At 47.7% G+C, this 144179-nt stretch overlaps 2 protein-coding genes across 2 annotated transcripts; both read right to left on the reverse strand.

Annotated features, from left to right (window-relative positions):
- Positions 1 to 32424: 32424 nt before the first annotated feature.
- On the reverse strand, positions 32425 to 104837 carry LOC143962443 (uncharacterized). The gene is given in 3 exon segments (XM_077471716.1): positions 32425 to 32575; positions 32577 to 34216; positions 103240 to 104837. Coding segments are annotated over 3 exon segments (3354 nt in total). The 5' UTR covers positions 104803 to 104837.
- Positions 104838 to 132584: 27747 nt separating this feature from the next.
- LOC143961653 (E3 ubiquitin-protein ligase TRIM39-like) lies at positions 132585 to 134236 on the reverse strand. The gene has a single exon (XM_077470974.1). It carries the CDS (start codon positions 134234 to 134236, stop codon positions 132662 to 132664), a length of 1575 nt encoding a protein of 524 aa, XP_077327100.1. The 3' UTR covers positions 132585 to 132661.
- Positions 134237 to 144179: the final 9943 nt, after the last annotated feature.

Raw genomic sequence — 144179 nt, forward strand, 5'->3', positions numbered from 1 at the left:
GTTTGTTTTGCAAAAAATAAAACTCCGAGCTGTAACTAAATACCACCAAAAGAAAGCTCTATTTGTGGGAAAAAAATGATAAAAATTTCATTTGGGTACAGTGTTGTATGCCCGCGCAATTGTCACTCAAAGTGCATCAGCGCTGAAAGCTGAAAATTGGTCTGGGACTGAGGGGGGTTTAAGTGCCCAGTAAGCAAGTGGTTAACCACTTTCAGACCGGACCATTTTGCTGGTAAATGACCAGAGGTCTTTTTACACTTTGGCACTGCGCTGCTTTAACTGGTAATTGCGCGGTCATGCAATGTTGTACCCAAACAAAATTTGCGTCCTTTTCTTCCCACAAATAGAGCTTTCTTTTGATGGTATTTGATTGCCTCTGCGATTTTTATTTTTTGCGATATAAACGTAAAAAGACCGCAAATTTTGAAAAAAAATGATATTTTCTACTTTTTGTTATTAGAAAAATCCAATAAACTCAATTTTAGTCATACATTTAGGCCAAAATGTATTCAGCCACATGTCTTTGGTAAAAAAAAAGTCAATAATTGTTTATTTATTGGTTTGCGCAAAAGTTGTCACATCTACAAACTAAGGTACGTTTTCTGGAATTTACGCAGCTTTTAGTTTACGACTGCCTATCTCATTTCTTGAGGTGCTAAAATGGCAGGGCAGTACAAAACCCCCCCAAATGACCCCATTTTGGAAAGTAGACCCCCTAAAGGAAATTGATAAGAGGCATGTTGAGCCCATTGAATATTTTATTTTTTTGCCTCAAGCGATTGAATAATGACAAAAAAAAAATTTTTTTTTTTTTTTTACACAAAGTTGTCACTAAATGATATATTGCTCACACATGCTATGGGCGTATGTGAAATGACACCCCAAAATAAATTCTGCTGCTTCTCCTGAGTACGGGGATACCACATATGTGGGACTTTTTGGGAGCCTAGCCGCGTACGGGGCCCCGAAAACCAAGCACCGCCTTCAGGCTTTCTAAGGGCGTTACAGTTTTGAAGGCCATAAAATGCCAAGATGGCACAAACCCCCCCCAAATGACCCCATTTTGGAAAGTAGACACCCCTAAATTTAGGGGTACACTAGTGAGACTAGGTAATAAATGGCGGGTGCCCTGAAACTATAAAAAAATAACTAACCAACCAGCGTCACCTGTAACAGTTATATGGTGATCACTGGTGAAAGGGTTAACTAGGGGGCAATCAGGGGGCTTTATGCGGTAGTATATGGGGGTCCCTGGCGCTATAAAAAGCTGCGGCGAACCTAAATACCTACCTGCCTAACTAGCGTCACTTGTGACACTAATACAGCGATCAGAAAAACGATCGCTTATTAGGCTGGGTTCACACTGGAGCGATGCGGGAACGCCACGAATGCGCGGCGGGTTCCCGCATCGCATTGCCTCCCGGCGGCAGTTCACACTGCCCTATGCGAACTGCTGGGAGTGTCAGTGAAATGTTAATGACACCCCCAGATCAGTTCGCATATCGCAGTGCGATCTGCAAACTCGGATCGCATGGTGTGAACACCCATGCGATCCGATTCTGCTGCGGGCCAAAAAAAGGGTCCCGTGCGAATTTGCGGCGGGTGCGGCGGGTGCGGCGAATGGCTGAACTCGAATCGCACAGAGATCGGATGTGATTTGCACTGCAGTGCGGTGCGAATCACATCCGTTCTCAAACCGCTGCAATGTGAACCCAGCCTTAGTGACACTGGCGACGGGGGGTGATCACGGGGTTAAACCTTTATTGGGGGGGTTAGGGGGGTACCTTAGAACTAAAGGGGGCTAACCCTAACTGCCCTAACAGTTATTAGTCACAAATGACACCCGCCGGGTGATCAGGGGGTTAAACCTTTATTAGGTAATAAATGGCGGGTGCCCTGAAACTATAAAAAAATAACTAACCAACCAGCGTCACCTGTAACAGTTATATGGTGATCACAGGTGAAAGGGTTAACTAGGGGGCAATCAGGGGGCTTTATGCGGTAGTATATGGGGGTCCCTGGCGCTATAAAAAGCTGCGGCGAACCTAAATACCTACCTGCCTAACTAGCGTCACCTGTGACACTAATACGGCGATCAGAAAAATGATCGCTTATTAGGCTGGGTTCACACTGGAGCGATGCGGAAACGCCGCGAATCCGCGGCGGGTTCCCGCATCGCATGCCTCCCGGTGGCAGTTCACACTGCCCTATGCGAACTGCTGGGAGTGTCAGTGAAATGTTACTGACACCCCCAGATCAGTTCGCATATCGCAGTGCGATCTGCAAACTCGGATCGCATGGTGTGAACACCCATGCGATCCGATTCTGCTGCGGGCCAAAAAAAGGGTCCCGTGCGAATTTGCGGCGGGTGCGGCGGGTGTGGCGGGTGCGGCGGGTGCGGCGAATGGCTGAACTCGAATCGCACAGAGATCGGATGTGATTTGCACTGCAGTGCGGTGCGAATCACATTCGTTCTCATAAACCGCTGCAATGTGAACCCAGCCTTAGTGACACTGGCGACGGGGGGTGATCACGGGGTTAAACCTTTATTGGGGGGGTTAGGGGGGTACATTAGAACTAAAGGGGGCTAACTCTAACTGCCCTAACAGTTATTACAGTCACAAATGACACCAATGCAAAAAAAAAAAAAAAAAAAAAAAAAATGACATTGGTGTCACTGTGACTGGGGGGCAGGGGTAATTGGGGGGGTGATCGGGGGGTAAAGGGGGGGTGTGAGTGTGCCTGGCATGTTCTACTGTGTGTGTAGAGTGTTGGTGCAACTCACCGATCCGCTCTCCTCCGTGTCGGAACGAAAAATACCGACACGGAGGAGAGAATACATCACTTCCTCTCCTGTGTTTACATTACAGGAGAGGAAGTGATGTCACGGGGGATTTCCATTCGTCGAGAGCGATCGCGAGGGGGTGGCCATGAATGAATGGCCGCCCCCTCATCCCGGATCGCTCTCGAAGGAATGCCGACCGCCGCAGGCACCGGGGGGGGGCCCGATCGGGCCCCCCACCCGCGGGCAGGCAGGGACTTATATATACGCCCATATGCCTGCCCGTGCCATTCTGCCGACGTATATCGTCGTGCGGCGGTCGGCAAGTGGTTAATGTCATTTTTAGGCAGTTGCATTTATAGGCTTTTCTTTGAAGGCAAAAAAAATAGTTCAGACGTCGAAGTTTCTGCCATTTCAGACACCAAGCGGGCTAAACGTGGCTAAACACGGTAACTCACGTTTAGCCACATTTCGTTTACCGGCATTTTTCATTTTTGGCTATTTTGAAAAAAAAAAAATTTTTTAAATGTGGCAAAGCTGACGTTTTAAATGTGGATTACTATCTGTCAAGCAGGCCCGGACTGGGACAAAAAATAGGCCCGGGCATTTTGGATTGAGCAGCCCATGTCATGGTAAACGGCCCCTTCCCCACAAATCTCCTGAGAGAGGGGAGGGGGGAACCCAGCAAAGGTGTGGGGGGGGGGAAGTGAGGGCACAGGGAGGGTGGTGGAGAGCAAGGGGGGGATGTGGCGAGCACAGGGAGGGCGGCAGAGAGCATTGGGTAGGTGGAGAGCACAGGGAGGGTGGTGGGGAACACAGGGAGGGGGCGGTGGAGAGCATGGGGAGGTGGAGCGCACTGGGGGGGTGGCAGAGGGCATGGTTGAGGTGGATTGCATGGGGGGTGGCAGAGAGCATAGGGGAGGTGGAGAAAACTGGGGGGGGGTGGCAGAGGGCATGGGGAGGTGGATTGCACTGGGGGGGTGGCAGAGGGCATGGGGAGGTGGAGCACACTGGGGGGTGGCAGAGGGCATGGGTGAGGTGGATTGCACTGGGGGGGTGGCAGAGGGCATGGGGAGGTGGAGCACACTGGGGGGGTGGCAGAGGGCATGGGTGAGGTGGATTGCATGGGGGGGTGGCAGAGGGCATGGGTGAGGTGGATTGCACTGGGGGTGGCAGAGAGCATGGGGGAGGTGGAGCGCAATGGGGGGGTGGCAGAGGGCATGGGAAGGTGGATCGCACTGGGGGGGTGGCAGAGGGCATGGGTGAAGTGGATTGCACTGGGGGGGTGGCAGAGGGCATGGGGGAGGTGGATTGCACTGGGGGGTGGCAGAGGGCATGGTTGAGGTGGATTGCACTGGGGGGGTGGCAGAGAGCACGAGAAGGCAAAGAGTATGGGTGGTGTAGAGAGCCCGGGGGGGCAGCAGTAATAAGCAGGAAAAGAGGAGGGGTGGGGGCGGCTGCATATAGAACAATCATTCTCTCCATCATCCTCCTGTAGTCTCCTGCTTCTCCTCTACCTCTCACAGGCATTCTGATACTGCAGGAGGAAGATGGAGAGAATGATTGTTCTATATGCAGCCGCCCCCATCGCTCCTCCTATCCAGGTTATAAGGGGGTGAGCGCAGAGCACAGCGCGGAACTCACGTTTTCTGTTATCCGGTGTTCTGCCAGGACTCAGCAGCAGGTGTCTGCTTTGGCTCCTCCTCCTTCACAGTCATCATATACAAGAGATGACCAGAGACTGCAGATCTAATACAGGAGATGACCAGAGACTGCGGATCTAATACAGGAGATGACCAGAGACTGCGGATCTAATACGGCGATATGCCGCGCGTGGCGGCTCCCGTGCGCATGCGCGGGAGTGACGTCATTGCGGTTTCGGCGAGACCCACCGAGAAGATGGATGCGCCGGACTACAGGGGACAGCGGTGACATCACTGGCTACTGTGTCAGGAAAGTGACACATAATGGGCTACTATGCGATGTATAGTAGTCCATTATGCTTTGCCTTTGCAGGGAATGAAAGAGGAAGTAAACCCATCAGGGTTTACTTCCTCTTAAGGCCCCTTGTACACTAGACGTTTAGTCCAAGTGTTTCCAATTCTGGGATATTAGTGTCCCCAAGAGCCACAGGTGCAGCATCTAGGCCTGCTCCCAGCAGCCTGGCTAAAGGCTGACATACACGGCAGCTGGATGGGGCTGAACACTCTACTGCCTTTGGAAGAAAAAAGGCCCAGGGACTAAAGACCACCATTTCTTTGTGAAGAACAAGGAAGGGTTCCTAATGCCACGTACACACGATCAAACAAGCGAGTGGAAAAGTCCGGCAAACTGAAGTCCGCCAGACAACCCCCCCGTGTGTAGCCTCCGGCATACTTTTTTGACCCGAAAGTATGGCGGACTTAGAAAGTAGTTTTGTACTCCAATCTTCCCGCCAGACTCGCATTTCAGCGGACAATCCGGCCGTGTGTGTGCCAGTCCGCCATACTTTTGAAATGAACGGACTTTTCCCGCCCGGAGACAAGTCCGCTCATTTCGAGCGGGTCTGCAGGTAGGCGGGGCCCGCGAAGGAGACGCCGCAGGCCCCGCCACCTGGTATGGACTTAAAGGGGAACCCCAACGCCGAAAAAAATCGGCATGGGGGTTCCCCCCAAGTCCACAACAGACCCTTGTCCAAGCACGCTACCCGGCCGGCCAGGAAAGGAGGGGCGAGCGAGCGCCCCCCCTCCTGAGCCGTACCAGGCCGCGTGCCCTCAACATGGGGGGTGCCCTGGGGAAGGGGGGGCCGCGTGGCCCACCCACCCCAAAGCACCTTGTCCCCATGTTGATGAGGACAAGGGCCTCTTCCTGACAACCCTGGCCGTTGCCAGGGACGCGCTGCGACTTATATAGGGACAAGGGGCAGTGTCACATGGGTTGATGTCACATGGGTTGATGTCAAATGGTGAACCCGCCCCCTTACGATGTCACAGTCCCGGAGGATGCTGGAACTGTCGCCATGTGACATCAACCCATGTGACATCAACCAATGTGACACCGCCCCTTGTCCCTATATAAGTCGCAGCGCGTCCCTGGCATTGCGGCTGGAGAGAACGTCAAGTCAACATCTCCAGGAGAAGAAGGAGAAGAAGAAGAAGAACGGAAGGCGGCGGCGGCGACAGAAGACCGGGCCACCGCCTGTAAAAGAGCTATAAGAAGGCGCGGTGGCCCGGCAGAAGAACCGAAGAGGGGGACAAGACCCCCGAAGTCGGAAGAAGAGGCCGCGGCGACGAAGAAGAATGCCGGGCTCCTCCGCTAGTAAAAGAGCTACAAGAAGATAGCGGAGGAGTCCGGCGAGAAGACCCAGGAAGACCCCCGGAGCTGTGCAATAAACTATTTTATCTTGTGTGTTGTGTTTTTTTTTGTACTTTATGTTACAGGTGAATGGGTAGGGGTACATTGTACCCCATACTCATTCACATAGGGTGGGGGGCTGGTATCCGGGGGCCCCCTTAGTAAAGGGGGCTCCCGGATTCCGATAAGCCCCCGGCCCGCAGACCCCGACAACCAACGGCCAGGGTTGTCGGGAAGAGGCCCTTGTCCTCATCAACATGGGGACAAGGTGCTTTGGGGTGGGGGGGCACGTGGCCTGGTACGGCTCAGGAGGCGGGACGCTCGCTCGTCCCCCCTTTCCTGGCCGGCCGTGTAGCGTGCTCGGACAAGGGTCTGTTGTGTACCTGGGGGGACCCCACGCCGATTTTTTTCGGCGTTGGGGTTCCCCTTTAAGTTCATACCAGGCGACGGGGCCAGCGACGTATCCTTCGCGGGCCCCGCCTACCTGGAGACCCGCTCGAAATGAGCGGACTTTCCTCCGCGTGTGTGGGCGAGTCCTTTCATTTCAAAAGTAGGGCGGATAGTACGGCGGACTTAGTACGCCGTATTAGTCCGCTGAAAAAGTGCCGTGTGTGGGCAAGTAGCCCGTTCGGAAAGTCGGACGGACAGTCTGGCGGGAAGTCTGCCAGACTAAGCACGTCGGACAGACGGCTACGTGTGTACGTGGCTTTACTGGATATTAAGATTGATAATTCTGAAATCTGTCTCATTGACATAATACACTGATAAAACCCACCTTACAAGTAAGGTCAGCCAAGGGAATATCCTGAATGAGCTCAAGGAGAGGCTTCTGTAGAGCCAACATGACCAAATTGAGATCCCGTTGTGACACAGGTGAATGAAAGTGGAAGGAATGTGAGCCACCCCTTAAACAAAGGCCTTTAAAAGGTAATAAGTTACCAGCAGTCAAGAGAATGGCCAATGCTAAGACTTGATGCAACATATATGGACAAATGGGAATCCTGCCTTACGGGGGGTGTAATCAAAAAATACTAACTAAAGGCAGGAAAAATAATAAACAAAAATGATGTAAACAAAAACACTAAAGAGTTAAACTACATATATTTTATTCGCTATAAAAGAACAAAATGCAAAAGGCACCAATAACAATATCCCTTAATCCCCTATAAAAGACCAAAAAGAGGGTCCCTAGTATAGGGAATGATTCTCTGATGGTCAAACGACTCCCCAAAAGATATATGACAGGTGATCCAAATAATTCTCCTCTCAAAATAATGAAGGGGGAGATAGATCATGCAGTGGGGTAAATCCCTCCCTCCCCCAATATAACACACCCCCTATGAGAACCTGTTAATTCCACAAGCGAGATCTGAACTGGATAACTCCTGAATAGGGATGAGCTTCGTGTTGGAGTCGAACATACATTCGACTCGAACATCGGCTGTTCGCCCGTTCGGCGAATTCCGAACGTTATGGGCCGTGCGCGCCAAATTCGTGTGGCGCTCACGGCCCACAATGCACTGCGATGGCGCAGTGCATTGCTGGCTCATGATTGGCCAAGCATGCACTGTGACCCCACATGCTTGGCCAATCACAGCGCCGGCAGCACGGAGAGCCATGATTGGCCACAGGCAGGATGCCTGTGGCCAATCATAGCTCAGGCTGTGTAGTACACGCCCCACACTATATAAGGCCGCCAGCGCGGCGGTCTTGTGTAGTGTGTTGGTGTCTGAAGCAGTTAGTGGGTGTTCTGTGTACCTTCAACACAGTATACACCAATCATTATCGGCCGATTTTTTGATCTTGCTCTTCTGTAGTGGTTGTTGTCTGCGTGGCAGGCAGGCCAGCAAAGACAGGCAGACAGACGCGAGCCGATAAAAGAGGGCAAGCAGGCTCTGTGTCTAGAGACAACAGTGCTGGTCGTGGACACGGTGCATTGTCATCAGCACGTGGCCATGGAACACGCTTGTCCTTCTTTTTGGCAGCTGGACATGTTGAGCCGCAACATGCCAAAGACTTGGTAGAGTGGATGACCAAGCCCTCTTCATCCTCCTCATCCTCTCTCACCCAGTCTCAGGGTACTAGCAAAGCAGCTGCCAATGCATCGTCTTCCCTCGTCTCAATGTCATCATCAGTGTCTCCTTCCCTAGACCCACCACGTCCTCCTGAGGAGTCTCCTGAACTCTTTGAGCACAGTGTTGGGTACATGCTCCAGGAGGATGCCCAGTGTTTTGTAGGCTCTGATGATGACACTCAGCTAGAGGAAGGCAGTAGCGTGAATGCAGAGAGAGGGGATGCTCAAGAAGGACAGCAATCTGGCAGTCATGTTCCACAAGCTGCAGCATACTGCCAGGTTTGCTACAGTGATGAAGAGGGAGGGGATGATGAGGGCACTGACTCCACGTGGGTGCCTGGTAGGAGAGAGGAGGAGGAGGAGGCACATGTCCAATGAGGCAGGATGCCCTCCGGGGGCCAGCTTAGGGGCAGCACACCGACTGAATCACACCGCACCGCTGCTATTTGCAACATATGTCTCAAGCGTATCTCGCGTGGCCAAAACATCAGCCGCTTGGGCACCACATGCTTGACCAGACATATGTTGACCTGCCATGCAGCTCGTTGGCAAGCGTACCTCAAAGATCCACACCGAAGAACAAAGCGGACCTCTCCTTGCTCCTCATCAGCTGGCATCTCCAACCCCACTAGACCTTCAGTCCTCTCTGAAACCTGCTCTGAGAGGAATGAAGGTGTAGAATTAGGTGTGTCACAGCCAAGTGCTTCCGGGCACTCTGCTAGCAGTACACCCACGTCCGATTATAGCAGGCAAATGTCCCTGCCCCAGCTGCTGGACCGGCGAAAGAAGTTCACTCCCAGCCATCCACATGCCCAGCGGTTGAATGCTAGCTTGGCTAAATTGCTAGCACTTCAACTGCTGTCTTTTCAGTTGGTAGACTCGGCCCCCTTCCGTGAGTTTGTACAATGTGCGGTTCCTCAGTGTCAGGTCCCCAAACGCCACTTTTTCTCATGGAAGGCGATTCCGGCTCTCTACCGGCATGTGGAGGGCAATGTCCTTGCCTCGCTGGACAGGGCGGTCAGCGGTAAGGTGCATATTACCGCTGACTCATGGTCCAACAGGCATGGACAGGGACGTTACCTGTCTTTCACGGCCCATTGGGTCACTCTTCTGGCAGCTGGGAAGGATGCAGGACAAGGTGCAGTAGTGTTGGAGGTTGTTCCGCCACCACGCCTCCAAAATGCTACTATTGGTTGTGACACACCTCTCTCCTCCACCCCCTCCTCTTCTTCTTCCTCCATGGCCTCTTCCAGTGCTCTGTCCCCAGAACCAGCGGTGATCCGTAGGCGTTCCAGGGGCTACACAAGTACGCAGGCAAAACGATGCCATGCCGTGCTTGCGTTGGTTTGTTTGGGGGACAGGAGACACACTGGGGCGGATGTTTTGTCAGCTCTGCAGGGGCAGGCCGAGAGGTGGTTGACGCCATGCCAGCTTAAGCCAGGAATGGTGGTTTGCGACAATGGCACCAACCTCCTCTCCGCCCTCCGACAGGGACAACTGACCCATGTGCCCTGTGTAGCTCACGTCCTTAACCTGGTGGTGCAGCGGTTTTTGGGCAGGTACCCGGGCTTACAGGATGTCCTGAAGCAGGCCAGGAAAGTCTGTGTGTATTTCTGCCGATCATTTAATACCTGTGCTCGGCTGGCTGAGCTCCAAAAGGAGTTGAACCTGCCCAAGAACCGACTTATATGTGACATGCCCACCAGGTGGAACTCAACGTTGGCCATGCTGCAGCAGCTGCACACACAGCAGAGGGCCATCAATGAGTACCTGTGCGACTACGGCACCAGAACAGGGTCAGGGGAGCTTGGTTTTTTCTCACCACGCCAGTGGGGCATGATCAGGGATGCATGCACTGTCCTGTCACCGTTTGAGGAGGCCACAAGGATGGTGAGCAGTGACAGTGCATGCATCAGTGACACTGTACCTCTTGTCCACCTCTTGGAGCATACGCTGCATGGAATAATGGACAGGGCACTTGAGGCAGAACAGAGGCAGGAAGAGGAGGACTTCCTTGCCTCTCAAGGCCCCCTTTATCCAGACAGTGTTCCTGCTGTGCCACCCATCACACAGGAAGAGGATGAGGAGGAGGAAGAGGAGGAGGAGGATGATTGTGTCAGCATGGAGGTGGAGGCTGGCACTCAGCATCAGCATCAGCAGCAGTCTTGTAGGGATGATTTACAGTCCTAAGAAACACGTGGACTTGTACGCGGCTGGGAGGAGGTAGCTGCGGATCATGTTGTCCTTAGTGACCCAGAGGACTCCGGACCGAATGCCTCAGCTAACCTACGCTGCATGGCCTCCCTGATCCTGCAAAGCCTGCGGAAAGATTCTCGTATTCTTCGGATCAAGGAGAGGGACCATTACTGGCTGGCCACTCTCCTTGGTCCACGGTACGGGTAAGGTTGCCGACCTTATCTTGCCATCGCAGAGGGAGCAGAGGATGAGACATCTCTGGGAGGCCTTGCAGAAAGGTCTGTGCAACGTGTTCCCAGAGATTGGGAGGTTACAAACTCCTGGTCCTGGACAACGTGTTGCTGAGGCAACGGTCAGAAGGAGCGGTGGAGAAGGTGGCTGTCTGACTGATGCTTTCAGACAATTTTTTAGTCCGCAGCCCCAAGGTATGATCGGTTCCAGCAACCATCGCCAGCGTCTGATTTACATGGTGCAGGAATACCTAGGGGCAAGGTCAGACTTGGACACCTTTCCCACCGAAAATCCTCTGGCTTACTGGGTCTTGAGGATGGATCACTGGCCAGAGCTTGCACAGTATGCAATTGAGCTACTGGCCTGTCCTGCATCCAGCGTTCTTTCGGAACGCACCTTCAGTGCTGCTGGTGGCTTTGTTACCGATCACAGGGTGCGCCTGTACACCGAATCAGTTGATCGACTGACCTTCATCAAGATGAATCAGTCTTGGATCACCCACAGCTACCAAGCACCTGAAGCTGATGTAACCGAATAATTTTTTTTGAAACATCACATCCCTTCAAGACTGCCTATGCTGATGCTGAGTGACTGTCCTGTTATGTTGATTGTCTATCCTCTTCCTCCTTCCGCTGATATGTTGGAAGAACATTTCTGGTTCTGGGTGATGCCATCAGCCCAATTTTTCTGACCCTGTTTAACAGGGGCGTTTAATTACAATTTTTGATGCAATGCTTTGCAGCAGGGCTAATTCCTGCAATAAAACTAGAGTATATGGGAGAGGTTGCAGTGTCGTGGCACCAGCAACAGTGCCTAAGGCCCAATTTTTCTGCCCCTGTTTAACAGGGGCATTTAATTACAATTTTTGATGCAATGCTTTGCAGCAGGGCTAATACCTGCAATAAAACTAGAGTATATGGGAGAGGTTGCAGTGTCGTGGCACCAGCACCAGTGCCTAAGGCCCAATTTTTCTGCCTCTGTTTAACAGGGACATGTAATTACAATTCTTGATATAATATTTCACAGGAGGGTCCCTTCCTGTGCCCACCCAGAGTAATGGTGAGGACTTATAGTGTTGTGGCACCAGCACCACAACCACCAAAGATCAATTTTTCTACCACTGTTCAACAATGGCATGTAATTACAATTCTTGATATAATCGTTCACAGCAGGGTGCTCCAGCGCCCACCAAGAGTCACTTTGAGGGCTTACAATGTTGTGGCAAAACCAACACCTTGTTCCGCCATTTCTGCAGAGCATATAGGGCAGGCCCCTACTTTCAAACATCCAACTTACAAACATCTCCTACTTGCAAATGGAAGGAGACAACAGCAAGTGAGATGAAAAAAGATGTACGACAAAACAAATTATACAGGGGTGATAACCCTTCCCTATGTTTTCCAAAAAGCTTAAAAATAGTTTTTTTGACTGGAGCTACACTTTAAAAATGTACCAGTTGAAAATTACAAACAGATTCAACTTAACACAACAAACCTACACAGTCCCTGTCTTGTTTGCACCGCCTGTATACTGCTGTTCTGAGTATATAGGGCCTGGGGGCCACACGCATTTCCTTTTTTTAATATGGGTACGGGGTTCTCCTTAATATGCGTACAAGACCCAAAGGGGCTGGTAATGGGCAGGGAGGGCTACCCATGCCATTTTTCTCAATGATTTTCAATCATATTGCAGGAACCAGATATAACATTAAAACCGCAAGCAGTTTTAAATGATGTTATTTCCGTTTAATGTCATTTTGTGCAGGGACTGTTCTAAACACGGGAAACACGTGGCACTTCACAGGCATACTACAGATACCCCCCAGGCACGATATTTAAAGGAATATTTCACTTCTTTTTCACTTTAATTGTCATTAAAATCAGTGCTCCCGCCAAAACGGCCATTTTTAAAAACATTTTAGGCATTGACCCATGTCCCCTGGGGCAGGAGCCAGGTCCCCAAACCCTTTTTAGGACAGCATCTTGCATATTAGCCGTTAAAATTAGCACTTTTAATTTCGAACGTTCGAGTCCTATAGACTTCAATGGGGTTCTAAAGTTCGTACGAATTTGGGGTCCGTTCGAAAGTTCTGGTGTGAACCTAACCGGGGGGTGTTCGGCTCATCCCTACTCCTGAAGGGGACAGTGTGATTCTGTAACCACAGAAATAGTCCACACTATTCCACTTCTGAAATAATACACGATGACCAATCATTGAGATACACGGCATTCCCACAGTAGGTCAATCAGTCAGTCAGGGAAAGAGGCCACATTAAAAAAAGATTTTTATAAACCAAAAAAGGAAAAAAAAAGAGGGCGAGAAAAAAGGTTCTCCTCATGATGATATGATATGTCCTCAGATATACAAAAAATCCTGCTGTATTATCTTGATAGCGGCATGTGAATAATTAAACAGTAGCAGACACTGAATTGAGCTGGATGGATGACTAGACACTCCAATCCCAAACCAGTCAGGTATATTACACTAATACGGCTCCCCATATTGCTTTTATGACTATAACGTTTTTGTGATCACTTTTTTATCTCTTTCATGGCTTTTTGTATGACATTTTATACTTCTTAAATCTTTTTGGTTGACCTGCGCCATGTGGAGCTCCCTTCTTTCTTTTTTTCCCTCCATATTCATGTATTGATGGTCCTCCTTCCACTTTTATCCATTGTATGGATCGATCTTCTTGCCGCCTACCTGGAACCACCCATTTTGGACGGTCATCCAACTGTGAGTGGATTGGAATTACAGCCGTGACACCGGTATCACTCCTGGCAACCTTCCATCACTGGGGATCCAGTACGCTAAGCGCATTAGACGCACTGCCGTACGGTATGTGCGTTCCTCTGGTGCGGTAAGAGTAACCATCTTCACATTTTGAATATTTTCAAGATATATACAGTTCATCCATCTATATCTTTGATTTATCCACCATTTATGTCCCTCACTTCAGTTTGAGATCCAAGAGAAAGTTCTCCATTTTAGGACATTTCACTTGTGGGCATTTTCTGTTTATTTGGACTATTGTGGGTCACTAGTATTTATTCAATGTACCGTTTTGTTATGTTTTTCACATACCTTTTCACTCAACCAGTTGAAGTGATTTGATCGATATTGTAATTTATTATCACAATTTAGCGCTACATTTATATTCTCTATTACACTAATAAGAACAGTCTGAGGCCGCGTACACACGGGCGGACTGTTCGCCCAACTTTTTCCGCTGAACAGTGTTTCAGCGGACAGTCCGCTCGTGTGTGGGGCTTCAGCGGACAGTTTCAGCGGACAGTTGGACGAACAAGGTTTTTCGGAAATTCCGAAAAACTGTCCGCTGAAACTTGGTTTGAGCGGACAGTCCACCCGTGTGTAGGCTTGTTCACTCAACTTTTGAAATGAGCAGACTTTTCCCGCACGGAAAAGTCCGCCCATTTCGAGCGCGTGTACAGGTAGGCGGGGCCCGCGAAGGAGACTTCGCGGGCACCGCCGCCTGGTATGGACTTAAAGGGACACCCAACGCCGAAAAAAATCGGCGCGGGGGTTCCCCCAAAGTCCACAACAGACCCTTGTCCGAGCACGCTACCCGGCCGGCCAGGAAAGGGGGGCGAGCGAGCGCGCCCCCCTCCCTGAGCCGTACCAGGCCGCGTGCCCTCAACATGGGGGGTGCCTTGGGGAAGGGGGGGCCGCGCGGCCCCCCCACCCCAAAGCACCTTGTCCCCATGTTGATGAGGACAAGGGCCTCTTCCCGACAACCCTGGCCGTTGGTTGTCGGGGTCTGCGGGCGAGGGGCTTATCGGAATCCGGGAGCCCCCTTTAAGAAGGGGGCCCCCGGATACCGGCCCCCCACCCTATGTGAGTGAGTATGGGGTACAATGTACCCCTACCCATTCACCTGTGAAAAAAAGTACAAAAAAAAACACAACACAGGGTTAAAATATTTTATTGCACAGCTCCGGGGGTCTTCCGTCTTCGGGGGTCTTCTCCGGACTCCTCCGCTATCTTCTTGTAGCTCTTTTGCTAGCGGAGGAGTCCGGCTTTCTTCCTCCCCGCCGCCGGCCTCTTCTTCCGACTTCGGGGGTCTTGTCCCCCTCTTCGGTTCTTCTGCCGGGCAACCGCGCCTTCTTATAGCTCTTTTAGAGGCGGTGGCCCGGTCTTCTGTCGCCGCTGCCGCTGTCGCCGCCTTCCGTTCTTCTTCTTCTTCTTCTTCTTCTTCTTCTCCAGGAGATGTTGACACGTCGCTCTCTCCGGCCGGAATGCCAGAGCCGCGCTGTGCTGCCACTTATATAGTGCCAATGGGGCGGTGTCACATGGTATATGTCACATGGGTTGGTCACATGGGTTGATGTCACATGGGGACTATGACATCGTAAGGGGGCGGGGTCACCATGTGACCAACCCATGTGACATATACCATGTGACACTGCCCCATTGGCACTATATAAGTGGCAGCACAGCGCGGCTCTGGCATTCCGGCCGGAGAGAGCGACGTGTCAACATCTCCTGGAGAAGAAGAAGAAGAAGAAGAAGAAGAAGAAGAAGAACGGAAGGCGGCGGCGACAGCGGCGACAGAAGACCGGGCCACCGCCTCTAAAAGAGCTATAAGAAGGCGCGGTGGCCCGGCAGAAGAACCGAAGAGGGGGACAAGACCCCCGAAGTCGGAAGAAGAGGCCGGCGGCGGGGAGGAAGAAAGCCGGACTCCTCCGCTAGCAAAAGAGCTACAAGAAGATAGCGGAGGAGTCCGGAGAAGATCCCCGAAGACGGAAGACCCCCTGAGCTGTGCAATAAAATATTTTAACCCTGTGTTGTGTTTTTTTTTGTACTTTTTTTCACAGGTGAATGGGTAGGGGTACATTGTACCCCATAGTCATTCACATAGGGTGGGGGGCCGGTATCCGGGGGCCCCCTTCTTAAAGGGGGCTCCCGGATTCCGATAAGCCCCCCGCCCGCAGACCCCAACAACCAACGGCCAGGGTTGTCGGGAAGAGGCCCTTGTCCTCATCAACATGGGGACAAGGTGCTTTGGGGTGGGGGGGCCGCGCGGCCCCCCCTTCCCCAAGGCACCCCCCATGTTGAGGGCACGCGGCCTGGTACGGCTCAGGGGGGGGCGCGCTCGCTCGCCCCCCCTTTCCTGGCCGGCCGGGTAGCGTGCTCGGACAAGGGTCTGTTGTGGACTTTGGGGGAACCCCCACGCCGATTTTTTTCGGCGTTGGGATTCCCCTTTAAGTTCATTCCAGGCGGCGGGGCCCGCGACATCTCCTTCGCGGGCCCCGCCTACCTGTACACGCGCTCGAAATGGGCGGACTTGCCTCCGCCTTATGTGGGCGAGTCCTTTCATTTCAAAAGTTGAGCGAACTGTTTGGCAAACAGTTCGCTGAAACAGTCCGCTCGTGTGTGGGCAAGTCCGCCCATGCAAATTTTGAGCGGACTGTTGCGGCAACTGTTTGACGAACAAAGTTGGGCGAACAGTCCCCTCGTGTGTACGCGGCCTCACAGATCCTGTCAGTATAGCCATATGCCAGGGTTCCCACAACATGCAGGTATATCCTGTAGGCAATTTGTAGTGATAGATTTATATAGGGCGCTGTTGCGGTTACTTACTGATAGCTGGTCACATAGAGATCTCTCCAATGCGGGATGAGATTCAATTTGTCCGTCTGTATGCAATAGCCACAGATCTCCAGCTGATGATTTCCAATCTGTGATTCCACATCCAAAGTGGGGTGTCAATGTATATCAAGGTGTTGGTGATCCATGAAATAGTATAGTCCATAGCCGCAGTGTCTGTACTCAGTAGTTAGTTATCCATATAAGTCCATATTGAGGTCCCCTGTGCTGTTACTCTCAAGATTCACATATCGTCAAATTCATCAGGTTCCAGTTTGGTTTCTCAAGCCCACCGAAAAAAAGTGTTGGCTAAGGTAGGTGAACAAAAATGGGGGTGCCTATCCCAGCATAAAAAGCTAATAGCTTACATGTTTCATTCCTTGAATAAGCGGAACTTCGTCAGAGCTGACAAAGTCCCGCTATTCAAGGAATAAAACATGTATATACCTGCATGTTGTGGGAACCCTGGCATACGGCTATACTGACGGTATCTGTGAGAATGTTCTTATTACGCCCTGTACACACGATCGGACATTCCAACAACAAGATCCCATGGTTTTTTTTCTGATGGATGTTGGCTCAAACTTGTCTTGCATACACACAGTCACACAAAGTTGGTTGGAAATTCTGAGCATCAAGAACGCGGTGATGTACAACACGTACGACAAGCCGAGAAAAATGAAGTTTAATAGCCAGTGCTTCTCTTCTGCTTGATTCCGAGCATGCGTGGAACTTTGTGCGTTGGAATTGTGTCCACACGATCGGAATTTCAAGAAGCAGCTCTCAAATTTTGTGTGACAGAAATGCCTATGGAATATTTGATGGAGCCTACACAAAAGTATATATATATATTTATTTATTTTAAGGTGTCACCTGATCACATGGAGCTACCCGACCTTTGATAGCATTGATTGCACCTGATTCATTATCAGCGCACATCACACTTGTGTTTTCACAAACACTCCTAACACTTCCACTAACCTTCTGCGCATTTCAAGACAATTCATATTGTGCAGGTCCCCCTTTTTCCCTAGGTTCATACCTGGGGTACATTTGTATCTCTAGTGCTGCACTTTTCCCATTACACATACACAATACATAGAGTTGCCACCTTTCCTTCGAGTCAAACCTGAACACTTTAGCGGCGCACAGCAATTTTTTTTTATTGTATAGACTTTATTAGTTCAGTCCCAGCATAACATAGATTTGTGGCATACGCTGAATAGTGACATACATGTTATTGTTTCATTGGTAATAAAAGGTAAGGACAACAAATAGAAATAGGGGTAGACATAGCTACAACATGAAACGTGTCATTCCTGTATAGGGGACATATATCTTGTGCTTTTATCGGCCTGATAACTGTAGTAGGCTTAAGCCCTGTACACACTATCAGATTGTCTGCTGAGTTTTTCCTTCAGATTTACCAAAATCATGTAGTAGAAGGGCCTGCCTGATTGCATACACATTGAAACTCCTAAGGTTTGACCTCATATTATATGGTTTTGGTAAATCTGAAGGAAAAACTCAGCAGACAATCTGATAGTGTGTATGGGGCTTTAGGGTTCCAGTCCCCCAACTGCATAGTGGCCAACTGGTTATGATGTCTCCCAGCCGGCCTGTTTCTTGCCTTGTGTCTGCCTCAGCTGGTAAGGGGTGTCCAGCCTTACCCCAACACTACCCGACCTGGGCTCCATGGATGGAAGAAGGGGGGAGGTGGTAGGGGGATGTAGAAGGGAGATGGGGCAAACAGTAAAGGTAGGGGAAGGGGGGTAAAGGGAGGAAAGACGTGATCTCACCTTAAGCAAATTAATGTCTTCAGTCTTCACACTGGACCCCCTAGCCGACAGGCAGTCATATCCATCATCAAAACCTAGGCATACAATGTTCGTTTTGAACGTCCCTGTCTAGGGGGGAGTGTACATAGCTACTGTCGAGGACGATCACGGAGACCCAGGGCTGTTTCTGCTGGGCTTCAACAGATCCACGTCTAAACTAGAAGGGACCTGGTTGAGGTCAGAAAAGTCCATTGGGTCCACCTGGCGTCACGTTTATGCCTGTTGCCTTTACACGTAGCAACCCATTCTTCTGCCTTCTCTGATCTCATTCACTTTACGTATCCATTCCTCCTTGCCCGGTACCTGTGACTTTTTCCAGTAGATAGGAAGTAATCTTTTGGCTGCATTCAGCAGGTGAGGTAGTACATTTTTTTTTTTATAGTGGCTTATTGGCATAGGAGGAATGTGCAGGAGGAAATGAACTGGGTAGAGAGGAACTTCTATTCCCAGAACTGTCTTAATCTGTTCCCTAACCTCCTTCCAGAAGGGTGCGATCGGTGAGCAGTCCCACCACAAGTGTAGTAGGGATCGTCGACCTCCACAGCCCCACCAGCAGTATTCAGAGTAAGCAGGGTATATCCGTACCAGGTCAGCAGGAACCCTATACCAGCATGACAGTATTTTATAATTTCTCTCTTGCATTTTAGAATCTGCAGAGCTGGAGTGGGTAAGCTTATATAGGTGTGCCAGCTAAGGTTCGGTAAATGTCCGATGACCCTAGCAGTTGGTAAAGGACTGAGACCATGTGTGTGGTAGGCTCGTCTGCTATGAATAGGTCCCCAAAGTGTGTAAGTAATGTTATGTCTCTTATGGAGCTGCCGTGTACCTCAAAAAAGTGGTGTAATTGTCTGTACCTCCAGAGATTCATCTGTGGCCCTCCCAGTCAAGCCGTCAGGGATTGAAAAGGTATCATTTTGCCATTCTTCAACAGTTTCCCACAGCTGGCATTCCCATCATCTATCCAAGTTCCAAAGAAATTCTTATGTTCTCCAGGGGGAAGCAATTTTTTTATAGTATAAACTATACATTTATTTTGCAATTAACCAGTTCCGGACCAGCCTCCGCAGTTATACTGCGGCAGGTTGGCCCGGCTGCGTGAAATCCCGCAGCTATACGTTCCGCACATGGATGGTTGGGGGGCGTTCACGCGCCCCCCGGCCGCGACGATCAGATTCAATCAGGAACCGCTCAATCCCTAGGCCCAGGCCAGTGATTTCTGGCCTGGACCTGGTGATCACTCCTGACGAATTATATCTTTCCCCTGTCTGTGTAACTGTAAACACTGACAGGGGAAGTGATGTCATCTCTCCTCATGTCGGTCTTTTCATTCCAGACCGAGAGGAGATAGCATCTAAAAGTGAGTTACACAACACTACACTGACACCAGGTCACGTAGGCACATAATTTCACCCCCGATCACCCCCCAGTTAACCCCTTCACCACCTGTCACTGTGTCACCCAGTACAGCTGATCGCTGTAGTGGTGTCATTAGTGACACTTATCAGTGTTAGAGTAATTAGTCTTAGGCCCAGATAGGTCTAGGGACCCCCTTAACCCCTCCCACTAAAGGTTTATCCCCTTGATTACCCTGTCACTTGTGATCACAGTATAAGTGTCATGGGTGATGCAGTTTAGCTAGTTATGTTTTTATAGCGTCTGGGAACCCGCCATACTTTACCCAATAAAGGTTTATTCCCCTGATCACCCGGCGGTTGATCAAAGTCAGGTTTTAGCATCAGATAGGGTCTGCGTCATGCCAGGCAGCGTCAGATTAGTGCCAGTACCACTAACACTCACGCATGTACTATACAGGCCTCCCTTAGTAGTATAGTGTCAGAACGGATCGATATGTGATCTGATCAGATCTATACTAGCATTCCCAGCAGTTTAGGGTTCCCAAAAATGCAGTGTTAGCGGGATCAGCCCAGATACCTGCTAGCACCTGCGTTTAGTCCCTCCGCCCAGCCTAGCCCTGACCACCCAAGTGCAGTATCAGTCGATCACTGTCACTTACAAAACACATAACTGCAGCGTTTGCATAGTCAGGCCTGATCCCTGCGAATGCTAACAGTTTTTTTGGTAGCATTTGAATCAGTCGCTAACAGTCAGGAGCTTTTTTACCTGTGAGTCTCACTACTGTACCAGTAAATTTAGAGACCAAACTGTCAAATCGAAGGTACACTATTGAAGAGGCCTACACGTTTCTGAGCATGACAGATAGTGAGGAAGTCACTCATCTGTCAGATTCAGGCTAAGAATACGAACCTGTAGACAGCAGCGGCACCCTGACAGATAGCTCTGACGATGGAGTTGTGGTCTCTGCCAAGGTCAGGCATACCAGTCCCCGATCTTCTTCTGCTGTCTTTGAGCTGCAAGAACTGCAGGGCTCTCGTATGGAGTAGAGAGCCAGTACTAGCGCTCCTTCTGGTGAACTGGAAAGCGCCAATGGCCTAGTACATCCTGGTCGTACATCCAGCACTGCAGTATCACGTGGTGAGTCCCATAAGTGCAGTTCAAGCTGGTGAGGTGGCAAGCATGAGTAGTGTCCAGCTGCCACCAAGAAGACAAACACAGGCCCATAGTGCCCTTCCTGCTGCAATTGCCAATCCTAATTGGCCACTTCTGCAGCACCCGTACTTCCTCCATTTACTGGCCAACCCGGAATTCAGGTAGAAACAGTTGATTTTATGTCACTTGATTTTTATTTGCTGTTTTTCACCGAAGATCTCTGTAGATCTATCGTGGACCAAAGCGATTTGTATGCTGGTCAATTCATCACCGCTAATCCCCAGCTGACCCTTGGCAGACAATGGAAACCAATTAAAGTTTCCAAATTTAAGACCTTTCTGGGCCTATCCCTCGACATGACCAGGACACGGTACATGCAGATCTTGTGGTTCATGCACTTCAATGATAATAAACTCTGTCTTCCTCGGGGTGACCCTGGATTTGATCGGCTCTACAAAATTCTCTGTCTGCATTGATGAGTATCTTCCCAGCAAGCATGCCAGATACGGGGTCAAGATTTATAAGCTCTGTGACAGGGCCACAGGCTATACATGTAGTTTTATGGTTTACGAGAGAAGAGATAGTCACGTAGAGCCGTGACTACATAGGAAGTGCTGGCAAGATTGTGTGGGACTTGGTGTCACCCTTATTCAGAAAGGAGTACCACTTGTACATGGACAATTATTACACGAGCGTGACACTTTTTAGTCACTTGTTTGATCATGGCATTAGTGCATGTGGCATCGTGCGATCTAATTGCCGGGGCTTACCCCAGCGGCTTGTAGATTCCAGTCTTAGGCTGGGGGAGAGAGCCTGCTAGAAGTGTAATAATTTGCTGGCTGTGAAGTGGAGGGATAATAAGAATGTTTTTGTTCTTTTCTCCCTTCATGCAGACACGACGGTCCAAATTCCTACGGCGACTGGTGTTGTGGAGAAACCCCATTGTATCCATGAATATAACCTTAACATGGGAGGGGTGGACCTCAACAACCAGTTGTTGTCGCCATACCTAATTGCCCGTAAGGCCAGAGGCTGGTACAAAAAAGTGTCTGTATACTTATTTCAATTGGCTCTGCTAAAGGCTTATGTGCTATATAAAGCTTCAGGATGAACTGGATCCTTCCTTAAATTCCAGGAAGAGATCATCACAGGCCTTCTGTTTCCAGACGGTGCTGTGGCCCAATTCGCCTATCCAAATGCAGTGAGCCGGTTGCATGAGAGGCATTCTCCGCATTTCTTCTCTGGTGCACCTACCTAAAGAAACCCCCAATGAAGGTGTCATGTCTGTAGAAAGTGCAGATTTAGGCATGCCATCCGCTTTTATTGTCCCTCCTGTCCTGACCAACCTGGTCTTTGCATTGGTGACTGTTTCGAATGCAACTACACACTAGTGGAGTATTAGCGTAGGGTACAGCATTGCACAGTCCTAGGCATATTAACACAGGGTCACAAAAGATGAGATGGCCATCACATTTTGAGAGACCCTAATCTGGAACGTTTACAGTTTATATAAAAGTGCAAAAAATAAACAAAAAACACTAAAATAATTAAATAAAAAAGCCAAAAATAGTTGTGGTTTTATTGTTCTTCTCTCTATTGTTCTCTCTCTTGCATTCACTCTCTATTGTCTGCTTTATTGTTCTCTCTCTGTTGTTACTGTATTTTAGAACTGTAATGTTTTAGTTTTACTATGTTTTATTGTATTTTCTTTGCAGGTATGGTAAGTCTTACTATTATACTTTTATTGTTAACCATCATTTGCTTAGGATGTACGCCATTCAGCTGCAGCACGGGTTTATTGATTGTGACAGCAACAGCGTTTGCCCCCACGATACATAAAGCCGTGACTCCAGCGCTGTAGGAGGTGATTTCACCACCACAGTTAAAAAAAAAAGAGCATATATGCTGAAGCATGGGGGCAGGGGTGGAGGAGCAATTTGCTCCTAACATTAGGGGTGGATTGCCCCATGATTCGGCGTATTTTTTTTTAGGCACAGATTGCATTAAAAAAAGGTTTATTAAGAGGAGTGAAACAAAAATTTACACCCTTAGAAAGCCTGAAGGCGGTGATTGGTTTTCGGGGTCCCATACGCGGGTAGGCTCCCAAAAAGTCTACAAACATGTGGTGTCCCCGTACTCAGGAGAAGCAGCAGAATGTATTTTGTGGTGTAATTCCACATATAACCATGCCATGTGTGAACTATATGTTATTTAGTGACAACTTTGTGTAATTTATTTTTTGTCATTTTTCAATCACTTGTGACAAAAAAATAAAATAATCAACAGGCTCAACATGCCTCTCAGCAATTTCCTTGGGGTGTCTACTTTCAAAAATGGGGTAATTTGGGGGGGTTTTGTACTGTCCTGCCATTTTAGCACCTCAAGAAATGAGATAGGCAGTCATACACTAAAAGCTGCGTAAATTCCAGAAAATGTACCCTAGTTTGTAGACGCTATAACTTTTGCGCAAACCAATAAGTATACACTTACTGAGATTCTTTTTACCAAAGGCATGTGGCTGAATACATTTTGGCCTAAATGTATGACTAAAATTTAGTTTTGTGGATTTTTTTAATAACAAAAATTAGAAAATATTTTTTTTTCCGAAATTTTCAGTCTTTTTCCATTTATATTGCAAAAATTAAAAATCGCAGAGGCAATTAAATACCATCAAAAGAAGGCTCTATTTGTGGGAAAAAAAGGACTCAAATTAAATTTGGGTACAACATTGCATGACCGCGTAGTTACCAGTTAAAGCAACGCAGTGCCAAATTGTAAAAAGTGCTCTGGTCATGGAGTAGCCAAATCCTCCGGGGCTGAAGTGGTTAAGGTAACTGCTGAGGAACAGGAAGTATAGATGTGCAACCAAAGAAAGTGTCCCAGCAGAACAGTGATTGCGAGAAAACAGTACCCTTGGATCTTGTAAACAAAAGGACCCTGTAATTCCCTTAAAAGGCCACTAGAGCCCGCCAGCAGCCATATTAAGAGACGTAACGGAGCTCGTCAAGCTGCAACTATATGTTTTGAAGGTAGAGAAAATTCCTCATCCCTTTTCCATTGTAAAAGAAGACATCAGCATATTTTCCCATAGGAGGTTGCCAATGGCAACAGGTGGCAACACAGCATATGGAACACAGCAGGATCTTCCACAATTCAGTGACATATAAAAGGTTAACTAGAAAAAACACCTGGGTTTACCAGGGCCACAGTTCTTCAGTGGGTTACTTGAGAGGAACACAGTTGGCACAAAAGGGGCAAAATAACAACTTGGTGGTGCACATAGGCAACGGTTTTAGCCGGTAACGACCCTGCACAGGAAATCAACAGTCCAGAGCAGTCATCTGACCCTCAAAGCCTACAGACTCCTGCAGGGCATTGGGAAAAGGATGTAGAGCTCACCTCTCCATGCTGCGGTGGCAGAGATTCCAGCCAGGAGGATGGATCTCTGGGTGATGTAAAGAACCTGGTAGTTTCACCACCTTGGACCCGCAGCCGGGCCAGAAAGCGGACACTGTAGCGAATAACCCCGGGTACACATGGCAGCTTTAACCTGGTCAAAGGATCGCCTCAGCTTCTGTGTTTCTACCAAATAATCTGGGAAGATTCAAGGTTTAGTGTTCTGGTAGTCGAGATCATTCTGTAACCTGGCAGCTCTGAGCACCTCATCCCTGTCTCTAAAGTTGAGGAGTTTCAAGATTAGGGTGCGTGGCCGTGTCCCCAGGGGCCCAGGTTTGGGGGGAATACGGTGGGCTCTCCACAGCATAGAACGGTGAGAACTGGGCCGCAGGCAGGAGGGTATGCAGCAGCTTCTCCACAAACTCCGTCGGGTGGGGACAATCCACCCCTTCTGAAAGACCCACTACACAGAGATTGTTCCTCCGGTTGCGATTCCAGGGCATGGATCTTGGTTTGCAGGGAGCAGAAATCATTGGAATGGTCTACAACAGTGTCCTCCACATGCCCCAGCCTTTGCTCAGCAGAGGACAGCCTGGATCTCACTTTGTCCATGTCTTGCCTGAGTAGTCCCACATCCAGCTGCACAACATCCACTTTGGATGTTAGAGTAGTGGTAGAAGCCTGACAGGTGGCTATCGCCTCCAGAACTTCAGCCAGGCCTGGCTGTGTAGAAGAGGTTTGTCCCCCCTGCACAGTCTGGGACGCCAGGGTGGAAAAGGAGCGTGCAGATCTCTCCACATGGTCACCACAGGCCGAGAATGATTCCTCCAGTATAGGGGGAAATGGAGCCTCTTACCCTGTCCTTTAGTTGCCCCAGAGGATCGGTGTCGCATGTGGGTGTCAGCAGGCGATATTGGAGCTGGATGGCAGGAGATTGGCCCTGCTTAACAGCAGAGCTCCAGCACAGACATCCACTCAGTGTGCCATCTTGGCCATGCCCCCATGGTTGTTGTTTTTGTAATTATTATATTTTTTTGTATTCGAATGGCTGAGATTGTTATGTGTTGTATTGTAACCAGAGATATGTGGGCCCCGTGCACTGTGTTTTTTTAACTCTTGGCCAATGAGGTGCTGACTGGCCCAACTGGTTCTCCTTTCCTGTTGATGTGGGGATGGTGCCTGGACTGGTTTTTACTCCAGTAAGTGTGTGGTCCCTTATGCAGGACACTGTGGACACCTTGCAGTCTATCTGCCGTCCACTAGCTGCCACTGGGTTGACATCATGTGACAACAATATCCTGTATTGCCCAGGGTGGCCAATGGATTGGATGTTGTCAGCTCTCCATGGCAACCCTCATGAAACACTACGCATGTGCTGTTTTCGGCACATGTGCAGTACGGGATTGGGCCCTGGTTATGTCACCGGTGGGTGTGCAAGAGACAGGGCTATATATAAGGGGATGGGCTCCCCTAAAATTGTCACAGACCCTCTGGCAGTGATATGCCATCTTTTGGACCCGTTGGTAAGATAGAAACTTTGTAATTTTGCTTTAAGGGACTTACCTGAATCGGTTGATCATCTAAATTCACTTATATGTATCTTACCATGGTTGTCCTGTTTTTCAATTATAGCTTTCCCTGAACTTACCCTTATCTCTCAGTCTGTGAAACTATCAGCACATAAATTATAGCCTTAAATGTTTTAATGGAATTACACTTATTTGGTGCATGGATGGCTGGAACATTATATGCTTAGGATTATGACATCATTACAAGTGGTATATACATCTAACCTCGGGGCTGCTGTCATGATGTGCCAATTCAGGCTAATTTTTCAGGTGAGCTATGAAGTCCATCTATAGAGCCCGAGATGCCCACAATTTTCGATAAGGGTTAATGATTACCAGTGTTGGGTGAACCTTTCAGGCCGAACATGAGTGCGGGCCAAACATTGGCTTTTCGCCCCATTCAGGGAATACCTGAATTTGCAGGGTGTTCGGTGGGTATTTGCACAATCAGGGTGCAGTAAAAGCTGGTTGTTATGGAACAGGGCTGGGTAGCCGACCGTGGCGTCCTTAACAACTGATGAGTCATGAGCTGTCAATGAGCTTCCCCGCTGACAGCTGAATTAAAAAAAAAAAAATTGCCGGTAAAAAAAAAAAAAAAAAAGGGCCTGATATGGAGTGTGTGGGTGGGGGGGGACACTCCACGCCATTTTTTTTATTTTTTTCCCCCATAACCAGGGTCCCGCCAATTGCAACCGTGAGTCAATTTAAATGAGATTTGACTCTTTTTGTTTTCTTTAGAAATGTCATTTTTGCTGCAGCAGGTTCTATACATGCTGCAGTTGCACCACTTTAGAGGCAGACTAAGGGGACCCTCCCCAGGAATATATATTTAAAGGAATTTTTCATTTTTATTGTTGCACTTTAAAAAATGTTTTTGAATTGATACATATCCCCCAGGGCAGGACCCGGCCCCCATATCCCTTTTATGGCCAATTACTAGAATATAAGCCTTCAAAATGGGGACTTTTGATTTTTTCCTGTTTGGCTCCCATAGACTTCAATGGGGTTTCACCGTTTGGGTTTAATACTTTTCCCCCGTTCAGGAGTTCTGCTGCGAACTGAACCCAGGAGTGTTTGGCCCATCTCTAATGATTTCTCTCTACTTATCTATATAGGTTTAGTTTTGACCAGCTAGTACTTTTGAAGGATTCCTATTTCTTTGATCAGGCACCGCCAGTGTACAATATTTTAGGATCCTTACATATCCTTGGTGTGTACTTTGTACACTATGTACAACGTCTGGTTGGCTACCCTTACAATGCTATAATATTAAGAAATACGTACAGCAAACAGAGCTTATCAGCCCTCACCTTACCTGGTTTCCACACTCCCCGTGGAGACCACCATATGTGATGTTCCCTTCCTGGATGGGTCTGTGTGAATTTTCGACTGAGTGTTGCCCCCCTTTTCTTGTTTTCATTGGCCATATGAGTTTCTTGTACAGTACATGTGGTGATGCATTGCATATAGTGAATGTATTATGTGTGTGTATCTTGTGTGGACATGTGTATGTGTGTTTTATCATAAGTGTATACATACTGTATGTCTATACATGTTTTCTTGGTGTGCTATGATTTATGTCTTGTGCTCTGCAGATTATTACTCTCTTCTAAAACTCCTGAGGAAGCGGTTACCCTGCGAAACATGTTGGCAGGAAGGCTGGACTAACATCTATTCTAGGTTCCTTACATTTGTGGGGGACTATATGAAGACATCCAGTCTTTGAATGGGTTTAGTTCCCTTTACTTTTTGTTTTATATTATTACATTTTGTTGCTGGTGTGTGAAGTATTTATTAATGATTTTGTATAACTTTTGTAATAAACATAATGATTTTACACTATATTTAGTGTAGTGAGTTCAATGGTACAATGAAAGTCCTCAGTGCCTCAAAACATTTCTATTTCTAACCTTCAACTTATACCAGAAGTGACCCCCAGACTCTGGTGAGTAGAAAAATGGCCGATTACAGCTATTCCCCCAACCCCCGCAGCTAGCACCATTCCTATTTTCTATTGGCTACAGTTAGTGTCCTCTCCCCTCTGCAGATCTCTGACATCTCTTCTGATCCTCCATGGGCTTTCATCACCCCGTTTCCTCTGATCCCCCTCCCCCCATGTGCTTCAAGGGACATGTATATGTACAGCTGCAGGGTGAGGAATGTCTCCTCAGCTTATGATTGGCTGTCTGTGGTGCACCAACACACATGAGAATCCTTCACACTAGCAGTCGGGGGGTGGTATAACCCCCTGGTTGAGCCCAAAACTGCTCCCCCTTTAGCTGCAGAGTCAGCAGCCAGGGGTGAACACATGTTGTGGCCTCAAAGCAAAGCAGGTACCCCTTTATTGCATTCGGCAGATACCACCACCCACCAAACATGACCCATTCATAGATTTCATAGGATCTGGTTCCCATCACATGATTCTGATTGCAGCTTCCAGGTCGGTCGTGCTCAGAGGAACCCTTCCCCCGGACTCTACAGTAGATAGGGACACTCTGCCACCACCCCATATCCATGTGCAATGCACACTGTTGCAGGGTGGTGGCGTTGCTTTAAGGGGTTAAAACAGGTGGTGAGGAGATGAGATATTGTCAAACACCTCTGAAAAGTGATCTGAGTATGGACCACTTTTCGAAGGAGTGTCAGTCCCTGCCCCTAGTGTGAATGAGCCCTAAAGCTGCCCATACATGGATGGAAATTCAGCCGGTTCAGCGGGGATCGGCTCGATGTCGATCGGTGTGCGGCCGTCCCTGCTCAGCAGAAGTCAATCATTAGAATGATTTCTATAGAAGGGGCGTGTTGTAATGTTCTGAATCCCAACTGGCTGCCGCCATTGGTCAGTGTAAGTCGCCTATTTACAGTTCTGTGTTCCTTCAATTCTCACTGGTTTACAAAAAAACACAAACATTTACAAATGTATTATTTATTAGCTCAATACAGGTCCATGTTCTAGAATTAGAAGGAATTTTGTAAGTTATGTTGTATTTGTATCCGCTAATAATGATTTTCCTGTATTTCCAGCAAAAATATTATTTTGATAAACATTTGCGCAATTATCATGTGACTTATATCTAAAACTCTAATAAATCAAAAACCTAAAAATCAGTATAAGTGATATAATATAAAATCAGTAGTTATAAAATTGATCCCATAGAATTCTATAGGTGATCCATTCTATGGGGACACATTATATTAGGATCCATTATAAAAGTGATATAATATATGATATAATAATGTAGATACACTTATCAATCACACATGATGACAGCGATATATGATGGAAAAGAATGACACAATCTTCAAACTTATTATATTCTTATTTCTACTACATATTGTAATCTTATATTATAGATAGATAGATAGATAGATAGATATATAGATAGATAGATAGATAGATCTGGTCTTAAAGGGCCAGTACACCTCCATCTGTGCCTCCCATAAGTCATGTTACACTCTGCGCTCTGTCTCAGGTCCAGCACTCTATACAATGTCCCATCTCACTATACATAATGATCATGTACTGGGAGGAGCCATAGGAAATAATGCCCCGCCCCTTCTGTAAGTAATGCAGCAGCCGTACACCCCCTATAGCAGGGGTCTCAAACTGGCGGCCCTCCAGCTGTTGCGAAACTACAAGTCCCATGAGGCATTGCAAGGCTGATAGTTACAAGCATGACTCTGTCAAGCAGAGGCATGATGGGACTTGTAGTTCTGCAACAGCTGGAGGGCCGTCAGTTTATGACCCCTGCCCTATAGAGTCTCCATGTACAGCCACACTCAGAGCCGAAGAAGTGTACACTGTTATATTGCAGTCTATAGAGAACAGTAAGTACATCTCTCCAGGTAAGTACTGCACCCCCAGATCAGTGCACCCCATCACCTCTTACCACTGAACATAGTCATACTGACTGAGGAACCTTTGGTCAGCCCAGAGGCATGATAAGGAGACTCCGCCCACTTTGTCCTTTCAGGGTAAAGTGGGAGGTTCTCTTGAAAACCCTCCAAACCCCCCCTATATATTCTCTTTTGCTGTTACCCAATATGTTGTTGCTCCATCAAAGCTCTTAATAGGTTCCCAATTTCCCGGATATGAAGGATCATGTGATCTTTTCCCAGCATACAATGTTCAAGGCTAAGAAGCGAATCACCAGACTTGAATACTGTCACATGAGGGAGGGGGAGGGGTGATATCATCAATCCTGTGTAAGCTCTGATATATTCCAACATGGAACCTACATGGGGGGAGATGGAGCAGCAGAGGAGAGCAATAATGGTGAATGTAAAGGGGTCGGGATGGGCCCTGAGTGGACAAGTGTCAGAGTCCATTTGGGGTCCCAAAACAATGTGATATATTTGGGTCTCCAAAAAAATAAATAAAGCCTTATATAGGATCCCTAGGTATTGAGACACACTTGGGGCCCCAGACAGACTCCTTTCACACCCAAGGCAAAAAAAATCAAGGTTTCCTCCCCCCATGAGCTGTGAACTATAGCGGTATAGGTAGCAGGTTCTGCCATTTTTGTGCCCCCATCCCACTGAAGTACCCAAGTTGGCCGCCTCTTCTGCAACTCTTTGGCTCGGCCCTGCCACCAGACCGTTGGAAATGTTTGGGGGCCCCAGGCAATGTTATATTTTTTAGGCTTCCAGAGAATGGGACATAGTTGGGTCCCCAGGGACTGGGGCATATTTGGGGAACCCTAGAGAATGTCACATACTTGTGTTCCCAAGCCATAGGATATATTTGGGGCCCCTAAGCAATGTGATATTTTTGTGGCCTCCAGACAATGTCATATACAGTATTTGGGCCCCCGGCTTCCCTCGTAGGCTTTCAGAAAGATAAAGTAACAGATGAACCCCGTGTTCTCCTTTTTCCCATAATACATCTCTTCTTATTCAGCACAGTAGTGCAGAGTGTGAGACCCGGAGCAACCAATCAGATGGTGTGACTGTTAGCAGCACTGTGATGTATATTGGTGTTGAGTGTGTTCAGGGCCACAGAGGGGGTAGAACCGGCCATCCTGTATGGGGTCTGGGCAGCTTTATGGTGCAGGCAGTTCAAAAAGCTGCTGATCACAGCTCAGAGCCCCACCATCTCCCCCACAGTGCAGATCACTTCTCCTTCTCTCCTTCCCACCAGCTGCTGCAGGGGGAGCCACAGGGGGATCGGTTTCAGAGATTGGCCTCCCACTGCTCTGATCAACCCCCTCCTGTCCCCAATCTCCATTCCACACAGCTCTAATCCCATGGTGGCCCTCTTCTCCCCACAGCTCTGCCAGCTTCTCCTCCTCAACCTAGCACTAGCTGTCAGCTGCTGTGGGCACACAGGGGGACCAGTAAATATGTCATATTTATCGGCCCCTTCTTTTTCTCAGTGAACACAGTGAGTGATTGATAATGATCACTTCTGTGTTTATTCAAAACTGAAGCATGATAAACTGTGCTTACTATGCTTCGGTTGGTGAATGAACAGTAAGCCTCTGTACAGAACACTTCCTGTTCATTCATTCCCGGCAAGCTTCAGCTCCAGAGAAAGAAGTGGGGATTTCTGTCCTCAATCTCTTCTTCTGCCTAAAGAGTGTATCATCAGAAGTCTGTATGGACCCCTGATATTCCACAAAAGCCCTCCACACACAGGGCTGTTAAAAAATGTAAATAATAAAACAAAAATAAATTGTAAAAAAAAACATAATTAAGGGTTCATTCCCACAGATAGTCTGGTCGCATGAATTTGTTAATGCGGCTGAAGCCGTGTTCAGAGCCATACACCTGACCCCACACACCCATCCAGGCTGGGGGTCCCTGTCAGGTAATGTACGGGGCCCCATGATCTCTAACAGCAGCCCTGAGCGTGTTCTCCGGTCTCACCCTCTCTGTCTTCCCGTATATTCTACATATTACCAGCCTGATGTGTGCCGTGTCTCTGTAAGGTATTGTCCTCTCTGGTGGGGAAGATGAGGGTGAGACCGGAGAACATGCTGCACAGCAATATACATCTCAGTGCTGATAACAGTGACACCCACACTATTATATTACTGATATATTCTATTAAAGTCTATGCCAAGCTAAGAACTTTTCTTTATAGTATTGGATAGAGTGAGGGAGGATTAGAACCCCTGTTGTGTTTTTACTGCTATCTGGGGATTCCCCTCACTTCCTGTCCTGCTGACAACATTGTACCGGGCAGGAAGTGAGAGGAAACCAGCAAAGGGGACCCAGACATACATTTTTAGTAGAATAGGGGAAGGCCTAGAGCCCCAGTCAGATTTTATTATAATTGTGGAGAGCGCCCCTCACTTCCTGCTTGGTAAAATGGAGACCTGGATAGCAGTAAAAACCGGACAGGGGTTCTAATTCTCCCCCTCCATCCAAAACCAAGAAAAGAAAACATTATGGGTGGACATACACTTTAATGATACATCACATTTTATTGTCTTAGCAGTAAATCTCTAGATCCCTTCTTCATATATTTCCTCTGAGATTGTTACATTTCTTTTCATCTCTATTTAGTATAGATTGTATGGAATAGGAGGAGGAAAGAGAGTAGAGGTGACCCCATCCTATCCAATCACAGCGACCGCACTGCACCCCGCACAGAGCGACTGCATGTGGGGGAGGGGCAGAGAGTAGTGGGAGGGGCCAGATGAGGAGATTGGTGATGTCACACACTGGGATAACTTTCTGTTTAATGATTACAAAGAAAGTAATTGTCATGAGATAGATAGATAGATAGATAGATAGATAGATAGATAGATAGATAGATAGATAGATAGATAATTATATAGATAGGCCACACCTCTCTTTACTGACAAATAAGAACATGTCATTCACTGTTACTCCAGTAACTGGAGAGATCTCCTACCCAATCACAGGGAGTGACAGAGGGAGAAATCACAAATAGAAGAAAAACCTGCAGGGCACTGACTGAAGTCCCACCCACTGCTTTAGCCTATTGGCTGAAAATTCTACCAATTCCACTACCCATCCTTGTGACATCATTAGTCTCTGGGCAGAGTTGTGACTATTACTATTATTCCCTATTCCTCCCATAGATCTTTATAGAACCTCTCCCTACATATATCCCAGCATGGAGGGGCTCAGTGAAGGTGGTGGTGAAGGTGTGGAGATGTCGGATCGGGTCACACAGATCATAAAAGGAGATCCGTCCGACATCATAATCCAGATATATCCTGACTCTGTTACTGGAGATATTGGAGGGTAACGAGATCCGTTTACTGTCATGTCTCACCAAATACTGATCACCATCCCTGTACAAACCCCAGGACTTCTTATTATATCCAATCTCTGACTGGCCTCCTCTCCTGTCTATACTGGGGTAACACATCCCGACTTTCCAGCAATCTGATCCCCCGACATCCACTTCCCAATAATGTCTCCCTGAGGAGAAACTCCGACTGCTCAACACCTGAGTATAATCCTGAAATCTCTCTGGTGTTTCTGGACGATTCTGTTTTCTATCTGACCAGGATACAGTTTTCCTGTCATCTGATATATGGAGATTATTATGAGCTGTATTTACATCCAGTAATATGTCTGCAGCTCCCTGTATATAGGAGGATACATTTACCTCTGTTATTATATCAGATAATGTGTGTAATGTGTGTGATATCCCATCCACATCCAGACTCCCTCCATCATGGAGGAGCTCCTCATGTCTCTCTCTGTCCTCATTATCTCCATCCTCAGTATCACACAAGTCACTTGTGTCTGATTCCTGTAAGACAGTCAGTGGATCCGTCACGTTACACAGCTCATCAATGTGACGCAACTTCCTGGACAGCTCCTCCTTTTTTATTTCCAGATCCCGGATGGAGATGGAGATCCGCTCTGCCCTCCCGGAGATTTCCCTCAGGACTCTCTTCTCCAGGTCTTCCAGACGTCTCCTGAGATCTCTAAACAGGGCAGTGACTCTCTCGGTGTCACCAGCGGCTTCTTCTTCTACTTTCCTCCTGTGTTCCTGCAGACTCTGGACTCTTTCCTCCGTCTCCTCTCTCTTTGTCAGAAGTTTCTGCAGAACATTCATCAGTGTCTCCTTCTTCTTCTCAGAAGCCTCATCCAGTGACTCCATCTCATGTCCTTTATGTCCTCCAATCATAGAACAAGACACACAGATACAGGTCTCATCCTCAGTACAGTAATACTCCAGGATCTTCTTATGGACGGAGCATTTCCTGCTCTCCATGGACAAGGTGGGGTCACATAAGACGTGTTCTGGGGACTTTTTGTGGACTCTCAGGTGTTTATCACACAGAGAAACCTCACAGTGCAGACAGGATCTAACAGCAGGTACAGGAGAGTCCACACAGTGAGTACAGAAGACCCCGGACTCCTCCTGATGTGGCTGAGCAGACAGGAAATTCCCCACTATGTTACGCAGTGTTATGTTCCTGTGCAGTGCAGGCCGAGCCGGAAACTTCTCTCGGCATTCAGGACAGGAATATCCTCCAGACCCCCCCTGTGTATCCAGCACACGATCAATACAGACCCGGCAGAAGTTGTGTCCACATCTCAGGTTTACAGGATCTGTATAAATGTTCAGACAGACGGAACATTCCAACTCAGCTCTCAGGTTAGCAGACGCCATCGCTGACAGCAGACGAGAGAAATGACAGTGAAAATCTCGGACACCGGAGAAGAATGCAGTTGGGAGGGTCACTTCCTCCTACACAGGGCGAGGCTGATCCAGATCAGTATTATTAAAGTACAGAAAAGGAAGTTTTTTCCCACAGTAGTAAAGATAATCAAACCTCCCAACTTTGAGAGATTTTAAACTGCCCCTGAACTCATCCAATGTTATCTTATGTGTCCATGTACACAGGTTTGTTTAATGTCATTTTTAGGCAGTTACATTTATAGGCTTTTCTGTGAAGGCGAAAAAATGAGTTCAGACGCCGAAGTTTCTGATGTTTCAGACACAAAGCATGGCTAAACGCTGTAACTCACGTTTAGCCGCATTTCGTTTACCGGCATTTTTCATTTTTGGCTATTTTGAAAAAAAAATTTTTTTTTTAAACGTGGCAAAACTGACATTTTAAATGTGGATTACTATCTGTCAAGTTAAATCGTTCAGGAGAGGTTGTAAATATGTCCCGTGTACATTAAGCCTCAGGCCTCATTTACACGGCTGCTGGTAGACAGACCTTTAGCAGTTGGCAGTTTTTTTCAACTGCCCCTGAACTCTCCTCTATGTTATCTTATCTGTCCATGTACACGGGGTCGTTTATAGTCCTTTCTAGGAAGTGGAGATTAGAGGCATTTTTTGGATACATTCAGAAGCTGAGTTTACAGGCATTTCAGGTGCTTCTAAACACGGTAACTTGCATTTAGCCACGTTTAGTTTAGAGGCGTTTTTCATTTTTGGCTATTTTTTTTAAGCGATTCTAAACACAAACACAGGAAAACGCCACTATACGTGGCATATAAACGTGGCAAAACAGATGTTTTAAAAGTAGGTTACTATCTGTCAAGTGAAATCGTTCAGGAGAGGTTAAAAACATCCCTTGTACATAAAGCCTAAGGCCCCTTGTACACTAGACGTTTAGTCCAAGTGTGTCCAATTCTGGGATATTAGTGTCCCCAGGAGCCACAGGTGCAGCATCTAGGCCTGCTTCCTGCAGCCTGGCTAAAGGCTGACATACACAGCAGCTGGATGGGGCTGAACACTTTACTGCCTTTGGAAGAAAGAAGGCCCAGGGACTAAAGACCACCATTTCTTTGTGAAGAACAAGGAAAGGTTCCTTACTGGATAAGATTGATAATTCTGAAATCTGTCTCATTGACATAATACACTGATAAATCCCACCTTATAAGTAAGGTCAGCCAAGGGAATATCCTGAATGAGCTCAAGGAGAGGCTTCTGTAGAGCCAACATGACCAAATTGAGATCCCGTTGTGACACAGGTGAATGAAAGTAGAAGCAATGTGAGCCACCCCTTAAACAGGCATGTCCAAAGTCTGGCCCGCGGCCCGGTTTTGAATGGCCCGCCTGGTTATTTGGACATACATATCTTTTGTGGTCCCCGACGATCTCCCAGCGCTGGGGCCACAAAAGATGTGTATGCTTCGGAAGGGACAGGGAAGAGGCGGGACAATCGCCGACAATGGTGCTGTGTTCCTGACAATGGTGCTGCATTCCTGACAATGGTGCTGCGTTCCTGGCAATGGTGAGGCATTACTGGCTATGGTTGTGCATTCCTGGCTATGATGGTGCATTCCTGGCTATGGTAGGGGCATTCCTAGCTATGGTAGGGGCATTCCTAGCTATGGTGGGGGCATTCCTGGCTATGGTGGTGCATTCCTTGCTATGGTGGGGGCATTCCTGGCTATGGTAGTGCATTCCTGGCTATGGTGAGTGCATTCCTGGCAATGGTGGGGGCATTCCTGGCAATGGTGGGGGCATTCCTGGCTGTGGTGAGTGCGTTCCTGGCTATCGTGCTGCGTTCATGGCAATGGTGGGTCTGCAGATGGGCACTGATTAGGCTTCATTGATGGGCACTGACCATTATTTTGCTTCACAGATCTTTAATTAAAATTAAAAAAAAATTCCTGAAACTTCCCTCTTAACCACTTTCAGACCGGACCATTTTGCTGGTAAATGACCAGAGGTCTTTTTACAATTTGGCACTGCGCTGCTTTAACTGGTAATTGCGCGGTCATGCAATGTTGTACCCAAACAAAATCTGCGTCCTTTTCTTCCCACAAATAGAGCTTTCTTTTGATGGTATTTGATTGCCTCTGCGATTTTTATTTTTTGCGATATAAACGTAAAAAGACCGCAAATTTTGAAAAAAAATGATATTTTCTACTTTTTGTTATTAGAAAAATCCAATAAACTCAATTTTAGTCATACATTTAGGCCAAAATGTATTCAGCCACATGTCTTTGGTAAAAAAAAAGTCAATAATTGTATATTTATTGGTTTGCGCAAAAGTTGTCACATCTACAAACTAAGGTACGTTTTCTGGAATTTACGCAGCTTTTAGTTTACGACTGCCTATCTCATTTCTTGAGGTGCTAAAATGGCAGGGCAGTACAAACCCCCCCCCAAATGACCCCATTTTGGAAAGTAGACACCCTAAGGAAATTGATAAGTGGCATGTTGAGCCCATTGAATATTTTATTTTTTTGCCTCAAGCGATTGAATAATGACAAAAAAAATTTTTTTATTTTTTTTTACACAAAGTTGTCACTAAATGATATATTGCTCACACATGCTATGGGCATATGTGAAATGACACCCCAAAATAAATTCTGCTGCTTCTCCTGAGTACGGGGATACCACATATGTGGGACTTTTTGGGAGCCTAGCCGCGTACGGGGCCCCGAAAACCAAGCACCGCCTTCAGGATTTCTAAGGGCGTAAATTTTTGATTTCACTTCTCACTACCTATTACAGTTTTGAAGGCCATAAAATGCCAAGATGGCACAAAACCCCCACAAATGACCCCATTTTAGAAAGTAGACACCCCAAGCTATTTGCTGAGAGGCATGTTGAGTCCATGGAATATTTTATATTTTGCCACAAGTTTCGGGAAAATTACAAACTTTTTTTTTTTCACAAAGTTGTCACTAAATGATATATTGCTCACGCATGCCATGGGCATATGTGAAATGACACCCCAAAATAAATTCTGCTGCTTCTCCTGAGTACGGGGATACCACATATGTGGGACTTTTTGGGAGCCTAGCCGCGTACAGGGCCCCGAAAACCAAGCACCGCCTTCAGGCTTTCTAAGGGCGTTACAGTTTTGAAGGCCATAAAATGCCAAGATGGCACAAACCCCCCCCAAATGACCCCATTTTGGAAAGTAGACACCCCTAAATTTAGGGGTACACTAGTGAGACTAGGTAATAAATTGCGGGTGCCCTGAAACTATAAAAAAATAACTAACCAACCAGCGTCACCTGTAACAGTTATATGGTGATCACTGGTGAAAGGGTTAACTAGGGGGCAATCAGGGGGCTTTATGTGGTAGTATATGGGGGTTCCTGGCGCTATAAAAAGCTGCGGCGAACCTAAATACCTACCTGCCTAACTAGCGTCACCTGTGACACTAATACAGCGATCAGAAAAACGATCGCTTATTAGGCTGGGTTCACACTGGAGCGATGCAGGAACGCCACGAATCCCTGCATCACATGCCTCCCGGCGGCAGTTCACACTGCCCTATGCGAACTGCTGGGAGTGTCAGTGAAATGTTAATGACACCCCCAGATCAGTTCGCATATCGCAGTGCGATCTGCAAACTCAGATCGCATGGTGTGAACACCCATGCGATCCGATTCTGCTGCGGACCAAAAAAGGGTCCCGTGCGAGTTTGCGGCGGGTGCGGCGGGTGCGACACGAATTCAGCCATACTATCTGTATGGCTGAACTCGAATCGCACAGAGATCGGATTTGATTTGCACTGCAGTGCGGTGCGAATCACATTCGTTCTCATAAACCGCTGCAATGTGAACCCAGCCTTAGTGACACTGGCAACGGGGGGTGATCACGGGGTTAAACCTTTATTGGGGGGTTAGGGGGGTACATTAGAACTAAAGGGGGCTAACCCTAACTGCCCTAACAGTTATTACAGTCACAAATGACACCAATGCAAAAAAAAAAAAATGACATTGGTGTCACTGTGACTGGGGGGCAGGGGTAATTGGGGGGGTGATCGGGGGGGTGTGAGTGTGCCTGGCATGTTCTACTGTGAAGTGTCGTGTTGGTGCAACTCACCGATCCTCTCTCCTCGGTGTCGGAACGAAAAATACCGACACGGAGGAGAGATTACATCACTTCCTCTCCTGTGTTTACATTACAGGAGAGGAAGTGATGTCACGAAGGATTTCTATTCATCGGCAGCGATCGCGAGGGGGTGGCCATGAATGAATGGCCGCCCCCTCATCCCGGATCGCTCGCGAACGAATACCGACCGCCGCAGGCACCGGGCGGGGGCAGTAAAAATAATAAATAAAAATGATGTAAACACACACCCTAAAAAGTTAAACTACATATATTTTATTCGCTATAAAAGAGCAAGATACAAAAGGCACCAATAACAATGTAGCCGCCATAACCCGTTGCAGGGCGGCCTTGACGTTATGGGCTTACCAGTTACCTTCTCTTGGCCTGCTGTCACGTACCTTCTAGTAGCGAGCCCAGATTGCGGAGAGAGGCCTCCCTTACGACTCCCACTACCGGTTTCCTGGCAATGTAACAGGGAACACAGGAGTAAGGAGGGGTACAGGTGCCTGGCAGGATCAACAGATGGGTAGGATGGGTAGGTGAAGTTCAGTGGAGCAGGTAATCACAGTGAATGGATCAGCAGGTAGTTTATAGCAGATAACACAGTTCAATGGAGCAGGTAACTTGATGATAAGCAGTGCTGGGAAGTAGGCAACTTGTAGCAGATGAACAGTACAATATACACAAGTACTTGCAGCAGATAAACAGTTCAATATGAGCAGGCACTTGCAGCAGGTGAACAGTTCAATAAGACAGGTGACTTGAAGCAGATGAACAGCGCAATATGACAAGTGGCTTGAAGCAGATAAGCAGGTACTTGCAGCAGATAAGCAGTTCAATATGAGCAGGCACTTACAGCAGGTGAACAGTTCAATACAAGCAGGTTACTTGCAGCAGATGACACAGTTCAGTATAAGCAGGTTCACCTTTAGCAGACGGATGGTCAAAGCAAGCCGGATCGGATATCAGACAGGAACGAAGTACAAGGGAACAGGCAGGAGAATCATCACAACAAGCCGGGGTCGGGTGCAGGCGGATACAGATGGGTCACAGGCAGGCCGGGTCGAACAGGAACAAACAATACGGATCAGGTCTCACAGGTATAACGCTGTAGAGCAGACAGCAGAGACCATTAGCCAGAGGCTAGTTTAAATAGGCCGTTTGGCGCCAACACAGACGCACGCACGCGACCGCGCACGCGACCGCGCACGCGCACCTGCGTACGAACGCGTACGCGTTCGTACGATCGTGCGTACCTGTGACGATCATAAATCAGAAGACCTGGAGGTCAGTCTCTTCCTGCGATTTTCATGACATTGCCCCCTCCCAAGGGACAGCCTCCGGATGCCCTTTCGGGTAAATTTTTCCGGATGGGCCCTTTTAAAAGATTGAATTAAGTTTTTTGCATGAATGTTGTCCTCAGGCTCCCAGGAGTTCTCTTCGGGACCATAACCTTTCCATTTGATTAAAAACTGGTTCTGGTTTCCTCTTCTTCTGAAATTTAGGATGGCTTCTATTTCAAATTCTTCTTCACCATCAACCAGGATCGGATCAGGAGGGGCGGTCTTTCGGTTAGGAAATGGATTGGGAGTGAAAGGTTTCAATAAGGACACATGGAATACCGGATGGACCCTTAGTGAGTCTGGAAGTTCTAGTTCGAAAGCAACTTCGTTAATTTTCCTTTTGACTGCGAAAGGTCCTAAAAACTTGGGACCTAGTTTCCTTGAAGGGCACGCCATTTTTAAGTTTACCGTGGATAGCCACACCAAATCACCAGGTACCAGTACTAACTCCCCTCGTCTCTTCTTGTCAAAGGTTGCTTTGTTGTGCTCTTGAGTTCTAGTCATTGTTTCTTGCAGAAGTTTGTTGTTGGTTGAGAAAAAGTTCATCTTATGCTGGACTGCTGGTACTGAGCATTCAGGAAGGGAGTTGGGTAGAAACGAAGGGTGGAAGCCATAATTGGCAAAAAAGGGTGTCTGGTGGCGGAATGGAGAGAATTATTATACGCAAACTCAGCTACTGGAAGCAGGGAGATCCAATCATCTTGTGCAAAAGAGGAAAAACAGCGTAAATATTGTTCGAGAGTTTGGTTCGTCCTCTCAGTCTACCCATTGGACTGAGGATGATAGGCGAATGAGAAAGACAGTTGAATATTCAAGGCCTTGCAGAGGGACTTCCAGAATCGAGAGGTGAACTGTACCCCTCGATCCAACACTATATTGGCTGGTACCCCATGGAGCCTAATGATTTCCTTGATGAACACTTGTGCAGTTTCAGAGGCTGAGGGGGTACCCTTCATGGGAATAAAATGTGCCATCTTTGACAGACGATCAACCACCACAAAGATAGTGGTATGATCGCCTGCCGGAGGCAATTTAACAATGAAGTCTAGAGACAGCATTTTCCATGGCCTGTCCGGAACAGACAATGGTTTAAGGAGGCCCCAGGCCTTAGTTTTACAGTTCTTACTTCTAATGCACGTAGTGCAGGTGTTCATGTATTTCTTGCAATCCTCCCATAACTGAGGCCACCAAAAAGTACGCTGTACCAAATCAATAGTTCTAGTGATACCAAAATGTCCGGCGAGTGCGTGGTCGTGACACAGCTCAAGGATAGATACCCGCAGAGTTTCGGGGATGTAGATCTTGTCTTTATACCACAGTAACCCACCTCTGGTTTGTAGTTCTGGTTCTGAAAAAGGTCTTTGTCCCATGGAGGCTTGTCTAAGCCGGGAGAGAAGATCTTCCTGAAGCAGAAGGAAATTCCCAGGAGCGAGAATGGTATCTGGAGGAGAATTTTCCTGGGACTTGTGGAACATCCGTGACAAGGCATCTGGTTTTATATTCTTAGACTCTGGGCGATACGTCACATGAAAAGAGAACCGGGAGAAAAAGAGTGCCCACCTGGCTTGTCTTGGTTTTAGTCTTTTTGCAGATCTTAAGTACTCCAGGTTTTTGTGATCGGTAAATATTAAAATTGGATGAGAAGCTCCTTCCAACAAGTAGCGCCATTCCTCTAATGCAGATTTAATTGCCAATAGCTCCCGGTCTCCAACATCGTAATTTTTCTCGGCTGCTGATAGTTTACGCGAAAAGAAAGCCACAGGATGGAGCAGGGCCTTGGTTCCTTGTCTTTGGGATAATATAACTCCTACGGCGATTTCGGATGCATCCACTTCTAAAACAAATGGCAGGGAGGAATCTGGATGTCTTAAAATAGGAGCGGAGGTGAAAAGTCCCTTGAGAGTCTCGAATGCTTCTTGAGCTTCAGAAGTCAAATGAAAACGGGTTCCTTGTCTGGTTAGTTGTGTGATGGGTGCGACAATAGCCGAGAACCCCTTAATAAATTTGCGATAGAAGTTGGCGAATCCAATAAAACGTTGGATTCCTTTCCTGTCTACAGGAGTTGGCCAGTCCAAAATCGCAGCGATCTTCTGGGGGTCCATTTTTATACCCTTACTAGAAATGATCAGCCCCAAGAATGGTATACTTTCCTGTTCAAACAAACACTTGTCTGCTTTTGCATATAGTCCGTGTTGGCGGAGCTGACCCAACACGCTTTTGACGTGCTTGCGATGGGCTTCAAGGGAGGAAGAAAAAATTAAAATATCATCTAAGTAAACGACAGCGAATAAGTCCAGAAAGTCCCGGAGCACATCATTGATAAAGTATTGGAAGGTAGCGGGGGCATTACACAAACCGAAGGGCATCCCCAAATACTCAAAGTGTCCGAATCGGGTACGGAAAGCGGTCTTCCACTCATCTCCGGCCTTGATACGGATCAAGTTGTAAGCCCCGCGGAGATCGAGTTTAGTGAAAACCGTAGCAGTGCCCAGTCTTTGGAATAACTCTGGAAATAGAGGAAGAGGGTACCGGTTCTTTATAGTGATGTTGTTTAATTCACGGTAGTCTACGCAGGGTCGGAGAGTGTGGTCCTTCTTCTCAACAAAAAAAATACCCGCACCTGCTGGGGACGTAGATGGGCGAATGAACTCCTTCTTTAAATTTTCTTCGAGGTATTCTTTGAGTTTCTCCTGCTCTACCTCTGTTAAGGGGAAAACCCTTCCAAACAGAATTTTGGCTCCAGGAAGTAACTCAATGGGGCAGTCATAAGCTCGGTCGGGCGGGAGCACCTCTGCCTTTTGTTTACTGAATACGTCCAGGAATTCATGGTAGACTTTGGGAATGGCCTGATGTAAATCGATCTCTGAGTCAATAGATAATAAGGTTGCTGGTCTCAGGAAACCGGAGGAACCACAGAACTTCTGGCAATAGGGTGAAGAAAAAGTAATTTCTCCTGTAGCCCAATTTATGGTTGGATTGTGGGCCTGTAGCCAGGGCATCCCAAGTATTACAGAAAAAAGTGGGGAGGAGATAATGTCCATCCGGAGAAGTTCTCGATGCAAACCAGAGATAACAGTAGATAGAGGTGCAGTTTCTTGAGTTACAGGACCAGATTTAATAGCGGAGCCATCGGCCAAATGGATAGAGAGTCCACGGGTCTTAGGTAGGAGAGAAATTTGATGTTGGGCAGCAAAGGATGAATCCATAAAACAGCTGCATGCCCCGGAATCAATAATGGCGGGCGTCTGTAAAGTCTTTCCTGGGAACTGGAAGGAGACAGAAATGATAAGGTGAGACGAAAACTTTATTAAAGAGTCTGGGAGATCAGGAGGCATAGATGGACACTTACGGAGCTTAATAGGACAGTTCCTGACGTAATGTCCAGATTCCCCGCAATAGAGACATAGATTGTTATTCCGCCGACATTGACGTTCTTCGGGGGTAAGAGATGGTCGCAAGACCCCAAGTTGCATAGGCTCAGGTGTGTCAGACGTGGCCCGGGGTCGGGCGGCAGGTACTGGATGTAAATGGCTTGGGGCCTTTGGAAGCATCCAGGTTGGGCGAAAGAAACCTGTGGCCCTCTCGGATCTCCTCTCTCTCAGACAACGATCGATCTGTAAGTCAATTAATGCGTTTAAGGTCTGTGGAACACCGATTCTAGCAAGCTCATCTTTCAAAGAATCAGAGAGTCCCATGCGGAACTGATGACGAAGGGCAGCATCATTCCAGTTCGTATCCGCGCCCCATCGCCTGAACTCAGCCACATAATCTTCCACCGCCCTTCGTCCCTGCTAGAGGGTCCGCAAGGCGGTTTCTGCAGTCGCTGAAAGTTGGGGATCTTCGTATATTTGAGCCATTGCATCAAAAAAAAAGTGGTAAGATTAGCCAACGCTGCATCCTTCTGTTCTAATTGGCGGTGGGTCCAGGTCTGGGGGTCTCCCCCGAGAGTAAAGATACCACAAAACCCACCTTGGTAGCCTCTAGAGAAAAGGTCCGTGGTTGGAGGGCAAAATATAATTCGCAGGAGTTGCGGAAGGCCCTGAAGCCACTGCGATTCCCAGAAAATCGCTCGGGTGTGGGAACTTTAGGTTCTGGTGGTAACATCACAACTGTAGGTGCTGGTCCTGCTTCAGCTGAAGAAACTGATGGTTGAGGGGCCCCCAAGGATCCGGAGGGGTTGGAAAGAGCAATCACCCGTTCTTCCAGCCGGGTGTAGCCTTGCTGGAGGCCCTTAACTGCCTCAGAAAGTCCTGCCAGGTGCTGAAAAATTTCTTCCATGGTGGAGGCTCCCCGCTCGGGCTCAGACATTGGCTGTCTGCTACTGTCACGTACCTTCTAGTAGCAAGCCCGGATTGCGGAGAGAGGCCTCCCTTACGACTCCCACTACCGGTTTCCTGGCAATGTAACAGGGAACACAGGAGTAAGGAGGGGTACAGGTGCCTGGCAGGATCAACAGATGGGTAGGATGGGTAGGTGAAGTTCAGTGGAGCAGGTAATCACAGTGAATGGATCAGCAGGTAGTTTATAGCAGATAACACAGTTCAATGGAGCAGGTAACTTGATGATAAGCAGTGCAGGGAAGTAGGCAACTTGTAGCAGATGAACAGTGCAATATACACAAATACTTGCAGCAGATAAACAGTTCAATATGAGCAGGCACTTGCAGCAGGTGAACAGTTCAATAAGACAGGTGACTTGAAGCAGATGAACAGCGCAATATGACAAGTGGCTTGAAGCAGATAAGCAGGTACTTGCAGCAGATAAGCAGTTCAATATGAGCAGGCACTTACAGCAGGTGAACAGTTCAATACAAGCAGGTTACTTGCAGCAGATGACACAGTTCAGTATAAGCAGGTTCACCTTTAGCAGACGGATGGTCAAAGCAAGCCGGATCGGATATCAGACAGGAACGAAGTACAAGGGAACAGGCAGGAGAATCGTCACAACAAGCCGGGGTCGGGTGCAGGCGGATAGCAGATGGGTCACAGGCAGGCCGGGTCAAACAGGAACAAACAATACGGATCAGGTCTCACAGGTATAACGCTGTAGAGCAGACAGCAGAGACCATTAGCCAGAGGCTAGTTTAAATAGGCCGTTTGGCGCCAACACGGACGCACGCACGCGACTGCGCGTTCGTACAATCGTGCATACCTGCGACGATCGTAAATCAGAAGACCTGGAGGTCAGTCTCTTCATGCGATTTTCATGTCACCTGCTCTTCCACTTCTAGGGATTCCCAGGATTGATACCCAACGACTTGAACACTGACACAGATGAAGTCCTCTTTAAAAGGTTTTATTTTGCAGTAAAAACTCTCAATTAACAGAGTCTCTTAGGGAACAGAGGGCACGGGTGAAGAACTCAGGCACCTTGAACTGCAGGTATAGCAAAGTCTCTATTTCCACCCAGAGAGTAGCCACTCGCAGCTGGTCACTTCAAGGCTGAACAGATCTCTAGCCAGAGATCATGACAGTCGGCACATTGACTCAAACTTGAACAATCAACTATGGGTGAATAGAAACCTTTTTCCTCCGTACCTGGAACGTTTACCATCTCCTCAATGGTACTGGAAAAGTGTGAATTTGTCAATGTCCTTCTCATCTCAGTAACCAGGCACTTCTCAGGATGCCACTTGCTGGCCCTCTTCCGAAGAGTCCTCCCCCGGTCACTTCCACGAGCTGCAGTGTCCCTACAAACCGAGAGCACACCCGGACACTTTGAATCCTCCCTTAGTTACTGCGCCTCGGACCAGCCGGTTCCGAGACTCGGGAACGGACGGATCCCTACCCCAGACCAGGCAGGTCTATCAGGGGCCACTAACAGGAACATGTTGCAGAGTGTCTAACACCCTGTGACCGGGACCCCTCATGGGGCTACCCCAGTCCTGGAACCAGACCAGACCACACGGGTCTAACGAACAACTCCGGAACCCTGAACACGTGACCCACACCCCCTTAAGTACCCCTTCCCAGACTCCTCAGCGGGCCCCGACACTCCCACTGATTGGCTCAGAGAAGGCCGATAGCTAAACATCCAACCAGACCTGGTTATAACCTGTCATGTGCACCTCACCGTTCACATGACCAGGCAGAACTTCCAAACACAGCCTTGCCAGACTGGTGTTAAGGCCTACCTACACAATTAACCCTCAGAACCCCTACTGTTCTGAGGCAAAAACGAAATTTACATGCATATGACATTTGGTCCCAAATGTGATCCGCTACAACAATATCCCTTAATCCCCTATAAAAGACCAAAAGGAGGGTCCCTAGTACAGGGAATGATTCTCCGATGGTCAAACAACTCCCCAAAAGCTATATGACAAGCCACCTAGGGCGAGATCTGAACTGGATGACTCCTGAAGGGGACAGTGTGATTCTGTCACCACAGAAATAGTCCACACTATTCCACTTCTGAAATAATACACGATGGCCAATCATTGAGATACACGTCATTCCCACAGTAGGTCAATCAGTCAGTCAGGGAAAGAGGCCACATTAAAAAAAAGATTTTTATAAACCAAAAAAGGAAAAAAAGAGGGCGAGAAAAAAGGTTCTCCTCATGATGATATGATATGTCCTCAGATATACACACAATCCTGCTGTATTATCTTGATAGCGGCATGTGAATAATTAAACAGTAGCAGACACTGAATTGAGCTGGATGGATGACTAGACACTCCAATCCCAAACCAGTCAGGTATATTACACTAATACGGCTCCCCATATTGCTTTTATGACTATAACGTTTTTGTGATCTTTATTTTATCTCTTTCATTACTTTTTGTATGACATTTTATACTTATTAAACCATTTTGGTTGACCTGCGCCATGTGGAGCTCCCTTCTTTCTTTTTTTCCCTTCATATTCATGTATTGATGGTCCTCCTTCCACTGCTATCCATTGTGTGGATCGATCTTCTTGCCGCCTACCTGGAACCACCCGTTGTGGACGGTCATCCAACCGTGAGTGGATTGGAATTACAGCCGTGACACCGGTATCATTCCTGGCAACGTTCCATCACTGGGGATCCAGTACGTTAAACGCATTAGACGCACTGCTGTACGGTATGTGCGTTCCTCTGGTGCGGTAAGAGTAACCATCTTCATATTTTGAATATTTTCAAGATATATACTGTTGATCCATCTATATCTTTGATTTATCCACCATTTCTGTATGTCCCTCACTTCAGTTTGAGATCCAAGAGAAAGTTCTCCATTTTAGGACATTTCACTTGTGGGCATTTTCTGTTTATTTGGACTATTGTGGTTCACTAGTATTTATTCAATGTACTGTTTTGTTATGTTTTTCACATACCTTTTCACTCAACCAGTTGAAGTGATTTGATCGATATTGTAATTTATTATCACAGTTTAGCGCTACATTTATATTCTCTATTACACTAATAAGAACAGTCTCACAGATCCTGTCAGTATAGCCATATGCCAGGGTTCCCACAACATGCAGGTATATCCTGTAGGCAATTTGTAGTGATAGATTTATATAGGGCGCTGTTGGGGTTACTTACTGATAGCTGCTCACACAGAGATCTCTCCAATGTGGGATGAGATTCAATTTGTCCGTCTGTATGCAATAGCCACAGATCTCCAGATGATGATTTCCAATCTGTGATTCCACATCCAAAGTGGGGTGTCAATGTATATCAAGGTGTTGGTGATCCATGAAATAGTATAGTCCATAGCCGCAGTGTCTGTACTCAGTAGTTAGTTATTCATATAAGTCCATATTGAGGTCCCCTGTGCTGTTAATCTCAAGATTTACATATCATCAAGTTCATCAGGTTCCAGTTTGGTTTCTCAAGCCCACCGAAAAAAAGTGTTGGCTAAGGTAGGTGAAAAAAAACGAGGGTGCCTATCCCAGCATAAAAAGCTAATAGTTTACATGTTTCATTCCTTGAATAAGCGGAATTTCGTCAGAGCTATTCAAGGAATAAAACAAGTATATACCTGTATGTTGTGGGAACCCTGGCATACGGCTATACTGACGGTATCTGTGAGAATGTTCTTATTACGCCCTGTACACACGATCGGACATTCCAACAACAAGATCCCATGGTTTTTTTCTGACGGATGTTGGCTCAAACTTGTCTTGCATACACAGTCACACAAAGTTAGTCAGAAATTCCAAACATCAAGAATGCGGTGATGTACAACACGTACGACGAGCTGAGAAAAATTAAGTTTAATAGCCAATGCTGCTCTTCTGCTTGATTCCGAGCATGCGTGGAACTTTGTGCGTTGGAATTGTGTCCACACGATCGGAATTTCCGACAACGGATTTTGTGTGACAGAAATTCCTATGGAAAATGTGTGATGGAGCCTACACAAAAGTATATATATATTTATGGCCCAGAGCCCTCTGACCGATACGGATAAGGATGACAAACAAGGTTAACATAAACTCGCTTACTTGAACCGGACCTGAAAGTGTGCCCTGGCCTAACGTAGGGTATACCAAAATAAGGGGGCATACCCTAGATAGAGAAATGAGTAATAAATGAAATGAAAATGAAATGGAGTGAAATGAGTACTCACCCGAGGAGTATAATGCTTGAGAAATGCCCTGACAGGGGATGGGTGGGTGGGTATCGCGCACCGGAACCGACGAGGGAGCTAGGCGAACGGGCTGGTTATATACTCCACCGGGCTCCACCCATAATTCCAGGCCACCATACTGGCCTTTCCATTTATGGCCCAGAGCCCTCTGACCGATACGGATAAGGATGACAAACAAGGTTAACATAAACTCGCTTACTTGAACCGGACCTGAAAGTGTGCCCTGGCCTAACGTAGGGTATACCAAAATAAGGGGGCAAAAACATACAGGTAGGGAATGCCTTTATTGATTCGAGTTTGTTACTGGGTGAGCTTGACAAAGGCCTGTGCCATCTCTACTTGCGGATTGGGTATGTAACGGGCAAAACAGGTGGACTTCCATCTACCCAACCTTTTGATAACGTGGACCGGGACCCCTTGGCGGGAGGCAGTTGAAGCCGCTCCGATACGAAATGAATGTCCGGAGTAGTGAGCCGGATTGAGGTGAAGGATGCCCAGGAGTATCCTGACATGCTCCATGAACTGGGCTGCGTTCAGTGGCTTACCGTGGAATGGCAGAAGCGGGCCAGTTCCTGGTTGATCGGCCAGAAGGGTCAACAAGCGGGTGAGAATGGCGACCGGGCACCAGCGGTTGTTGGTTTTATAAAAATGTATGTCCGTACCTGGGCCAAGCTGCTGTGTCTTGGATACTGCTATATGTAGGATGAAATGGTCTCCGTGCCTGACCAGGTGGTGCTTGCATAGCATGCGAGCTGAGGGGCTACTGGAGGTAAACTCGCCTGGCCGTAAGAAGCCGTAGAAGGCCAGGTGTATGGCTGCTTGTATAATGATACTAGTGTGGAGTCCGAAAGGTGCAGTGGCCAGAATATCAGACATGTTTCTGAAAACGTCTCCTGTGATAGGCAGGCGTTTGGCGGAGGCCGTAGGCTGGCGTTTCTGGATGCCGCGCATGACAGCCCGAATGGCGTGAAAAGTGAACAAGGAGGGTTCGGCAGGGTCCTGGAGGGACGTAAAATGTTGTACCCTGGCCAGGTATAGCCGGATCGTGTTAAAGGATAACGCCAAGTCCGAGTGGCAATGGGCAATGAAGGCCAGGACTTGCTTGACCCGGGAGGTCTCTGTGGAGTGAGATGTTAAGAAACGGTTAAAGGCCCTCCAGGCTGTTTGGTAGGCCTTGCGGGTATTGTCTGAGAGGGAGTGATTGATGAGTTGAGTTGCGGCTACTAGGTGAGGGGTTAATCCAGGGTCAGTTGAGACCAGTCCGGGATAGCTGCTGACGTTGGTCCGGCTCCAGGCACCTGATCAAAAAAGGAAACTAAGTTAAAGCGGGAGAGGGCGTCCGCTGCCCGATTACATTTACCGGGGATAAAGGCACAATGAACATTAAATTGAAATAATAACGAGAGCTGGACCAGTCGCCGCAGGAAGGACATAATCTCCAGAGACTTAGACCTGCCTTTGTTAATGATTTCCGCAGTGGCGAGATTGTCCGTTGAAAAGGTCACTGTTTGACCCGACCAACTGCGGCCCCATGTGTGGGCAGCGGCTACGATGGGGTACAACTCGAATAGGGAGGACGTCTCGGTGAAGCCCGGAATTGCCAGTATCTGAGGAGGCCAGGGGGCTGCGAGCCAGAGGTGGCCAAAAATTGCCGCAAAACCCGTGGAGGCCGCTGCGTCGGTCACGACCTGCGGTGACGAGGAGGACACGGAGGGAATGAACAGGGACACGCCATTCCAGGACGTCAGGAATTCCTCCCACATGGCAAGATCTGCTATAGCTGCGGGGTCCAGGCTGAGGACGTGCTCCGGGTCTTGTGAATGGGACAGTAGGACTAACAGGCGCGATACGAATGCGCGACCTTGAGGGATGATGCGCATAGCAAAATTAAGCATACCGAGAAGGGACTGTAGCTGCCTCTTGGTGCACGTTCTGGTGCGGGTGAAGTCCCTCATGACCGTCCTGATGCGGCTTAGTTTATCCGGGGGGAGGCTGGCCTGCATAGTGCTGGTGTTTAAGCTGACCCCGAGAAAGGTGATTGCCTGCGCAGGGCCCTCCACCTTGTGCTCAGCAATAGGGACGTTAAGGTTATTGAAGACCACCCTTAGTTTATCCAGATCCCCTGGAAGGGAGCCAGGTGACTCGATCAGCAGGAAGTCATCCAAATAGTGTATGACTCCCTGGCACTGGGCTACGTGCAGCAAGATCCATGCGAGAGCCTGCGCAAACGAGTCAAAGAGCCAGGGGCTACTCTTGGACCCGAAGGTTAGCTTAGTGGCAAAATAGTAGAGCTCCCTCCATTTGATGCCATGCCAGCACCAGAGAGATGGATGGATAGGAAGGAGCTTGAAGGCGTCCGAGATGTCGGCCTTGGAGAGCCATGTTCCTGTGCCTGACTTGAGAATGGCCTGGATGGCCGTATCTACGGATGCGTATTTAAGGGAGAACTCCTCAGAGGGGATAAGGGAATTAAGACTGGGGACAGAGGAAGAATAAGGCGCTGACAAATCGTAGACCAACCTAAGTTTATTGGAGAACTTGCCCTTGACAAGCCCAATAGGGCTGACTCGCCAGGTGTTAAATGGGGGCTTTGTGAAAGGGCCTATGATGAAGTCCCGGTCTAGCTCTGCCTGTAATAGCTGGTCGATGGCTTGTACATCCGTGGCTGCTGACCGCAGGTTCTGGCACTCGTGTGTAAGGTGAGGGAGAGAGACAAGTCCTGTATGAAAGCCCTGAGTAAAGCCCTGAACTAGGTAGGTGGCAAATGAGGGGGTGGGATGATTGGCGAGGTAGACACTGAGCCACAACACGTTGACCCGGCTTAGTCAAGATCTTTTAGCCTGCTTGACCTCGCACATGAGCCTGGGATGAGCTCTATGACACCGTGTGCATACATGGAGCAGCCTGCACTGGCTGAAATTGCACGACCCGCTGTTGTAGTTGTTACAGATGGCTGCGCCTCCCATGGTCTTGACCGGGCGCCCCAGTTTATCCGTCTGCGGCAGGCGTACCGGCGCCGGTAGGCCCTGGGCAGTACCTGAGGTCGATGGACCGTCTACGGGCGGGGCTGCCACTGAGCTGGCACACCAGGTTGCGGTGTGAGTAGCCGACTGGCAAATGGCACAGAGGGGAGACCGCAGCCCCGCGAAGTGTCGGCAGAACAACTCGGTGTCCATGACACTCCAATCAGTAGGTATCTGAAATTGGGAGAGCCTGGCGGCCGCCTTAGCGGAGAAGGAGCGGTGATAGTCATAAAATGAAAAACCGCCGTATTTATACCCCAGGTCAACTACCACGTGGAGGTAACGATCCAGTTCCTCCCTCCTGCCGGGGGAGGCCGAGCAGATGACATCCCTCAGCATGCCGAAGGCCAAGGTGAACTCGGTGACAGAAAGCTTCCTGTCCAGCCTGGGGTCTTTGGCTTTGAGGACCACCGACACGTCCCCCCAAGTGTAAGCTTTGTTTTCTGCCAGCTCATGAATGGATATAAGGAGTGAAGCCAGATTGACGTCCTTGCCCTCTAGGATGTCCTTCCTGATGTTGGCTGATATTAAATGAGAAGGGTACACTACTGGTGTACACCCGGGGGTACCTGCGCTGGTATTATCCACTGCTTGTGAAGCTGGTATTGGAGGAGAAACGACTGGGCGGGTCTCGAGGAGGGCCACCCGACTCTGAACCTCTGACATTGAGGTCGTCAGGGATGACACCAGAGTGTGAAGCTGCGTGATGGAAGCAGCGATAGAGCCCAGGGAGGCCTGCTGGGCACTATCCTCAACCGCGGCTGGGGGAGGAAAGAGGAGCCCGAAAAGTTCGGCCTTCCTGGCTGTAGCTGGAAAGGGTACACCCCTGCGCCTTAACTCGGCTGTTAGCCTGGGAATGGTCCACGCTCTGAAGGACCTTTGGCTGCCACTCTCTGAGACAAGAGAAGGGGACAACGGAGCCGTGTAGTCCTCGCTGCCAGCCTGGGACATGGTGGCAAAATCCAGGCTTGGTAAGCCTATTAATCACTGGGTCCGGGTTTTCTCCTGTACGGAACCTATGAGGGTGACATGGATTACAAGACTCGTAGGAGACTCCTGAGAAAACATTTTGAAGAGAAGGATACTACCGCTCGTAAGCGTTCCCCTCCCAGATGACCCTCTCTTACCTACGGAGGCACCGTTCGACCAGGTGCAGGTTGGACCTACTGAGAACTCGACTGACCTGAGGAGATGAAGGTGAAGTTTTGTTTGAGAATCCAACACCTAAAGAGAGATGTCTAGCTAACTAGTGGAGGTGAGACTGGAAATGTGATAAATGACATAAATGAAATGAATAGACAACCGAAATTTGCTCTTTTTAGAATAACGTACGTACGACAACAGAGACGTGACTTGGTTGCGTCGCCGATGCAAAAATATATTTTTTTTTTCCTTTTTAATTCTTTTGAGGCAATTCAATAGTGAAATGAGGCTGATGGTCAAGGCCCCCCGATAGAAATCCGATATTGAAGAGTCAACTGGACTAACCGGGAAGCCGTATGTGACCGTGAAATGAGTGGATCCGCCATGACAGAGATCTGAATCGCCATGCCACAAACTTGCGACCGAGCACGAAACGGACTCTGGAGCATGTACTGAAATGAGGCCGTTCCTGGGGCACGCCGATACGAATTTAGTACACGGAAGTGGCTATTCGTACCGGAACGTGATAAGTGAAATGAAATGAAAACCCATGACAAAGACATGAATCAAAGGACGAGCCCATGAACCCAACAGAAGAATCCTGTCTTTGGAGCATGTACCGAAATGAGGCGTAACAGCTGGGCGCACCGGAACGAATCGATACATAACCAAATGCAACAGGATTCGAATCGGAGCGTAATAGGTGACTGAAATGATATCCCATGACAGAGACAAGTTTCAACGACTGGACAGATGGTTACCACAAAGAATCCGTCTCTGGAGCATGTACTGAAATGAGGTGTAGCAGCTGGGCGCACCAGAACGAATCGATGCATAAGGAATGCGATGGGATTCGAATTGGAGCGTAATAAGTGACAGAAATGATATGCCATGACAGAGACAAGATTCAATGACAGGACTGATGGTTTACAATAAAGAACCCGTCTCTGGAGCATGTACTGAAATGAGGCGTAGCAGCTGGGCACACCAGAACGAATCGGTGCATAACGGAATGCGACAGGATTCGCTTTGGCGCGTAATAAGTGACAGAAATGATAAGCCATGACAGAGACAAGTTTCAACGACTAGACTGATGGTTGCAACAGAGAAACCGTCTCTGGAGCATGTACCGAAATGAGGCGTAGCAGCTGGGCACGCCAGGACGAATCGGTGCATAGCAGAATGCGACAGGATTCGAATTGGCGCGTAATAAGTGACAGAAATGATATGCCATGACAGAGACAACATTCAACGACTGGACTGACGGTTACCACAAAAGAATCCGTCTCTGGAGCATGTACTGAAATGAGGCGTAGCAGCTGGGCACGTCAGGACGAATCGGTGCATAGCAGCATGCGACAGGATTCGCATTGGCGTGTAATAAGTGACAGAAATGAAAGCCATGACAAAGACTAGAATCAAGGACCGTGCTTGAACCTGCGAGTGACTCAGTCTCTGGAGCATGTACAGAAATGAGGCCGAACCCTGGGGCACTTCGAAGCGAATCGGTGCATTGAGGATGCGACAGGATTCGCATCGGAGCGCGGTAAGTGACAGAAATGATGAAATGTCTTTAGAAATGGTAGAAATGAAATGATCCGACATAACAGACTGAAATGATTGAAATGACTCGAAATGATTGAAATGACTGAAATGATTGAAATGACTCGAAATGATAGAAATGACTGAAATGATTGAAATGGAATGAACCGAAATGACAGACATAGTACAAACGGCATGAAATGATTGAAATGCTTAACTTATTCGGATTTGAAACGGTCCGACCGTTTCATGATTTTGAACAACATTAGATTGCCATTGGCCGGAGTGCTCAGTTTAACGTGACAAGCAGACGGCTGTAATTTCGAAACGGTTCGATCGATTCGAACATAGAAATGATCGGGGGAGTCGTTCGGTTTGCAGCGACGTGCTACGAAACGAGGTGCCTGGTGGCACGAACGGCATGTACCGAAAAGTGATAACGGCTTCTTTCGAAGAAGGGGTAGTGACATGTAGTAACGAATACGAGTGCCACAGTTAAGACGTTCGTGCAATCTAAAGTGAGTGGTTCGTGAGTTCAGGAATCTAGTTTACGTGACTTTGTAACACATGAAATGAAATGGGTGCCGAAGCCCTACCTGCGACAGCCGGCCCAGACGTGTTTGTACGACAAACGGAAAATTTCGATTTGAGTATAGCGACTCAGACGGCAATCAGACGGACGCTGACGAACGACAAGGCTTTGTCGACACTAAGGCGGACGGAACAGCGTGGAACTCACGAACCCGGCTCACTGAAAGGTCTCGAGGATAGTCGGCCCTTGATTTCTGACGTATCAGATATCGCGCACCGGAACCGACGAGGGAGCTAGGCGAACGGGCTGGTTATATACTCCACCGGGCTCCACCCATAATTCCAGGCCACCATACTGGCCTTTCCATATATATATATATATATATATATATATATATATATATATATGTATATATATATATATATATTTCTTTTAAGATGTCACCTGATCACATGGAGCTACCCGACCTTTGATAGCATTGATTGCACCTGATTCATTATCAGCGCACATCGCACTTGTGTTTTCACAAACACTCCTAACACTTCCACTAACCTTCTGCACATTTCAAGACAATTCTTATTGTACAGGTCCCCCTTTTTTCCTAGGTTCATACCTGGGGTACATTTGTATCTCTAGCGCTGCACTTTTCCCATTACACATACACAATACATAGAGTTGCCACCTTTTCTTCGAATCAAACCCAAACACTTTAGCGGCGCACAGCAATTTTTTTTTATTGTATAGACTTTATTAGTTCAGTCCCAGCATAACATAGATTTGTGGCATACGCTGAATAGTGACATACATGTTATTGTTTCATTGGTAATAAAAGGTAAGGACAACAAATAGAAATAGGGGTAGACATAGCTACAACATAAAAAGTGTCATTCCTGTATAGGGGACATATATCTTGTGCTTTTATTGGCCTGATAACTGTAGTAGGCTTAGGGTTCCAGTCCCCCAACTGCATAGTGGCCAACTGGTTACGATGTCTTCTAGCCAGTCTGTTTCTTGCCTTGTGTTTGCGTCAGCTGGTAAGGGGTGTCCGGCCTGACCCCAACACTACCCGACTAGGGCTCCATGGATGGAAGAAGGGGGGAGGTGGTGGGGGGATGTAGAAGGGATATGGGGAAACAGTAAAAGTAGGGGAAGGTGAGGGTAAAGGGAGGAAAGACATGATCTCACCTTAAGCACATTAATGTCTTCAGTGTTCGCACTGGACCCCCGAGCCGATAGGCAGTCGTATCCATCATCAAAACCTAGGCATACAATGTTCGTTTTCCACGTCCCTGTCTAGGGGGGAGTGTACACAGCTACTGTCGAGGACGATCACGGAGACCCAGGGCTGGTTCTGCTGGGCTTCAACAGATCCACGTCTAAACTAGAAGGGACCTGGTTGGGGTCAGAAAAGTCCATTGGGTCCACTTGGGGTCACGTTTATCCCTTTTTGCCTTTATAAGTAGCAACCCATTCTTCTGCCTTCTCTGATCTCATTCACTTTGCATATCCATTCCTCCTTGCCCGGTACCTGTGACTTTTTCCAGTAGATAGGAAGTAATCTTTTGGCTGCATTCAGCAGGTGAGGTAGTAAAATTTTTTTATAGTGGCTTATTGGCATAAGAGGAATGTGCAGGAGGAAATGGACGGGGGAGAGAGGAACTTCTATTCCCAGAACTGTCTTAATCTGTTCCCTAACCTCCTTCCAGAAGGGTTCGATCAGTGGGCAGTCCCACCACAAGTGTAGTAGGGATCCTCGACCTCCACAGCCCAGCAGTATTCAGAGTCAGCAGGGTATATCCGTACTAGGGTGCCCACATGTCCCGGATGGCCTGGGATTGTCCCTGATTTTAAGGGCACCTTCATTCCGGGACAATAGAGTGTCCCGGAATGAAAAAAAACACAGTGACCACCACATCAGTCCGCTCTGCGACTTTGCCTGTCTGCCGCTGCGGCGCTGCCACAGTCACGCTCACTTCACTAACTTGCATCTCACGGTCACAGCACAGGAGGATGACTCGTCATAGGCTGGCAGTCTGGTTGCTAGGCTAGGGGCCGCCCCGCGTCTAGCAACCAGTGACGTCAGCTGAGGCCTGAGGGGCGGACTGACAGGAACTGGTCTGGCACTGGCAGTCAGTGTGGGCAGTGCACCCCTCCGCAGGCCGCCCGCACAGTACATACGTACCCCAGCCAGAGTGACGCCACTGACGACACAGGGTAAGAGCGCCACACTTAAATTTGTCTCCTGAGCAGCCAGCCAGCTTGAGTTTCCTTGTCTCAGAGTCCTCCTCCAGAGTCCAGGCTCCTCCCGCCCACGAGGTCCCCAAGTTTGCCTGCAGTGATTTAACAGAGATTGACAAACGTCCAGGAGTCCAGTTTAGTGTACTATTCTGCTGTTGTCCCCCTCCCCCTCCATTCTGCTGCTGACTGTCCCCCTTCATTCTTTCTGCTGCTGCCCCCTCCGTTCTTCCTCCGTGTCCCCCTCCGTTCTTCCTCTGTGTCCCCCTCCGTTCTTCCTCCGTGTCCCCCTCCGTTCTTCCTCCGTGTCCCCCTCTGTTCTTCCTCCATTCTTCCTCTGTGTCCCCCTCTGTTCTGCTGCTGTCCCCCTCTGTTCTTCCTCCCTGTCCCCCTCCGTTCTTCCTCCCTGTCCCCCTCCGTTATTCCTCCGTGTCCCCCTCCGTTATTCCTCTGTGTCCCCCTCTGTTCTGCTGCTGCCCCCCTCTGTTCTTCCTCTGTGTCCCCCTCTGTTCTTCCTCCCTGTCCCCCTCTGTTCTTCCTCCCTGTCCCCCTCCATTCTTCCTCCGTGTCCCCCTCCGATCTTCCTCTGTGTCCCCCTCTGTTCTGCTGCTGTCCCCCTCCGTTCTTCCTCCGTGTCCCCCTCTGTTCTTCCTCCGTGTCCCCCTCCGTTTTTCTGCTGTCCCCCTCCGTTCTTCCTCCGTGTCCCCCTCTGTTCGTCCTCCGTGTCCCCCTCCGTTCTGCTGCTGTCCTCCTCCGTTATTCCTCCGTGTCCCCCTCTGTTCTTCCTCCGTGTCCCCTTCCGTTCTGCTGCTGTCTCCCTCCGTTCTTCCTCCGTGTCCCCCTCCGTTCTTCCTCCGTGCCCCCCTCCGTTCTGCTGCTGTCCCCCTCCGTTCTTCCTCCACGTCCCCCTCTGTTCTGCTGCTGTCCCCCTCCGTTCTTCCTCCGCGTCCCCCTCTGCTCTGCTGCTGTCCCCCTCCGTTCTTCCTCCGTGTCCCCCTCCGTTCTGCTGCTGTCCCCCTCCGTTCTTCCTCCGTGTCCCCCTCTGTTCTTCCTCCGTGTCCCCCTCCATTCTGCTGCTGTCCCCCTCTGTTCTTCCTCCGTGTCCCCCTCCGTTCTTCCTCCGTGCCCCCCTCCGTTCTGCTGCTGTCCCCCTCCGTTCTTCCTCCACGTCCCCCTCTGTTCTGCAGCTGTCCCCCTCCGTTCTTCCTCCGCGTCCCCCTCTGCTCTGCTGCTGTCCCCCTCCGTTCTTCCTCCGTGTCCCCCTCCGTTCTGCTGCTGTCCCCCTCCGTTCTTCCTCCATGTCCCCCTCTGTTCTTCCTCCGTGTCCCCCTCCATTCTGCTGCTGTCCCCCTCTGTTCTTCCTCCATGTCCCCCTCTGTTCTGCTGTCCCCCTCCGTTCTGCTGCTGTCCTCCTCTGTTCTGCTGTCCCCCTCTGTTCCCCCTCTGTTCTGCTGCTGTCCCCCTCCAGTTTTTCTCCGTGTCCCCCTCTGTTTTGCTGTCCCCCTCTGTTCTTCCTCTGTTTCCCCCTTTGTTCTTCTCTGTGCCCCCTCCGTTCTGCTACTGTCCCCCTCTGTTCTGCTGTCCCACTCTGTTCTTCCTTCGTGTCCCCCTTTGTTCTGCTGTCCCCCTCTGCTCTTCCTCCGTGTCCCCCTCCGTTCTGCTGCTGTCCCCCTCTGTTCTGCTGTACCCCTCTGTCCCCCCTCCGTTCTGCTGCTGTCCCCCTCTGTTCTGCTGTCCCACTCTGTTCTTCCTTCGTGTCCCCCTTTGTTCTGCTGTCCCCCTCTGCTCTTCCTCCATGTCCCCCTCCGTTCTGCTGCTGTCCCCCTCTGTTCTGCTGTACCCCTCTGTCCCCCCTCCGTTCTGCTGCTGTCCCCCTCTGTTCTGCTGCCCCCCTCTGTTCTGCTGCTGTCCCCCTGCAGTTTTTCTCCGTGTCCCCCTCTGTTTTGCTGTCCCCCTCTGTTCTTCTTCCGTGTCCCCCTCCGTTCTGCTGTCCCCCTCCGTTCTTTCTCTGTGTCCCCCACTTCCCCTCTGTTCTGCTGCTGTCCCCCTCCATTCTTCCTCCGTGTCCCCCTCCGTTCTTCTGCTGTCCCCCTCCGTTCTTCCTCCGTGTCCCCCTCTGTTCTTCCTCCGTGTCCCCCTCCGTTCTGCTGCTGTCCTCCTCCGTTATTCCTCCGTGTCCCCCTCTGTTCTTCCTCCGTTCCCCCTCCGTTCTGCTGCTGCCTCCCTCCGTTCTTCCTCCGTGTCCCCCTCTGTTCTTCCTCCGTGTCCCCCTCCGTTCTTCCTCCGTGTCCCCCCCGTTCTGCTGCTGTTCCCCTCCATTCTTCCTCTGTGTCCCCCTCCGTTCTGCTGCTGTCCCCCTCCGTTCTTCCTCCGTGTCCCCCTCTGTTCTTCCTCCGTGTCCCCCTCCGTTCTGCTGCTGTCCCCCTCCATTCTTCCTCCGTGTCCCCCTCTGTTCTTCCTCCGTGTCCCCCTCCATTCTTCCTCCACGCCCCCCTCCGTTCTGCTGCTGTCCCCCTCCGTTCTTCCTCCGCGTCCCCCTCTGTTCTGCTGCTGTCCCCCTCCGTTCTTCCTCCGTGTCCCCCTCCGTTCTGCTGCTGTCCCCCTCCGTTCTTCCTCCATGTCCCCCTCTGTTCTTCCTCCGTGTCCCCCCCCCCCTGTTCTGCTGCTGTTCCCCTCTGTTCTTCCTCCGTGTCCTCCTCTGTTCTTCCTCCGTGTCCCCCTCTGTTCTGCTGTCCCCCTCCGTTCTGCTGCTTTCCTCCTCAGTTCTGCTGTCCCCCTCTGTTCCCCCTCTGTTCTGCTGCTGTCCCCCTCCAGTTTTTCTCTGTGTCCCCCTCTGTTTTGCTGTCCCCCTCTGTTCTTCCTCTGTTTCCCCCTCTGTTCTTCTCCGTGTCCCCCTCTGTTCTGCTGCTGTCCCCCTCTGTTCTGCTGTCCCACTCTGTTCTTCCTTCGTGTCCCCCTTTGTTCTGCTGTCCCCCTCTGCTCTTCCTCCGTGTCCCCCTCCGTTCTGCTGCTGTCCCCCTCTGTTCTGCTGTACCCCTCTGTTCCCCCTCCGTTCTGCTGCTGTCCCCCTCCGTTCTGCTGCCCCCCTCTGTTCTGCTGCTGACCCCCTCCAGTTTTTCTCCGTGTCCCCCTCTGTTTTGCTGTCCCCCTCTGTTCTTCTTCCATGTCCCCTTCCGTTCTGCTGTCCCCCTCCGTTCTTTCTCTGTGTCCCCCACTTCCCCTCTGTTCTGCTGCTGTCTCCCTCCGTTCTTCCTCCGTGTCCCCCTCTGTTCTTCCTCCATGTCCCCCTCTGTTCTGCTGCTGTCCCCCTCCGTTCTTCCTCTGTGTCCCCCTCTGTTCTGCTGTCCCCCTCCGTTCTTCCTCCATGTCCCCCTCCATTCTGCTGTCCCCCTCCATTCTTCCTCCGTGTTCCCCTCTGTTCTTCCTCCGTGTCCCCCACTGTTCTTCCTCCGTGTCCCCCTTTGTTCTTCCTCCGTGTCCCCCTCTGTTCTTCCTCCGTGTCCCCCTCTGTTCTTCCTCCGTGTCCCCCTCTGTTCTTCCTCCGTGTCCCCCTCTGTTCTGCGGCTGTCCCCCTCTTTTCTTCCTCCATGTCCCCTTCCGTTCTGCTGCTGTCCCCCTCTGTTCCCCCTCCATTCTGCTTCTGTCCTCCTCTGTTCTACTGCTGTCCCCCTCTGTTCTACTGCTGTTCCCCTCTGTTCTTCTGCTGTCCCCCTCCGTTTTTCCTCCGTATCCCCCTCTGTTTTTCCTCTGTGTCCCCCTCTGTTCTTCCTCCGTGTCCCCCTCTGTTCTGCTGTCTCCCTCCATGTACCCCTTCATTCTGCTGTCCCCCTCCGTTCTGTTGCTGTCCCCCTCCATTCTTACTCCGTGTCCCCCTCCGTTCTGCTGCTGTCCCCCTCTGTTCTGCTGTCCCCCTCGGTTCTGCTGTCCCCCTCTGTTCTGCTGCTGTCCCCCTCCAGTTTGTCTCCATGTCCCACTCTGTTTTGCTGTACCCCTCTGTTCTTCCTCCGTGTCCCCCTCTGTTCTGTTACCCCCCTCTGTTCTTCCTCTGTGTCCCACTCCGTTCTCCTGCTGTCCCCCTCCGTTCTTCCTCCATGTCCCCCTCTGTTCTGCTATCCCCCTCTGTTCTTCCTCTGTGTCCCCCTCCATTCTGCTGCTGTCCCTTTCCGTTCTTCTTCCGTTATGCTACCCCCCTCCGTTCTGCTGTCCCCCTCCATTCTTCCTCCACTTTCAGTGTCACTTACAGCTCCTCCTCCACTCCTCTTTCTGTTGAGGTACCCCAAGGCTCCGTCCTTGGGCCCCTTCTATTCTCGCTCTATACCTCTTCCCTGGGCCAGTTGATAACCTCATATGGCTTCCAATACCACCTCTATGCCGATGACACCCAGATCCATCTCACCTCAACTAACCTCCTCGACCTGCTCATGGATCTTAAACTTACTGAATGACATATCGGTATGGATGTCACAGTCACACCACTTCCTCAAACTCAGTCTTTCTAAAATGGAGCTTGTTGCGATTCCTCTTTCCCGGTCACCCCACCCCCCCCCCCCCCGCATGATTTTACCATTAAGATCAACAGCACAACCATTAGTCCCTCCACACATGCCAGGGTGCTGGGTGTAATCCTTGACTCTGACCTCTCCTTCAGCCGCCTCCACATCAGTGTTGCCAACCGTCAGTATTTTTAGTGGCAGCCAGTAAAAAACAGGCAATTTTCTCCTGCCAGTAAATGTAAAAAAATGGCAGTAAAAAATATGGCTGTGACGCTCGGCTTGGTCCAGAGCCGGCTGAGACCATCAGAGTGCCTTCTACAGTGTGATCGGTCGGCTCTGGCGGTGACGGTGCAATGGAGCCAAGCAGAGCGGCCAGAGCCTTGTGTGCGGGTCTGCGATATGGAAGCAAAACAGGCTGGGACCGTCAGTGCTGTTTAGACTGGAGTGGACTGAAGGGACCACTTAGCTTGGAGAGAGACTGTCACTGTGACTCAGGAGGGGACGTATTGTGTCAGCGAGGTCACATCCTCATCTGTGCCTCTACACACTGGTGTCCATGTCACTATGAGAGTCCATTTTATGTGTGCCGCCCATTCTAATTTCCTGCCCTCCTGAGTCCTGTCCCTGAGCTACTTACTTACTATATCGAAAATAAAATAAGAAATATGTTGTTTGCCTTACTATCTACCTTAAATCATATTGCTAATTGCATATTTTATATGTTTGTAGCCTAAATACTCTAATTTGCACTTAAAAATTAAATTTTGTAACTTTTGGAAACGCCAGTAAAAACTTGGCTGTGCCAGTAAATTTTGGGTGTTGTGTCAGTAAATTTCAACCTGGTAGGTTGGCAACATTGCCCCACATCTAATCACTGGCTAAATCCTGCCGCCTTCACCACATCTCCAGAATTCGACCCTTCCTGACTAATGACACCACAAAGCAACTTCTTCAGTCCTTGATTATTTCGCACCTTGACTACTGCAACTCTCTCCTTAATGGCCCACCCTTACGCAGGCTATCCTCCCCCTCCCTTCAGTCTATTATGAATGCTTCTGCTAGACTAATACACCTCACTAACTGATCCGTGACTGCGGCCCCTCTCTGCCAATCCCTTCACTGGCTTCCCCTACCCCACCATATAAAATTCAAAATGCTAACCATAACATACAAGGCCATCCACAACAGTGCCCCCATCTACATCCCCAACCTCACCTACAGATATCGCCCAAATCGTCCCCTCCGCTCCTCCCAGGATCTCCTGCTCTCTAGCTCCCTTGTTACCTCCTCTCATGCTCGCCTTCAGGACTTCCCCAGAGCCTCTCCCATCCTCTGGAACTCCCTGCCCCAGTATGTCTGATCGGCCCCTACCCTGTCCACCTTTAGGAGATCCCTGAAAACTCACTTATTACAAGCAGAATGTATTTTGGGGTGTAGTTGCAAGTATGCATATGCTGTGTTAGAGAAATAACCTGTGAATATGACAAATTTGTAAAAACTAAAAATCTTGATTTTGCAAAGAATTGTGGTAAAATATGACAACTTGAAAAAACTCACCATGCCTCTTACTAAATACCTTGGAATGTCTACTTTGCAAAAAGTGGTAATTTGGGGGGGGGGGGGGGGGGTATTTGTACAGTCCTGGTTTGTTAAGCCCTGTACACACTATGAGAAAATTGGACAAACAATCAGCCGTTTTTCCTCAATGTTTCGCATCAAGTCGGAACTGAGAATAGAAATAATACACAAAAATTCACATGCGCTGATAATGCGCAGTCTTTCGTATCTGCTATTTCTCGTACGAAAATCATACGAAAATGGTCCATTCTGTTCCCATACAAGAAAAATTTTGGTATTTTTCCCTTCTGAAATTTGTGTTCATAATTGGCTGTCAAAAGTTGTGTACACACTTTTAGAAAATTGTATGATTTTTCCTTGGACAAAAATGTTCGCCCGATTTTCTTTGTTTCAAATAGTTTATTGAAATAATGCAAACATCAACATAACAAGTACAGAGTGTAGTACAGTCACAAAGTACAGTAATATAAGTACAAAGAGTATCGGTAAATGACTCATCAATGTTTACAGTAGTACCTTATGAAAGAAAAGCTGTTGTGTGCATACATACATATTTAAGGTCTGAGTTAAATCTAAGCCTTCGAGTTATAGCAACCATCTGTTGACATATGGGGTGCGGTAATGCAGGTGTCGTTCTCTCTGACTATAACTAAAAGGGTTAGTGGGGGAATATCATGAATAAGCTGTTTCTATAGTGATTTATTGTTATGGAGGCTATGGGACTCTAAGCCCCCATACACACGGTCGGACATTCCGCCAACCAAATCCGTTGGATTTTGTCCGTCGGATTTTGTCCGTCGGATTGTGTCCGAAACTGTTGCATACACACGGTCGGACAAAGTTGTCGAAAAATCCGATCTTTCAGAACGTGATGACGTAATTTCGTTACGATGGGACTACGTTCAGGCTAGTAGCCAATAGCTTTGGTCTAGGAATTTAATCTGAGCATGCGTGGCACTTTGTTCGATCGGAATTCTCTACACATGATCGGAGTATGTCCTATCGGACCAGTTTGTCGGAAAATATTTCCAACAAGTTGGAAAATTTGGTCCGACGGATATTCAGATGGAAACAGTCTGATGCATACCACACACAGTCGGATTATCCGACAACACGGTCCGATAGGACACATTCCAATGGATTCTCCAACCGTGTGTACGGGGGCTTAGAATTGAGCGGTTCGTGGCTAATACGAGCTTGGACAAATCTATAGAGAATGTTGTATATATTCTGACTCAAACATCCATCTACTGCATAGATTCTCTGGTGGTCATTTCCGGACCATTCACCCCCAATGGGAACTAGCTGTGAATGGAGGAAATGCCCTGCATATCCTGAGAGTGGAGAGCGCAGTCAATGGGTATGAGAAGCACCTCAGTTGTAAGTTGTTTTGTTGGTTATGGCTCATATAACAGAGGTAACGTAAAAATATTGTGAAATTTAGCATATCCGGAATGGAAATGAACTCAGGGGGAGGAGGTGTAAGCGGGATATGAGGTTTGTAGAGTGAGGTGGCCTGGAGAAGGGCTATAAGAAGTCTCAGGGAGGTCACCTCCAAACATTGTGTCCAGGAAGGGAATGGTATATACGATACATGGGAAATTGGGAGGGTGAAAATGGACCTGGATGGTAGGGGGGATGGCTTTTTAATACCTTTGAGGTCTAAGTGTTACATAGTTACATAGGTAGTCATGTTGAAAAAAGACACAAGTCCATCCAGTTCAACCAAAAAAATACATGTTTATGTTTGTGAGGGTGGTAAAGTGGGATTATTAGATTGTGTGGATGACCTGAAATGGATCCAACATGCCCAAAGGTTGTTGAATTTAGTGTGTCTATCTTGAGCTTGGTGGATAAGTTTCTCCATGTCTGCAATCTTGTCAACTTGACGGTACCATTCCTCTAGTGTGGGTGGGGTGGGTGTCTTCCAGTGTCTGGGAATGCATAATGTGGCTGAGTTTATCAGATGCAGGGGTAGGGATTTCCGATAACTTCTTTGTGATAATGATGTGTGTAACAAGTACTGGGCCGGAGAATAGTCCAGTTGGTATGTTGTTATCTGAATTATTTTGTCATGTACAGTGGTGTGAAAAAGTGTTTGCCCCCTTCCTCATTTCCTGTTCCTTTGCATGTTTGTCACACTTAAGTGTTTCGGAACATCAAACCAATTTAAACAATAGTCAAGGACAACACAAGTAAACACAAAATGCAATTTGTAAATGAAGGTGTTTATTATTAAAGGTGAAAAAAAATCCAAACTATCATGGCCCTGTGTGAAAAAGTGATTGCCCCCCTTGTTAAAACATTCTATAACTGTGGTTGTCCACACCTGAGTTCAATTTCTCTAGCCACACCCAGGCCTGATTATTACCACACCTGTTCACAATCAAGGCATCACTTAAATAGGAGCTGCTTGACACAGTAAGGTCCACCAGAAGATCCTTAAAAGCCACACATCATGCCGAGACCCAAAGAAATTCAGGAACAATTGAGAAAGAAAGTAATTGAGATCTATCAGTCTGGAAAGGGTTATAAAGCCATTTCCAAAGCTTTGGGAATCCAGCGAACCACAGTGAGAGCCATTATCCACAAATGGCGAAGACATGGAACAGTGGTGAACCTTCCCAGGAGTGGCCGGCCGCCCAAAATTACCCCAAGAGCGCAGCGACGACTCATCCAAGAGGTCACAAAAGACCCCACAACAACGTCCAAGGAACTGCAGGCCTCACTTGCCTCAGTTAAGGTCAGCGTTCATGCCTCCACCATCAGGAAAAGACTGGGCAAAAATGGACTGCATGGCAGAGTTCCAAGGAGAAAACCACTGCCGAGCAAAAAGAACATCAAAGCTCGTCTCAATTTCTCCACAACACATCTTGATGATCCCCAAGACTTTTGGGACAACATTCTGTGGACCGATGAGACAAAAGTGGAACTCTTTGGAAGGTGTGTGTTCAAGTATATCTGGCGTAGAAGGAACACTGCATTTCATAAAAAGAACATTATACCAACAGTAAAATATGGTGGTGGTAGTGTGATGGTCTGGGGCTGTTTTGCTGCTTCAGGACCTGGAAGACTTGCCGTGATAAAAGGAACTATGAATTCTGCTGTCTACCAAGAGATCCTGAAGGAGAATGTCCGACCATCTGTTCGTGTACTCAAGCTGAAACGAACTTGGGTTCTGCAGCAGGACAATGATCCTAAACACACCAGCAAGTCCACCACCGAATGGCTGAAGAAAAACAAAATGAAGACTTTGGAGTGGCCTAGCCAAAGTCCTGACCTGAATCCTATTGAGATGTTGTGGTATGACCTTAAAAAGGCCGCTCATGCTCTAAAACCCTCTAATGTAACTGAATTAGGACAATTCTGCAAAGATGAGTGGGCCAAAATTCCTCCAGGACGCTGTAAAAGCCTCATTGCACGTTATCGCAAACGCTTGGTTGCAGTTGTTGCTGCTAAGGGTGGCCCAACCAGTTATTAGGTTTAGGGGGCAATCACTTTTTCACACAGGGCCATGATGGTTTGGATTTTTTTTCACCTTTAATAATAAACACCTTCATTTACAAATTGAATTTTGTGTTTACTTGTGTTGTCCTTGATAGGGATGAGCTTCGAGTTCGAGTCAAACTCATGTTCTACTCGAACATTGCCTGTTCGCCTGTTCAGCGAACAGTGAACAATTTGGGCTGTTCGCAGCAAATTCGAAAAGCCGGAACACCCTATACAAGTCTATGGGAGAAATCTAAAGTGCTCATTTTAAAGGGTAATATGCAGGTTACTGTCCTAAAAAGTGTTTGGGGACCCGGGTCCTGCCCCAGGGGACATGGATCAATGCAAAAAAAAGTTTTAAAAACGGCCGTTTTTTCAGGAGCAGTGATTTTAATAATGATTAAAGTGAAACAATAAAAGTGTAATATTCCTTTAAATTTCGTAGCTGGGGGGTATCTATAGTATGCCTGTGAAGGGGCGCATGTTTCTGGTGCTTAGAACTGTCCCCGCACAAAGTGTCATTTGTGCAGGAAAAAAAGTCTTTTAAAATCACTTGCGGCTAAATTGTCGGGTCTCCGTAATACAGAGAACACTCAATGAGTGTTCTCTGCATTAGCCGACAATTCATTCATTCATTGATTAAAAAAAAAAAGCGTGGGGGTTCCCCTAAATTCAATCACCAGGTCCTTCAGGTCTGACATGGATATTAAGGGGAACCCCGTGTCAAATAAAAAAAAAAAATTGACATGGGGGTCCCCCCAAATATCCATACCAGACCCTTCAGGTCTGATATGGATATTAAGGGGAACCCCGCATCAAATTTTAAAAAAAAATTGACGTGGGGGTCCCCCTAAAAATCCATATCAGACCCTTTATCCGAGCACGCAACCTGGCAGGCCGCAGGAAAAGAGGGGGGGACGAGAGAGCTGCCCCCCTCCCTCCTGAACCGTACCAGGCCACATACCCTCAACATTGGGAGGATGCTTTGGGGTTCTGTGACCCCTCAAAGCACCTTGTCCCCATGTTGATAAGGACAAGGGCCTCATCCTCACAACCCTGGCCGTTGGTTGTGAGGGTCTGCGGGCGGGGGGCTTATCAGAATCTGGAAGCCCCCTTTAACAAGGGGACCCCCAGATCCCCCCCCCCTGTTTGAAATGGTAAGGGGGTACAAAAGTACCCCTACCATTTCACAAAGAAAGTGTCAAAATGGTTAAATAAGACAAACACACTTTTGAAAAATTCCTTTATTAAAAATGAAAAAAATAAAAAAAAGATTCCAGCGGTGCTAATCCACTCTATCTATCCAGCGACGGGTCTCCGGGGTCCAGCGATGGATGATCATATCCAGCGACGGGGGATCTCTCAGTCCAGCGCTGTCCATACATCCTTCTTCTGTCTCCACTCCGGAGACACTGCAGAGAGCCCAGCGCTGACGTTTCTTTTATTAGGAGGGCGGGGCCACCCGTCACCTGACCCCGCCCCCTCTGACGCTGGAGAGGGAAGCCAGGGGTTCCCCAGTGACGTGTGGGTGACCCCGCCCCCTCTGATGTAACGGAAACCTGCGTTACATTATTAAAATCACTGCTCCTGAAAAAACGGCTGTTTTTAAAACTTTTTTTTTTGACCCGGGTCCCCAAACACTTTTTAGGACAGTAACCTGCATATTACCCTTTAAAATGAGCACTTTAGATTGTGAATGTTTGAGTCCCATAGACTTTAATAGGGTTCTAAAGTTCACACGAAGTTTAGGTCTGTTCGCAGGTTCTGGTGCGAACCGAACAGGGGGGTGTTCGGCTCATCCCTAGTCCTTGACTATTGTTTAAATTGGTTTGATGTTCCAAAACACTTAAGTGTGACAAACATGCAAAGGAACAGGAAATGAGGAAGGGGCAAACACTTTTTCACACCACTGTACCTCTTTCCAAAATGGTTGAAGTAAGGGACATTCCCATTAGATATGTAAAAAGGAACCTAGGCCGGAGCCAAATCTCCAGCATGTGGGTGGGATATCAGGGAACAATCTGTGTTCCCTGATATATAGTATATATATATACTGCGTGTCTTCAGTGCTTCTAGAAATGGGCGTAAGTCTCTGCGGTGTTCTAGGGTGATACCAGAGAGGTCTTGAAATATTTGTATGGACGCAGATTCATAGGATATTTGTGGTCGGGCCCTGGCAGCTTTCAGTATATTCTCTTTGAGGTGGTAGTTGGCCAGGCAACAGACTACATCCCTCGGGGGGTCTGTGTCACGTCCTTTAGGGCGGAGAGCGCGGTGGATTCTTTCCAGTTCAATAGTGGTATGTGGAGGTCTGTCCAACACTGTGTTAAAAATAGACGTGATCGCTATGGTGACATGTTCACCTTCAATGGATTCCGGGAGGCCTCTAACTCTCAGGTTGTGCCTTCTGCCTCTGTTGTCCAAATCTTCCATATGTCTCTGCATGTCCCTGAGGTGTAAAGTGTGGCCGTCAATCTTTCTGGTAGTCTTGTGGAGTGTGGCATCATGATGTTCAGTTGCCCTTTCCACAGTTTATACACAGTCTGTTAGTGCTCTGATATCCACCCGGAGCTCTGCAGTGGCCGCTGACAGGGTGTCTTTAATGTCTGTGGCTTTCGTTTTGAGGTCCAGCATGCTAATATTCTGCTGAGAGGTTGGTGTACCCTGCGTGTGGTGACCGTTGCCTCCACTGCCTGGGGGGTTCACTTCAGGGATAGTCTCCGTCAGTATGATATCAGTGCGGGGTGAGGATCTGGCATCTGCGGCCTGTGAGGAGCTATGGCGGGAAGACGCCATATTTCCTCATTGTGAACGGAACATCTCCGGGATGTTGCCGTGCGTTTGTCCGGCAGTGTATTCCCTTGGGGAGCGGGATCGGGATGCTGAGGACGTGCGGGAAGCTGTGCCCATCTCGTGGGGTGGTGTCAGGGCAGTTGTACCTGCAGATTCCAGTGCTGTTCGTCCCGAGGTGTCGGAGCTCACCAATTAAACGTCCGCCATCGAGCTCAGTCAAGCCACGCCCCTCGCCCCAATTTTCTTTATGGGCCATTAGTGTCTCAAGAAATGAGAGAGGCCATGAGTACATTGGGTGTGATAATTTTTCAATGAAACACTAGCTTGTAGACCCTGAGTTTTATTGCTGTGGAGCTCTTTGGCGTGTTGGTAAATACTTTGTATTACAAGTTAGCTTTCCCATTTCATACTACAGTCAATGTGTTTGGATCATCACTATAGGATCATTAACACATCGTGCAACTGGTACTAAGATGGATAGCTGTGGGCATGAACAGGGGCCATCGACCTCTAAATCAAAGAAGATAAAGCGATTGTGCCATTTTCGAGACTTATGGAAAACAACTTATACTTGTATTACAGCAGTGACTGGTAATTATCATAGAGCATATTGTACTCTGTGTAGGCGCGAGTTTGGAATTGGTCATGGTGGTGAAGGTGATATCAAAATCCACATATCTAGTGAAAATGCTGATTGGGCTGCAAAACGAAGTGGGATGCTTTCCAAATTCATGATGCCCTCTAAGGATATAGCAATGCAAGATGAAATGATTGCAGCTGAAATATCAATGGTTTACCATTCCCTGTGCCACAGTCATTCATATAGATCTTTGGACTGCACCATGAAACTACTTCTTGTTATATTTCAGGATTCTGCTAAAGCCACTAGGATGTCATGTGGTCGTACCAAAGCTGAAGCCATTGTAACAAACGTGCTGGCTCCTTACAGCGTGGAAATGGTAGTCAAAGATTTTAAAAACAGCTATGCTTATTTTAGTGTTGGATCAGATGTATCTAACCATGGGCACACCGAACTTTTCCCCTTAGTTCTGCTTTACTTTAAACCCTCCAAAGGAGTGGTAACAAGCTTATTGGATTTTCATGAAGATGAGGAAAGTGCTGCTGCAATTTCAGAGCAAATTTTAAATGTGATTACAACAAATGGCCTATCTGTGGATATGATGTCTGCATATTCTGCTGACAATGCAAGTGTGAACTTTGGTAAGCATAATGGTGTACCAGAAGCTTCATGCTGTAAATAATCGGATATTGCCAGCTGGCTGCCCAGCTCATATACTTCACAATACAGCTAAAAAGGCTTCAGATGTCTTAAATTATGACATGGAAAGTCTAATTTTGAAATTATATTATTATTTTTCAATATCAGCCAAGAGAGTTGCCACACTAAAAGAAATGTTTGACTTTGTTGACCTTGAGTGGTCAGAACTTCTTCACCATGTACCAACAAGATGACTGTCTCTTTATCCAGAAATCAAGAGAGTTTTAAAAAATTGGCCAGCTGTAAAAGCTTACTTCCAAAGTATTGGTGAGGACGAAACACCTAAAGTAATATGGCAATTTATTGTGGATGAAGATAGTGAGACCACGGAACAGGACCTGCCATCAGTTTCTGAGTTATATCTCCAGTTCTTACACAACTGCTTGCCTATTTTTCAGACAGCCATATTAAAACTGGAGCGAAATGACTTGATTGCAGTTGATGTATATGAGATCATGACGTCAGTCAAAGGCAAACTAATACAAAGACAGACAGACCATTTTTTTGGATATCTAGTTGGGAAAGCTTTGAAAAAATTACCTCACCTGCGAGCTAAAAAAATTGAATCAGAATTCCTAAAATTTTATCAAAAAGCTGTTCAGTATTAAGAACAGTGGTTTGATATTTCAGACAAAAATTATTTGTCCAAAATTCAATGTCTAAATTTGAAGGAGAACCTTACGTTTGATAACCTGGTGGCATCAGTTGAAGCTCTGAATTTAGACTCTGTTTCAATAGATGACCTTTATGAAGAATTTGCTTGCGTTTATCCACACTTTCAAAAGGTTTCTACCAGTACTGAAGCGGATGATGAGCTCAACACCGATGTTAAATGGTCAACAATATTCACGAAGGCTGGACCTGACAAACTGCCAAACCTCTTGAAAGTGGTGTCATTTGTTGTTAACATTCCATGCTCAAATCCAGCAGTTGGAAGTGTCTTCAGCATGATGGGAATGTGCTGGTCTGACACAAGAAATAGATGCAGCATCGATCTAATAAAATCTGAACTTCAGGTGAAAATCAATTTGGACATGGGCTGTCAATCTTTTTATAGTTTCGTAAAACAAAATAAAAAAACTCTTGCAATGTGCAAGAAGTGACAAGAAGTACACTTTTAGACATCAGTGTTGAAAACAAAAGATACTCAGCTGGTGTCGTGTGGTCTGAAGGATTTGATTATGGGCATATTGCCATGTGAGCTGAATTAGACACAGCATTAATATTTCAGCAACATTATATTTGCAATTGACTGTTTTGTAAGTTTTATATTTTCAATAATATATTTATAGTAATATATCTCTGTTATTTAAGAAAAAAAGTGGATTTGTTTGTGGTTTATTATATATGGTTGGTTACTAGTTTATACCTAGTTTCTAAAAGTTCTTGCTCATTGAGAAAACAATAAAAATAATCTGTTAATTTATTGCAACTTGTTCTGTTTTTTTTTTTTCTGTTTCTTAAGAGATGTCTAACACATTTAAAAGTATGACCTGTGATTGTGTGCAGGGCAAATACTGAACAATGCACAGGCAGATATGTTTATAGCAACCTCAAGCATAACTTTGATGCCGTGAAACTTTCCAGAGTAAGTGATGTACAAAGTACGCCGTTGTCACTAAGTGACTTAGTTAAAGCAGGTACACATGGCATACCACCTGTCTAAACTGGTTACCGCTGTTTGCTTTTTTTCCCTAAAAATTGCCAAAAAAAGTATAAAAAACCATCTTTTTTGGGCGGGTGCGGGGGAGGGGGGGAGGGGTGTCCCTTAATGGCCATTTGAAATTGTGGTCACCCTAATCCGTACCAGGTCAGCAGGAACCCTATACCAGCATGACAGTATTTTATAATTTGTCTCTTGCATTTTAGAATCTGCAGAGCTGGAGTGGGTAAGCTGATATAGGTGTGCCAGCTAAGGTTCGGTAAATGTCCGATGACCCTAGCAGTTGGTAAAGGTCTGAGACCATGTGTGTGGTAGGCTCGTCTGCTATGAATAGGTCCTCAAAGTGTGTAAGTAATGTTATGTCTCTTATGGAGCTGCCGTGTACCTCAAAAAAGTGGTGTAATTGTCTGTACCTCCAGAAATTCATCTGGGGCCCTCCCGGTCAAGCCGTCAGGGATTCAAAAGGTATCATTTTGCCATTCTTCAACCATTTCCCACAGCTGGCATTCCCATCATCTATCCAAGTTCCAAAGAAATTCTTATGTTCTCCAGGGGGAAGCAATTTTTTTATAGTATAAACTATACATTTATTTGGCAATTAACCATTTCCGGACCAGCCTTGCAGTTATACTGCAGCAGGTTAGCCTGGCTGCGTGAAATCCCGTAGCTATACATTCCACACATGGATGGCTGGGGGGCGTTCACACGCCCCCCGGCCACGATGATCGGATTCAATCAGGAACCGCTCAATCCCTAGGCCCAGGCCAGTGATTTCTGGCCTGGACCTGGTGATCACTCCTGATGAATGATATCTTTCCCCTGTCTGTGTAACTGTAAACACTGACAGTGGAAGTGATGTCATCTCTCCTCATGTCGGTCTTTTCATTCCAGGCCGAGAGGAGAGAGCATCTAAAAGTGAGTTACACAACACTACACTGACACCAGGTCACGTAGGCACATAATTTCACCCCCGGTCACCCCCCAGTTAACCCCTTCACCACCTGTCACTGTGTCACCCAGTACAGCAATCCGATTTTTTCTGATCACTGTAGTGGTGTCATTAGTGACACTTATCAGTGTTAGGCCGCGTACACACGGGCAGATTGTCTGCCCAACTAAGTTCGTCAGACAATCCGACAGACAGTCCGTTCAAAAATTTGAATGAACGGACTTGACCACACACGATGAGCAGACAGTCTGCTGAAAGCGTGCGTGATGACGTGTATGGCACGTACGACGGGACTAGAAAAACGACGTCCTATACACTGCAATGCAACCTTCGGCCGTGTAAATCCTTTCTGAGCATGCGCCATACTTAGTCCGTCCAACTTGCCTACACACGAGCGGACTGTCCGCTGAAACCAAGTTTGGACGGACAAAACCAAGTTTGAACGGACAAAATTACGGAAATTCCGTAAGACTTTGTTCGTCAGACAGTCCGCTGAAAAAGTCCGCTGAAGCCCACACACGAGCGGATTGTCCGCTGAAACACGGTTCAGCGGACTAAGTTGGACAGACAATCCGCCCGTGTGTACGTGGCCTTTGGGTAATTAGTCTTAGGCCCAGATAGGTCTAGGGACCCCCTAACCCCCCCACTAAAGGTTTAACCCCTTGATTACCCTGTCACTTGTGATCACAGTATAAGTGTCATGGGTGACGCAGTTTAGCTAGTTATGTTATGTTTTTATAGCGTCAGGGTACCTGCCGTATTTTACCCAATAAAGGTTTATTCCCCTGATCACCTGGCGGTTGATCAAAGTCAGGTTTTAGCATCAGATAGGGTCTGCGTCATGCCAGGCAGCATCAGATTAGTGCCAGTACTACTAACACCCACATACGTACTATACAGGCCTCCCTTAGTAGTATAGTGTCTGAACAGATCGATATGTGATCTGATCAGATCTATACTAGCATTCCCAGCAGTTTAGGGTTCCCAAAAATGCAGTGTTAGCAGGATCAGCCCAGATACCTGCTAGCACCTGCGCTTAGTCCCTCCGCACACCCAAGTGCAGTATCAGTCGATTGTGTCCATGAATATAACCTTAACACGGGAGGGGTGGACCTCAACGACCAGTTGTTATCGCCATACCTAATTGCCCGTAAGGCCAGAGGCTGGTACAAAAAAGTGTCTGTATACTTATTTCAATTGGCTCTGCAGGAATGCTTATGTGCTAGATAAAGCTTCAGGATGAACTGGATCTCACATGTGGTATCCCCGTACTCAGGAGAAGCAGCAGAATGTATTTAGGGGTGTAATTCCACATATAACCATGCCATGTGTGAGCAATATATCATTAAGTGACAACTCTAGGCAAAAAAAAGAAAAACAAAATTGTAATTTTCTCGAAACCTGGACTCAACATGCCTCTCAGCAAATAGCTTGGGGTGTCTTCTTTCCAAAATGGGGTCATTTGGGGCGCAGTTTTGTGCTATCTGGACATTTCAGGTCCTCTGAAACTGTGATAGGTAGTGAGGAGTGAAATCACCATTTTACACCCTTAGAAATCCTGAAGGCGGTGATTGGTTTTCGGGGGGTCCCATACGCGGGTAGGCTCCCAAAAAGTCTACAAACATGCGGTATCCCTGTACTCAGGAGAATCCGCAGAATGTATTTTGGGGTGTAATTCCACATATAACCATGCCATGTGTGAACAATATGTTATTTAGTGAATAATTAATGTGGGCTAATGGCGCTACCTCAAATATATATATTCAAAATATTAGGATTATTAAAATAACCATTAGTGGCCCTAGATACCTACTTGAAACCGTTGGTGCTGAAGGGAAAATCCTATTTGAGGGACAGTGCCCAGCTTATAGAACTACTGAGCAATATTAAAGGCACAGAAAAGTATCTACTAGCAACCATAGATGTAAATTCATTATACACTAGTATCGCGCAGGAGGATGGTATAACAGGAGTGGAAAAAGCCCTATATGAGCATACGAATATGAAACAAGAACAAGTGCAGTATATCATTGAGGGCTTAAGGATGGCCATGGCCTGTAACTACTTTTGGTATGGACATCATTATTATGTACAGACCATAGGAGTTGCCATGGGTGCACGTTATGCACCAAGTGTTGCCAACCTTCTTATGAACATGTGGGAAGAGGAGCACCTACATTTGAAGAACATACCCCAGATAAAACTCTTCCGGCGATACATTGATGATCTTGTGATCCTATGGGATGGTACTCCAGAAGCATTTGAGAGATTTCTAGCAAGCCTGAATAACAACAGATATGGTTTAACCTTTAGTGGGAAATACAATGAGCAGAAAATAGAGTTTCTGGACTTAGAAATTTTCAAGAGAGATGATGGCCTTCATACTAAAACCTTTTTTAAAGAAACGGATAGGAATAGCTATATTCCAACTTCAAGCTGTCATCATCCAAAATGGAAAGCAAATATCCCAAAGGGGCAACTCCTAAGGATAAGGAGGAATTGTAGCTCACTGGAGGATTTTTCTTTCCAAGCAGATAAGCTAGTTGCACAATTTGTGGAAAAGGGATACAAACATGAATCTCTAGTTAAGATTAAAAACGAAGTTGGAAGCATAGATAGGAACACCTTAATAAAGAAATCTAAGAAGGAAAAGCAGAAATTTGATCTGGCATTTATCACTGGATACAATACACAATACCACGTAATAGAAAAAATAGTGAAAAGATACTGGCCCATTCTCCAAGAGGACAAAGTTCTATCAACGATCCTCCCAAAAAAACAAAAAATTCATCTATAGGAGAGCCCCCACACTACGTAATCTGTTAGCACATAACGTGATTGATGGTCCTAAACCTATAAAATTTTTAGAGGAACTGAAAGGTTTCTACAAATGCAACAAATGTTTGGCTTGCAGGGTTAGTAAACCCCAACCTCGAAGGAAAAAGACTTTTAGATCTAAAATACAGTGGTGTGAAAAAGTGTTTGCCCCCTTCCTCATTTCCTGTTCCTTTGCATGTTTGTCACACTTAAGTGTTTCGGAACATCAAACCAATTTAAACAATAGTCAAGGACAACACAAGTAAACACAAAATGCAATTTGTAAATGAAGGTGTTTATTTATTAAAGATGAAAAAAAATCCAAACCATCATGGCCCTGTGTGAAAAAGTGATTGCCCCCCTTGTTAAAACATACTATAACTGTGGTTGTCCACACCTGAGTTCAATTTCTCTAGCCACACCCAGGCCTGATTATTGCCACACCTGTTCACAATCAAGGCATCACTTAAATAGGAGCTGCTTGACACAGTAAGGTCCACCAGAAGATCCTTAAAAGCTACACATCATGCCGAGACCCAAAGAAATTCAGGAACAATTGAGAAAGAAAGTAATTGAGATCTATCAGTCTGCAAAGGGTTATAAAGCCATTTCCAAAGCTTTGGGAATCCAGCGAACCACAGTGAGAGCCATTATCCACAAATGGCGAAGACATGGAACAGTGGTGAACCTTCCCAGGAGTGGCCGGCCGCCCAAAATTACCCCAAGAGCGCAGCGACGACTCATCCAAGAGGTCACAAAAGACCCCACAACAACGTCCAAGGAACTGCAGGCCTCACTTGCCTCAGTTAAGGTCAGCGTTCATGCCTCCACCATCAGGAAAAGACTGGGCAAAAATGGCCTGCATGGCAGAGTTCCAAGGAGAAAACCACTGCTGAGCAAAAAGAACATCAAAGCTCGTCTCAATTTCTCCACAACACATCTTGATGATCCCCAAGACTTTTGGGACAACATTCTGTGGACCGATGAGACAAAAGTGGAACTCTTTGGAAGGTGTGTGTCCAAGTATATCTGGCGTAGAAGGAACACTACATTTCATAAAAAGAACAATATACCAACAGTAAAATATGGTGGTGGTAGTGTGATGGTCTGGGGCTGTTTTGCTGCTTCAGGACCTGGAAGACTTGCCGTGATAAAAGGAACTATGAATTCTGCTGTCTACCAAGAGATCCTGAAGGAGAATGTCCGACCATCTGTTTGTGTACTCAAGCTGAAACGAACTTGGGTTCTGCAGCAGGACAATGATCCTAAACACACCAGCAAGTCCACCACCGAATGGCTGAAGAAAAACAAAATGAAGACTTTGGAGTGGCCTAGCCAAAGTCCTGACCTGAATCCTATTGAGATGTTGTGGTATGACCTTAAAAAGGCCGTTCATGCTCGAAAACCCTCTAATGTAACTGAATTAGGACAATTCTGCAAAGATGAGTGGGCCAAAATTCCTCCAGGACGCTGTAAAAGCCTCATTGCACGTTATCGCAAACGCTTGGTTGCAGTTGTTGCTGCTAAGGGTGGCCCAACCAGTTATTAGGTTTAGGGGGCAATCACTTTTAATAATAAACACCTTCATTTACAAATTGCATTTTGTGTTTACTTGTGTTGTCCTTGACTATTGTTTAAATTGGTTTGATGTTCCGAAACACTTAAGTGTGACAAACATGCAAAGGAACAGGAAATGAGGAAGGGGGCAAACACTTTTTCACACCACTGTAGATCATACAGAATACAAAATTAGAGAACTTATTACGTGCCGGAGTACACACGTGACATATGTGCTGGAATGTCCCTGCAATCTGCAATATGTGGGCAGAACCACCAGACTAGGGATGAGCTTCGTGTTCGAGTCGAACGCATGTTCGACTCGAACATCGGTCGTTCGTGCGTTCGCCGAATTCCGAACGTTTGGGCCGTTCGCGGCAAAATTCGTGTGGCCCACAATGCACTGCGATGGCGCAATGCATTGCTGTCTCACGATTGGCCAAGCATGCACTGTGACCCCGCATGCTTGGCCAATCGCAGCGCCAGTAGCGAGGAGAGCAATGGTTGGCCACAGGCATCCTGCCTGTGGCCAATCATAGCTCAGACTGTGTAGTGCACGCCCCACACTATATAAAGCCGCCTTTCAGGCGGCCTCGTGTAGTGTTTGTTAGCATCTGAAGCAGTGGGTGTTCTGTGTACCTTCAACACAGTTACACACCAATCGTTTTTGGCTGATTTACTATTTTGCTCTTGTGTAGTGGTTACTGTCTGTGCCCTGACCGCAGTATACACCACTATATTCACCTCACCTATATAGCTAGTGATCTAGCTTTAATAATAGAGCTTGCAGTCAGTAGTGTTAGTGCGTGCTGTCTGCGTGCTCTGTACCCAGTACATACCACTATATACACCTACATAGCTGTTCTCTATTTGAGCCCGATTGTCATTTGCTGGAGTTATTGGAAGTTGTGTGTGCCTCCAGCACAGCACAGTATACATCTGTATATACCCCTTTAACTCTGCTGTTTTCTGGTTATTATCTGCGTGCCCTGACCGCAGTATACACCGTGATATTCACCTCACCTATATAGCTAGTGGTCCATCTTTAACAATAGAGCTTGCAGTCAGTAGTGTCACTCAGGAGATAGTGCGTGCTGTGTGCCTGCTCTGTACCCAGTACATACCGCTATTATCCACCTACATAGCTGTTCTCTATTTGGGCCCGATTGGCATCTGCTGGAGTTATTGGAAGTTGTGTGTGCCTCCAGCACAGCACAGTATACATCTGTATATACCCCTTTAACTCTGCTGTTTTCTGGTTATTATCTGTGTGCCCTGACCGCAGTATACACCGTGATATTCACCTCACCTATATAGCTAGTGGTCCATATTTAACAATAGAGCTTGCAGTCAGTAGTGTCACTCAGGAGATAGTGCGTGCTGTGTGCCTGCTCTGTACCCAGTACATACCGCTATTATCCACCTACATAGCTGTTCTCTATTTGGGCCCGATTGGCATCTGCTGGAGTTATTGGAAGTTGTGTGTGCTTCCAGCACAGCACAGTATACATCTGTATATACCCCTTTAACTCTGCTGTTTTCTTGTTATTGTCTGCGTGCCCTGACCGCAGTATACACCGTGATATTCACCTCACCTATATAGCTAGTGGTCCATCTTTAACAATAGAGCTTGCAGTCAGTAGTGTCACTCAGGAGATAGTGCGTGCTGTGTGCCTGCTCTGTACCCAGTACATACCGCTATTATCCACCTACATAGCTGTTCTCTATTTGGGCCCGATTGGCATCTGCTGGAGTTATTGGAAGTTGTGTGTGCTTCCAGCACAGCACAGTATACATCTGTATATACCCCTTTAACTCTGCTGTTTTCTTGTTATTGTCTGCGTGCCCTGACCGCAGTATACACCGTGATATTCACCTCACCTATATAGCTAGTGGTCCATCTTTAACAATAGAGCTTGCAGTCAGTAGTGTCACTCAGGAGATAGTGCGTGCTGTGTGCCTGCTCTGTACCCAGTACATACCGCTATTATCCACCTACATAGCTGTTCTCTATTTGGGCCCGATTGGCATCTGCTGGAGTTATTGGAAGTTGTGTGTGCTTCCAGCACAGCACAGTATACATCTGTATATACCCCTTTAACTCTGCTGTTTTCTTGTTATTGTCTGCGTGCCCTGACCGCAGTATACACCGTGATATTCACCTCACCTATATAGCTAGTGGTCCATCTTTAACAATAGAGCTTGCAGTCAGTAGTGTCACTCAGGAGATAGTGCGTGCTGTGTGCCTGCTCTGTACCCAGTACATACCGCTATTATCCACCTACATAGCTGTTCTCTATTTGGGCCCGATTGACATCTGCTGGAGTTATTGGAAGTTGTGTGTGCTTCCAGCACAGCACAGTATACATCTGTATATACCCCTTTAACTCTGCTGTTCTATAAAAAAGGCATCTGCAGGAGTTAGTGGGTGTTGTGTGCCTCCAGCACAATATAAACTACCCAACTACTGTTTTACCCAACTCCCTTCAGGCCATTACCATGTCTGGAAGGCCAGCAAGGAGAGGCAGACAGGCGCGAGCCGATAAAAGAGGGCAAGCAGGCTCTGTGTCTAGAGACAACAGTGCTGGTCGTGGACGCGGTGCATTGTCATCAGCACGTGGCCATGGGACATGCTTGTCCTTCTTTTCTGCAGCTGGACATGTTGAACCGCAACATGCCAACGACTTGGTAGAGTGGATGACCAAGCCCTCTTCATCCTCCTCATCCTCTCTCACCCAGTCTCAGGGTAGTAGAAAAGCAGCTGCCAACACATCGTCGTCCCTCCTCTCAATGTCATCATCAGTGACTCCTTCCCTAGACCCACCACGTCCTCCTGAGGAGTCTCCTGAACTCTTTGAGCACAGTGTTGGGTACATGCTCCAGGAGGATGCCCAGTGTTTGGTGGGCTCTGATGATGACACTCAGCTAGAGGAAGGCAGTAGCGTGAGCACAGAGAGAGGGGATGCTCAAGAAGGACAGCAATCTGGCAGTCATGTTCCACAAGCTGCAGCATACTGCCAGGTTTGCTACAGCGATGAAGAGGGAGGGGATGATGAGGGCACTGACTCCACGTGGGTGCCTGGAAGGAGGGAGGAGGAGGAGGAGGAGGAGGAGGCACATGTCCAACGAGGCAGGATGCCCTCCGGGGGCCAGCTTAGGGGCAGCACACCGACTGAATCACACCGCAGAGCTCCGCCTACGCAGAGCGCTTCCTCTGCGCAGAGCGCTTCCTCTGCGCGTTATTCTAAAAGTTCTTTGGTGTGGGCCTTTTTTGAGACGAGTGCATCAGATCGCACCGCTGCTATTTGCAACATATGTCTCAAGCGTATCTCACGTGGCCAAAACATCAGCCGCTTGGGCACCACATGCTTGACCAGACATATGTTGACCTGCCATGCAGCTCGTTGGCAAGCATACCTCAAAGACCCACACCAAAGAACAAAGCGGACCTCTCCTTGCTCCTCATCAGCTGGCATCTCCAACCCCACTAGACCTTCAGTCCTCTCTGAAACCTGCTCTGAGAGGAATGAAGGTGTAGAATTAGGTGTGTCACAGCCAAGTGCTTCCGGGAACTCTGCTAGTGGTACATCCACGTCCGATTATAGCAGACAAATGTCCCTGCCCCAGCTGCTGGACCGGCGGAAGAAATTTACTCCCAGCCATCCACATGCCCAGCGGTTGAATGCTAGCTTGGCTAAATTGCTAGCACTTCAACTGCTGCCTTTTCAGTTGGTAGACTCGGCCCCCTTCCGTGAGTTTGTACAATGTGCGGCTCCTCAGTGGCAGGTCCCCAAACGCCACTTTTTCTCACGGAAGGCAATTCCGGCTCTCTACCGGCATGTGGAAGGCAATGTCCTTGCCTCGCTGGACAGGGCGGTCAGTGGTAAGGTGCATATTACCGCTGACTCATGGTCCAGCAGGCATGGACAGGGACGTTACCTGTCTTTCACGGCCCATTGGGTCACTCTTCTGGCTGCTGGGAAGGATGCAGGACAAGGTGCAGTAGTATCGGAGGTTGTTCCGCCACCACGCCTCCAAAATGCTACTATTGGTTGTGACACACCTCTCTCCTCCACCCCCTCCTCTTCTTCTTCCTCCATGGCCTCTTCCAGTGCTCTGTCCTCAGAACCAGCGGTGCTCTGTAGGCGTTGCAGGGGCTACGCAAGTATGCAGGCAAAACGATGCCATGCCGTGCTTGCGCTGGTTTGTTTGGGGGACAGGAGCCACACTGGGGCGGATGTTTTGTCAGCTCTGCAGGGGCAGGCCGAGATGTGGTTGACGCCACGCCAGCTTAAGCCAGGAATGGTGGTTTGCGACAATGGCACCAACCTCCTCTCCGCCCTCCGACAGGGACAACTGACCCATGTGCCCTGTGTATCTCACGTCCTTAACCTGGTGGTGCAGCGGTTCTTGGGCAGGTACCCCGGCTTACAGGATGTCCTGAAACAGGCCAGGAGAGTCTGTGTGCATTTCCGCCGATCATTTAATGCCTGTGCTCGGCTGGCTGAGCTCCAAAAGGAGTTGAACCTGCCCAAGAACCGCCTTATATGTGACATGCCCACCAGATGGAACTCAACATTGGCCATGCTGCAGCGGCTGCACACGCAGCAGAGGGCCATCAATGAGTACCTGTGCGACTACGGCACCAGGACAGGGTCAGGAGAGCTTGGTTTTTTCTCACCACGCCAGTGGGGCATGATCAGGGATGCATGCACTGTCCTGTCACCGTTTGAGGAGGCCACAAGGATGGTGAGCAGTGACAGTGCATGCATCAGTGACACTATACCTCTTGTCCACCTCTTGGAGCATACGCTGCGTGGAATAATGGACAGGGCACTTGAGGCAGAACAGAGGCAGGAAGAGGAGGACTTCCTTGCCTCTCAAGGCCCCCTTTATCCAGACAGTGTTCCTGCTGTGCCACCCATCACACAGGAAGAGGGTGAGGAGGAGGAAGAGGAGGAGGAGGATGATTGTGTCAGCATGGAGGTGGAGGCTGGCACTCAGCATCAGCAGCAGCAGTCTTATAGGGATGATTTACAGTCCCAAGAAACACGTGGACTTGTACGTGGCTGGGAGGAGGTAGCTGCGGATCATGTTGTCCTTAGTGACCCAGAGGACTCCGGACCGAATGCCTCAGCTAACCTACGCTGCATGGCCTCCCTGATCCTGCAAAGCCTGCGGAAGGATCCTTGTATTCTTCGGATCAAGGAGAGGGACCATTACTGGCTGGCCACTCTCCTTGATCTACGGTACAAGGGTAAGGTTGCCGACCTTATCTTGCCATCGCAGAGGGAGCAGAGGATGAGACATCTCCGGGAGGCCTTGCAGAAAGCTCTGTGCAACGCGTTCCCAGAGACTGGGAGGTCACAAACTCCTGGTCCTGGACAACGTGTTGCTGAGGCATCAGTCAGAAGGAGCGGTGGAGAAGGTGGCCGTCTGACTGATGCTTTCAGACAATTTTTTAGTCCGCAGCCCCAAGGTATGATTGGTTCCAGCACCCATCGCCAGCGTCTAATTTACATGGTGCAGGAATACCTAGGGGCAAGGTCAGACTTGGACACCTTTCCCACTGAAAATCCTCTGGCTTACTGGGTCTTGAGGATGGATCACTGGCCAGAGCTTGCACAGTATGCAATTGAGCTACTGGCCTGTCCTGCATCCAGCGTTCTTTCGGAACGCACCTTCAGTGCTGCTGGTGGCTTCGTTACCGATCACAGGGTGCGCCTGTCCACCGAATCAGTTGATCGACTGACCTTCATCAAGATGAATCAGTCTTGGATCACCCACAGCTACCAAGCACCTGAAGCTGATGTAACCGAATAATTTTTTTTGAAATACCACATCCCTTCAAGACTGCCTATGCTGATGCTGAGTGACTGTCCTGTTATGTTGATTGTCTATCCTCTTCCTCCTCCGCTGATATGTTGGAAGAACATTTTTGGTTCTGGGTGATGCCAGCAGCCCAATTTTTCTGCCCCTGTTTAACAGGGGCGTTTAAGTACAATTTTTGATGCAATGCTTTGCAGCAGGGCTAATTCCTGCAAAAAAACTAGAGTGTATGGCAGAGGTTGCAGTGTGATGGCACCAGTGCCTAAGGCCCAATTTTTCTGCCCCTGTTTAACAGGGGCGTTTAAGTACAATTTTTGATGCAATGCTTTGCAGCAGGGCTAATTCCTGCAAAAAAACTAGAGTGTATGGCAGAGGTTGCAGTGTGATGGCACCAGTGCCTAAGGCCCAATTTTTCTGCCCCTGTTTAACAGGGGCGTTTAAGTACAATTTTTGATGCAATGCTTTGCAGCAGGGCTAATTCCTGCAAAAAACTAGAGTGTATGGCAGAGGTTGCAGTGTGATGGCACCAGTGCCTAAGGCCCAATTTTTCTGCCCCTGTTTAACAGGGGCGTTTAAGTACAATTTTTGATGCAATGCTTTGCAGCAGGGCTAATTCCTGCAATAAAACTAGAGTGTATGGCAGAGGTTGCAGTGTGATGGCACCAGTGCCTAAGGCCCAATTTTTCTGCCCCTGTTTAACAGGGGCGTTTAAGTACAATTTTTGATGCAATGCTTTGCAGCAGGGCTAATTCCTGCAATAAAACTAGAGTGTATGGCAGAGGTTGCAGTGTGATGGCACCAGTGCCTAAGGCCCAATTTTTCTGCCCCTGTTTAACAGGGGCGTTTAAGTACAATTTTTGATGCAATGCTTTGCAGCAGGGCTAATTCCTGCAATAAAACTAGAGTGTATGGCAGAGGTTGCAGTGTGATGGCACCAGTGCCTAAGGCCCAATTTTTCTGCCCCTGTTTAACAGGGGCGTTTAAGTACAATTTTTGATGCAATGCTTTGCAGCAGGGCTAATTCCTGCAATAAAACTAGAGTGTATGGCAGAGGTTGCAGTGTGATGGCACCAGTGCCTAAGGCCCAATTTTTCTGCCCCTGTTTAACAGGGGCGTTTAAGTACAATTTTTGATGCAATGCTTTGCAGCAGGGCTAATTCCTGCAATAAAACTAGAGTGTATGGCAGAGGTTGCAGTGTGATGGCACCAGTGCATAAGGCCCAATTTTTCTGCCCCTGTTTAACAGGGGCGTTTAAGTACAATTTTTGATGCAATGCTTTGCAGCAGGGCTAATTCCTGCAATAAAACTAGAGTGTATGGCAGAGGTTGCAGTGTGATGGCATCAGTGCCTAAGGCCCAATTTTTCTGCCCCTGTTTAACAGGGACATGTAATTACAATTCTTGATATAATATTTCACAGGAGGGCCCCTTCCTGTGCCCACCCAGAGTAACTGTGAGGACTTATAGTGTTGTGGCACCAGCACCACAACCACCAAAGGTCAATTTTTCTACCACTGTTCAACAATGGCATGTAATTACAATTCTTGATATAATCGTTCACAGCAGGGCGCTCCAGCGCCCACCAAGAGTCACTTTGAGGGCTTACAATGTTGTTGCAAAACCAACACCTTGTTCCGCCATTTCTGCAGAGCATATAGGGCAGGCCCCTACTTTCAAACATCCAATTTACAAACATCTCCTACTTGCAAACGGAAGGAGACAACAGCAAGTGAGATGAAAAAAGATGGACGACAAAACAAATTATACAGGGGTGATAACCCTTCCCTATGTTTTCCAAAAAGCTTAAAAATATTTTTTTTGACTGGAGCTACACTTTAAAAATGTACCAGTTGAAAATTACAAACAGATTCAACTTAACACAACAAACCTACACAGTCCCTGTCTTGTTTGCACCGCCTGTATACTGCTGTTCTGAGTATATAGGGCCTGGGGGCCACACGCATTTCCTTTTTTTAATATGGGTACAGGGTTCCCCTTAATATGCGTACAAGACCCAAATAGGCTGGTAATGGGCAGGGAGGGCTACCCATGCCATTTTTCTGAATGATTTTCAACCATATTGCAGGAACCAGATATAACATTAAAACCGCAAGCAGTTTTAAATGGTGTTATTTCCGCTTAATGTCATTTTGTGCAGGGACTGTTCTAAACACGGGAAACACGTGGCACTTCACAGGCATACTACAGACACCCACCAGGCACCATATTTAAAGGAATATTTCACTTTTTTTTTTCACTTTAATCGTCATTAAAATCAGTGCGCCCACCAAAACGGTAGTTTTTAAAACTTTTTTTTGCAGTGACCCATGTCCCCTGAGGCAGGAGGCAGGTCGCCAAACCCTTTTTAGGACACTATCTTGCATATTAGCCGTTAAAATTAGCACTTTCCAATTCGAACGTTCGAGTCCCATAGACTTCAATGGGGTTCTAACGTTCGTACCGAACGCGGGGGTCGTTCGCAAGTTCTGGTGCGAACCGAACCGGGGGGTGTTCGGCTCATCCCTACACCAGACCATTGTATATACGAATAAGGGAACATATCAAGAACATCAGAAAGGGGTTCCCCAATCATAATGTATCAAGGCACTTTGATTTATTTCATCAACGAGACCCCCCAAACTTAGTATTCTATGGAATTGATTGTATAAAACAAAATTGGAGGGGAGGTAATATGACCACCCTTATTTCACAGAACGAGACCAGCTGGATATATAGATTAAATACCTTAGCCCCAAAAGGGTTAAATATTGACATAGATCTTAAAGCGGAGGTCCACCCTAAAGTGGATCTTCCGCTCATCGGAACCCCCCCCCTCCGGCGCCACAATTGGCACCTTTCAGGGGGGAGGGGGGTGCAGATACCTGTACAGTACAGGTATCTGCACCCACGTCCGGGATAGCTCTCTGCGGAAAGGGGCGTAGATTACGCCCCTTTTCGCAAGTGCCCGCCCCTTTCCGCAAGTGCCCTGCTGCCTGCTGGGAAACACACAGATCCCAGAGGCAGCGGGGACCGTCCTTATTGCGCAGCGCGACTCGCGCATGCGCAGTAGGGAACCGGGAAATGAAGCCGAAAGGCTCCACTTCCTGATTCCCATACCCAAGATGGCGGCGGCAGCACCCGAGAGACGATCTAGAGATCGGCTTCGGGTGCCGACATCGCGGGCACACTGGACAGGTAAGTGTCACTATTTTAAAAGTCAGCAGCTGCAGTATTTGTAGCTGCTGGCTTTTAAAAAAAAAAAAAAAAACGCGGAGTCCCGGCGGACTCCCGCTTTAATTGTTTTATAGCAAACCCATAAAAGGAAGGGGGGATGGATTATATATAAAAATGTGTCTTAAGCTGGTTGTGATGAAAAAAGTTTTTCCGAGCATTGGGCTTCTATGTATGAGTAAAATTCCCAAAGGAGCTTTACAAGATAGTATCTGGTTCATCTGAATGGTGAAAATCGCCCCTTTAGACCTTTTTATAAGGTAATTTCTGAGTTGGACAAGTTTAAATTAACAGCAAATGTGGTCCAACATTGATAGTTATTAAGGGCAATAAGTTAAATGGTGAAAATCACCTTTTCAGACGTTTTACAAGGTAATATCTGAGTTGGACAAGTTTAAATTAAAACTAAGATTAACAGCAAATGTGGTTTAACGCTGATAGTTGTTAAAGGTAATACGTTTTAGGTATACTATGGAACATTAGGTAAATGTAAAACATAGGACCTGAAATTGTAAGTGAGGCAGGATATGAAGATAATGACCCTGCAATAACAGCGGGATATTTTACCTGTCCCGTATACCTAACATATATAATTATTTATAAAACAGTTTTTCCACCGGAGTTTTACAGGGTAATATCTGGTTTGGGGAAATAAGAAACAATACCCTTGAGGCTTGAAAAGGACACTAAGTAAATATTTAGATTAATTATGTGAGCCCTATAATTAAATAAGAGGGATAGATAGAATGTAAATATAATTATTATTTTTTTTATTAGAAATAGGTTTGTAGCACGGGAAGCATATAAGGTTAATAAGAATATGATAAAAATAGAAAGCAGTCTGTTAGTGTTCTCACCCTTTTAGCCTCTTTTAGTGGTTCCTATTTTGTTGTTGAGACCGTTTAATAATACTGTTAATATGGCAAATACATAAAGAATGAATTTACCCTCTCTCTTCATGACATCCCTAAAATAACTTATTCGTTCCAAATAATGTGATCTAGGAGTTAGGTAAACAAATTCGCCCCGCCCGCAGTAATGTAATTGCTTTAAAGCTTAGGAAGGAGGTGGAGATAAATCGTGCCCCCCCACCCTGGCTGTGGATTGGTTGATGTCCGGGAGTGGGAGGGATGGCCGCCTTCAAAGACGTTAGTGTGTGTGTGTGCGTAGTATCGCTGCTGAAGACGTCTCTGACGAAACGCGTACAAACGTCATTACGCACACTATGTCACTTCCGGCTCGCCTGACCCATTGGAGCGCAGCTGGAACGCACGCCGCTCGCTCGAGGGGGTCTGTTTCGTTTTGGCAAACCGGTGACTTTTCCTGTCTTTTAGCGCTAAGGCGCCAAGGATTTTACAAAATATAATCATTTTTTTACTAAGCTTTAATTTATTAGTTTGAACTCATTCCGTAATAGCCTTAACATCTTGGTAAGCGGTTTCCCTGGGGATGGAACACTTCTAGAGAGTGGCACTCTGGAGGATATGTTAGTCCAGCTCCCCATTCAATAAGGAGTGAAACTGCTTTTCAATAGGCTTTACATGATGGATTTATGAGATGTACTTTGTATTGTTTTTTATATTTTTGTAAAAAAAAATTCTGTTTAAAAATTTTTTTTTTTACTTTTTATATTATTTTTGCAATAAAAACATATATTTTCTAAGTAGTGGCTATAGTCCTCCCACTATTTTCAATATAGCCCTGAAAAGAGTATAATATAATGTGGCAATAGCCTGCTCCTCCCCCCCTCCAACAAAAAGGTTTTTTTTCTGGATACCCGACATACTACACCATGAGGCCGCGTACACACGGGCGGACTGTTCGCCCAACCTTGTCCGCTGAACAGTGTTTGGGCGGACAGTCCGCTCGTGTGTGGGCTTTCAGCGGACAGTTTCAGCGGACAGTTGGACGGACAAAGTCTTTCGGAAATTCCGAAAAACTGTCCGCTGAAACTGTGTTTGAGCGAACAGTCCGCCCGTGTGTGGGCCTGTCCGCTGTACTTTCGAAATGAGCGGACTGTTCCCGCTCGGAAAGTCCGCCCATTTCGAGCGCGTGTACAGGTAGGCGGGGCCCGCGAAGGAGACGTCGCGGGCTCCGCCGCCTGGAATGGGCTTAAAGGGGAACCCCAACGCCGAAAAAAATCGGCGTGGGGGTTCCCCCCAAGTCCACACCAGACCCTTGTCCGAGCACGCTACCCGGCCGGCCTCCTGAGCCGTACCAGGCCGCGTGCCCTCAACATGGGGGGTGCCTTGGGGAAGGGGGGGGCCGCGCGGCCCCCCCACCCCAAAGCACCTTGTCCCCATGTTGATGAGGACAAGGGCCTCTTCCCGACAACCCTGGCCGTTGGTTGTCGGGGTCTGCGGGCGGGGGGCTTATCGGAATCCGGGAGCCCCCTTTAAGAAGGGGGCCCCCGGATACCGGCCCCCCACCCTATGTGAATGAGTATGGGGTACAATGTACCCCTACCCATTCACCTGTGAAATAAAGTACAAATAAAAACACAACACAGGGGGAAAAAATATTTTATTGCACAGCCGGGGGTCTTCCGTCTTCGGGGGTCTTCTCGCCGGACTCCTCCGCTATGTGTGTGTAGCTCTTTTGCCAGCGGAGGAGTCCGGCTTTCTTCCTCCCCGCCGCCGGCCTCTTCTCCCGACTTCGGGGGTCTTGTCCCCCTCTTCGGTTCTTCTGCCGGGCCACCGCGCCTGGTCCGGTGGCCCGGTCTTCTGTCGCCGTCTTCCGTTCTTCTGTCGCCGCCTTCGGTTCTTCTGCCGGGCCACCGCGCCTTCTTGTAGCTCTTTTACAGGCGGTGGCCCGGTCTTCTGTCGCCGTCGCCGCCTTCCGTTCGTGTTCTTCTTCTTCTTCTTGTTCTTCTCCTGGAGATGTTGACTCGACGAGCTCTCCGGCCGGAATGCCGGGGACGCGCTGTGCGGTCACTTATATAGTGACAATGGGGCGGGGTCACATGGTATATGTCACATGGGTTGGTCACATGGGTTGATGTCACATGGGGACTATGACATCGTAAGGGGGCGGGGTCACCACGTGACATCAACCCATGTGACATATACCATGTGACCCCGCCCCATTGTCACTATATAAGTCACAGCGCAGGGCGGCTCTGGCATTCCGGCCGGAGGGAGCGACGTGTCAACATCGCCTGGAGAAGAACAAGAAGAACAAGAAGAAGAACACGAACGGAAGGCGGCGACGGCGACAGAAGACCGGGCCACCGCCTGTAAAAGAGCTACAAGAAGGCGCGGTGGCCCGGCAGAAGAACCGAAGGCGGCGACAGAAGAACGGAAGACGGCGACAGAAGACCGGGCCACCGGACCAGGCGCGGTGGCCCGGCAGAAGAACCGAAGAGGGGGACAAGACCCCCGAAGTCGGGAGAAGAGGCCGGCGGCGGGGAGGAAGAAAGCCGGACTCCTCCGCTGGCAAAAGAGCTACACACACATAGCGGAGGAGTCCGGCGAGAAGACCCCCGAAGACGGAAGACCCCCGGCTGTGCAATAAAATATTTTTTCCCCCTGTGTTGTGTTTTTATTTGTACTTTATTTCACAGGTGAATGGGTAGGGGTACATTGTACCCCATACTCATTCACATAGGGTGGGGGGCCGGTATCCGGGGGCCCCCTTCTTAAAGGGGGCTCCCGGATTCCGATAAGCCCCCCGCCCGCAGACCCCGACAACCAACGGCCAGGGTTGTCGGGAAGAGGCCCTTGTCCTCATCAACATGGGGACAAGGTGCTTTGGGGTGGGGGGGCCGCGCGGCCCCCCCTTCCCCAAGGCACCCCCCCATGTTGAGGGCACGCGGCCTGGTACGGCTCAGGAGGGGGGGCGCGCTCGCTCGCCCCCCTTTCCTGGCCGGCCGGGTAGCGTGCTCGGACAAGGGTCTGGTGTGGACTTGGGGGGAACCCCCACGCCGATTTTTTTCGGCGTTGGGGTTCCCCTTTAAGCCCATTCCAGGCGGCGGAGCCCGCGACGTCTCCTTCGCGGGCCCCGCCTACCTGTACACGCGCTCGAAATGGGCGGATTTGCCTCCTCCTTACGTGGGCGAGTCCGCTCATTTCAAAAGTTGAGCGAACTGTTTGCCCAACCTTGTTCGTCAAACAGTCCGCTCGTGTGTGGGCAAGTCCGCTCATGCAAATTTTGAGCGGACTGTTTGACAAACTGTTTGCCGAACAAGGTTGGGCGAACAGTCCGCGCGTGTGTACGCGGCCTGAGAGTTGTTTTTTTTCCCCTTTGAGGAACTACCACCGGATACAAGATTGTTTTCTTCCCTTATAACGAATAAAACCCTGTGGAGGATTTTGGAAGACAAAGCCGAGCGGTGGAATCCCCAACAATAAAGTGGAATACAGCCTACATGCCCATAACCCCTTAGGGGGTGCGTGGATCTGGTGAGTGGGGACCCATGAGGGGGAATGAGCACGGAAGTCACCAATAAGCATTCATGATCACAAAAGTCACCTTCTTGTCTCCTGAAGCAGAAAACTTGCACATTTGTGGACATTTGATAGAAGAATTATTGTGGACTATTCTTGCTATTTTTGTTACTTAAAACTGGTCTAGGTTTTTCAAGTTTTTTTTGTTTTATGGTTCTTTTGCTTTGTTTTTTTTTTTTTTTTAGTTTAATTTTAATTAATTGGGTCCTTAAAGCGGAGGTCCACCCTAAAGTGGACCTTACACTCATCGGAACCCTCCCCCCCTCCGGTGCCACAATTGGCACCTTTCAGGGGGGAGGGGGGTGCAGTTACCTGGATAATCCAGGTAACTGCACCCACTTCCGGGATAGCTCTCTGCGGAAAGGGGCGTAACGTACGCCCCTTTCCGCAAGTGCCCGCCCCTTCCCGCAAGTGCCCCGCTGCCTGCTGGGAAACACACAGATCCCAGAGGCAGCGGGGAGCGCCCTTATTGCGCAGCGCGATTCGCGCATGCGCAGTAGGGAACCGGGAAATGAAGCCGAAAGGCTCCATTTCCTGATTCCCATACCCAAGATGGCGGCGGCAGGACCCGACAGGCGACCTAGAGATCGGCTTCGGGTGCCGACATCGCTGGCGCGCTGGACAGGTAAGTGTCACTATTTTAAAAGTCAGCAGCTGCAGTATTTGTAGCTGCTGGCTTTTAAAAAAAAAAAAAAAATGCGGAGTCCCGGTGGACTCCCGCTTTAAGCTGTTACACTTCCCATGTATGGGGAATTTTTTTCCTAGGATTTCACAAATTTTGGAATTTATTTTGCACTAATTTGTATATCTTTCACATATAATTGGTACACAAAGATTAATTATTCCGTGTGCAATATTAGGGGAAATAAGGTTTTCCTCCCTGATACACACCCCTTTATTGGGGTTTAGATATCACTCATTTTTTTGGATTAAATATTAAGCGATTGCTTTAGTTTAACCTACACTAGTTCACATAAGGTGCATTAAATATATCTGGATATATTCTAGGCCTGAGGGCCACTAATGGTTATTTTAATAATCCTAATATTTTGAATATATATATTTGAGGTAGCGCCATTAGCCCACATGAATTATTCATCTTATAACACGAGCTGTTGATTATAGCCTGTGTACTTTAGGGAGGCAGCAACCTCTCGATAAAGATAAAAATAAAAACTAATAAATAAATAACCTTTTTTGGTAGTGCGATATTTATCTTCCTATCTATTGTGTTCTATTCCACAAGCGCGGCTCCTTTCTGTATAATTGTTTAATATGTTATTTAGTGACAACTTTGTGTAATTTTTCAATCACTTGTGACAAAAAACATAAAATAATCAACAGGCTCAACATGCCTCTAATCAATTTCCTTGGGGTGTCTACTTTCCAAAATGGGGTAATTTGGGGGGGTTTTGTACTGTCCTGCCATTTTAGCACCTCAAGAAATGAGATAGGCAGTCATAAACTAAAAGCTGCGTAAATTCCAGAAAATGTAAACTAGTTTGTAGACGCTATAACTTTTGCGCAAACCAATAAGTATACACTTATTGAGATTCTTTTTACCAAAGGCATGTGGCTGAATACATTTTGGCCTAAATGTATGACTAAAATTGAGTTTTGTGGATTTTTTTAATAACAAAAATTATAATAGAAAATATTTTTTTTTCCGAAATTTTCAGTCTTTTTCCATTTATATTGCAAAAATTAAAAATCGCAGAGGCAATTAAATACCATCAAAAGAAAGCTCTATTTGTGGGGAAAAAAGGACTCAAATTTCATTTGGGTACAACATTGCATGACCGCGTAATTACCAGCTAAAGCAACGCAGTGCCAAATTGTAAAAAGTGCTCTGGTCATGGAGTAGCCAAATCCTCCGGGGCTGAAGTGGTTAAGGTAACTGCTGAGGAACAGGAAGTATTGATGTGCAGCCAAGGAAAGTGTCCCAGCAGCACAGTGATTGCGAGAAAAAAAAACAGTACCCTTGGATCTTGTAAACAAAAGGACCCTGTAATTCCCTTAAAAGGCCACTAGAGCCCGCCAGCAGCCATATTAAGAGACGTAACGAAGCTCGTCAAGCTGCAACTATATGTTTTGAAGGTAGAGAAAATTCCTCATGCCTTTTCCATTGTAAAAGAAGACATCAGCATATTTTCCCATAGGAGGTTGCCAATGGCAACAGGTGGCAACACAGCATATGGAATACAGCAGGATCTTCCACAGTTCAGGGATAGATAAAGGTTAACTAGAAAAACACCTGGGTTTACCATGGGCACAGTTCTTCAGTGGGTTACTTGAGAGGAACACAGTAGGCACAACAGGTGCAAAATAGCAACTTGGTGGTGCACATAGGCAATGGTTTTAGCCGGTAATGACCCTGCACAGGAAATCAGCAGTCCAGAGCAGTCACCCGACCCAAAAAGGACTCAAAGCCTACAGACTCCCGCAGGGCATTGGGAAAAGGATGTAGAGCTCACCTCTCAACGGTGCGGTGGCAGAGATTCCAGCCAGGAGGATGCATCTCTGGGTGATGTAAAGAAACTGGTAGTTTTGCCATCTTGGACCCGCAGCCGGGCCAGAAAGAGGACACTGTAGCGAATACCCCAGGTATGCATGGCAGCTTTAACCTGGTCAAAGGATTGCCTCAGCTTCTGTGTCTCTACCAAATAATATGGGAAGATTCAAAGTTTAGTGTTCTGGTAGTCCAGATCCCTCTGTAACCTGGCAGCTCGGAGCACCTCATCCCTGTCTCTAAAGTTGAGTAGTTTCAGGATTAGGGTGAGTGGCCGGGTCCCCAGGGGCACAGGTTTGGGGGGAATACGGTGGGCTCTCTCCACAGCATAGAAAGGTGAGAACTGGGCCGCAGGCAGGAGAGTATGCAGCAGCTTCTCCACAAACTCCATCGGGTGGGGACAATCCACCCCTTCTGCAAGGCCCACTACGCAAAGATTGTTCCTCCGGTTTCGATTTTCTGCATCTTCAGCCTTGTATTCCAGGGCATGGATCTTGGTTTGCAGGGAGCGGAAATCAATGGAATGGCCTACAACAGTGTTCTCCACATGCCCAGCCTTTGCTAAGCAGAGAACAGCCTGGATTTCACTTTGTCCATGTCCTGCCTGAGTAGTCCCACATCCAGCTGCACAACATCCACTTTGGATGTAAGAGTAGTGGTAGAAGCCTGACAGATGGCTATCGCCGCCAGGACTTCAGCCAGGCCCGGCGGTGTAGAAGAGATTTGTCCCCCCTGCTCAGTCTGGGACGCCATATTGGCAAAGGAGCGTGCAGATCTATCCACACGGTCCCCGCAGGCTGGAAATTATTCCTCCAGTATAGGGGTAAAATGGAGCCTCTTACCCTGTCCTTTAGTTGCCCCAGAGGATCGATGTCGCATGTGGGTGTGAGCAAGCTATCAACAGGCGATATTGGAGCTGGATGGCAGGAGATTGGCCCTGCTTAACAGCAGAGCTCCAGCACAGACATCCACTCAGTGTGCCATTTGGCCATGCCCCCCATGGTTGTTGTTTTTGTAGTTATTATATTTTTTGTATTCGACTAGCTGAGATTGTTATGTGTTGTATTGTAACCAGAGATATGTGGGCCCTGTGCACTGTGTTGCTCTATCTCTTGGCCAATGAGGTGCTGATTGACCCAACTGGTTCTCCTTTCCTGTCGATGTGGGGGTGGTGCCTGGACTGGTTTTTACTCCAGTGAGTGTGTGGTCCCTTATGCAGGACACTGTGGACACCTTGCAGTCTATCTGCCGTCCACTAGCTGTCACTGGGTTGACATCATGTGATGACAATATCCTGTATTGCCCAGGGTGGCCAATGGATTGGATGTTGTCAGCTTTCCATGGCAACCCTCATGAGACACTATGCATGTGCTGTTTTCGGCACATGTGCAGTATGGGATTGGGCCCAGTTATGTCACCGGCGGCTAGGCAAGAGCCAGGGCTATATATAAGGGGATGGGCTCCCCTAAAATTGCCACAGACCCTCTGGCAGTGATATGCGATCTTTAGGACCTGTTGCTAAGATAGAAACTTTGTAATTTCATTTTTAAGGGACTTACCTGAATCGGTCAATTAGCTGAATTCACTTATATGTATCTTACCATGGTTGTCCTGTTTTTCAATTATAGCTTTCCCTGAACTTACCCTTATTTCTCAGTCTATGAAACTATCAGCACATAAATTATAGCCTTACGTGTTTTAATGGAATTGCACTTATTTGCTCCACGGATGGCTGGAACATTATATGCTTAGGATTAAGACATCATCACAAGTGGTATATACATCTAACCTCGGGGCTGCTGTCATGATGTGCTGATTCAGGCTAATTTTTCAGGTGAGCTATGAAGTCCATCTATAGAGCCCGAGATGCCCACAATTTTTTAAGGGTTAATGATTACTAGTGTTGGGTGAACCTTTCAGGCCGAACATGAGTGCGGGCCAAACATTGGCTTTTCGCCCCATTCAGGGAATACCTGAATTTGCAGGATGTTCGGTGGGTGTTTGCACAGCGCATTCTGCACCCTATTTGGGCAAAGCTTTGCAAAATCAGGGTGCAGTAAAAGCTGGTTGTTAAGGAGCAGGACTGGGTAGCCAGCCGTCGCGTCCTTATCAACTGATGAGTCATCAGCTGTCAATGAGCTTCCCCGCTGACAGCTGAATAAAGGAAAAATTGCCAGTAAAAGAATCTTTAAAAAAAAAACAAAGGGCCTGGTATGGAGTGGAGGGGACTGCACGCCATTTTTTTTCTTTTTTTCCCCCTATAACCAGGGTCCCAGCAATTGCAACGCGAGTCAATTTAAATGAGAATTGACTCTTTTTGTTTTCTTTAGAAATGCCATTTTTTCTGCAGCAGGTTCTATACATGCTGCAGATGCACCACTTTAGAGGCAGACTAAGGGGACCCTCCCTCGGAATATATATTTAAAGGAATTTTTCATTTTTATTGTTGCACTTTAAAAAATGTTTTTGAATTGATACATATCCCCCCAGGGCAGTACCCGGCCCCCATATCCCTTTTATGGCCATTTACTACCATATAAGCCTTCAAAATTTGATACTTTTTCATTTTTTCCTGTTCGGCTCCAATTGACTTCAATAGGGGTTTCACCGTTTGGGTTAGAACTTCTCCCCTGTTCAGGAGTTCTGCTACGAACTGAACCCAGGAGTGTTTGGCCCATCTCTAATGATTTCTCTCTACTTATCTCTATATAGGTTTGGTTTTGACCAGCTAGTACTTTTGAAGGATTCCTATTTCTTTGATCAGGCACCGCCAGTGTACAATATTTTAGGATCCTTACATCTCCTTGGTGTGTATATAGAGTAATCTGTATACTATGTACAACGTCTGGTTGGCTACCCTTACAATGCTATATTAAAGCGGAAGTCTGCCGGGACTCCGCGTTTTTTTTTTTTTTTTAAAGCCAGCAGCTACAAATACTGCAGCTGCTGACTTTTAAAATAGTGACACTTACCTGTCCAGCGTGCCCGCGATGTCAGCACCCGAAGCCGATCTCTCGATCGTCTCTCGGGTGCTGCCGCCGCCATCTTGGGTATGGGAATCAGGAAGTGGAGCCTTTCGGCTTCATTTCCTGGTTCCCTACTGCGCATGTGCGAGTCGCGCTGCGCAAAAAGGATGGACCCGCTGCCTCTGGGATCTGTGTGTTTCCCAGCAGGCAGTGGGGGACTTTCGGAAAGGGGCGTAATCTACGCCCCTTTCCGCAGAGAGCTATCCCGGAAGTGGGTGCAGATACCTGTACTGTACAGGTATCTGCACCCCCCTCCCCCTGAAAGGTGCCAGTTGTGGCGCCGGAGGGGGGGAGGGTTCCGATGAGCGGAAGGTCCACTTTAGGGTGGACCTCCGCTTTAAGAAATACGTACATCAAACAGAGCTTATCAGCCCTCACCTTACCTGGATTCCAGACTGACCAGGGAGACCACCATATGTGATGTTCCCTTCCTGGATGGGTCTGTGTGAATTTTTGGGTGAGTGTTGCCCCCTTCTCTTGTTTTCATTGGCCATATGAGTTTCTTGTACAGTACATGTGGTGATGCATTGCATATAGTGAATTTATTATGTGTGCGTATCTTGTGTGGGCATGTGTATGTGTGTTTTATCATAAGTGTATACATACTGTATGTCTATGCATGTTTTCTTGGTGTGCTATGATTTATGTCTTGTGCTCTGCAGATTATTACTCTCTTCTAAAACTCCTGAGGAAGCGGTTACCGCGCGAAACATGTTGGCAGGAAGGCTGGACTAACATCTATTCTACATTCCTTACATTTATGGGGGACTATATGAAGACATCCAGTCTTTGAATGGGTTTAGTTCCCTTTACTTTTTTTTTATATTATTACATTTTGTTGCTGGTGTGTGAAGTATTTATTAATGATTTTGTATAACTTTTGTAATAAATATAATGATTTTACACTGTATTTAGTGTAGTGAGTTCCATGGTACCATGGAAATCCTCAGTGCCTCAAAACATTTCTATTTCTAACCTTCAACTTATACCAGAAGTGACCCCCAGACTCTGGTGTGTAGAAAAATGGCCGATTACAGCTATTCCCCCAACCCCCGCAGCTAGCACCATTCCTATTTTCTATTGGCTACAGTTAGTGTCCTCTCCCCTCTGCAGATCTCTGACATCTCTTCTGATCCTCCATGGGCTTTCATCACCCCGTTTCCTCTGATCCCCCCTGTGTCTATTGACCCCCCCTCCCCCATGTGCTTCATGTATATGTACAGCTGCAGGGCGAGGAATGTCTCCTCCGCTTATGATTGGCTGTCTGTGGTGCACCAACACACATGAGAATCCTTCACACTAGCAGTCGGGGGGTGGTATAACCCCCTGGTTGAGCCCAAAACTGCTCCCCCTTTAGCTGCAGAGTCAGCAGTCAGGGGTGAACACATGTTGTGGCCTCAAAGCAAAGCAGGTATCCCTTTATTGCATTCGGCAGATACCACCACCCACCAAACATGACCCATTCATAGATTTCATAGGATCTGATTCCCATCACATGATTCTGATTGCAGCTTCCAGGTCGGTCGTGCCCAGAGGAACCCTTCCCCCGGACTCTACAGTAGATAGGGACACTCTGCCACCACCCCATATCCATGTGTAATGGACCCAGTTGCAGGGTGGTGGCGTTGCTTTAAGGGGTTAAAACGGGTGGTGAGGAGGTGAGATATTGTCAAACACCTCTGAAAAGTGATCTGAGTATGGAGCACTTTTTCGAAGAAGTGTCAGTCCCTGCCCCTAGTGTGAATGAGCCCTAAAGCTGCCCATACATGGATGGAAATTCAGCCGGTTCAGCGGGGATCGGCTCGATGTCGATCAGTGTGCGGCCGTCCCTGCTCAGCAGAAGTCAATCATTAGAACAATTTCTATAAAAAGGGGCGTGTTGTAAATTTTTTCTCAATCCCAACTGGCTGCCGCCATTGGTCAGTGTAAGTCGCCTATTTACAGATCTGTGTTCCTTCAATTCTCACTGGTTTACAAAAAAACACAAAAATTTACAAATTTGTTATTTATTAGCTCAATACAGGTCCATGTTCTAGAATTAGAAGGAATTTTGTAAGTTATGTTGTATTTGTATCCGCTAATAATGATTTTCCTGTATTTTCAGCAAAAATATTATTTTGATAAACATTTGCGCAATTATCATGTGACTTAAATCTAAAAATCGAATAAATCAAAAACCTAAAAATCAGTATAAGTGATATAATATAAAATCATTAGTTATAAAAGTGATCCCATAGAATTCTATTGGTGATCCATTCTATGGGGACACATTATATTAGGATCCATTATAAAAGTGATATAATATATGATATAATAATGTAGATACACTTATCAATCACACATGATGACAGCGATATATGATGGAAAAGAATGACACAATCTTCAAACTTATTATATTCTTATTTCTACTACATATTGTAATTGAAGTAACTGTTCAATTCAGTCTAGTACTATTATTATCAGTTATGTATTCCTTTGTCTAGTCACTATAGTTCAGCTAAGCCTCAAATACGCCAAGCACATGTTATTGTTAATATCACAATACTACCACCCTTGGCTATGAAATCAATACACGGTCTAAGATCAATCAAATCTCATTTATTTCCCAAGGAAATAATACAGCGTGCATAAGGTATCAATAGAAGTTACAATAATACATAGCATACAATCAAAGTACAATATAAGCCATACTTATCCGACCTTCGCAGCTACGCCTCATGATGGAAGTGAGAGGAGGCCGAACTCATGGTTGCAAAACCTTTTTGTTAAACATACCTCAGCCATACCACACCCCATAGCCCATCCTACTTTTCCCGTAGACCAATCAGCGTCTCTGGGGCGTTTCCTCCCCCAGGCTAATTACCTCGTACAGTCCTGCCATACTTGGCCTCTGGGGGGCAGTGTCTGCCCATGAATTGCAACTGCTCCGACTGGATTGCCATCTTGTGGCTCGATCTCGGACGCCCCACCAGCTGTCCTTTGTTCTTGCAGACAAGTCGGCACCATATTGCCTTTGAAGTTCAGTACATTGCAGGTGGGCTGAATAGAACCCATTCTGCTATTCAAATTGTGTCACATTCCTTACTTTTCAACATGTGAGACTGCCTGGCATCAATATGGCTGAGTTCGGCTGTACAAACAGCTGTGTAGATGTATAATCCTAATTCCTGTCTGATTCCAACAGTAATCTTATATTATAGATAGATAGATAGATAGATAGATAGATAGATAGATAGATAGATAGATCTGGTCTTAAAGGGCCTGTACACCTCCACCTGTGCCTCCCATAAGTCATGTTACACTCTGCGCTCTGTCTCAGATCCAGCACTCTATACAATGTCCCATCTCACTATACATAATGATCATGTACTGGGAGGAGCCATAGGAAATAATGTCCCGCCCCTTCTGTAAGTAATGCAGCAGCCGTACACCCCCTATAGCAGGGGTCTCAAACTGGCGGCCCTCCAGCTGTTGCGAAACTACAAGTCCCATGAGGCATTGCAAGGCTGACAGTTACAAGCATGACTCTGTCAAGCAGAGGCATCATGGGACTTGTAGTTCTGCAACAGCTGGAGGGCCGTCAGTTTGAGACCCCTGCCCTATAGAGTCTCCATGTACATCCACACTCAGAGCCGGAGAAGTGTACACTGTTATATTGCAGTCTATAGAGAACAGTAAGTACATCTCTCCAGGTAAGTACTGCACCCCCAGATCAGTGCACCCCATCACCTCTTACCACTGAACATAGTCATACTGACTGAGGAACCTTTGGTCAGGCAGGATACAGAGACTCCGTCCACTTTGTCCTTTCAGGGTAAAGTGGGAGGTTCTCTTGAAAACCCTCCAAACCCCCCCTATATATTCTCCTTTGCTGTTCCCCAATATGTTGTTGCTCCATCAAAGCCCTTGATAGGTTCCCAATTTCCCGGGTATGAGGGATCATGTGATCTTTTCCCAGCATACAATGTTCAAGGCTAAGAAGCCAATCACCAGGCTTGAATACTGTCACATGAGGGAGGGGGAGGGGTGACATCATCAATCCTGTGTAAGCTCTGATATATTCCAACATGGAACCTACATGGGGGGGAGATGGAGCAGCAGAGGAGAGCAATAATGGTGAATGTAAAGAGGTCGGGATGGGCCCTGAGTGGACAAGTGTCAGAGTCCATTTGGGGTCCCAAAACAATGTGATATATTTGGGTCTCCAAAAAAATAAGTAAAGCCTCATATAGGATCCCTAGGTATTGAGACACACTTGGGGCCCCAGACAGACTCCTTTCACACCCAAGGCAAAAAATCAAAGTGTCCCCCCATGAGCTGTGAACTATAGCGGTATAGGTAGCAGGTTCTGCCATTTTTGTGCCCCCGTCCCACTAAAGTACCCAAGTTGGCTGCCTCTTCTGCAACACTTTGGCTCGGCCCTGCTACCAGACCCTTGGAAATGTTTGGGGGCCCCAGGCAAAGTTATATTTTTTAGGCTTTCAGAGAATGGGACATATTTGGGCCCCCAGGGACTGGGGCATATTTGGGGAATCCTAGACAATGTCACATACTTGTGTTCCCAAGCCATATGATATATTTGGGGCCCCTAGGCAATGTGATATTTTTGTGGCCTCCAGACAATGTCATATACAGTATTTGGGCCCCCGGCTTCCCTCGTAGGCTTTCAGAAAGATAAAGTAACAGATCAACCCCGTGTTCTCCTTTTTCCCATAATACATCTCCTCTTATTCAGCACAGTAGTGCAGAGTGTGAGACTCGGAGCAACCAATCAGATGGTGTGACTGTTAGCAGCACTGTGATGTATATTGGTGTTCAGCGTGTTCAGGGCCACAGAGGGGGTAGAACCGGCCCTCCTGTATGGGGTCTGGGCAGCTTTATGGTGCAGGCAGTTCAAAAAGCTGCTGATCACAGGCAAGAGCCCCACCATCTCCCCCACAGTGCAGATGACTTCTCCTTCTCTCCTTCCCACCAGCTGCTGCAGGGGGAGCCACAGGGGGATCGGTTTCAGAGATTGGCCCCCCACTACTCTGATCACCCCCCTTCTGTCCCCAATCTCCATTCCACACAGCTCTAATCCCATGGTGGCCCTCTTCTCCCCACAGCTCTGCCAGCTTCTCCTCCTCAACCTGGCACTGGCTGTAAGCTGCTGTGGGCACACAGGGGGACCAGTAAATATGTCATATTTATCAGCCCCTTCTTTTTCTCAGTGAACACAGTGAGTGATTGATAATGATCACTTCTGTGTTTATTCAAAACTGAAGCATGATAAACTGTGCTTACTATGCTTCGGTTGGTGAATGAACAGTAAGCCTCTGTACAGAACACCTCCTGTTCATTCATTCCCGGCAAGCTTCAGCTCCAGAGAAAGAAGTGGGGATTTCTGTCCTCAATTTCTTCTTCTGCCTAAAGAGTGTATCATCAGAGGTCTGTATGGACCCCTGATATTCCACAAAAGCCCCCCACGCACAGGGCTGTTAAAAAATTTAAATAATAAAACAAAAATAATTTGTAAAAAAAAAACATAATTAAGGGTTCCTTCCCACAGGTAGTCTGGTCGCATGAATGAGTGATTTGTTCATGCGGCTGAAGCCGTGTTCAGGGCCATTACCTGACCCCACACACCCATCCAGGCTGGGGGGTCCCTGTCAGGTAATGTACCGGGCCCCATGATCTCTAACAGCAGCCCTGAGTGTGTTCTCCGGTCTCACCCTCTCTCTCTTCCCGTATATTCTACATATTACCAGCCTGATGTGTGCCGTGTCTCTGTAAGGTATTGTCCTCTCTGGTGGGGAAGATGAGGGTGAGACCGGAGAACATGCTGCACAGCAATATACATCTCAGTGCTGATAACAGTGACACCGACACTATTATATTACTGATATATTCCATTGAAGTCTATGCCAAGCTAAGAACTTTTCTTTATAGTATTGGATGGAGTGAGGGAGGATTAGAACCCCTGTTGTGTTTTTACTGCTATCTGGGGATTCCCCTCACTTCCTGTCCTGCTGACAACATTGTACCGGACAGGAATGAGACGAAAGCAGCAAAGGGGACCCAGACATACATTTTTAGTAGAATAGGGGAAGGCCTAGAGCCCCAGTCAGATTTTATTATAATTGTGGAGAGCGCCCCTCACTTCCTGCTTGGTAAAATGGAGAGCTGGATAGCAGTAAAAACCGGACAGGGGTTCTAATTCTCCCCCTCCATCCAAAACGAAGAAAAGAAAACATTATGGGTGGACATACACTTTAATGATACATCACATTTTATTGTCTTAGCAGTAAATCTCTAGATCCCTTCTTCATACATTTCCTCTGAGATTGTTACATTTCTTTTCATCTCTATTTAGTATAGATTGTATGGAATAGGAGGAGGAAAAAGAGGAGAGGGGACCCCATCCTATCCAATCACAGCGATCGCACTGCACCCCACACAGAGTGACTGCATGTGGGAGAGGGGCAGAGAGTAGGGGGAGGGGCCAGAGGAGGAGATTGGTGATGTCACACACTGTGATAACTTTCTGTTTAATGATTAGAATGAAAGTAATTGTCATGAGATAGATAGATAGATAGATAGATAGATAGATAGATAGATAGATAGATAGATAGATAGATAGATAGATAGATAGATAGATAATTATATATATAGGCCAAACCCCTCTTTACTGACAAATAGGAACATGTCATTCACTGTTACTCCAGTAACTGGAGAGATCTCCTACCCAATCACAGGGAGTGACAGAGGGAGAAATCACAAATAGAAGAAAAACCTGCAGGGCACTGACTGAAGTTCCACCCACTGCTTTATCCTATTGGCTGACAATTCTACCAATCCCACCACCCATCCTTGTGACATCATTAGTCTCTGGGCAGAGTTCTGACTATTACTATTATTCCCTATTCCCCCCACAGATCTTCATAGAACCTCTCCCTACATATATCCCAGCATGGAGGGGCTCAGTGAAGGTGGTGGTGAAGGTGCGGAGATGTCGGATCGGGTCACACAGATCATAAAAGGAGATCCGTCCGACCTCATAATCCAGATATATCCTGACTTTGTTACTGGGGATATTGGAGGGTAAGAGGATCTCTTTCCTGTCATGTATCACCCAATACTTATCACCTTCCCTCCACAAACCCCAGGACTTCTTATTATATCCAATCAGTGACTGCCCTCCTCTCCTGTCTATACTGGGGTAACACATCCCGACTATCCAGAAATCTGATCTCCCGACATCCACTTCCCAGTAATGTCTCCCTGAGGAGAAACTCCGACTGCTCAACACCTGAGTATAATCCTGAAATCTCTCTGGTGTTTCTGGACGATTCTGTTTTCTACGTGACCAGGATATAGTTTTCCTGTCATCTGATATATGGAGATTATTATGAGCTGTATTTACATCCAGTAATATGTGTGCCGCTCCCTGTATATAGGAGGATACATTTACCTCTCTTATTATATCAGATAATGTGTGTAATGTGTGTGATATCCCATCCACATCCAGACCCCCTCCATCATGGAGGAGCTCCTCATGCCTCTCTCTGTCCTCATTATCTCCATCCTCAGTATCACACAAGTCACCTGTGTCTGATTCCTGTAAGACAGTCAGTGGATCCGTCACGTTACACAGCTCCTCAATGTGACGCAACTTCCTGGACAGCTCCTCCTTCTTTATTTCCAGATCCCGGATGGAGATGGAGATCCGCTCTGCCCTCCCGGAGATTTCCCTCAGGACTCTCTTCTTCAGGTCTTCCAGACGTCTCCTGAGATCTCTAAACAGGGCAGTGACTCTCTTGGTGTCACCAGCTGCTTTTTCTTCTACTTTCCTCCTGTGTTCCTGCAGACTCTGGACTCTTCCCTCCATCTCCTCTCTCTTTATCAGAAGTTTCTGCAGAACATTCCTCAGTGTCTCCTTCTTCTTCTCAGAAGCCTCATCCAGCATCTCCACCTGGTGTCCTCGATGTTCTCCAGCCAAACTACAAGACATACAGATACAGGTATTATCCTCAGTGCAGTAATACTCCAGGATCTTCTTATGGACGGAGCATTTCCTGCTCTCCATGGACAAGGTGGGGTCACATAAGACGTGTTCTGGGGACTTTTTGTGGACTCTCAGGTGTTTATCACACAGAGAAACCTCACAGTGCAGACAGGATCTAACAGCAGGTACAGGAGAGTCCACACAGTGAGTACAGAAGACCCCGGACTCCTCCTGATGTGGCTGAGCAGACAGGAAATTCCCCACTATGTTACGTAGTGTTATGTTCCTCTGCAGTGCAGGACGAGCCGGAAACTTCTCTCGGCATTCAGGACAGGAATATCCTCCAGACCCCCCCTGTGTATCCAGCACACGATCAATACAGACCTGGCAGAAGTTGTGTCCACATCTCAGGTTTACAGGATCTGTATAAATGTTCAGACAGACGGAACATTCCAACTCAGCACTCAGGTTAGCAGACGCCATCGCTGACAGCAGAAGAGAGAAATGACAATGAAAATCTCTGACACCGGAGAAGAATGGAGTTGGGAGGGTCACTTCCTCCTACACAGGGCGAGGCTGATCCAGATCAGTATTATTAAAGTACAGAAAAGGAAGTTTTTTTTCCCACAGTAGTAAAGATAATCAAACCTCCCAACTTTGAGAGATTTTCAACTGCCCCTGAACTCATCCAATGTTATCTTATGTGTACATGTACACAGGTTTGTTTAATGTCATTTTTAGGCAGTTGCATTTATAGGCTTTACTGTGAAGGCAAAAAAATGAGTTTAGACGCCAAAGTTCCTGACGTTTCAGACACCAAGCGGGCTAAACGCGGTAACTCATGTTCAGCAGCATTTCGTTTACCGGCATTTTTCATTTTTGCCTATTTTGAAAAAAATAAAAAAAATTTAAACGCAAACACGGCTAAACATGGCATGTAAACGTGGCAAAACGGATGTTTTAAACGTGGATTACTATCTGTCAAGTTAAATCGTTCAGGAGAGGTTGTAAATATGTCCCGTGTACATTAAGCCTTAGGCCTCATGTACACGGCTGCTGGTAGACGGACGTTTAGCAGTTGGCAGTTTTTTTCAACTGCCCCTGAACTCTCCTCTATGTTATCTTATCTGTCCATGTACACGGGGTCGTTTATAGTCCTTTCTAGGAAGTGGAGATTAGAGGCATTTTTTGGATGCATTCAGAAGCTGAGTTTACAGGCATTTCAAGTGCTTCTAAACACGGTAACTTGCATTTAGCCATATTTCGTTTAGAGGCGTTTTTCATTTTTGGCTATTTTTTTTTAAGCGCTTCTAAACACAAACGCAGGAAAACGCCACTATACGTGGCATATAAATGTGGCAAAACAGATGTTTTAAAAGTGAGTTACTATCTGTCAACTTAAATCGTTCAGGAGAGGTTAAAAACGTCCCTTGTACATAAAGCCTAAGGCCCCTTGTACACTAGACGTTTAGTCCAAGTGTGTCCAATTCTGGGATATTAGTGTTCCCAGGAGCCACAGGTGCAGCATCTAGGCCTGCTTCCTGCAGCCTGGCTAAAGGCTGACATACACGGCAGCTGGATGGGGCTGAACACTCTACTGCCTTTGGAAGAAAGAAGGCCCAGGGACTAAAGACCACCATTTCTTTGTGAAGAACAAGGAAGGGTTCCTTACTGGATAAGATTGATAATTCTGAAATCTGTCTCATTGACATAATACACTGATAAATCCCACCTTACAAGTAAGGTCAGCCAAGGGAATATCCTGAATGAGCTCAAGGAGAGGCTTCTGTAGAGCCAACATGACCAAATTGAGATCCCGTTGTGACACAGGTGAATGAAAGTGGAAGGAATGTGAGCCACCTCTTAAACAAAGGCCTTTAAAAGGGAATAAGTGACCAGCAGTCAAGAAAGGCACGGAATGACACTGCAAGTGATAATGGAGGGCCAGGCATGACAGTGTGACTAAGGGACACTGAGGGTTAATATTCTGGGCAAGGAAGAGAGGAAGTCAGGTGGCTGGATATCAGTTAACTTTGTGGAGGAAAGGGAGGAGCCTTATAAAGGGAGTGGGCGGAGTAAAATTCAGTCTGTGGAGAGAATCTGGAAGAGAAGGCAGCTTTTACTACTGCTCCTCTCACAATGGCGGACGTGGCCGAAATCTTGGCGGGATTGAAACGGGCGGCGGCGGTGATGGGTCCGGAGTGGCTGCGGGACCAAGTGGCATCGCTGGCGGTGGAGTCTGGGAGTGATCGGCGGCAGGGTGAGCGGACACACCGCGCGCGGAGGTCTCGGCCTCCGGCACGTTATTCGCCCGGGCCTGCCTCTCGGCCGCATCGTGGGGTCCGGAGCCCTGGGGAAGATGGAGCTGTTCCCCCTGCCAAACGGGTGCTGTGCGAGGCGGTAGGCTCTGGGCGGTCGGGACGCCGCCAGCCTATCGCGGGGGGCGGGGCCACGGGCCGACATGGCGCCGCTTCCCCGCAGGGGGGGGTTGTCGGGACTGGGGGAAGGGGTGAGGACTTGGCGGGCCCCAGCAACGCAGGGGGGTCATCCAGTGGACTGGTGGGAGGGGGCTATGGATCCCGGGGGACCACCAGCTAGGCCGCGAGTTCCGCTCGCCCGGCGCGGGGGCGGAGCTTACCGGATGGAAGGTCGACTGCAGCAGCGGAGGCGGGATCGTCACGAGATGCCCTCAGGTCTGGTCTGTCACGCCGGTCTGAGTCGCGGAGTTCAGTCTGCCGGGGGCGGGCCCCATCGGAAGCGGAGGGGACGGCCTCGGGAGTCCCGTCGCTCGGGGGGCTTCGTGCACCACTGGCGGAGGATCGTTCAGATCGGTCTGAGGGCGAGCTTTCGGAGGAGGAGGAGCAGACTGCGCCAGCGCGGGAGAGCAGCAGACCGGCTGTGGGGCGTGCCCCTGGTCAGCCTGGTGAGTCCATTATTCCTTTGAATGTATCTCATGCTTTGCAGGATTTGCTGGGGGTGGTGCGGGTAGGCACAGGGGTGTCGGTGGTTCCTGCCACGGGGGAGGGGTCGGTGGCTGCCCCTGCCGGGGACGGGGCCGCAGCTCAGGTTCACGAGCTTTTGGAGGGTCTGCGGGTGTTGGTGGCTAAATTTGATAAGGGAAGGCCCCCAGCGGGGCCAGCGGCACCGTGGTCGGCGCCGGGGGTGGGGACCCCTGAGAAGGACGATCGGCAGGCGGGGGGGGGCGCCCTCCCTGGCCCCTGTCGGGGTTCAGCAGGGGGGGACGGGGACGGGCACCAAGGAGGCGACCGTGCGGACCGACGTGGTCAGGATCTGTTGGCATTGGGTTTTCGGGACGGGTTCAGGATTCCTTGTTCTTTGGCGGTGGTTCCGCCGGAGGCAGGGAATTTGAAGTCGGCTTTGGAGCACCCAGGGGTGGTGGATGAAAAGCTGGGGAAAGAGGTGGCATTGGGCCGTATGGGGGCCCCTTTGTGGCTAACCCTTGTGGGGACTTCGTGGTTTCCCCATTGGGAGTTGTTCCCAAGAAGGAAGCTTCAAAGTTCCGGCTGATCCACCACTTGTCCTTTCCAAAAGGGGTTCGCTCAATGACTTTATTGACCCAGATGCGTGTACGGTTTTTAAACGTCCTTTGACGCGGCGGTCAGCTGGGTGCGCCGGTATGGGCGGGGAGCGCTTATGGCGAAGGCAGACGTGGAGTCGGCTTTTCGCCTGCTTCCGGTACATCCTGACAGCTTTCGGTTGTTGGGGTGCCGCTGGCGGGACAAGTTCTATGTGGATAAGTGCCTGCCGATGGGCTGCTCCATTTCGTGTGCGTTTTTTGAGTCCTTTAGTACCTTTTTGGAATGGATGGTGCGGGATGTGTCCGGGCTTGATTCGGTCATCCATTATCTGGATGACTTTTTGTGCATTGGGCCCCCTGCCTCCGCTGTGTGTGCGATTCTCCTTTCCACGTTGCAGCACATCGCGGGCAGGTTTAGAGTGCCCCTGGCAGCGGAAAAAACGGAAGGCCCGACCTCAGAATTGAGTTTTTTGGGGATAGTGATAGACTCAGTGGCCATGGAGTGTAGGTTGCCGCAGGCTAAGCTGGAGGATCTGCAGGGGGAGATCAGCGCGATTCAAGGACGGCGCAAGGTGCAGTTGAGGACGTTGCAGTCGTTGTTGAGTAAGTTGAACTTCGCTTGAAGAATCATTCACATGGGGAGGGTGTTTTGCCGACGGCTGTCGGCAGCTACAGTGGGGGTGACGGTCCCAACTCATTTTATTCGTTTGCGACAGGCTCACAGGGAAGACCTGCGGGTGTGGCATGCCTTCTTGGCGGCGTACAATGGCAGGGCCATGTGGATGGCCGGCCCCGTGAGTAATTTTGATGTAGACCTGGTGACGGATGCAGCCGGCTCATCGGGTTATGGGGCGTACTTTCGGGGACGGTGGAGTGCGGAGCCCTGGCCACGCTCTTGGAGCGAGGTTGGGTTTCTTGGGAACTTGGTGTTGCTGGAGCTCTTCCCCGTGGTGCTGGCGTTGGAGCTGTGGGGGGAGGACTTTAAGGATCTGAAATTGCGCATCAACTGCGACAATATGGGGGTGGTGCAGGTCATTAATCAGATGTCGGCTTCCTCGCCTCCGGTTATTAAACTGTTGCGTCAATTGGTTTTCAGGTGTTTGCAGTTGAACATTTTTGTTTATGCTGTGCACATATCCCGGGGGTGGAAAACTCATTGGCGGATTCATTGTCTCGTTTTCAGTGGGACAAGTTCCGGATTTTAGCGCCGGGCGCGGAGGAGACGGGAGTTCCTTGCCCGGCTTGGATGTGGGAGCTACCTTTGGACACGCCGCAGGATGGATCCGGCGGTCTGTGAGTGCATCCACTTGGGCGGCTTACTCTAAGGTTTGGTCCGAGTGGGTTGAGTTGGTGCAGGAAGTTGGGGCGCGTGATCGGGGAGCCGATCGGCGACTGCTGGTGCTGTACCTGGTGGTTCGGTACATGGAAACAGGGGCGTCGGTCTCAGTCATTGACCGGAAACTGGCGGGTTTGGCCTTCTTTTTCAAATTGAGTGGGGGGGTGGATGGTACGAAGGATTTTTGGGTTAGGCAGGCGTTGAAAGGTTATCGGAAACAGCATAGGACTAAGGACGCGAGGCGGCCGGTCACGTTTGCTAATTTGGTGGCTATATGTGAGCGGTTGCGGTCTGTTTGTGGTTCACGATATGAGGTGTTGCTGTTTACAGCGGCGTTCTCATTGGCGTTTTATGGGGCGTTCAGGATTGGGGAGCTGGTCAGCCCTTCCAAGAGGGCGGTGGGGGGTTTGTTGGTGCAGGATGTGTGGGCGGACGAGGATCGAGTTGCACTTCGGTTGCGCAGGTCAAAGACGGACCAGCTGGGGAAGGGGGCTGTGGTGTTGCTGTATGCGATGCCGGGTTCTGGTGTCTGCCCTGTCGCGGCAGTCCGGGAGTTCCAGAAGGTTAGGTCAGGGGGGGGTGGCTCCCTTTTGCGTCATGCGGACGGTTCATTTCTGTCCAAGTTCCAATTTGTTTCGGTCTTCCGGCGGTGTTTGTCGGAAGTGGGATTGGAGGGCAAAGCCTATGCGTCGCACTCCTTTCCCATCGGGGCGGCCTCTGAGGCTGCCAGGTACGGGTTGGACGAAGCTGCAGTTCGCAGGATTGGGAGGTGGGAGTCACGGAGGTTCCGGTCTTATGCACGGCCGCAGTTGGCAGTGGATTGAATTTTTCTACTTCCTGGGTTCGGTTGGGCAGTGGGGGATGTTGGTTACTGGTTGTGTACAGTTTTGTTCCATGTGTCATGATTGTTGTTTTGTTTGGTTTTGTTCCAGGTGGAGGTTCTGAGCGCCTCGTCTGGATTTTGGGGCATTCCTATGTTTGTTGGGGGGCCCGGACAGGTGACGCACGACCAGATGGACGGCAACTGGGTATTTCCAGGAGGGAGGCATGTGTGAAGTGGCTGGGTTTTCCGGGGATGCTGTGGGAACGAGTAATGAGGGAAGTGGAAAGGTTTGCGGGGAGGGACAGACCCCCCGATGTGTTGGTGCTCCACGCCAGGGGCAATGATTTGGGGATTCGCAAAGTAAGGGACATAATGGCGGACATAAAGGCGGACTTTACGCGTCTGCAGGCGCAGTTTCCGGGTAAAATTCTGGTATGGTCCCATATTGTGGCCAGAACAGTGTAGCGGTGGGCCCGGTCGGAGGTGAGCATTGAGAAGACCCGCATTAGGATCAATAAGGTGATTGGGCGGTTTGTGGCCAAAAATGGGGGGATTGTGGTCCGTCACCGGGAGTTGGAGGTAAATGTTGGGCTCTATTTACGTAAGGACGGTGTTCACCTTTCAGATGTGGGCATTGACCTTTGGTCCCTCGGTTTGCAGGAGGGGATCAGGAAGGCTTTGCAGGTGTGGGGTTGCCCTCAAGGGTGAGGTGGTCCCCCTTTTGGGCTGTGGCGGTGTTCTTGGTGGTCTTTGACGGTTGACGGTAAATCAGAGGTGATCTGATGAGGTGGGGGGCTCATCAATAGTATCGGCCCCTCCGGTGTATTCCAGAATGGTGGATGGAATACTGGTATGTGTCACTGTGGGAGGTTGTCTCCGATAGTGATGGACGAACGTTTCGCCCGGCGGTCGTTTCGCGGCGAATTTCCGACATTCGCGGTCCGCACGTTCGAACGCCTTTTTCCGTCGTTCGCCGCGGCGGACTTACGTGTTTAATGTATACAAGAACTTTAACCTTTGGTGACACGTTTATCATGTGATACAGGACAGCCAATTGAGACATGACAGCACATGGACACTTGGACATTCCCCCTAACCTATAAATACACCCGATCCGGTGGCCATTTTACATTCTTTCTTCTGTTACGATAGGGACAGGTTCCTGTGTGGAGTAGGGAGAGATAAACCACTAGCTATTTGGTACACAAAAGTTCTTTTCAGGACTGGTATAGGTGTTAGGTGTTGATAGGTTTGCTGTGCTGCTGATTCTTGCAGCAGCCTGAGTGTCTTTTGTTAGTTTAGAGAAAGGGAAAGGACGGTGTATGCTACAGGGACAGCCAGATTAGTCTTTCATCATCATCATCATCATCATCATTAGCTGTTACTATCAAGGTCCACAAAAGAGCTGTTCCAGTAACCACTAATCGTTCTCTTTTTTTGCCAATTTGTATAGGGACAGGAAGGAAGCAGTGTTGTCAGGCAGTGAGGGTAATTTTAAAGACTTGCTGTTATTATTAGTTCCACAAAGGTTCTTTTCAGGACTGGTATCAGTGGTACAGTAATAGGCTTGTACATGTATAATATTCTTTCTTCCAAATATAGAAAGGATATTATACTTGACTGCTGCCCTTCTGCTGCAGTCTGCTAAACATTCACAACTCACTTGTTCCACAAAAGTTCTTATAAGGACTGGTAACTTGGTATAGGGTGCTACGGTACATAGGCTTGAGTGCGGTACAGTCTGCTGTTCTGTAAGGACCGCTATCGGTCCACAATAGATAGGGTTGACGTGCACCACTGCTGACCGCTGCCCTATACTGCAGCAGTCCTTCAGCGGTATAGGGACTGACGTACAGTCTGCTAATCACTAACACACAACCTGCTTGTTCCACAAAAGTTCTTATAAGGACTGGTAACTTGGTATAGGGTGCTACGGTACATAGGCTTGAGTGCGGTACAGTCTGCTGTTCTGTAAGGACCGCTATCGGTCCACAATAGATAGGGTTGACGTGCACCACTGCTGACCGCTGCCCTATACTGCAGCAGTCCTTCAGCGGTATAGGGACTGACGTACAGTCTGCTAAACACTAATACACAACCTGCTTGGTCCACAAAAGTTCTTATAAGGACTGGTAACTTGGTATAGGGTGCTACGGTACATAGGCTTGAGTGCGGTACAGTCTGCTGTTCTGTAAGGACCGCTATAGGTCCACAATAGATAGGGTTGACGTGCACCACTGCTGACCGCTCACCTATACTGCAGCAGTCCTTCAGCGGTATAGGGACTGACGTACAGTCTGCTAATCACTAACACACAACCTGCTTGTTCCACAAAAGTTCTTATAAGGACTGGTAACTTGGTATAGGGTGCTACGGTACATAGGCTTGAGTGCGGTACAGTCTGCTGTTCTGTAAGGACCGCTATCGGTCCACAATAGATAGGGTTGACGTGCACCACTGCTGACCGCTGCCCTATACTGCAGCAGTCCTTCAGCGGTATAGGGACTGACGTACAGTCTGCTAAACACTAATACACAACCTGCTTGGTCCACAAAAGTTCTTATAAGGACTGGTAACTTGGTATAGGGTGCTACGGTACATAGGCTTGAGTGCGGTACAGTCTGCTGTTCTGTAAGGACCGCTATCGGTCCACAATAGATAGGGTTGACGTGCACCACTGCTGACCGCTCACCTATACTGCAGCAGTCCTTCAGCGGTATAGGGACTGACGTACAGTCTGCTAATCACTAACACACAACCTGCTTGTTCCACAAAAGTTCTTATAAGGACTGGTAACTTGGTATAGGGTGCTACGGTACATAGGCTTGAGTGCGGTACAGTCTGCTGTTCTGTAAGGACCGCTATCGGTCCACAATAGATAGGGTTGACGTGCACCACTGCTGACCGCTGCCCTATACTGCAGCAGTCCTTCAGCGGTATAGGGACTGACGTACAGTCTGCTAAACACTAATACACAACCTGCTTGGTCCACAAAAGTTCTTATAAGGACTGGTAACTTGGTATAGGGTGCTACGGTACATAGGCTTGAGTGCGGTACAGTCTGCTGTTCTGTAAGGACCGCTATCGGTCCACAATAGATAGGGTTGACGTGCACCACTGCTGACCGCTCACCTATACTGCAGCAGTCCTTCAGCGGTATAGGGACTGACGTACAGTCTGCTAATCACTAACACACAACCTGCTTGTTCCACAAAAGTTCTTATAAGGACTGGTAACTTGGTATAGGGTGCTACGGTACATAGGCTTGAGTGCGGTACAGTCTGCTGTTCTGTAAGGACCGCTATCGGTCCACAATAGATAGGGTTGACGTGCACCACTGCTGACCGCTGCCCTATACTGCAGCAGTCCTTCAGCGGTATAGGGACTGACGTACAGTCTGCTAAACACTAATACACAACCTGCTTGGTCCACAAAAGTTCTTATAAGGACTGGTAACTTGGTATAGGGTGCTACGGTACATAGGCTTGAGTGCGGTACAGTCTGCTGTTCTGTAAGGACCGCTATCGGTCCACAATAGATAGGGTTGACGTGCACCACTGCTGACCGCTGCCCTATACTGCAGCAGTCCTTCAGCGGTATAGGGACTGACGTACAGTCTGCTAAACACTAATACACAACCTGCTTGGTCCACAAAAGTTCTTATAAGGACTGGTAACTTGGTATAGGGTGCTACGGTACATAGGCTTGAGTGCGGTACAGTCTGCTGTTCTGTAAGGACCGCTATAGGTCCACAATAGATAGGGTTGACGTGCACCACTGCTGACCGCTCACCTATACTGCAGCAGTCCTTCAGCGGTATAGGGACTGACGTACAGTCTGCTAATCACTAACACACAACCTGCTTGTTCCACAAAAGTTCTTATAAGGACTGGTAACTTGGTATAGGGTGCTACGGTACATAGGCTTGAGTGCGGTACAGTCTGCTGTTCTGTAAGGACCGCTATCGGTCCACAATAGATAGGGTTGACGTGCACCACTGCTGACCGCTGCCCTATACTGCAGCAGTCCTTCAGCGGTATAGGGACTGACGTACAGTCTGCTAAACACTAATACACAACCTGCTTGGTCCACAAAAGTTCTTATAAGGACTGGTAACTTGGTATAGGGTGCTACGGTACATAGGCTTGAGTGCGGTACAGTCTGCTGTTCTGTAAGGACCGCTATCGGTCCACAATAGATAGGGTTGACGTGCACCACTGCTGACCGCTGCCCTATACTGCAGCAGTCCTTCATCGGTATAGGGACTAAGAGTTTTGTCACAGGGTCATTTAAAAAATGACAGGCAGAGGAAGAGGCAGGCCCTTCCGCAGGGGTGGTAGGGGTAGGGCAGGAGCAACAGGCTTGAGCCAAAGTGGGAAGTTGCAGAAGGTGCGTTCAATTACTTTAAAGGATGCACCAGACTTGGTTGAGTGGCTCGCTCAGCCTTACTCTTCTGCACCCTCCTCATCCTCTCGATCTGCACCCTCTTCTTCACTCTCTGCTATGTGCACCCCCAAAGACACTACCACCAACAACACGACCACCACCACCACCACCACATACCTTCCGCTTGAGTCACTGGAATTATTTTCCGATCCATATCAAGAGGACATTTCTGATGCGCAGCCACTCTTGGTATTGGATCAGGAAGAGGAGGTAGCAACAAGCGCTACTCAGCAGTCTGACGCCAGTACCCAGATCAGCCCAAGGAGGAGGTTGGTCCCCGGTGTTGCTGCCTACTCCGAGATCTCTACTTATAGCGGTGGGGAAGGTGACGTTGATGATGACGTGTCTAGTGATGTCACGTGGGTGCCCACAAGAGAGGAAGAGGAGGGGAGTTCAGAGGGAGATATGGACCAGCAGATAGGGAGGAGAAGCAGCAATGACTTACATTGCACAGCAGGGACAAAGCAGACTGCAAATGTATCAGGAGCGAGTCATCGACCATGTACGGTCACATCTGGCGCTCCCAGGACACCGGCACATGGCTCCGCAGTGTGGGCTTTTTTTAACGTGTCCGCTGCTGACAATAGCGTTGCCATCTGCAATCTTTGCAGTCAACGCGTTAGTCGCGGTAAGCCCAATACTCACCTAGGGACGACCGCCTTAAGAAGGCACATGAGCAGCCATCACCGAGCCCAGTGGGAGCAACGGAACACACAAAGCCACACTGCAGGCTCTCACCGTCCAGCCTCGTCTTCTACTTCTCCTTCTCCTCTCTCCTCACAATTGTCCTCCACTCCACCTTCCATCACGCCAAGCTCACATTTTTCTGCAAAAAGGCAGGCTTCCGTGGGCCTAATGTTTGAGCGTAAAAAAATGATGACGCCGGATAACCCTCTTGCCCAACGGTTGGCGGCTGGCTTGTCAGAACTCATAGCCCGCCAACTACTGCCATATAAACTGGTGGACTCGGAGGCCTTTCGCAAATTTGTGGCCATTGGAACACCACAATGGAAGGTCCCAGGAAGGAAGTATTTCTCAGAGAAGGGCATCCCAGAGCTATATGGCCATGTTCAGCGGCAAGTGAATGTATCTCTGGCACACAGTGTCGGTGCCAAGATACATCTGACCACAGACACGTGGTCTAGCAAACACGGGCAGGGAAGGTATATCAGTTTTACTGCCCACTGGGTGAACCTTCTGACGGCCGTCAAGCATGTAACCCGTGGCACCCGTGTAGATTTGGTTTTACCGCCACGGATTGCATGCAGGCCTGACTCTTCTTCTCCTCCTCCTACTCCATCCTCCTCCCTCTCCTCCTCAGCTGCCTCCTCCTTTTCCGCTGCTAGCGTCTCTTCCACTGCACCGCCCAAGCTCCCCAGAACCTATTCCACATGCCAGGTGAGACGTTGCCATGCCGTGCTGCGTCTGTTGTGCCTGGAAGCAAAGAGCCACACTGGCCCGGCACTCCTTTCAGCTTTGCGTTCACAGGCAGATGAGTGGCTAACACCGCTCAATTTGACAGTTGGTAAAGTGGTGTGTGACAACGGTGCCAATCTGCTTAGCGCATTGAAACAGGGCAAAATCACGCACGTGCCGTGCATGGCACACGTCTTAAACTTGGTCGTGCAGCGATTCCTTGTCAAATACCCTGGGGTCCAGGACATCTTGCGGCAGGCAAGGAAAATCTCGGCCCATTTCAGAAGATCTTACACGGCCATGGCTCGCCTTGCTGACATTCAGCGGCGACACCATCTGCCGGTCAGACGTCTTATTTGCGATTGCCCGACGCGATGGAACTCAACCTTCTATATGCTTGATAGGCTGCTCCAGCAGAAACGTGCAGTTAACGTCTACCTGTATGAACTCTGCGAAAGAAACGGTTCTGGGGAGCTGGGTTTTTTTTCACCGCGCCAGTGGCTGCTCATGCGCGACACATGCAGACTTCTGCGGCCATTTGAGGAGATCACCAAACTGGTCAGTCGCAGCCATGGCGCCATCAGTGACATGGTACCTTATGCCTTCTTTCTGGAGCGTGCATTGCGTCGTGTCATTGATCAGGCTGTGGAGGAGCAGGAGCGGGAAGATGAGGAAGTCGCAATGCTGGATGAATTCCCAGGGGGGGCTACTCTATCTGAGACAAGTCAACAACAGGAGTCTGATGAGGAGTCAGAGGAGGATGGTGCCGGGGCGGATGAGCAGGAGCAAGAAGAGCATGCTTTAAACCTTTCTGGGATCCCTGTTGTGCGAGGATGGGGAGAGGAGAATGAAGAGGACGACATTATCCTGGATGATGAGCAGGAGCCAGGCCACCACACCGCTTCCACTTTAGTGCAAATGGGGGCCTTCATGCTCCAGTGTTTTAATAGGGACCCCCGTATAAAAAGCATGAGGGTCAAGGACCAGTACTGGGTGGCAACGTACTTAGACCCCCGGTACAAACACAAAATGGCGGAAATGTTACCGCCGTCGCAGAGGGCTGTCAGAATGCAGCACTTCCAGGCCTTGCTTCGAGAAATGCTGCATTCTGCTTTTGCGTGCGCTGGCAGAGGAGCAATTCCCACTCCCAGAGAAGGATTTGCGGGTACCAATCCAACAGCGCCTGCAAGAAGAGGCCGGTTTGAAGATGTGTTGGTGACTTCGGATATGAGGTCATTCTTTCAGCCGACCCATCGACAGGTGTCATCCGGATCCAGCATCAGGGAACGCCTAGACCGTCAGGTGTCCGACTACATTGGGTTAACGGCCGATGTGGACGCTCTGAGGAGTGATGAACCCCTAGACTACTGGGTGGGCAGGCTTGACCTCTGGCCAGAGCTTGCCCAATTTGCAATCGAACTGTTGGCTTGCCCCTCATCCAGTGTCCTGTCCGAAAGGACGTTCAGCGCAGCAGGGGGGATTGTGACCGATAAGCGTACTCGCCTAGCTCACCACAGTGTTAACTACCTCACATTTCTAAAAATGAATGAGGCATGGATCTCGGAGGAATTCAACACATGTGACCAGTAGACCATGTATATGTCTATAAACTATTTTTTTAATCAAGCACACAGACCTTCTTAATTCATTTGGCTCACTTCCTTGACCCAAAAAAGCACACCGTACTATATGCCCCTACCCTCCTCTTTGAAGAGGTTGAGCGGTGTCATATTTCTACTGGGGCTGCTTATGATATCCCTGTGCTGTGCTGACTTCCTCCTGGCGGTTCTTATTATGAAGGGATCACACTATCCCTGTGCTGTGCTGACTTCCTCCTGGGGGTTCTTATTATGAGGGGATCACACCATCCCTGTGCTGTGCTGACTTCCTCCTGGGGCTGCTTACGGTGCTGCTGTCAGTGCTGTATGTCACGGTGCTGCTGTCAGCGCTGTATGTCACGGTGCTGCTGTCAGCGCTGTATGTCACGGTGCTGCTGTCAGCGCTGTATGTCACGGTGCTGCTGTCAGCGCTGTATGTCACGGTGCTGCTGTCAGCGCTGTATGTCACGGTGCTGCTGTCAGCGCTGTATGTCACGGTGCTGCTGTCAGCGCTGTATGTCACGGTGCTGCTGTCAGCGCTGTATGTCACGGTGCTGCTGTCAGCGCTGTATGTCACGGTGCTGCTGTCAGCGCTGTATGTCACGGTGCTGCTGTCAGCGCTGTATGTCACGGTGCTGCTGTCAGTGCTCTGTATTACGGTGCTGCTGTCAGATGCCTCTATCACGGTGCATGTGTCATTCCGGTATGTCACGCTGCTGGTGATCATCTCCTGCACCCTCTTCTTTGCCTACCCTGGTCCCTGACCTTCCCTCTCCTCCATTGCCTTCATTAGCTCCATAGTCCTGAATTGTTAGAACAATTTCCCAAATAAAATAAAAATGCTTGTAGTTATCGATCCCAAATTCACCTCATACATGTATTATGTCATTGTCCAGATGGTGGGACTACGTTTTACCCCCTAATAATTACCACGTGGCCGCAAATTCGACATGAAGGTTTGCAAAGTTCGCCTCCCATTGAAGTCAATGGGGCCCGCGGCGAACGTTCGGTTTCGCGAACGTTTGGGTCCGTTCGCATTTCGCTTTCGCGAAACGTCCCGTCGGAAGTTCGTCCATCACTAGTCTCCGACCGGCTACAGGTGGAGGCCTGGTAAAGTTAAATGGGTACCGCAGTGACTTTTGGTGTTTGGTGGAATTATGGGTCACCGTCAGAGATCACCAGGATGGGCAGGTTATGGTTGTTGGGTTAATGTTGTATACATATATTTATTGATTATTTATATATATATATATATATATATATATATATATATATATATATTTTGCTGGAGTGTTGATAAGTTGTTAATAAAGGCTGTTGTGGCCATTTTACTCCAAAGAGAAGGTGTGGTCTCATCTGTTAATGGGTTTAAAGGTAACGGGAAGGTAAAAAAGGGGTGGGGACTAATTAAGTTGGGGTTACAAGGGAAGATTTAGGCTACACTGGTCAAGAAAGGCACGGAATGACACTGCAAGTGATAATGGAGGGCCGGGCATGACAGTGTGACTAAGGGACACTGAGGGTTAATATTCTGGGCAAGGAAGAGAGGAAGTCAGGTGGCTGGATATCAGTTAACTTTGTGGAGGAAGGGGAGGAGGCTTATAAAGGGAGTGGGCGGAGTAAAATTCAGTCCGTGGAGAGAATCTGGAAGAGGAGGCAGCTTTTCCCACCCTCCCTCCCTATAGATGTTTATTTAAGGTTTTATTGTTCTTTGGTATGGTGTTTTCGCTCTGTTTGTTTCTTTCAGGTGTCGTTTGATGGACGTCATGACAGCAAGCTGTGGTCTTTTGAAGTGGCGGTGTTCTTGGTGGTCTTTGACGGTTGACGGTAAATCAGAGGTGATCTGATGGGGTGGGGGGCTCATCAATAGTATCGGCCCCTCCGGTGTATTCCAGAACGGTGGATGGAATACTGGTATGTGTCACTGCGGGAGGTTGTCTCCGACCGGCTACAGCTGGGGGCCTGGTAAAGTTAAATGGGTATCGCAGTGACTTTTGGTGTTTGGTGGAATTATGGGTCACCATCAGAGATCACCAGGATGGGCAGGTTATGGTTGTTGGGTTAATGTTGTATATATATATTTATTGATTATTTATATATATATATATATATATATATATATATATATATATATATATATATATATATATTTTTTTTTTTTGCTGGAGTGTTGATAAGTTGTTAATAAAGGCTGTTGTGGCCATTTTACTCCAAAGAGAAGGTGTGGTCTCATCTGTTAATGGGTTTAAAGGTAACGGGAAGGTAAAAAAGGGGTGGGGACTAATTAAGTTGGGGTTACAAGGGAACATTTAGGCTACACTGGTCAAGAGAATGGCCAATGCTAAGACTTGATGCAACATATATGGACAAATGGGAATCCTGCCTCTAATAAAAAATAGTAGCACTCACCGAATATATCACAGTGGGTGTAATCAAAAAGTACTAACTAAAGGCAGTAAAAATAATAAACAAAAATGATGTAAACACACACCCTAAAAAGTTAAACTACATATATTTTATTGGCTATAAAAGAGCAAAATACCAATAACAATGTAGTGGCCATAAACCGTTGCAGGGCGGCCTTGACTTTATGGGCTTACTGGTTACCTTCTCTTGGCCGGCTATTCCACTTCTAGGGGTTCCCAGGATTGATACCCAACGACTTGAACACTGACACAGATGAAGTCCTCTTTAAAAGGTTTTATTTTGCAGTAAGAACTCTCAATTAACAGAATCTCTTAGGGAACAGAGGGCACGGGTGAAGAACTCAGGCACCTTGAACTGCAGGTCTAGCAAAGTCTCTATTTCCACCCAGAGAGTAGCCACTCGCAGCTGGGTACTTCAAGGCTGAACAGATCTCTAGCCAGAGATCATGACAGTCAGCACGTTGACTCAAACTTAAACAATCAACTAAGGGTGAATAGAAACCTTTTTCCTCCGTACCTGGAACGTTTTCCGTTTCCTCAATGGCACTGGAAAAGTGTGAATTTGTCAATGTCCTTCTCAACTCAGTAACCAGGCACTTCTCAGGTTGCCACTTGCCGGCCCTCTTCTGAAGAGTCTTCCTCCGGTCACTTCCATGAGCTGCGGTGTCCCTCCAAGCCGAGAGCACACCCGGACACTCTGAATCCTCCCTCAGTTACTGCGCCTCAGACCAGCAGGTTCCGAGACTCGGGAACGGACAGATCCCTACCCAAGACCAAGCAGGTCTATCAGGGGCCACTGACAGGAACATGTTGCGGGTGTCGAACACCCTGTGACCGGGAACCCTCACGGGTCTGGAACCAGGCCAGACCACACGGGTCTAACGAACAACTCCGGAACCCCGAAAACGTGACCCACATCCCCTTAAGTACACCTTCCCAGACTCCTCAGCGGGCCCCGACACTCCCACTGATTGGCTCACTGAAGGCCGATAGCTAAACATCCAACCAGACCTGGTTCTGGCCTGTCATGTGCGCCTCACCGTTCACATGACCAGGCAGAACTTCCAAACACAGCCTGGCCAGACTGGTGTTAAGGCCAACCTACACAATTAACCCTCAGAACCCCTACTGTTCTGAAGCCAAAAACTACATTTACATGCATATGACATTTGATCCCAAATGTGATCCGCTACAAGAATATCCCTTAATCCCCTATAAAAGACCAAAAGGAGGGTCCCTAGTACAGGGAATGATTCTCCGATGGTCAAACAACTCCCCAAAAGCTTATATGACAGGTGATCCAAATAATTCTCCTCTCAAAATAATGAAGGGGGAGATAGATCACGCAGTGGGGTAAATCCCTCCCTCCCCCAATATAACACCCCCTATGAGAACCTGTTAATTCCCCAAGCCACCTAGGGCGAGATCTGAACTGGATAACTCCTGAAGGGGACAGTGTGATTCTGTCACCACAGAAATAGTCCACACTTTTCCACTTCTGAAATAATACACGATGACCAATCATTGAGATACACGTCATTCCCACAGTAGGTCAATCAGTCAGTCAGGGAAAGAGGCCACATTAAAAAAAGATTTTTATAAACCAAAAAAGGAAAAAAAGAAGGCGAGAAAAAAAGTATCTCCTCATGATGATATGATATGTCCTCAGATATACAAAAATCCTGCTGTATTATCTTGATAGCGGCATTTGAATAATTAAACAGTAGGAGACACTGAATTGAGCTGGATGGATGACTAGACACTCCAATCCCAAACCAGTCAGGTATATTACAAGCATGAGTAGTATTGTCACGCTGCCACCAAGAAGACAAACAGAGGCCTGTTGAGCCCATAGTGCCCTTCCTGCTGCATTTTCCAATCCTAATTGGGAACCCACCACTTCTGCAGCCCCCGTACTTCCCCCATTTACTGGCCAACCCGGAATTCAGGTGGAAACAGTTGATTTTATGTCACAGACCTTTCTGGGCCTATCCCTCGACATGGGCATAACTAAAAAGAGTGAGTTGCGGTCACATTGGTCCACTGACTGTGATATGCAGTGAGGAGTGAAATCGCCATTTTACACCCTTAGAAAGCCTGAAGGCGGTGATTGGATTTCAGGGCCCCGTACGCGGGTAGGCTCCCAAAAAGTCTCACACGTGTGGTATCCTCGTACTCAGGAGAAGCAGCAGAATGTATTTTGGGGTGTCATTCCACATATGCCCATGGCATGTTTGAGCAATATATCATTTAGTGACAACTTTGTGTAATTTATTTTTTTGTCATTTTTCAATGACTTGTGACAAAAAAATAAAATAATCAACAGGCTCAACATGCCTCTCAGCAATTTCCTTGGGGTATCTACTTTCCAAAATGGGGTCATTGGGGGGGGGGTTGGTACTGCCCTGCCATTTTAGCACCTCAAGAAATGAGATAGACAGTCAAACTAAAAGCTGCATAAATTCCAGAAAATGTATCCCAGTTTGTAGACGCTATAACTTTTGCGCAAACCAATAAGTATACACTTATTGAGATTCTTTTTACCAAAGACATGTGGCTGAATACATTTTGGCCTAAATGTATGACTAAAATTTAGTTTATTGGATTTTTTTAATCACAAAAATTAAAAAATATAATTTTTTTCCCCAAATTTTCGGTCTTTTTCCATTTATATCGCAAAAATTAAAAATGGCAGAGGCAATTAAATACCATCAAAAGAAAGCTCTATTTGTGGGAAGAAAAGGACTCAAATTTCATTTGGGTACAACATTGCATGACCGCGCAATTACCAGTTAAAACAACGCAGTGCCAAATTGTAAAAAGTGCTCTGGTCATAGAGTAGCCAAATCCTCCGGGGCTGAAGTGGTTAAGGTAACTGCTGAGGAACAGGAAGTATTGACGTGCAACCCAGGTAAGTGTCCCAGCAGAACAGCGATTGCGAGAAAAAAAAACAGTACCCTTGGATCTTGTAAACAAAAGGACCCTGTAATTCTCTTAAAAGGCCACTAGAGCCCGCCAGCAGCCATATTAAGAGACGTAACAGAGCTCGTCAAGCTGCAACTATATGTTTTGAAGGTAGAGAAAATTCCCCATTACTTTTCCATTGTAAAAGAAGACATCAGCATATTTTCCCATAGGAGGTTGCCAATGGCAACAGGTGGCAACACAGCATATGGAATACAGCAGGATATTCCACAGTTCAGTGACAGATAAAAGGTTAACTAGAAAAAACACCTGGGTTTACCAGGGGCACAGTTCTTCAGTGGGTTACTTGAGAGGAACACGGTAGGCACAACAGGTGCAAAATAACAACTTGGTGGTGCACATAGGCAACGGTTTTAGCCGGTAATGACCCTGCACAGGAAATCAGCAGTTCAGAGCAGTCACCCGACCCAAAAAGGACTCAAAGCCTACAGACTCCTGCAGGGCATTGGGAAAAGGATGTAGAGCTCACCTCCCAATGGTGCCGTGGCCAAGATTCCAGCCAGGAGGATGCATCTCTGGGTGATGTAAAGAAACTGGTAGTTTTGCCATGTTGGACCCGCAGCCGGGCCATAAAGAGGACACTGTAGCGAATACCCCGGGTACGCATGGCAGCTTTAACCTGGTCAAAGGATCGCCTCAGCTTCTGTGTCTCCACCAAATAATCTGGGAAGATTCAAAGTTTAGTGTTCTGATAGTCGACATCCCTCTGTAACCTGGCAGCTCAGAGCACCTCATCCCTGTCTCTAAAGTTCAGGAGTTTCAGGATTAGGGTGCATGGCCATGTCCCCAGGGGCCCAGGTTTGGGGGGAATACGGTGGGCTCTCTCCACAGCATAGAAAGGTGAGAACTGGGCCGCAGGCAGGAGGGTATGCAGCAGCTTCTCCACAAACTTCATCGGGTGGGGACACTCCACCCCATCTGCTAGGCCCACTACGCAGAGATTGTTCCTCAGGTTGCGATTTTCTGCATCTTCAGTCTTGTATTCAAGGGCATGGATCTTGGTTTGCAGGGAGCAGAAATCATTGGAATGTTCTACAACAGTGTCCTCCACATGCCTCAGTCTTTGCTCAGCAGAGGACAGCCTGGATCTCACTTTGTCCATGTCCTGCCTGAGTAGTCCCACATCCAGCTGCACAACATCCACTTTGGATGTTAGAGTAGTGGTAGAAGCCTGGCAGGTGGCTATGGCCGCCAGGACTTCAGCCAGGCCCAGCTGTGTAGAAGAGGTTTGTCCCCCCTGCTCAGTCTGGGACGCCATATTGGCAAAGGAGCATGCAGATCTCTCCATGTGGCCCTCGCAGGCCGGGAATGATTCCTCCAGTATAGGGGGAAATGGAGCCTCTTACCCTGTCCTTTAGTTGCCCCAGAGGATCGATGTCGCATGTGGGTGTCAGCAGGCGATATTGGAGCCGGGTGGCAGGAGATTGGCCCTGCTTAACAACAGAGCTCCAGCACAGACATCCACTCAGTGTGCCATCTTGGCCACGCCCCCATGGTTGTTGTTTTTGTAGTTATTATATTTTTTTGTATTCGAATGGCTGAGATTGTTATGTGTTGTATTGTAACCAGAGATATGTAGGCCCCGTGCACTGTGTTGTTTTAACTCTTGGCCAATGAGGTGCTGACTAACTCAACTGGTTCTCCTTTCCGGTCGATGTGGGGGTGGTGCCTGGACTGGTTTTTACTCCAGCGAGTGTGTGGTCCCTTATGCAGGACACTGTGGACACCTTGCAGTCTATCTGCCATCCATTAGCTGTCACTGGGATGACATCATGTGACGACAATATCCTGTATTGCCCAGGGTGGCCAATGGATTGGACATTGTCAGCTTTCCATGGCAACCCTCCTGAGACACTACGCATGTGCTGTTTTCGGTGCATGTGCAGTACGGGATCGGGCCCGCTGACATCACCAGCAGCTGGGCAAGAGCCAGGGCTATATATAAGGGGATGGGCTCCCCTAAAATTGTCACAGACCCTCTGGCAGTGATATGCAATATTTTGAACCTGTTGGTAAGATAGAAACTTTGTATTTTCATTTTTTAAGGGATTTACCTGAATCGGTCGATCAGCTGAATTCACTTATATGTATCTTACCATGATTGTCCTGTTTTTCAATTATAGCTTTCCCTCAACTTACCCTTATCTCTCAGTCTGTGAAACTATCAGCACATAAATTATACCTTTACATGTTTTAATGGAATTACACTTATTTGCTCCACGGATGGCTGGAACATTATATGCTTAGGATTATGACATCATTACAAGTGGTATATACATCTGGAAAGGAATTGGGGGAAAGCACTGCGCTAGGGCTAAAGGTTGGGGGTCAGCAGCTAACACCTAAACAAACAAAGTTCAGTGGAAATGGGGGAAAAGTGGTGTAGCGCTAGTAATTGAATTGGTGAAAAACTCAAAAGAATATATATTAAAAGGAGGTAATAATAAAACCAATACTACAACACATACATGTAACAGAATGTGCGAAAATACGTGAAATCAAAAATGAGTAAAAATAATGATTCACTAAGTATGTAAATACAATATATATATATATATATATATATATATATATATATATATATATATATATAAGTGCACGTGAATCTTGGATATCAGTAGCTGAAATAAAAGTCCCAATACAACAGTCCACATATATTAGGTAGTGGAAATTGTCAGTGTTGGTCTTCCCAGCGATAAAATCAGGCAACCACACAATTCATTTGGACCTGGAACAGCGACTTGTCTGGAGTAATTTAGAGAGAATTAAATACTCTTACCAGAGGAAGTGGACTCATCTGTCATATGACAGTGGGTCAAATGCGCTTGTAATCCAATGTGGTGTTAATCAGGTGTTGTGCGTTGTCGGTAGGTCCCCGTTGATCACCGCACTGTCTCCGGATTTCACTGGCTCCCGATATCAGTGGCTGGAACGTATGTCTCCAGGGACAGCAGGGTCCAGTTATTCTCATTGGGGTGCCATCCCAAGTATGGTAAATCGTAGAAAAGGGGTTCAAAAAGGAAAAAAAAAGGCTCCAAATGGTGCAGGTCAGACGGTAACCAATAGGTTTTCGGGCAAATATCTCCTAAACCTATATGGCTTGGACCTACAGGTAAGCCTTAATCTAGGCTTACCTGTAGGTCAAAGTGGTTTGTAAGGGTTTACAACCACTTTAATGATTACTAGTGTTGGGTGAACCTTTCAGGCCGAACATGAGTGTGGGCCAAACATTGGCTTTTCGCCCCATTCAGGGAATACCTGAATTTGCAGGTCGTTCGGTGGGTGTTTGCACAGTGCATTCTGCACCCTGATTGGGCAAAGCTTTGCCCAATCAGGGTGCAGTAAAAGCTGGTTGTTAAGGAGCAGGGCTGGGTAGCCGGCCTAGGCTTCCTTAACAACTGATGAGCCATCAGTTGTCAATGAGCTTCCCCGCTGAGAGCTGAATAAAACAAAAAAAACATTTGCCGGTAAAAAATCTTAAACAAAACCCCCAAAGGGCCTGGTATGGAGTAGGGGGGGGGGGGCTCCACGGCATTTTTTTTCTTTTTTTTTCCCCATAACCAGGGCAATTGCAACCGTGAGTCAAATTAAATGAAATTTGACTTTGTTTTCTTTAGAAATTTCATTTTTGCTGCAACAGGTTCTATACATGCTACAGATGCGCCACTTTAGAGGCAGACTAAGGGGACTCTCACCCGGAATTTATATTTAAAGGAATTTTTCATTTTTATTGTTGCACTTTAAAAATTTTTTTTGCATTGATACATATCCCCCAGGGCAGTACCCAGCCCACATATCCCTTTTATGGCCATTAACTAGCATATAAGCCATGAAAATGGGGACTTTTTGATTTTTTTTCCCTGTTCGGCTCCCATAGACTTCAATAGGGGTTTCACTGTTTGGGTTAGAACTTTTCCCCTGTTCAGGAGTTCTGCTGTGAACTGAACCCAGGAGTGTTTGGCCCATCTCTAATGATTTCTCTCTACTTATCTATATAGGTTTGGTTTTGACCAGCTAGTACTTTTGAAGGATTCCTATTTCTTTGATCAGGCACTTTCAGTGTACAATATTCTAGGATCCTTACATCTCCTTGGTGTGTACTTTGTGCACTATGTACAACATCTTATTGGCTACCCTTACAATGCTATAATATTAAGAAATACTTATATCAAACAGAGCTTATCAGCCCTCACCTTACCTGGCTTCCAGACTGACCGAGGAGACCACCATATGTGATGTTCCCTTCCTGGATGGGTCTGTTTGAATTTTCAGGTGAGTGTTGCCCCCCTTCTCTTGTTTTCATTGGCCATATGAGTTTCCTGTACAGTACATGTGGTGATGCATTGCATATAGTGAATTATGTGTGTAAATCTTGTGTGGGCATGTGTATGTGTGTTTTATCATATATGTATACATGGGCACATACTGTATGTCTATACATGTTTTCTTGGTGTTCTATGATTTATGTCTTGTGCTCTGTAGATTATTACTCTCTTCTAAAACTCCTGAGGAAGCGGTTACCCCGCGAAACATGTTGGCAGGAAGGCTGGACTAACATCTATTCTAGGTTCCTTACATTTATAGGGGACTATATGAAGACATCCAGTCTTTGAAGGGATTTAGTTCCCTTGACTTCTTTTTTATATTATTACATTTTGTCGCTGTTGTGTGATGTATTTATTAATGATTTTGTATAACTTTTGTAATAAACATAATGATTTTACACTATATTTAGTGTTGTGAGTTCAATGGTACCATGAAAGTCCTCAGTGCCTCAAAACATTTCTATTTCTAACCTTCAACGTATCCCAGAAGTGACCCCCAGACTCTGGTGAGTAGAAAAATGGCCAATTACAGCTATTCATTCAAAAAGTGAACCCCCCAATCCTCCAGCCCCCGCTTCTATCACCATTCCTATTTTCTATTGCCTGCAGTTAGTGTCCTCTCCCCTCTGCAGATCTGACATCTCTTCTGATCCTCCATGGGCTTTCATCACCCCGTTTCCTCTGATCCCCTCCCCATTTCCACTGATCCCCCTCCCCCATGTGCTTCAAGGGACATGTATATGTACAGCTGCAGGGTGAGGAATGTCTCCTCCACTTATGATTGGCTGTCTGTGGTGCACCAACACACATGAGAATCCTTCACACTAGCAGTCGGGGGGTGGTATAACCCCCTGGTTGAGCCCAAAACTGCTCCCCCTTTAGCTGCAGAGTCAGCAGTCAGGGGTGAACACATGTTGTGGCCTCAAAGCAAAGCAGGTACCCCTTACCATCCCCCACCAAACATGACCCATTCATAGATTTCATTGGATCTGCTTCCCATCACATGATTCTGATTGCAGCTTCCAGGTCGGTCGTGCCCAGAGGAACCCTTCCCCCGGACTCTACAGTAGATAGGGACACTCTGCCACCACCCCATATCCATGTGTAATGCACACAGTTGCAGGGTGGTGGCGTTGCTTTAAGGGGTTAAAATGGGTGGTGAGGAGGTGAGATATTGTCAAACACCTCTGAAAAGTGATCTGAGTATGGACCACTTTTCGAAGGAGTGTCAGTCCCTGCCCCTAGTGTGAATGAGCCCTAAAGCTGCCCATACATGGATGGAAATTCAGCCGGTTCAGCGGGGATCGGCTCGATGTCGATCGGTGTGCGGCCGTCCCTGCTCAGCAGAAGTCAATCATTAGAACGATTTCTATAATAAGGGGCGTGTTGTAAAAATGTTCTCAATCACAACTGGCTGCCGCCATTGGTCAGTGTAAGTCGCCTATTTACAGTTCTGTGTTCCTTCAATTCTCACTGGTTTACAAAAAAAACACAAAAATTTACAAATTTGTTATTTATTAGCTCAATACAGGTCCATGTTCTAGAATTAGAAGGAATTTTGTAAGTTATGTTGTATTTGTATCCGCTAATAATGATTTTCCTGTATTTCCAGCAAAAATATTCTTTTGATAAACATTTGCGAAATTATCATGTGACTTAAATCTAAAAATCTAATAAAGCAAAAACCTAAAAATCAGTATAAGTGATATAATATAAAATCATTAGTTATAAAAATGATCCCATAGAATTCTATTGGTGATCCATTCTATGGGGACACATTATATTAGGATCCATTATAAAAGTGATATAATATATGAAATAATAATGTAGATACACTTATCAATCACACATGATGACAGCGATATATGATGGAAAAGAATGACATAATCTTCAAACTTATATTCTTATTTCTACTACATATTGTAATCTTATATTATAGATAGATAGATAGATAGATCTGGTCTTAAAGGGCCAGTACACCTCCATCGGTGCCTCCCATAAGTCATGTTACACTCTGCACTCTGTCTCAGGTTCAGCACTCTATACAATGTCCCATCTCTCTATACATAATGATCATGTACTGGGAGGAGCCATAGGAAATAATGCTCCGCCCCTTCTGTAAGTAATGCAGCAGCCGTACACCCCCTATAGAGTCTCCATGTACATCCACACTCAGAGCCGGAGAAGTGTACACTGTTATATTGCAGTCTATAGAGAACAGTAAGTACATCTCTCCAGGTAAGTACTGCACCCCCAGATCAGTGCACCCATCACCTCTTACCACTGAACATAGTCATACTGACTGAGGAACCTTTGGTCAGCCCAGAGGCGGGATAACAAGACTCCACCCACTTTGTCCTTTCAGGGTAAAGTGGGAGGTTCTCTTGAAAACCCTCCAAGCCCCCCCTATATATTCTCCTTTGCTGTTCCCCAATATGTTGTTGGTCCATCAAAGCCCTTGATAGGTTCCCAATTTCCCGGATATGAGGGATCATGTGATCTTCTCCCAGCATACAATGTTCAAGGCTAAGAAGCCAATCACCAGGCTTGAATACTGTCACATGAGGAGGGTGAAAGGTGACATCATCAATCCTGTGTAAGCTCTGACATATTCCAACATGGAACCTATACGGTGGAGGGGATGGAGCAGCAGAGGAGATCAATATTGGGGAATATAAAGGGGTTGGGATGGGCCCTGAGTGGACAAATGTCAGAGTCTCTTTAAGACCATTTGGGGTCCCAAAATAATGTGATATATTTGGGTCTCCAAAAAAATAAGTAAAGCCTCATATAGGATCCCTAGGTATTGAGACACACTTGGGGCCCCAGACAGACTCCTTTAACCCCCAAGTCAAAAAATCAAAGTGTCCGCCCCCATGAGCTGTGAACTATAGCAGTATAGATTGCAGGTTCTGCCATTTTTGTGCCCCCGTCCCACTGAAGTACCCAAGTTGGCCCCCTCGTCTGCAACTCTTTGGCTCGGCCCTGCCACCAGACCCTTGGAAATGTTTGGGGGCCACAGGCAAAGTTATATTTTTTAGGCTTCCAGAGAATGGGACATATTTGGGCCCCCAGGGACTGGGGAAAATTTGGGGAACCCTAGAGAATGTCACATACTTGTGCTCCCAAGCCATATGATATATTTGGGGCCCCTAGGCAATGTGATATTTGTGTGGCCTCCAGACAATGTCATATACAGTATTTGGGCCCCCGGCTTCCCTCGTAGGCTTTCAGAAAGATAAAGTAACAGATGAACCCCGTATTCTCCTTTTTCCCATAATACATCTCTTCTTATTCAGCACAGTAGTGCAGAATGTGAGACCCGGAGCAACCAATCAGATGGTGTGACTGTTAGCAGCACTGTGATGTATATTGGTGTTCAGCATGTTCAGGGCCACAGAGGGGGTAGAACCGGCCCGTCTGTATGGGGTCTGGGCAGCTTTATGGTGCAGCCAGTTCAAAAAGCTGCTGATCACAGCCAAGAGCCCCCACCATCTCCCCCACAGTGCAGATGACTTCTCCTTCTCTCCTTCCCACCAGCTGCTGCAGGGGGAGCCACAGGGGGATCGGTTTCAGAGATTGGAGATTGGGGACAGGAGAGGGGTGATCAGAGCAGTGGGGGGCCATTCCACACAGCTCTAATCCCATGGTGGCCCTCTTCTCCCCACAGCTCTGCCAGCTTCTCCTCCTCAACCTGGCACTGGCTGTAAGCTGCTGTGGGCACACAGGGGGACCAGTAAATATGTCATATTTATCAGCCCCTTCTTTTTCTCAGTGAACACAGTGAGTGATTGATAATGATCACTTCTGTGTTTATTCAAAACTGAAGCATGATAAACTGTGCTTACTATGCTTCAGTTGGTGAATGAACAGTAAGCCTCTGTACAGAACACTTCCTGTTCATTCATTTCCTGCAGCTTCAGCTCCAGAGAAAGAAGTGGGAATTTCTGTCCTCAATCTCTTCTTCTGCCTAAAGAGTGTATCATCAGAGGTCTGTATGGACCCCTGATATTCCACAAAAGCCCCCCACACACAGGGCTGTTAAAAAATTTAAATAATAAAACAGAAATAAACTGTAAAAAAAAAAACATAATTAAGGGTTCCTTCCCACAGGTAGTCTGGTCAAATTCATGTGGCTGAAGCCATGTTCAGAGCCATACACCTGACCCCACACACCCATCCAGGCTGGGGGGTCCCTGTCAGGTAATGTACGGGGCCCCATGATCTCTAACAGCAGCCCTGAGTGTGTTCTCCGGTCTCACCCTCTCTGTCTTCCCGTATATTCTACATATTACCAGCCTGATGTGTGCCGTGTCTCTGTAAGGTATTGTCCTCTCTGGTGGGGAAGATGAGGGTGAGACCGGAGAACATGCTGCACAGCAATATACATCTCAGTGCTGATAACAGTGATACCAACACTATTATATTACTGATACATTCCATTAAAGTCTATGTCAAGCTAAGAACTTTTCTTTATAGTTTTGGATGGAGTGAGGGAGGATTAGAACCCCTGTTGTGTTTTTACTGCTATCTGGGGATTCCCCTCACTTCCTGTCCTGCTGACAACATTGTACCGGGCAGGAAGTGAGAGGAAACCAGCAAAGGGGACCCAGACATACATTTTTAGTAGAAGAGGGGAAGGCCTAGAGCCCCAGTCAGATTTTATTATAATTGTGGAGAGCTCCCCTCACTTCCTGCTTGGTAAAATCTCGTCACCGGGACAGGAAGTGAGGGGAAAACTCTTTAATGGAGACCTGGATAGCAGTAAAAACCAGACAGGGGTTCTAACTCTCCCCCACTCCATCCAAAACCAAGAAAAGAAAACATTATGGGTGGACATACACTTTAATGATACATCACATTTTATTGTCTTAGCAGTAAATCTCTAGATCCTTTCTTCATATATTTCCTCTGAGATTGTTACATTTCTTTTCATCTCTATTTAGTATAGATTATATGGAATAGGAGGAGGAAAGAGAGGTGACCCCATCCTATCCAATCACAGCGACCGCACTGCACCCCGCACAGAGAGACTGCATGTGGGGGAGGGGCAGAGAGTAGGGGGAGGGGCCAGAGGAGGAGATTGGTGATGTCACACACTGTGATAACTTTCTGTTTAATGATTACAATGAAAGTAATTGTCATGAGATAGATAGATAGATAGATAGATAGATAGATAGATAGATAGATAGATAGATAGATAGATAGATAGATAGATAGGCCACACCCCTCTTTACTGACAAATAGGAACATGTCATTCACTGTTACTCCAGTAACTGGAGAGATCTCCTACCCAATCACAGGGAGTGACAGAGGGAGAAATCACAAATAGAAGAAAAAACTGCAGGGTCCCACCCATTGCTTTATCCTATTGGCTGAAAATTCTACCAATCCCACTACCCATCCTTGTGACATCATTAGTCTCTGGGTGGAGTTCTGACTATTACTATTATTCCCTATTCCCCCCACAGATATTTATACAACCTCTCCATACACGTATCCCAGCATGGAGGGGCTCAGTGAAGGTTGTGGTGAAGGTGTGGAGATGTCGGATCGGGTCACACAGATCATAAAAGGAGATCCGTCCGACCTCATAATCCAGATCTATCCTGACTCTGTTACTGGAGATATTGGGGGGTAAGAGGATCCCTTTCCTGTCATGTATCCCCCCATACTGATCACCATCCCTCCACAAACCCCAGGACTTCTTATTATATCCAATCGCTGACTGCCTTCCTCCTCTCCTGTCTATACTGGGGTAACACATCCCGACTATCCATATATCTGATCCCCCGACATCCACTTCCCAGTAATGTCTCCCTGAGGAGAAACTCCGACTGCTCAACACCTGATAACAATTCTGAAATCCCTCTGGTGTTTCTGGATGATTCTGTTTTCTATCTGACCAGGATACAGTTTTCCTGTCATCTGATATATGGAGATTATTATGAGCTGTATTTACATCCAGTAATATGTCTGCAGCTCCCTGTATATAGGCGGATACATCTACCCCTCTTATTATATCAGATAATGTGTGTAATGTGTGTGATATCCCATCCACATCCAGACCCCCTCCATCATGGAGGAGCTCCTCATGTCTCTCTCTGTCCTCATTATCTCCATCCTCAGTATCACACAAGTCACCTGTGTCTGATTCCTGTAAGACAGTCAGTGGATCCGTCACGTTACACAGCTCCTCAATGTGACGCAACTTCCTGGACAGCTCCTCCTTCTTTATTTCCAGATCCCGGATGGAGATGGAGATCCGCTCTGCCCTCCCGGAGATTTCCCTCAGGACTCTCTTCTCCAGGTCTTCCAGACGTCTCCTGAGATCTCTAAACAGGACAGTGACTCTCTCGGTGTCACCAGCTGCTTCTTCTTCTACTTTCCTCCTATGTTCCTGCAGACTCTGGACTCTTTCCTCCGTCTCCTCTCTCTTTGTCAGAAGTTTCTGCCGAACATTCCTCAGTGTCTCCTTCTTCTCAGAAGCCACATCCAGCATCTCCACCTGGTGTCCTTGATGTTCTCCAGCCAAACTACAAGACACACAGATACAGGTCTCATCCTCAGTGCAGTAATACTCCAGGATCTTCTTATGGACGGAGCATTTCCTGCTCTCCATGGACAAGGTGGGGTCACATAAGACGTGTTCTGGAGACTTTTTGTGGACTCTCAGGTGTTTATCACACAGAGAAACCTCACAGAGCAGACAGGATCTAACAGCAGGTACAGGAGAGTCCACACAGTGAGTACAGAAGACCCCGGACTCCTCCTGATGTGGCTGAGCAGACAGGAAATTCCCCACTATGTTACGTAGTGTTATGTTCCTTTGCAGTGCAGGACGATGCTGAAACTTCTCTCGGCATTCAGGACAGGAATATCTTCCTGACCCCTCCTGTGTATCCAGCGCACGATCAATACAGACCCGGCAGAAGTTGTGTCCACATCTCAGGTTTACAGGATCTGTATAAATGTTCAGACAGACGGAACATACCAACTCAGCTCTCAGGTTAGCAGACGCCATCGCTGACAGCAGACGAGAGAAATGACAGTGAAAATCTCTGACACCGGAGAAGAATGCAGTTGGGAGGGTCACTTCCTCCTACACAGGGCGAGGCTGATCCAGATCAGTATTATTAGTGGTGTTTCCCCCAAAAAATAAAAATATTTACTGTGCAGTAACCAACCAAAATAAATTGGATAAAAAATTTTTTTTTTAACTTACCCTTTTTTCCCTGTTGCTATGCGGTCCCACGAAATCTGCCTCTTCCAGTGCCTGGGCTAAAGACGTCACTTCCCTCGACACCTCCGCTCGCTACTGCTCCTGGGAGATTTGTGTCACCATTTCCCAGAAGGCGGTGGGCACTGCTGAGGGCAAAAATTTTATCTCTGTTGCCATCCCAACGGGACAGAACTTCCGACACTGCCACCCGTTGTGTTGGTAACCTGAGCTGTTGATGGCGCTCGGATATAAGCTTACTGCGCATGCACAAGATCGGCGATACCAGCGCATGCTGGTCTATCAGCGGCACAGTATCCCGGAAGAGGATGCCTGTGGGCTTCATATGCCCACAGGCAAGATGAGAACCGTCAGGCCGCGTACACATGCGGGGACTGTTCGCTCAACTTTGTCCGCTGAACAGTGTTTCAGCGGACAGTCCGCTCGTGTGTGGGCTTTCAGCGGACAGTTTGAGCGGACAGTTTGAGCGGACAGTTTGACGAACAAAGTTTTTCGGAAATCCCGAAAAACTGTCCGCTGAAACTTGGACTGTTCCCGCCCGGAGAAAAGTCCGCTCATTTCGAGCGCGTCTCCAGGTAGGCGGGGCCCGCGAAGGAGACGTCGCGGGCTCCGCCGCCTGGAATGAACTTAAAGGGCAACCCAACGCCGAAAAAAATCGGCGTGGGGGTCCCCCAAAGTCCACAACACACCCTTGTCCGAGCACGCTACCCGGCCGGCCAGGAAAGGGGGGCGAGCGAGCGCGCCCCCCCTCCTGAGCCGTACCAGGCCGCGTGCCCTCAACATGGGGGTGCCTTGGGGAAGGGGGGGCCGCGCGGCCCCCCCACCCCAAAGCACCTTGTCCCCATGTTGATGAGGACAAGGGCCTCTTCCCGACAACCCTGGCCGTTGGTTGTCGGGGTCTGCGGGCGGGGGGCTTATAGGAATCCAGGAGCCCCCTTTAATAAGGGGGCCCCCGGATACCGGCCCCCCACCCTATGTGAATGAGTATGGGGTACAATGTACCCCTACCCATTCACCTGTAAAATAAAAGTACCCAAAAAAAACACAACACACTAGATAAAATATTTTATTGCACAGCTCCGGGGGGTCTTCCGTCTTCGGGGGTCTTCTCGCCGGACTCCTCCGCTATCTTCTTGTAGCTCTTTTGCTAGCGGAGGAGTCCGGCTTTCTTCCTCCCCGCCGCCGGCCTCTTCTCCCGACTTCGGGGGTCTTGTCCCCCTCTTCGGTTCTTCTGCCGGGCCACCGCGCCTTCTTATAGCTCTTTTGCAGGCGGTGGCCCGGTCTTCTGTCGCCGCTGTCGCCGCCGCCTTCCGTTCTTCTTCTTCTTCGTCTTCTTCTTCTTCTTCTTCTTCTCCAGGAGATGTTGACACGACGCTCTCTCCGGCCGGAATGCCAGAGCCGCGCTGCGCGGCCACTTATATAGTGACAATGGGGCGGTGTCACATGGTATATGTCACATGGGTTGGTCACATGGTGACCCCGCCCCCTTACGATGTCATAGTCCCCATGTGACATCAACCCATGTGACCAACCCATGTGACATATACCATGTGACACCGCCCCATTGTCACTATATAAGTGGCCACGCAGCGCGGCTCTGGCATTCCGGCCGGAGAGAGCGACGTGTCAACATCTCCTGGAGAAGAAGAAGAAGAAGAAGAAGAAGAAGAAGAAGAACGGAAGGCGGCGGCGACAGCGGCGACAGAAGACCGGGCCACCGCCTGCAAAAGAGCTATAAGAAGGCGCGGTGGCCCGGCAGAAGAACCGAAGAGGGGGACAAGACCCCCGAAGTCGGGAGAAGAGGCCGGCGGCGGGGAGGAAGAAAGCCTGACTCCTCCGCTAGCAAAAGAGCTACAAGAAGATAGCGGAGGAGTCAGGCGAGAAGACCCCCGAAGACGGAAGACCCCCGGAGCTGTGCAATAAAATATTTTATCTAGTGTGTTGTGTTTTTTTTGGGTACTTTTATTTTACAGGTGAATGGGTAGGGGTACATTGTACCCCATACTCATTCACATAGGGTGGGGGGCCAGTATCCGGGGGCCCCCTTATTAAAGGGGGCTCCTGGATTCCTATAAGCCCCCCGCCCGCAGACCCCGACAACCAACGGCCAGGGTTGTCGGGAAGAGGCCCTTGTCCTCATCAACATGGGGACAAGGTGCTTTGGGGTGGGGGGGCCGCGCGGCCCCCCTTCCCCAAGGCACCCCCCATGTTGAGGGCACGCGGCCTGGTACGGCTCAGGAGGGGGGGCGCGCTCGCTCGCCCCCCTTTCCTGGCCGGCCGGGTAGCGTGCTCGGACAAGGTTCTGTTGTGGACTTTGGGGGAACCCCCACGCCGATTTTTTTCGGCGTTAGGGTTCCCCTTTAAGTTCATTCCAGGCGGCGGAGCCCGCGACGTCTCCGTCGCGGGCCCCGCCTACCTTGACACGCACTCGAAATGAGCAGACTGTTTCCTCGTGTGTGGGCGAGTCCGTTCATTTCAAAAGTTGCGCGGACTTAGTACGACGAACTTAGTTTGCCGTATTTGTCCGCTCAAAAAGTGCCGTGTGTGGGCGTGTTCGTTCATTCAAAAGTTTGAGCGGACTGTTTGACGAACTTAGTTTCGGCAGACAGTCCCCGCGTGTGTACGCGGCCTCAGTGTAAACATTTTAAAGTTTATTTTATCGGCAAAAACTGAGATCTTAATGAAAGAAAAACGGAGCAAGTGAGTTATATTGTAATCACCTCTTCTTTGTCACCCCCCCAAAAAAAGCGTTTAAGACAGTGGAACCCCGCTTTAACCACTTTTTGGGATGTGTTGTTTACAAGTTAAAAAAAACTCTTTTTCTTTTGCTAGAAAATTACTTAGAAAAAAAATGTATAATGTTTGGGGGTCCTAACACCCTAGAGAATAAAATGTCGGTCTTTGCAATACTTTCTGTCACACCGTATTTGCGCAGTGGCCTTTTGGGGGAAAAATACACTTTTTTAAATTAAGAAATAAGACAACAGTAAAGTTAGCCCATTTATTTTTATATTGTGAAAGATAATGTTACACCGAGTAGACCGAAGGTTTTTTTTCCACAGTAGTAAAGATAATCAATCCTCCCAACCTTGAGAGAAAGAGGGAAAGATGGGTGTAAAGAAGAACACACTAAGGCCTCATGTACACTGCTACTGGTAGACGGACATTTAGCAGTTGGCATTTTTTTCCTACTGCCCCTGAACTCTCCTCTATGTTATCTTATCTGTCCATGTACACGGGGTCATTTATAGTAGTTTCTAGGAAGTTTAGATTAGAGGCATTCTTTGGAAAGCAAAAAAAAAAATGCGTTCAGAAGCTGAGTTTACCGGCATTTCAAGCACTAAACGCGGTAACGTGCATTTAGCCACGTTTAGTTTAAAGGCGCTTTTCATTTTTGACAATTATTTTTTTTAAGCGATTCTAAACGCAAATGTGGAAAACGCCACTATACACGGCAAGTAAATGTGGCAAAACAGGCGTTTTTAACGTGGGTTACTATCTGTCAAGTTAAATCGTTCAGGAGAGGTGGTAAAAACATCCCTTGTACATAAAGCCTAAGGCCCCTTGTACACTAGACGTTTAGTCCAAGTTTGTCCAATTCTGGGATATTAGTGTCCCCAGGAGCCACAGTTACAGCATCTGTTGGGGTGTAGAGTGGTCTAGGGGTGAGTGGACCCTCAGTTAAGGTATCTGCCTAGAGTATCCTTGAAACCCAGCAGGCCTGGAGACCACTCTGATCAGGAAGTATTCACACACCATACAGTTCTCAACGTGGTCTGACAATTTATTTTCGGACTTCAGATCATAAGGGCAAAATGACCTCACAAAGAAAGCCCAACCCTCCTTACATTTAATTAATGTCTGTATTTTATCATATATTAACCACTTACAGACCGGACCATTTTGCTGGTCAAAGACCAGACCACTTTTTGCGATTCGGCACTGCGTCGCTTTAACTGACAATTGCGAGGTCGTGCGACGTGGCTCCCAAACAAAATTGACGTCCTTTTTTTCCCACAAATAGAGCTTTCTTTTGGTGGTATTTGATCACCCCTGCGGTTTTTATTTTTTGCGCTATAAACAAAAATAGAGCGACAATTTTGAAAAAAAACGCATTATTTTTTACTTTTTGTTATAATAAATGTCCCCCAAAAATATATATAAAAAACATTTTTTTCCCTCAGTTTAGGCCGATACGTATTCTTCTACATATTTTTGGTAAAAAAAAAAAATCGTAATAAGCGATTATTGATTGGTTTGCGCAAAAGTTATAGCGTTTACAAAATAGGGATAGTTTTATAGCATTTTTATTAATATTTTTTTTTTTTTACTAGTAATGGCGGCGATCAGCGATTTTTATTTTGACTGCGACATTGTGGGGGACCCATCGGACATTTTTGAGACATTTGTGGGACCATTGTCATTTATACAGTAATCACTGCTATATAAATGCAGTGATTCCTGTTTAAATGACACTGGCAGTGAAGGGGTTAACCAGTGGGTGGCAGTGTAGGGGTTAAGTGTTCCTAGGGGTGTGTTACTAACTGTGGGGGGGTTGGGCTTTCATTTAGTGAACACTGATCTCTGCTCCAATTACATGGAGCAGAGATCAGCGTCACTAGTTGCTAGGCAGAATGGAGAAATGCTGTTTACACGGCATTTCCTCCATTCAGCCGTCCCGTGAGACGATCGCGGGTATGCCCGCGGCGATTGAGTCTGCGGGTCCCGCGACCAGACTCACGGGGGTCCCGACCAGCGTGGGAGCGCGCCGCCGGCGGCGCGCTCCTGATGGCAGGGCGGCATTGAAGATTGGACGTACCTGTATGCCAATATTCCTGCCCGTGCCATTCTGTCGACGTACATTGTCGTGCGCTGGTCGGGAACCGGTTAAACAAGCAGTGGAAAATTACTGAGTACGTGCAGAAACAATATACGCCCCCAAATTCATATAGAAATTGGCCACAGGAATGGCTAGTAGAGAAAAATAGATTGTTCTCGAGAACATTTGTTCTCAATAAGAGGAGCTTAACTCTTAATTTAACTCCTAACAGACTACATGAATATTTATCGTAAAATGGATACTCATATTATAGGTTACAATATTTAACATGGCAGGCAATAAGCTAAAACAAAAATTAAGCTAAAATATCCCTTCAGCATCTAGGCCTGCTTCCTGCAACATCAAACCAAAAAATAGTTGGCGCACAAATGAATGGTCCCTTTAAAAAACGCTTATCTATCTCGTGGGATATTCGTTATTTAAATGAGTGTCCTGTAGTTGGTCTCCATGTGCAGCTGTTAACCCATTATGGACTTGGCTAAAACATGGATGCAGCAAACAATCAAAAACAGCGCATCAAAGAAACTCGTAGTATAATGTGAAAAAAACATTAAAATGTCATTTATTAAATGTAAAAAATGAACAAAGACATGTGATCCCGTCAGGATCTAAAAAACATCAAATACACCAATCCTAAAAGAGACGGATGTTTGATAATAAAAGCCCCTCGGATCTCACGGTGGCGCTTCAGTCCAATAGAACATCAACGAAGTGAGTGACTCTTGGAACAAAGTTCCATTCATTTGCACTGGCTTTTACACACATTTTGGGTTCCCCCATCTTTATGAGAAAGGATTGATTTTAGTTATTAGGTACAAGGAACTGGTAGCAGTGCAGATTGGTCTTTGTTCTCACCATCTCAAAGCCACAACTGAGAGATCCGAGGGGCTTTTATTATCAAACATCCGTCTCTTTTAGGATTGGTGTATTTGATGTTTTTTAGATCCTGACGGGATCAGATGTCTTTGTTCATTTTTTACATTTAATAAATTACATTTTAATGTTTTTTTCACATTATACTACGAGTTTCTTTGATACGCTGTTTTTGATTGTTTATTGCCTGCTTCCTGCAGCCTGTCACAGTCTTTGAAAGGCTGACATACACGGCAGCTGGATGGGGCAGAACACTTTACTGCCATAGTGTCAGTTCACACTGAGGCAGCATGACTTGCAGCGCAACTCACTCAGGCGACCTGGACACGACCGCTGCAGAGATTTGCAAAATGACTTCTTTATAGAATTCAATGCAAGTTGCCTCAAGTCGTACAGGAACCTTTTTCTAAGATGGAGCGACTTGTGTCGCTCCGATTAGAATGGTTTCATTGTACAGAATGGGACGCGTCTTTTCAAGCAGCTAAGTCGCCTGACAAGTCCTCCCAGTGTGAACCGATCCTTAGGGAGAAAGGAGGCCCGGGGCAGGGACTAAAGACCACCATTTCTTTGTGAAGAAAAAGGAAGGGTTTCTTACTGGATAAGATTGATAATTCTGAAATCTGTCTCATTGGCAGAATACACTGATAAATCCCACCTAAGTAAGGTCAGCCAAGTGAATATCCTGAATCAGCTCAAGGGGAGGCTTCTGTAGAACCAACATGACCAAATTGAGATCTCGTTGTGAAACAGGTGAATGAAAGTGGAAGGAATGTGAGCCACCACTTTAACAAAGGGCTTTAAAAAGGGAATAAGTGACCAGCAGTCTCTGAAAGAGAATGGCCAATGCTAAGACTTAACCCTTCAGGGTGCTTAAGGGTATTACTGCCCCAGAGAAGCTTTACAGAGCCCCCTAAGGTGATAGACCTTGTGAGAGGTTGATTTCCAGCCTTAAGCAGCATAGAAATAACAGTCAGAGTCAGAGAGACCTTAAACTTTCAGGACTTGGGTTTTAACAGCCAAGTGTTAAAGCCAGCGACCATGAAGCAGGATGGTACATTGGTCCTTGAGACAGCATGTCTGATTGGTCTGGAAATGACCACGGATTGTCTCCCAGGAATTGGAGGTTGTCCAAGTACCAACTCCTTCTTGGCCAAAATGGTTCCACTAAGATGACTAGAATGCCCTCTATCTCGATCCTGCAAAGCTGTTGAGAGACAATCTGTAGCAAATATAAAATGTATCAGTGGCGACCCATCCATTGGGGGCACAGGGGCCACCCTATCCATGCATCCAGTCCCCTAATCTACATGCGGGGTGCTCGACACATGGATTCCAATGTGGGGTTTTTTTTTGAAGCACGTGATTGGCTTCAAAAATGATGGGCATGGGTTGAAGAGCACTTTTTCCCCCGAGCCCACCAAATTGTGTGACATTAGCAAATTAATATTCGCCAATGTATTCCTGCTTCTCCGCCTGGTCAATCAGGGAGCCAGTCCTGAGACCCAGGAGTCTTAGAATGGGTCTCAGGACCCGCCTCCTGTTCAGCCGGGAGGAGAAGCATCAGCCTCGGCAGCAGTCCAGATACTGACCCGCATTACTGACAAGCTCCACTATCTATAAAAAGGAAAGGAAATTGCGATAAAATAGTCCAAAGTCAAACTTTTTTTTTAACTGTGATGAATATAGAATTCCAAATGTTTGAGCAGCTGGAGATAAATCCAAAAATCCTAGTGCAAACCCACAACAGAGTGCGTCATCAATCTATAGAGAACACACTCACCAGATTGCAAGCCAAACATGCATGTGGCTTTGTCAGAAACCATGAATCAGACTGAGACAGAAGTACAAATAAATCACACTTGTTTATTAATAAAAATAAAAAGGTAAATAGAGAAAGCGTATCCAACACAAAAAAGAAAGCTGCGCTGAAAATCATGTACCGTAAATAGTGCTAAATTATATCATTACCACCATAACAAAGCTTATTCTCCACCATGTGTACAAAAATTATTGATATAAACACAAATAAGAAAGTGAAAAAAAAATTATAATAAAAAGACAAATATAAATATAAGTAGTCCAAAAGGAAATGGGAAACCAATATTAGATATAGAAGCAGGAGGATAAGGAGATGAAACTTCAGTCCACTTAGGTGACTCCACACACAGCACCCTCCGAGTATGAAGCAAGTGCACCCAGGAATGAATCCTCCACCACTAGATCCAGTGAGGCTTACCAGCTAGCCAGATCTCTTTTAAAGGGGATCACACGTGCCTGTAATTTTAACCTCTGAACCAGACCTTTAAGAAACACCGCTGATACCTCCAATCAGTATATCTCCTCCTCAGAACGTCTCTCGTTCCAACCACATTAATTTAGTGAGATAAAACAGACAGAAAAGGTCCCATAGCGTAACTCTATATAAAACTTTTATTAAACCATATAAAATCAAGATTGCAAACTCACAATTCAGCCGTATACAAGCGTGTATGTAAAATAACGAGCCGGCCGGCTCTCTCTCATTCACACTGCCCGTCCTTCCTAGACCAACGGGGAACGGCAATGACGTCAGCACGCCGCTCAACCCTACGTCGTTTCGTCAAAGCTGACTTCTTCCTGGGGTACGCGTGGCGCACTGAGCCACCCCCTTAAATATACACTGGCTACAAATGTAAACACCCACTTCTGAGTTCCTGGTTCACGCTCCCAATTCACCATTTTGGAATGGGGCAACACTGACCTAATCATCAGGCGTATACTATGAGATATCTTTAAAGGAGAAGAGAACCACTTCGCTGTTTTATTGATAAGTTCCATTATATAACTACTGCCAATAAATGTGTATATCTCAAGCAGGGACATCCGACTCCCATCACTCAATACACGCATACCGGTGCACCAATTTGAACAAAAGGCTGAATGCCCAAAAATCCTATACAAAAACCATAAAAAAAATATAAAAATATAAAAAAAATGCATAATATATAAATTGAAATAGAGTAATGATCATAGTAATTAGGGAAAAATTAATTGTCCACAATTACTAAAATCTCAATTATTCGATTATGGAGTCCAGTAACTGGATCGAGTAGTCAGCCTGTCCAAAGTTCAATAACCAGATCGGGTAATCAGCCAGACCAGAAGTCAGGGATCCAAGTGGAGCAACAGCAAACAGGATAAGGAGGCAGAAGGGATGTCAGCAATCCAGTCTTTAAACAGACACACAGGAGGCGCGCATGCGCGGCATGAAACGGAGCGGCCGCATCTGAGGAGAGCTCCGGCATCCACGGGGCTTTCAGCCACTATCCCGGGGCAATAAACACCCAAAAACGCTCCCATTATACGCACCCCTGACTACAAGACCTTGTGCATGCCTAATTCGCAGAAGGGGAGACGTGGGAGCCACCAGAAGTCCCGTTCTCTATACCCTCTCAGATCACAGACTCCTGGAAGTATGGCAAAAAATGGTGCTGGCAGCGTGCCACCTTCATCTGCTACTTTCCCTCATACAACAGAGCCTCAGCAACAAGATACAGCTCCTGCAAACAACTGTGAGTACAATCCACTTTCAAAAGCTGAACTGGATGTCAGCTTAGAGGCTTTATATACTAAATTACACTGTAATTTCCAAGCTGAGATACAAAAATCTACAAATACACTGTCTCAGGAGATAGCAGCAATAGGGACACGCACAGACCTGTTAGAGAACAAACATGATGAGCTTGCAATCGCTTTCAATGACCTCTCGAGAGAGCATGAAACGCTTTCTTCTGCATTTACACAGTTACAGGCACACATTGAAGATTTGGACAATCGTAATAGAAGAAACAATCTTAGAATTAGAGGAGCTCCAGAATCGATCACAGATTTAATCGCCTATTCTACTAAACTATTCCAATCCCTGCTTCCTGATCAGGATCCTATTTCCTTTAAATGTGACGGAATTCACCGTGCTTTGAGGGCTAAACCCCCTCCTGACAAGCCCCCTAGAGACATTGTTTTATGTCTTAAAGA

This window comes from Lithobates pipiens, unplaced genomic scaffold (genome assembly GCF_037356315.1).
Source record: "Lithobates pipiens isolate NorthernLeopardFrog02 unplaced genomic scaffold, aLitPip1_a1.2 Scaffold_8, whole genome shotgun sequence".
Lineage (NCBI taxonomy): Eukaryota > Metazoa > Chordata > Amphibia > Anura > Ranidae > Lithobates > Lithobates pipiens.

Bases quoted from the DNA above. Each gene is read 5' to 3' on its own strand.
- LOC143961653 (XM_077470974.1), bottom strand. From the start codon at position 134,236: ATGGCGTCTGCTAACCTGAGAGCTGAGTTGGTATGTTCCGTCTGTCTG.